Source organism: Dermacentor variabilis, chromosome 11, assembly GCF_050947875.1.
Source record: "Dermacentor variabilis isolate Ectoservices chromosome 11, ASM5094787v1, whole genome shotgun sequence".
Classification (NCBI taxonomy): Eukaryota; Metazoa; Arthropoda; class Arachnida; order Ixodida; family Ixodidae; genus Dermacentor; species Dermacentor variabilis.
This window is the reverse complement of record NC_134578.1, coordinates 60,787,233-60,909,128: the sequence shown is the minus strand read 5'-3', so window position 1 is coordinate 60,909,128 and position 121,896 is coordinate 60,787,233. Positions and strand designations below refer to the sequence as shown.

General features: G+C 43.5%; 2 protein-coding genes across 5 annotated transcripts; both read left to right on the top strand.

Annotated features, from left to right (window-relative positions):
• The first annotated feature begins 910 nt into the window (after positions 1–910).
• Positions 911–27,320, top strand: LOC142564796 (uncharacterized). The gene is made up of 6 exons (XM_075675957.1): positions 911–1,807; positions 3,290–3,597; positions 13,442–13,550; positions 15,783–16,012; positions 21,183–21,342; positions 26,557–27,320. The coding sequence occupies exons 1-6, from the start codon at positions 1,606–1,608 to the stop codon at positions 26,700–26,702; spliced, it is 1,155 nt and encodes a 384-aa protein (XP_075532072.1). The 5' UTR covers positions 911–1,605; the 3' UTR covers positions 26,703–27,320.
• A 4,422-nt stretch (positions 27,321–31,742) lies between these two features.
• Positions 31,743–74,565, top strand: LOC142564792 (uncharacterized). 4 transcript variants are annotated; one of them, XM_075675952.1, is made up of 8 exons: positions 31,746–32,287; positions 38,970–39,062; positions 46,504–46,844; positions 47,188–47,290; positions 56,994–57,073; positions 59,012–59,038; positions 66,572–66,779; positions 74,340–74,565. In XM_075675952.1, exons 1-8 carry the CDS (start codon positions 32,086–32,088, stop codon positions 74,420–74,422), a joined length of 1,137 nt encoding a protein of 378 aa, XP_075532067.1. In that variant the 5' UTR covers positions 31,746–32,085; the 3' UTR covers positions 74,423–74,565. The 4 variants fall into 4 exon arrangements, with proteins under 4 accessions (XP_075532068.1, XP_075532069.1, XP_075532067.1 ...); XM_075675955.1 differs by having other exon boundaries at positions 31,747–31,917; XM_075675953.1 differs by lacking the exon at positions 56,994–57,073 and having other exon boundaries at positions 31,743–32,287; positions 66,558–66,779.
• The last annotated feature ends 47,331 nt before the right edge of the window (positions 74,566–121,896 follow it).

The window sequence follows — 121,896 nt, the reverse complement described above, 5'->3', positions numbered from 1 at the left end:
CATATATATGTAATATAAATGTAAACAAAAAGCTGTACACTCAATTAATCTGCACTCCTGAAATAGCTAACCGTACAAACATGGATATTAGTCGTGCTGATTAAGTCGAGAAAATTCTTATGGGGTAAGGGCACATATATCAATTCCAGATTTGTTGTAAGCATTTAAAAGCCTTGGTAGGTTGTTTTTTTAGCATTTGTGGGCTGTAATTATTTCTAAAACGGTGCACTGTCCAGGGTCTTGTGTTTTTGTTATACGTGAGGGTACACGTCCTTCAAAACATGATAATTTAACAAGGGATAGATCGCATTTCCAGTTCATGTGATAAAACTTCTGCAAAAGTCGACGCCTATAAATTCTGTGCACTGTGATAATTTTAAGCTTGTCAAATAAATGCTCGGAGTGTGTATCGTACGGAACATTTACGAGGATGCGTACTATCCTTTCCTGCAATAAAAATAATTTGCTTAAATTCGTACCAGTTGTAGTGCCCCATACGAGGTGACAATAATTGATATGAGAGGCGAATAAGGCGTTATATAATAGTCCTTTAATTGGTGTAGGAAGAAGGTAACGATTGCGGTAACGGTTAAGGTATTCTTGCCGCAAATTAATTCAATATGCTGAAGAAATGACTTCACAAAAAGACAAAGCTTTTTGGCTACTTTTGGGCTACCCAAAGTTTCCCTTTTGCCTACCTTTGGGCAACTGCGGAGGCCAATTTGGCTACCTGTGGTTGAAGCGATCTGGCAACGCTGTCTGTTGTGCGGCAGTGGGAAACGGAGGAAGGAAACTGAGGAGAGGTCCTATCCCCTCCGCGCGCTAGGAGAGAAGTGTGGAGGAAGTGACGTGGTAGGTTCTCCATTTTCTTGCTGTTTTTTTATTTCTTTGCTGTAGCGGCCACGCCTTTCGGGCCACAATGGCGGCTTTGTTACTGTTCTGTGCGCTTACACGTGTTGCTCCGTAGGTTTCGTACCGTGGAAAAGGCGCCGTGCGGGCAGGTTTGCTTTGGTCTCCGTGTTTTGTTGCGCTGCGTTATCTGGATCGTGCTCTACCGGATGTTGCTGTGGCCAAATGGGACAGGAGGAACTAAAGTTCGTGAAATGAACGCGCATGCAACGCTGTACGCAATGTACCGCGCCACGGTAATAGCAACGGACGAAGGGATATCCGCGGGAAATTTTGCCCTATTTGGCAGAATCATGCTAAAGTGCTAACGATTGTTTATTATTGCTGCGGAGCGCGCGCGTCCGGGTAGCCCGGTTGCCCGCTGCGCGGCGTGGTCTCGCGAGAAATGTAAACAAGAGAGGAGGGCTGGCCCGATAGGCGGAGCACCGCCATGAGCAACGCCAACTTCCGGCTTCACTTTAGCTTCACAAAGAGTGACGTCAAGGCTTCTCCCGTTTCCTTCCTCCATGGTGCGAGAGGGGGTTCATTTGCTTTGTGGCGGTTCGTTCAACACAGCACTGCTTTTCACTCGCTGCCGTGCATGCGTACTGCGTGTTCCCGAAGCAGGATTTCTTCCTTGCCTTCGGTTCCAAAATCCTGTTGACGTAAGTAGCGCACTCTTGGGAACTGTGATCAGGGGCAACTCGCGTTTTCTAAATGGCTGCCAGTATGTTCACGCGTGTGGACACGCGCGGCATTTCGCGCAGACAGTGCACTTCTATCGGCTGCGATTGCCACCGCTTCACCCGACCCTTGTCGTTGAACATTTGCCAAGTGCAAGTCGCCTTTGAACCGTACGGCTGGTACGGCTGGTACCGCGGCTGCGGCCACTCACCGATCGTTCACAGCCGTGTTGCAGGTCAGTTTGCTTTCATTCTACTGTCGTTGCATGCATGGACATGTTGTCGCCAAGATGATATGGTAACCGTTGTTGCACGCACAGCTGTGCCGGCGTATGGAGAAGCCGGAATATCCCACTCAACGTACGGTGTTTTGCTTAACATTTTCACACATCAAAGCTATTCTTCAGTTATGTTCGGGCACCGAAGTTTAGGGGGGCTTATGCGTTTTGTTTTGCTTTTTTAATGCAAAGCATTGTTCGCGAACTTAGGGTACTTTCAGCATGTTAACTTATCAAGCCACCGCTTGTTTCTGCCCCCCTAGAGCAGCATTAGAAGTACGTAACTAAGCATTGCTCTAAGATTAGGGTTAACGCGGAGCCTAGTGTCACAAGATGGCGGCGCCGCATCCCGCCTTGTTTTCGCACTGGGCCAACTGGGCTTTCAAGACAGATAGCTCGCTGCTCGCGCTTAAAGACGACGCGAGCGTCGGCTGGCGCGGAAGTGCTTTGCCGCGGGCTTGCCGTGTATGTAAACACGCAGGAATGCCGGAAAACATTCATACAAGCAGAGTCGGAAAACTACGCTTTATGTTCCTTTACATCGGGATGTACCTTCACACTGGGTAGCGCCGAGCGATGGTTTCTAACAAACGTAGAAAAGAGTGTTCTCAGCGCGCGCGGCCGTCAATTGACTGCCACCACAGCCATGTCGGGTGCGACTCCAGCAGCGGTTCACTTAGCCTGCACCCGGCGGTGATGAGATGTCGCCTCACGTTTTGCGAAGAACTACATTTTTTGAATGTGAGCGCCTGTGATGGGGCTCCACAAAGTTCACACTGTGGCTTACTGTCTCCCAATGTAGAATGCAGAATTTAGTGGATGCTTCGTCAGCATCCACTAAATTTGGGATACAGTTGAATGCGGCCCATTCGTCACCCTGAATAATGGTCCCTGGGTGAACATTGGCTGCAATAATGGAGCCTAGCGTGGCTGCGTCTCGTCGGTCAACCACAAAGAGTCGCAGCTCCCCTGTGGTCGTTACCATTATTAGGCATCTTTATTTGTTACTAAAGTTGTCTCGAAAAGCCGGACCTGGTGTCACTGACATTATTGGGATGTCATGACACAGAGTAAAGTTCGTTAACATTGATTCTGTAGCAATATAAAGCTAGGTGTGATGGTGTCGCACATAAAACAAAATAAATGAGAATGCTGTGAATGTTCCTTCAGGCTGTGCTTGCATGTGGCAGTTTGTAGCAGTTACAGGAAGTGAGTGAGCCAGTGTATCGTAAGGTCATGACATATCCACGTCGAAAAAACTGAAATTGTTTTGTAGAAGCAAGTATAATAGTAAGCAGTTACTGGTGCTACGCTAGTTTTAGTAGGTTTAGAAGGGTAGGACCTTTATTTCACATTATAAAATGAAATGCAATCCTCTCGGTACTCATTTAATTATTCTCTATTAGTAGTTGTGTACTCACCTTCACATTATGCATGCAGAAACTAGCACGTGTAATGAGCAACCATGGCAGGTGGACGTCTCACGCTTATCTGGCTCTCAAGAAAACCTGGAGCAGGATTCCACGCCGGAAGCAGATCCACAGCTGCAGAGCTGCACCGAGCAGCAAGGGGTGGCCTGTGTTGCAGAATTGGACAACCCTGACTTGAAACTGAAGCCAGATTCCATCCTTGAAGAAAACTCTGAGCTAGAGCAAAGCTCACAGTCTGAACGGAGCCAAGAGCAGGGAACAAGTACACAGCAAGAGCCAAGATCAGCCACACCTGAGGAGAAGAGGCATGACAAAGAGGTAATTTTATTTTTCGAGCTTTTTACCACTTTAATTTTTATCTAGGTAATGGCTTTGTAAATTTTCATATTGAAACTTGCCCTCATGCTTGAACACATTTTGTAAATGTTGAATTGTGACATGCGGATTTGTGAATGTGAATCATGACGTGGCATGTTTTGCTGTACTGGTGTGTAATCTGCCATATGCCAAACTCATCATTTTTAGCAGCACTGAACAACTGGAAGTGCATTATCTATGCACATATTAGCAAAGTGGGAAAAATGGAGACCGGTAGAAGCAGAGTTAAGTCTTATGTAAAGCATAATCTTTTTTTTTTAATCTACCTAGAGCAATGCATTCATATGATGCATGTTAGCGCACCGGCAATGAAATGCTCTGTTTTTGGCTCCCTGCCATAAGAAGCTACTAACTATAGCTGAGCTTTGATTTGTGGTTGAAGTTTGTGACCTGGGAATGCATGGCGCACTAATAATTATGCACAATAAAGAAAATGAAAGTGTCCAAAAAATTGCTGGCTTCTAACCAATCTTGTACTGTATAAAAGGAATGATATGTGTCAATTGAGGGCATACCTGCATTTGTGCCATCTCCACTTCAAGCAAGATTGGCCTGTAATTCTTGCTTTTGCACTTTGACCAGAGTACGCCCCACATTTAGCTGCATAATTACACCTCACTCTTGAATAATAATGTGCGAGAGGTGTTTGACTCTGAAGTATCCCTGTCATTTTTCATTCTCTTAGTGCAGTAAGAGTACATTTACATCTTTTAAATGTCGTGATGAAACTAAGGAATATTCAGTTACGTAAACAAAAGCTTGTCAGCAGGCCGGTTGGTTTTACATGACTCAACATCGTATGCTGCAGTTTTGAGCTGCACAGATTGGTGGAACACATGACCAGAAGCTTGAATAGCAAGTGTTTATTTTAGCAAGACAAACAGAATGTAGAGACGGTGACATCATATTGACAGTGATGCTTTAGTGGGCCTGATGCCATTGGTTGTCCCTCCTGCCTTGATTGCTCTGATCTCCTCTTCTTTACTGAATTAAAAAAAGGAACTGTCTTGATGATGTGCACTTCACTGATTTGGTGTGTTGTATTGATTTCGATTTACACACACACACGTACAAAGGAGTGGTAAATGGAGGTGGATGAGGGGGGAAATCTGCGCAGACGCATCTTGAGGCAACCTCACCCCTTTGGCTGCACTATGGCTGCATGCAGTAGCACATGAAGCACCTCATATATATTTATACAGTGGCCATAAAGCATTGCAGTCATACAATATATGAAAAAGAAAGAAAATATTTGTACAAATAATGACATTACAAAGATACTGCGGCCATGAAATAATTAAATTATATGCACTTCATAACATACACGAATACATAAAAAAAGGAACCATAACATATATTATTAACATTCATATATGCACTCTAAAGAGGTGAAAGCAATAGAGTTTTAAATACTGACAACAATAAATACTGTAAATGATAGCCTCCTCTATCATATGAATTCAGTAATTTTTGGAGACTATTACACAGCATTTGACAACCGTAGTTACTTCTAAAGCACGTAACCTTCCATACTTCAGGTTGTACAAGTTGTATAATGGTATAAACTGGCGGATAGGTTTGCAGGTTCCACAAGTAAGGTATTGTTATGTTTGGAACTAAGGTAATATTTGCTTAAGAGTCTGCATTTATAGATGTTACGGGCTGTAGTAATGTTCTATTTCTCAAACAAGTTTTCAGTAGGCGCAGCGTACCTAGCGATGACACATATTATTTTCTTTTGAATACGAAATAATTTACTCAAGTTACACGGCGTCCTGGTGCCCCATACTAGATGCCCATAATGAATGTGAGACACAAATAAAGCATGATAAATTAATAATTTCACAGAGACAGGTAAAGTATATCAGTTTAGATTTAAAACACCTGTTATGCAGCTGTTTTTGGATTACCAAGCATACGTGGTCTTATTGCGTAGTACTTGTGAAGCGTATTCCTGATAGTTTTACACTACGTACAAGTTCTATGTTTGTAGATCTATAAGCTAACTTTAGATCTGAAGGTAGACTTATACCTTTGGCAGGAAAAGTTACAGCCTTTGTTTTCGCCACAGTATTTACTTTTATACAGTTTTCTGTGGACCAATGGGACAGACTACACAAGAAGTAACTAAATTTGTGCAAGAACCAGATGAGTTAAAACACTTGTCATCTGCGTAAATTATAAATTTCTAAATTTTATAAAGTTCGCAAACTGAACGATTTCAGTGGAAAATGCTGGCTCCAAATCATTTTTGTAGGTTTTCACCAACTTCTCAGCCTGCTGTGCCAGAGAGGCCTCGCTCCCGACTTCTCTGAGCAATTTTAAGAATCCGAACCTTTTGCCGAGTTCAGTCTAGGCAGCCTTTTGCACTCGCAAAGCAGAGCCTAGATTGTCAAGTACAACATTGTAGGTCTCTACGCTAAAATTTTTTTCTACCTTGTAGTGCACTATCACTTTTTCCGTCCAGGTGCTTACTCAAAACGGTGTGTTTGCCGTCATCCTGATAACACTGATTGGTACTTAGCGTGCGTGCTCTCTCTTCAAAGGTATCAGAGAAATCCCAAAGAATTAAGAAAGCCTTCTAGAGAGCTCAGCAGGTCTACAGCAGTTGAAATGTCTAGGCCTGGTTTCTGAAGTGCTACGCTTGTTTTGTCAAAGCGCTCCACGATTTCACTCCAGAAAATCGCCATGAATGCAGTCTCTAGTTTTTTCATTAATTTTCTTGGAGAGAGAGCGCACTTCATTCCTAGTGTCACCATTTTATTCCTCGTTCTTTGATATAGCTTCAAGGCAACACAAGACTGCATTGAAATTTTTCAGAATGGCCTTGCTTCTTTTTTCCTTCCCTGCATAGACTCTGCCATCAGACTCATCATCATTTGCTATCGGACTTATGCTCTCCCACCCAAATTACCCTCACGGTAAAGAAAAGTCGAATAGGAGGCACTGTTGGGTACTGCAGCACATCCTTTCCATGAGGACAGTGGCGGAACTATGTGAGAGGTGGAGGGTGGCGTGGTGGTGACGAGGGGCAAGGGAGATTTAGGTCCTCATCCCACATTACATGTTTTAGGTGTTCCCCCCTTGCCCCTTCTCTCCAGACAGCACTGGACGGACGGACTGTCAGGAAACCACGAAAACTCTTCCAAGCAAACGCACCTCGCTTCGTAAGAAAGAGGGCCCCGCCGGGTGGCGAGGGATTCCTGTTTTTGCAACTCGACACGCTCTCCCCAAATGATCAGGCTAAACGCATGCTGTTACATTATGCGGGGGCCCCGTCTGCTCGTTCTGCTTTTCTCACTTCTTACATGTCGCTCGAAGTTCCGTTGCCCATGTTTCCATATACTAAGCAGGTTAGAATAAATGGGCCCCCTTCTCCAACTGTCCGAGGTGAGGCCCTGGGCAACAGCCCCCTTAGCACCCCCCCCCCCCCCCCGCTCCTTAATCCTCCGCTGATTTTAGGGCTAGTTGGTTCGTTGCATCAATTGGAGTCATAGCACTGGATTGACATGGACAAGAAAGACAACAGGGTGTGCACTATCAACTGAATCTTATTTCAGGAAAGCATGGTGCTTATACCGATCAAACGAGTGGAAATCATCGCACGCGCAGCCTGACATTTTCCAGATCGGCAGTTTTCTTTCTGCTTAGAGTAATCGACGGAGCACTGATGCAGTTAGCACCTTCTTTTGCAATCAAGCTTGCTTCTACAATTTCCTCGTATCTACATATCTTTCTGAACATGACTGCACAATCCCTAAACAGTGGTTTACACCCGAAATCATCACAATACACGGAGACACATCCATTTATATAACAGTTCAATTGTTGCTCACATTCCCTTAGCCTGCCATTGCAGCATCTGCCTGTCTGCCCTTGTACACTTTGCCGCACGAGAAAGGGAAGCAATATACCACACTTCGTGCACAGTGCATAAACAGCGGCCAATGATTCTTTTTGCATCCTCCTCACGTCTTTCTCAACAGATTGGTGGCCCTGCATATGCTTGATAGCTTTTGTGGAGCAGAAAATACGATGTCCATTTCCATTTTTTCGGGCCAACTTCTTTAAACCGTGTGATATCCCATGCATGTACGGTACAACCACCTTCTTTCTCTTTTCGTGGCGATGCTAGCACTTACTACCCGGTTCCCCTAGTTTCTTTTAGTGCATTTTGCGCCACTGATAAAAGTATGTGGGTAGGGTAGCCTGCTTCCAGTCGCTGCTCTTTTTGTCTTGAAAAACTCCCAGGCATCCGGTGTGGGCATGGTTTGCGATTGCTTACATCACCAGCTTTGAATGTGATCAGGCATGCGGAAGCAGCATCTTTGTTTTCCCTAGGGTGGTATTCCCAACAACGATTGGCGGTCAGATTTAGTTTGATATCTAAAAACTGGATAACATTGTTAGGTAGCTCATGCGTAATAACCAGATTGTCAGACATCCATTGAATACCGCAACCACGTCATTCACTGTTTCAGTGTTATTTGAATTGAAATCGTACATCACGAGGTAGTCGTGCACATATCAACTGGAGTAGCGCACGTCCTGTCGTCTTTCTTGTCCATGTCAATCCAGCACTATGAAAAAAATGTTGTGTTTACGTTTCGTGTAATGTGTCCATAATGCAGCATCGGGTGATTGAGGTCAACGTTTATGTGTACAAAATAATCATTCTAGGTGTTTGCCAAATCCTCCTTTACCAACAACCTACCATTTAAACTAATATGTTCGGTTGAATCACTCCTCTCTTTTCTGTTCATGAGAACGTTTAGTCTATCCCATAGTTTGTTTGAGTCATTCATACAAGACGAAAACATCTGCAGAAAATAAGCATCACATGCTTTCCGTAATTCTTTGGTTAATTTGTGAGGAAACATTTTGAATGCTTTTAAGTCCAGAGGCTCTCGAGTTTTGATAAATTTTGCATATAGTTTGTCACGCTTCTTAATTTTCTTGCAAAGAGCATTCATTAACCATAGCTTTCTTAGGCTTTTTTTTTCTGCTATTGATTTTGTAAACAAAATGTTTTTTATACGTGGCAAAAAAGCCTGCTAAGAAATGTATTATAAGCTGATTCAACATTATTCTCTTGTAAAACATCATTCCAGTTAATTTGCTTCAACTATATCTGAAAAGCTGTTAGAGTATCCTCGGTTACTATCCGGAAGGTTCCGTTTGTGTTTCTGTGCAAGGTGCTAGCTATTGCAGTCTTGAAAAACATGCAAATATGCATATGGTCACTTATAGCACTACTCAAAACAGCACTTGTGATACACAGAGGATCGTAATTTGTTATAAACAAATCAAGAGCAGCTTCCGTATTTATATAACCATTTGAAATGAATACCCTTTCAAAATCAGATCGGTGTATTGTATTTGAGCCAATATTTACATTGAACTCTCCTCTAATAATTAAATTTGGGTGGTTTTCATTAGTAAACACTAACAGATCATCAAAGAATTCAAGAAAATGGGCAAGAACGCCATCGGGAGGGCAGTGGCACGCAACAAAGATGCCTTTCTCTGCATGAACACATAGCACTTCGTTATTGTCTGTTGCACGCGAAAAATTAGGAAGCCTATGACAAGGTATATGCTCTGACAGTAATAAGGACACACCTCCCCTGTGTCTTGTTAACCTATTAAGCTAAAATGTTTTCTTGTGAGGGAGCTGAAAAATGTGACTGTCATTCGTATACCAGGTTTTGGGCTTATCATAACAACGTTGCACAGCTTATCTATCCCCACAAAAAAAGATCTTTCGAATTCTTCTATTTTGCTAGAAACGGATTGAGCGTTAATATGTGCACAACGTAATTCCCTTTTGTTCAGCTTCTATGTGGACAAACCATTGTTGTTTAGAAAGCAACCCTAAGCAGTTCGTGGTGCTGTAGAAGTACTTCTAAGTTCAGGTGCCTGCTATGCCATTCAAGGGCATCAATGCCATCCTGAACCTTACTAAGGTCCTGAGGAGCCCGAGCCCCTTCCATCTCTTCCAGCTTGCGCTTTACATTGTTGTCTTTTTTGTGACAGTTGAGACGTCTCTTAATTTCATCAAATTGATTGGGCAGCATTTGGATAGATTGCTCCATGACACTTTACTTGGCAAGCCCAAAAGCAAATTAAGCTTCTTATCCAATTCTACCAACTTCACTATCATTTCGAGATCTTTTATCTGACCCTGTACAAGCACGACAGTTTTGCCCCCTTTTCCTTGGCATGTCTCACACTTCCACTTTTCTTGAAGGCTCCTCGTTTGACATCATTCACGCCCAAACACTGTCCAATATGCAAAAACAAATGCACAGTCGGAGCACGTCAAAACTCTGTCATGCTCACTAATTACTAAATGGCACGCACAACGTGAAATCGTAGGCAGCTCTTGCGTAACCATAATCTCCAGCGCATGTCAGAAATGGTATGGTTATAGTGGCTGAACGCATTAAGGATAAACACAGGTGATCAGTTTGGCAGTAGGAGCACAGTACAAAAACAGGAGGGTTAAAATTGCAGAGACAGGCCAGTCTGTAAAACAGAGGACTGTTCGAGCTTTCGTGCATAATGTGCTCCACTGCTGCAGCCAAATTTAATTTTTTCTCCATTCTCCAAGTGTCCGTAGTCTCCGTACTGTTGAAAATCTGTTTTCATTTCCAATACACAGAACAGCTGATAATTCCACTGTGTATCATGTGTTTGTGTTCGTGCCCATCATCAGTCTTAAGTATTTCATAACTTTAGTGCACACTCTAAAGTTACCAATTATACACTCACACAACTACCAAAGTGATATGCACAGTAAACTCTGAGGCCATGTGGTGTACTTTGACTTATCAGTAAGCCAGATATATTTTATTCTGAACCAAAGATAAGTTTGACCAGTACACGCGAAGTCTGTGAAAAAAGAAACTCTAGCTTTCCTTTTAGCCTCTGTTCTGTTTTCACTTCACAATTTTTGTCTTAGCCCTGGGGAGAGGGGAGGCTAGTATTAGGTTTCATACATCTTTCTGAATTCCTTGAAAACCCTTGAATTTGAAAAAAAGAGGTTCAAGAACCCTTAAGACACCATAAAAATAAGTGTCCTCCTTGAATTCCTTGAAAACTGCAGTTTGTGGCAACTTTTGCACATTCAGAGTAACAGTAGAGAGAGAAATGAAGAGGGAAAGGTAGTGGGTTAACAAAGACTGTGCCTAGTTCACTACCCTAGACTTGGAAAGGGAAAAAGGGGAAAGCATGTGAAAGAACAGAAAGATAAGGAAAATGGTGAAGAGGCAGTTTTAAAGTAACATACTTCGCATAGGGAGCGTCGCATGGGCACCGTCTATTGGAAAACAATCCTAGTATCCTAGTAGTATTTTATTCTGAGATTGTTGCTAAACCATTTGTGTCATGGCAAGTTCACAACCTCCAACCACACCGAGGCTTGTTTAAATCACCACTTCCGTTGTGGCGCTGGACCATGCCAGACCAAGCAACCAGTGGCGTCATTCGGCTTCCATTGTCACTCACCCTCTTCTCTTTATCTTGCCACTCCCTCCTATCTCTTAACACACATTTTATTGAGTAGCTATGAAATAATTTAAAAGGGAAACGCTCCTACTTTTGCCTGTAATTTCGCATTCATTTTTATCCCTTATGCACTACAAACAATTCAATTTGCTGTTTTTGTTTTGTGACATTATTAGCTTAATTTAGCACTTGCTGCTGTTTCAGGCATTGAATGCAGCACTGATTAGCGCTGCTTCGCATGCATTTCGAAAGGACTTCAATAATTGGGAGCCCGTGCTGCAACGACTGTCCCGTAATTTCTAGAATTTATTGCACTTATTGCATGATAGAACCAATAAATTACATTCGCTCAATGATCACGAAGTCATTGCTAATTAGGGTGAAACTTTTTCTTTATCCATTATGATACATTAAATGGCCCACCACATAAGCCTTTTGTATGGATTAGCCATCTTTCAGAGTTATAGCAACCAATGCAGCCTTCAAGCCACGGAAGCACAACATTGAGCATGTGTGTGAAATATTTAGCAATAGAGTGAGCAAATAGAAAGATACGAAACATTTGAGGGTCAATCTTGCTTTATTCTGAAAGTAGGAGGGGAGTGAGTGTCACCCACCATGGTTCCTTAGTGGCTATGGTGTTGGGCTGCTAAGCACGAGGTAGCAGGATCGAATCCTGGCCACGGTGGCCACATTTCGATGGGGGCAAAATGTGAAAACACCCGTGTACTTAGATATAGGTGCCCATTAAAGAACCCCAGGTGGTTGAAACTTCCGGAGTCCCCCACTACGGCATGCCTCATAATCAGAAAGTGGTTTTGGCACGTAAAACCCCATAATTTAATTTTTTCATTTAGGAGTGAGTGTTGGATTTCTAATCTCTGTCCTCCCCCCCCACCCGATGCTCTTGTTTATCACAAGCAGCCCAGTGAAGTGTTTTTAAACGAACACATAAAGGAAAGCGACTCTAAGCTAACCCTCTCTGTCACAACACTTTTAATATCATCATCAGAAGCAGCCTGGTTACGCCCACTGCAGGGCAAAAGCCTCTCCCATACTTCTCCAACTAACCCGGTCATGTACTAATTGTGGCCATCTCGTCCCTGCAAACTTCTTAATCTCATCTGCCCACGTAACTTTCTGCTGCCCCCTGCTACGCTTCCCTTCCTTTGGAATCCAGTCCGTAACCCTTAATGGCCATCGGTTATCTTCCCTCCTCATTACATGTCCTGCCCATGCCCATTTCTTTTTCTTGATTTCAACTAAGATGTCATTAATTCGTGTTTGTTCCCACACCCAATCTGCTCTTTTCTTAACCCTTAATGTTACGCCCATCATTCTTCTTTCCATAGCTTGTTGCGTCGTCCTCAATTTAAGTAGAACCCTTTTCATAAGCCTCCAGGTTTCTGCCCCGTATGTGAGTACTTTTAATATGATGCTACTTGCATCATTACGACTCGCACCACATATACCAGTGCTTGAAAGCTTCAAACAAGTACATTGTTCTGTCAGCATTTCTCTGCTTTAGCTTATTCTCTTCATTGGCCCACTCAGCTGCCTGGGCGCAGACATTTACTGCATTCAGCTAGGAGCCACAGACAATACAAAAGCTTGAGTGTCAGCCACAGCACAGTGAGTGCTCAGCGTGCTGCACCCAGAGTGGTCCGACCCCCCGCTTCCCCCTAGTGACATCACTACACACGACCAAGCCAGGCCACCATTTTGTCGTTTTGCTAGTCGGTTCATACCGCAGCCATCACGGCTCCGTTGTCATACCCTAGGCCTTAGAAATGCCTGGCAAAAAGTAAGTTTCAGCCATTTCGCATTAATGTGATGAGTATTTTTGGCTAAAGTCGGACACTACCAACCTTCATGCCATAAGGTGATTGACATCATTACAGTGGGAAAGTCAACTTGGAAAAGTGGCGTGGAGAGCTTGAAGTGTGCGACGAACTCAGTAGGTCCTAGGGCGTAAGAAATTTCGGCTAAGATGGAGGTTTCACTATTTTTCAGTGTCTGTGTGCGTATACGAATAAGTTTTGTTTATCGCTCCTTGATTTTTGACATTTAGCATCCTTGAAATGTCCTTAAATTTTGAGTCAAATGTTCTGTACAAACCCTTAGTATTATTTACACAACTTCACCCAGTAGTGCCAATTTACATCAATTGACACACTTCATTTAACCAGATAACGTTTGGTTCACTAGCATGGACAACAAATGGAGCCTGCGCATTGCAGTCTAGGCTAACTGTGGTACATATGGCGGTATGCAGGAAGCCCCAACTTGCTCACATATTGTGGAGCGAAGCTTAAAACACCTGAAGGAAGAAAAGGATCATCCTGAAAGGCAACGTGATTGCTTAAATGCTGAAGACATTTCTGGTAAGCTTTGTCTCGTCTCTCTGCTGTTTTTTTTTAAACTACTGCTTTCTGTTTGCATGTTGGTTTTCAATGAGTCCTCAGCTACTTTTTGCCAGCATGGTGAAAAGAAAAGGACTAACAGGGAGCGCGACATAGTGCAGCTAGCCTGGGCAAGGCAGCCTTCTCTGACGCTTCCCTTCCTTTTACTTTGGGGACTACGCTGCAGATTGACTCTTGGAAAATAGGCCCTACCTGGCAGCCAGACCATTCAGGACATTGTTTATTTCATGGCAGCTCTTAGTGATGTCCTCATCACGATCGGTGCTTGCCACCACCCTGACCTGCTCTTCTTTGTTCTGTCGGCACGATTGCTTGCTAGAAATTATTGCTTGCCTATCATTTCCCATGAGCCTTTCCTTTACAATCTTTCTGTCTAGGCTTCAAGACTGTCATATCATGCTCCTGCCTAGGCTTTTTTCTTCCTTCGTACTGTGGAGCATCTTTTTAAAGCTGCTATTTTTTTACTCTCGTATTTGCAACAAATCTGAGAGCCAACCATAAATTCAAGTCGTGTTCTTATTCAATCCTCTAGCCTAGATTGTTTGACTTCCCAAGTGAAACTTACTCCTTGCTTTCTTTCTACTAAGAATGCAGTCGAGATTCACAACAAGCTGAACAATGTGGGTGTTTGGGCGTGTTGGTGAGACATGACAAAAACTTCAAGGGCACAACCAGACGAGGACAGGGAAAGAAGACTGAAACACACGAGCGCTAACTTGTAACAATGTATGGAGATCTGCAAAGCGCAGAATATAAAGGCATTTTGTGGCGTACCATCACACAGGCGCAGCTAGCAAAACAATCGGTGATGACGCAAGTGTTGTAATTTATTTATTTATTTATTTATTTATTTACAAATACTGCTATCCCATGAATTGGGACATTGCAGGAGTGGTACAGAAGATTATACATAAACAATATTAGGAAAGTGCATGATTACAAATGTGAGTGTAATGCTTTACAGAGGAAACGGTACAGTGTCATGAAAAAGATACATGATTTGGCAATTCTCGCACAAAATTATCAACAGACATTTCACGTAACGTGCCATCTAAATCGTTCCACAATTCAACTGTGAAAGGAAAAAATGAAAATTTGTAGCTATCTAAAAGCGGCATAAACGGCACGATGTTAAGCAGGTTGGAACAGCGTGTGACACGTGCTGAAGAACTAGCGAAAGAGAAGGGGGCGTCAACATAAATACGCTTGTTGATAATCTTGTGAAGTAGGATCATGCGATCACATGTTCGTCTGTGTTCAAGTGTGTCAAGTGATAACGTGCGGGCGTGAACTGTGGGAGAGAAGTGACGGTCGTAACGCTTATATATAAATCTTATTGCTTTTTTCTGCACATTTTCAAGTTTAATAATATCTTTTACGGAGTGAGGCGACCAGACCGCCGATGCATATTCAAGTACAGGCCTTACTAAAGATTTGTACGCCGTCAGCTTACAGTTTTTGGTTGCATCTTTTAATGTACGTTTTAAGAACCCGAGTTTCCTGAGTGCCTTGGAGCAAGTTAAATCTATATGCCTAGACCAATTCAAGTTTGAACAGAATGTTACACCTAGGTACTTAAACTCGTTCATGTGCGTTAGTTGATGTGTGTTGTTAGTGTACGAAAAACGAAAAGGATTTTTCTTGTTAGTGAATGACATCGATACAGTTTTGCTAAAATTTTACCTCATCTGCCATGTGTTGCTCCAATCACAGAAAGAAGAAAACACATTGTTTAGAATAAGCTGGTCGTATGCATTATTTATATTTGAATACAGAACGCAGTCGTCTGCATATAAACGGATTTTAACTGACGTGTTATTAGTTATCTGGACGACGTCATTAATGTAAATGAGAAATAAAAGTGGTCCTAGAACTGATCCCTGTGGGACGCCAGATGCGAAGTTAAAGCAATCAATGCCTTGGACACACGGTTATCCCTGAAACTATCAATATCTCTGTCTTAATAATTTCACGTGTAAGTTGGCAGCTGCTTCTCATGACGATGGTGCTATCTTGATAGATTGGTGTGCGGCTCGATTTACACTGGAGTTTGCACTTTGGCCAAAACTGGAAACAGCACCAGCATCATCACTAGATTCACACTGACATCTGTGCTGCGTACGTCTTGTTTACAAAGTTTTTGATACTTACAGGCACCTAGCAGAGCTGAATTTGCATGCTTATTTGTTACAGATGCTCACCTGCTGATCAAACGACTCCTCTTGGATACCCACACAGTCCAGTGCTACAGCATTCAAGACCGGAAGCAGATAAGGCCACGATTTCCGGAGGCCTTCTCAAACGCGAACATGCATCGTCCGCAGCCATCGAGAGTCACTCTGCCGAAGTTGCCTGCAGAAACGCTAAAAGAGTGGGAAGCACTAGAGAAAGCTGTTCAAGATGACGGTGTGGCTACAGCCTTGGTATTTACCTTGTCCTTTTATCACAGTGGTTCAAATCTCTCCAGATAGCCATATGACAATGCTCATATCTTTTTCTAGGCTTTCCTACTTTATTTGGCAGTAGCTTGGTTGTATATTCAGAGTCAATAAGACACTTTCGTAAGTCTTCAACAGTGGTCAGACCAGGACACTTGACAGGTCTCCTTGCTGAATTATTGACTTAAGAGCCAACATTTCATTGTTCAACAACTGCTTATAACTTCTTCTCTACTTTCCTGTGAACCTCTGTCTTGTTTGGGTTTCCAGGAGTTCTTTGGTATATAACAGATTTCATACTTGTTTGTTGAGGTTCATGACATGGTGTAAGTTGGTACGTACAATATTGAAAAAGAAATTTAAGATTAGAGCAGACTGAATAGTGTGTAAAAGTCGCTGCTCCCTCAAGTGTCATGCATGTACTTTGAAACCCTGTGAGCATTCTTATCAAAGACGGAGCACACAGGTTGCCACTGAGGCTTGGTGAAATCTCTCAGTTGATGACAGAAAAAGCAAATTTAGTGGCGGTGAGTCCCAGAACATGACATTTATTGGCCCACTACTGCACACACTTGTAAAGGAAATGGAAGAACGACTGGTATGTTAAAATAAGTTAGGCTAGTTGATGCCATTTTGTCTGTCCTGAACTGGAATCTGCTTTGGTAATTTGGTGTTCTTCTCAATATTACCCAGCTGCTGTTCTTTGAATCCATCCGAAAATCTCAATACTGGGAGTACGTCACTAATTCTATGGAAAAAAAAGTACTCGGTCTGCCATTGTCTGTGCCCACCACACAGTATCGCATTTTTGTTGGCTACATGTTCACTGTGAAACTTGCTCGTCATCCTGAACATCCTCTTGCGTAATTTGCAGTAATCGAGTAGCATGTCCAAGGTTACAGGCCTGCCACGATCGCTTCTCTTGTTGTCGATGGAATTGTAGTTTGAAACTTTCTTGAAACATTGTTTCTTGCAGTCGCCACCAGAAATTACACAAGTATTCCTACTTCAAGTAACTTCTATTACCATCCTTATTCTTTTTTTTTTTCGTTATATATATATACATATATATACATACACACAACTGGAGCCACAGTCACTTCTGGTAGTCACTTCGTAGTCAACATATGCATTGTTCACTGTCCTGTGGTGGCTGCTTGAAGGTCATGATGCAGCAAAAAGCCACTTCTCCAAGAAACCTCGTTTTCGGGAAGATAAAATTGAATTGTAAATTTATCTCCATATTTATCCACAAAAGCTTTTTTACTTGCTCACATTTTGTATCTAATCAGTGCTGTTTTCATTTTCCAATTACTGTAAAGCTTCTTCCTTACAGTTTAATTTTTCATGGTGGCTGGTTTTACACATGTACATCTATGCTTCCACCTTGTGCAATCACTTTTGCATGTTTAGGCAGATATAAAATAAGTTAATGAGGCAAGTAAACTGTGGACACATTATGCTAAGGTTCGTGTTGCTGAGTGGACATTGTTTGATGCTGCTTAAACTTGTGATGTGTTTATCAATGTGATAGTTAAAGATTAATGCTTATGCATTGATGCAATAGTTCTGCGGAAACCTGCCAGGTGGAGAAAAGTAATTAATAAGGGGACAAGAGACGTCTACCCAAATGTAGCTAAGTGCTCCAGAGGAAACCCATATGGGTTCCTCGAAAGAAAAGCCTCGCAGTTGAATAAAAATTCGTCCTGTTCTGGGACTCAAACCCGGAACCACTGCCTTTCCGGGTTCGAGTTCCGGGCCAGGACATAATAGTTCCGCAGAACTATTACGTCACTCTTGCCCTTGCCTCAAGTTGATGACAAATTTGACTTTGCCCTGCCATCTGCTAGCCACCTGGTTAGCTCAGATGGTAGAGCGGCTGCCCTGGAAAGGGAGTGGTCCCGTGTTCGAGTCCCAGACCAGGGCGAATTTTTCTTCAACTGCGATGCTTTTCTTTCGAGGAGCCCGTATGGGTTTCCTTTGTAGCACTTAGCTATGTTCGGGTATACGTCTCTTTTCCCCTTATTAATGCTTATGTATTAGTCATCATGCCCAAATTTCTCCTCTGGCTGACAAATTCATGTGCGAGGTTCCATGTTCATGTAAATTTAGGATCAATGGCCACACAAGACATGTAATGATTGATGCCTTTCTGATCTAGTTTGTAGGGAAGTCTTGGATGTGCATTGGCTGTGTTAAATGGCTGAACATAATTTGTGCACGACGTTGTGTTCAGATTGGTGCAACTCAGAGTGAATGAAAGTAAAAAAGGAAGACGAGAAGAAACGGGGAGACAGTGGGGCACTAAGAGAAAAAGTCTCCTGTTTATTTATTTTTTCTTCATTCTTTCAGATTTGTGCTAATGTCAACCCAATGTCTTGGAATACCAGTTTGTCCAAAACCACTGCCCTGGCAATCATTTGTGAACCCTTGTTAGTGAACGTTACATGCCAAGTTGTTTCCCCAACTAACCCTTTTAATACCTGTGTCACACGGGCACATTTGGAAGGCCTTCCAGTCGACAGCCTTCAGAATGCCACAACTCTATCGACTCAAAGGAGTTATCGCGCTTCTACACAGCACTTTCGAAAGGCCGTTGAGTGGTTCAGGTGTTTCTCGTAAAATTGTGTGGCGCTGCGGATCTTTACTTTTGTTTTCATGTCACGAAAAGTTAAGCAACATTAAAACCACTTAAAAGCACTGTAATTTCTTTTATGTCCGTTTATACATTTAAAGAAATACTTATACATTGTCATACATATGTGTTTAGTTTTTAAGTCGTTGAGTAGCAAAACTGCGGCAATGTTTGAGTCGCTACATGTCGCTTCTGTCGAGAGTATGTGCAGTTTGCACATATCAAGTGGCAGAAATAATTTATTGAATAATTAATAACACTCATATATAGTATTTTTAGAGCATTTTGGTTTGATTTGTTCGTCCTAACCGATAGTACGAGCACACTGTGAACAAGAGGGCATGTTCACACTGTTTCCGTTTCCGTTGCTCAAAGGCCATCGAGATTTCAATAGAGTTGTAAGGTGCTCCATTGAGTCGATAGACTATTGACTCGGCGGCCTTCGAAGCCACACGTGCAGCAGCTCGAACTTGACCTTTGAGTCAACTGACTATCGGTTGGAAAGCCTTCCAAACGCCCGTGTGCCACGCGTATTAGTCAGTTTAGACATCATTGGTCTTGTCCGAACATTTGTAATCCGTGTTAATTGTTGGACCTTCAAAGCAAAGCGTGGAACAAATGCATGCCGATAGGTTCAGCCAGGTGTGTGGGGTGACCATTTCCAATTTTGATAATAGACAATATGCACCTGTAAGCAAATGTGTCTGTAAGCAGGCTTTCCCACACACCTACCTTGCCCAAACCAGCTATAATACAGTTGATCCTTGATATAACAGGCATGTATATAAAAAAAATGGCAGTTCCGCTTTGAACTTTAAATCCTCAGACGGTGTTCTAACTATATGTGTGTCTTACATGGGCACGGCATACATGAGTGTGGCAAAATTTCTAGCTCCGTTTAAAGTTTTAAAGTAGGGCCTGTGATGGATTTGCACAGGTGCTGCTGCCCTGCCCATTCAGGAGGCACACCAGTAAAATTACATTGCCTTCACGTTTGAGCGCTGACACTGTTTTGCACTTTTAATGTTTAATAGTCTGAGAAGATATTAAAGAAAAGCCATGTGGCTGTGAGGGTCACGTCTCGTGGCATTTGTTTGCGGACTACCATTCTCTGGAATAATTCAGCCAAGAACTTTAAAACCAAGCCTGAGCAGCTTTGGCGGTTGCATAGCACAGCATGTGCCTTACATATAGTAGTGTGCATAAACGTATAGCAGACATGTACCTAAATGTATGCAGAACCTCATGGCAATGCATATGGTGAAAGTGCTCCTGGACTGTGCACATAATTGCTTTCACGATATTATCGCATATAGAGAAGTAAACCTGACATGTTTCTTGCAGATACTATAAGCATGTATTATAAGAAGCCAACAAACACTGGCACCAAGGACAACATAGGGCAAATTACTTGTGTTTAATGAATGAAATAAACGATAAACTAATAGAAATGAAAGTGGATGAAAAAACAACTTGCCGCAGGTGGGGAACGATCCCACAACCTACACATCGTTGAATCATTCCCCACCTGCGGCAAGTTGTTTTTTCATCTACTTTCACTTCTATTAGTTTATTTTTTCTTTAGTTCATTTATTAAGCACAAGTAATTTCCCCCTATGTTGCCCTTGGTGTCAGTGTTTGTTGGCTTCTTATGATATGACTAGCAAAAATCGGGCCCCTCAGTTAAAAGGGCCCTGAACCACTTTTTGTCAAAGTGGAGAAAGACATTTGAAGTGAAGATATGCTATTTCAGACCCACTTTGCCGTGAAAAGTACTTCAGTGCGTTCAGCAAAAGCAGAGTTACCGGCAATCAAGCACGACCTCAGCGGTGCTCCCCTTCCTCCTCCAGTGCCTTGCACTGCGAAGAGTACGGCGGAGACGTCACCGTGGCACGCGGTTCAAGTTTCCGATTTGGTGCCTATGCTATGCTAAATGAAAGCCAAAGGTGGCTGTCCTCAGATAGCCACAGTGCACTTAGCCACTGGACTCGTAGCGGCACCTTGCGGCGGCCGCGGTGTAGCCAAGCGCAGTGACCAATAGCAGCTGCGTGTTGGAGTGTGCTTTATGACGAAATAAAGCACACAGAAAAGAGCGGGGCGCATGAGGTTTTTGAAATGAGAGCGTTTGAGAAAAAGGTGACTTCGTGCTCCGCTTGTGAGTTTCATGGACTGCGTACGACAGCAGAACTTGGCTGAGATGTTCACCACAGTGTATGCGACCTGCGGACTATGTTATTTCACCAAGCCCGATGGGTAGTTCAGGGCCCCTTTAACCCCCTTCCTTCTCGTTCATAAGCATGTATGAAATACATGCCTATAATAAATATCAGGTATATAAAAAGGCTATTTCTTGTTAGATGCAACTTAGTTATAATGAGGGTCAGCTGTATATTGTGTGGCAAACCTTGCCACTGTTATAGCAGATGAGCCTCGATTGATGTCTCAGCGGGGATTATATTTGCTGTAGCATGTCACATGCCTCTTAACAGTTAGTTGTGTACATTTTGGGCTTATTTGCAGCGTGAACAACTTCTTTGCCTGGCGGGCTCCACCTTGCGAAAGGTGGCAACCACCGTGATGAAGAAGATTATGGGTCACTCTGTTCAGCAACGCTATAGCATGTACGGAAAAAGGGGCAAGAAGGCTTTCATAAAGCTGCGGATATGCAGTGTGGTAACAGGTGACGGTTGCTTTTTCTGTTTTTCTTTTCCTGTTGCTCCTGCGTGATTTTCACTGCATTTACTCGTGTAAGACATGCACATTTATGTTTTTCAAGTTTACTGGGTGTAGCTCTAGCGTGTGTCAGGCGCATGACTACCCCTAAAACCACCAACAATGCGGCGAATGACGTGCAGAATAATGCAAACTATGCTTGCACAGTATACCTGCCATGGTTTCTTAGTAGCTTTGGCACTGCACTGCGAAGCACGATATCGCGAGACCAAATCCCGGCCGTGGCAGCAGCATCTCGAGGGGGGGCAAAGTGTGAAAACACCCATGTGTTGTGCTTTGGGCACACGTTAAAGAACCTCAGGTAGTTGAAATTAATCGAGAGTCCTTAACTGTGGCGACCCTCATAATTTGACTGTTTTTCGGGTGCGAAACCCCGCCCCCAGAATCTGATCTAATCTCGTTATGCAACATACTCAAGGTTCTTTAAGATTGAGCACCACGAATCAAGTGCCATTTCTGTTGTTCCCATCGTAACCACTGGAGCTCACTGCCTCATCAGCGAACTTCAAAAGAAGGTTGTCCTTAGTGACGGCCACGGTGCTGGATATTCAGAGAACTGCAAAGCATTTAGTGGCGCTATTGACTGATACGTAATGAAAATGCATTGAAAATCCAGTCCATGCTGCAACTTTTTTTTCAAAATTTTTTTGACCTCAAACGTAGGTGGTGCAGTTCTTACACTAGCAAATATGATATACATGCCTACCACTGCATTATAATCTCGAAAAATGGAGCTCGCATATCCCAGTGTGTCTGATATATCTGCTACTGCTTCACAGTGCTATGAGGCGGGGCTTTCAGTAACTGAAACGTTTCATATATTGGGGAAAAGAGATGGTCAATAAAAGTAAAAGTGCCTTGCTTAATTGTGCCTTCTGCTTATTGTCAAAATGTAACTCGAACAGAAATAACTTGAAATGCCACTTTGTGGCATTTAATACTATACCATGTATGCAGTGACATGTTCTCCTTGTTCAGCCAACACTCAAACGCATGGCGTAGCATAACTTTTGTACCGTCTGTCACGCAGGAGCCTGGGACCTTGGCAGAACGGTGGACTTACAACTCTTGCCGAGTCGTTCCTTGCGTACTTTGCATGCTATCGACGTTGTGTTGAGCAATGTAATCATTATTCGTTTAAAACATGTGCTGCAAATGAAATCTATTTATGGGGCTATAGTTGAATGCATAACATAAATAGAGAGTGGCACTTTACGTATTGATATGTTGCAGTTTATTTGTTTTATGCTGTTTTTATTATATATTGCTTTACGTATGATATGATCCATTTTGACAAGTGATTGAAGATACTCACGGGGATGCCAATTTGAGTGCTGTAGCAATGCAGTGCTGCGTTTGAAATTTTTTGTTTTGCTTTTCAACTTTTGTTTGTCATATCTTTGTATGGCCATTCAATAATGTTAATTATAATTTGAAAGATTTATTGCATAGTTGTTTCACAGTGAATACACTACAAAAAGTTTTAATTCTTACAGGTGGTCCCATGTGGAAAACCTGTCACAGGAACCTTTTGAGAGTACAGCATATGCAAAGATGTATAAAGCAAATAATGGCATAAAAAGCACAAGCAGCGATGATACAGAAAATGAATGACTCAATTAAGATACAACATAATAATAAATCATAATGCTAACGCAACACACTCTGGCAGTATGTCGTGCCTTAGTAAATAAAAACAGCAGGTTCAATAGGGAGGATGCAACAGGAATTCTTAAAACAAAAAAGGAAAGTATAGGCATTTTTCAAAGCAATCTTTAACATACATTAGCAAAAAAATTTTCTTAAGTGCTTTTTTTAAAATGACGATGTGGAGTGGGATAATTTGATGTAGATAGGCAACAAGTTCCAGGTAGATATAGCTTAAAAAATAATTAGTTTTAGCTTTAGGTAACGCTAAATTCAGGTTTTCATAAACTCGAGTAATATTTTAGTTTGTAAGTTATTCCAGAGTTATATGAAAGCAGTGTGTTTATTACTCAGACAAAATATGAGTAGAGTTAGCTTGAAAGACAATTTATAACAGGTGAGAGAATATTGAGGCTGGTTTATACGGGTAGTATTGTTGCTGAGGGGTCACTAATAGAGTTGGTGGGAAGTGCTCAATTCAGTGAATGACATAAACAGTCAAACCTTGATCTATCGAACAGCACGGTTGATGGGAAATAGTTTGATATAGCCAGAATATATAAAATCACGTTAAGAACGCATAAAAACTTCTACAAATCAATCAATGAACCAATTGTGGTGCAGTAAATACTCACTTGAAGCTTCACATAAAGTATTTATTTCTTTGGCTGGAATTACTGCAGTGTAACCTGCTTCTTAGTAGCAGACACGTGCTTAACCGTGGCGTCCTCAACATAGTCTAAACGATCCACAAGCGTTAGGCCGGTGCCTTCTGTTGCACTGTAGTAGCAGCGTAGAAGGGCGAAAGCAGCTGCAGACTCAGTTGAAGCTGGGAGCGGCACAACCTCAGCGCTTATGGGATCAACCTCGGCAGCGTCTTCATTTGGCCGCTACTTCCACTGCGAACTCCACGTCCGTCGATCGAAGCATTTTGAAACACTATCAGTAACAAAGTATTAGGTGGTGTCTCTCGTGGCATCTATAGCCCACACGACACATACGCTTGTGGATGCGCGCAAGCTCGCGTCCGCAACCACCATTTCTCTCAAAGCGCGTAGGCGCGAGTTTGCGCACGTCTGCAATCGTACGTGTGGTCGGGGCTTGTGAGTGAGCCCAGTGAATATGCGCTGTCATGCACCTTTGTGGCAGCAAACCGCCATTCCTCATGAGGCGCAGAGCACGGCACCGAGAAGGAGTCAGTGCGGCAAATGCAATGCATCATTGACGTTGTTGAGCTAGCCAAGCCGCCGTATGCAGCAGTTCGGAACGCCCATTGCGCCACCGCTCTCTTCGAGGGTGTTGTGGGAAAGGTCGCTGCCTGCTAACAGAGTGCACGCGGTCTGGGGTGGCGGAGTTCAATATACCCATTTTACGTTCGACCCCGTTCATAATAAAAAAATGACGAACGCATGCGATTCTCCAGGCGACATAGAAAGTGTTCGCTATATGCAATAATTCAATATATCCGTGTTCAATATAATGAGGTTTGACTGTATGAGTATGACAAATACTACCTATTGTCTACAATCTTGTGGCAACACTTATGCAATGAGTCCCATGAGTGTTGCCCCAAGACTGTAGACAATAGGTATTTGTCTACAGTTCGTTGTAAGTGGAGTTGACTGTGATCTAATATAAAAAAAGTATACGTAACAATGATGCCTTATTGACAAAAAGATGAAGATATTTGTTTGTGACATGTGTACCGCCTCGAGCAATATGAAACAAAAGCACTCTAGTTCCTTTCAGGAGGTCGTAGTGTGTAAACACATTCTCCTCATGCAAGTGTCCAATGAAATTAAATATTCAATAGGAAAGCTACTTACTGCATATTAACATGTTAGATTCAAATCCCCATATCACATAAGTAGTCCTTACTTGCAAACAAACCAGATGTTCCATCTTATATTGCTCAAAGGTGTGTTGCATTTGCTCAGAGTAACACTTTTGTTATGTGGCAAGTGAGAAGAATGGACAGTTTTAGTTTGTTCATAAACTTCTTAACGTTTGCAGATTACCAGGTTGACGGAGTCGTTAACGGCAGTAGCAAAGCTGGTAGTGACCTGTTGTGGGTGGTGTGTAACTACAATGTCTCAGCAAAAAATCTTTGCATCATGTCAGTGTTCTCATCGAAAAAGAAAATTGTAAACATACAGTGCATGTTAACGATTGTGTTGCTACCAATTCTTTGGACCAGAAGTGAAGTGCAGTGTCTAGGTCACTGGAGTATTAGCTTTGAGTGCTCTCTGCTTAGGTACTGTGTCACCAGGTGTTGCTACCAGTGTTGTTGCTGCTGCTGTACACCTCTCCGTGAACCCAGTATTCCGCAAACAGCATTACATTTCTGGACATCCTAACCGGGGACCTGAAAGATTCTTTTTTTTTTTTGTTAATTACAATCGTAAGCAGAAAACACAGTGAAGCCTTAAAATGCATAGGAAAAATAATTGTTTACTTGAAATGTAGAAATAATAAGAAAAAAGAAATCAGTCGACGAAAAAAACATGCTGGGGGTGAGAGCCAAGCCCACATCTTCCCCTCCACTTTCTTGGCTATATGTGTATGTAGACAAGGTTGCTCCTACTAGTACATGACGCTGCCGGTTAAAATCATGTTCTTCTGCTGGCATGGCGTAGCACGGGGCTGTCTATTGTTTCCCGGCGTTAATCTGGTACTCGTATACTGAGAAATTGGATGGGCACATTGGCTGCTACAGATGATGAACTAGTGTAGTACCGCACACGTAAAACAGAGGAGTACCCACTTCCGTGAGAGCAAGTTGGTGCGACATGCTGCAAGGTCACACACTGCAGCGCGAGAACAAAACAAAGAACACTTACGCACAGGATCAGCACTGGTCCTGCGTGTAAGGGTTCTTAGTTTTGTTTTTTTAGTACTGGATTTAAACTTGCAGTACACATAGTACAAAAGATACGGGTTCAGCACCTACCTGTGACAAGTTGTCTTTTGATCTACTTCTATTTTTCTTGTTGTTTCTACATTTTTTAATAAATTTAGTAAATGAATTTCCTTTATGCTTTCTCTGGCTTCGTTGTCTATTTTGTGCATGCAGTTGTAACAGACTTTATATAGTGGTAGTTCATTGTATAAGTTGAACCCCCTAATTATTGAGTTTCAAAGAAAAAAAAATGGCATACAACTCGCACCAGTGTATGAGACACGCCTATTTTAACTCGGTTGGCATAATAAAATGTGATTATGGTGACAGCGTCACTGCATCATCATCGGCAACTCTACAAAATAACTTTTACGCGACCTTGTAGGCACATAGCTGACATTGCTCCTGCAGCGTGGCATGCTCACTTAAAAAGAAACGTTCATATTGGGGGTGCCAGCATGCATGGCTTTATGCATATATAAGTTGCACCTTTGTAAAAAATGTCCAAAGTTTTTTGGGGAAATGCGACTAATAGTTGGGAAACTATGATATGCTTCTTTTGACGCCTGTCTGATACGCCTTCTTTTTTTTACTTGTTACTTTCGTTCTGTGCAGAGACCGTATGCATGAAGCAGAAGGTGGAGAAGGCAGCGGTGCTCGCATATATACGAAGGTGGCTTGCACGTTCAGCTCACAGATGTGGCGGCGAAGGAAGCATTGAGGAAGAGGCTTTGGGAATTTGCAACCATAGAGCCCTGTAAGGCGCTGCAGCTGCTTCAATGTTCCGTGCAGACAGATCCTCCCACGCAAATTTCTAAAGTTCTCTTGATGTGCAACACTTGACGTGAGGTAGGGAAAGCTGAGACACGGGATCACTCCTTTCCTTCCACTGTGATCTAGTCCCAGCTGAATGTGTTCCTAGGGTGTGGTGTTCCTAAAATGAGGCATTCCTGCAATGGGGTGCTCCTAGGATGTGATGTTCCAAGGCCTGTGTGGCTACGTGCAATCAAAGTGCATGGTTTTGTGATTGACGAGAAGAAAGGGGGTGAACCGAGGACCCGATTTTTATTAGTCATATCGTAAGAAGCCAACAAACACTGACACCAAGGACAACATAGGGGAAGAAGGTTGTGGGATCATTCCCCACATCCGGCAAGTTGTTCTTTCATCCTCTGTGATTTCCATTAATTTATCGTTTCTTTATTTCATTTTTCAAGCACAAGTAATTTCCCCTATGTTGTCCTTGGTGTCAGTGTTTGTAGGCTTCTTATGATAAGGTTTTGAGATTGTGTTTTATGACTTTACACTTTTATTTGTGATCATGACTTATGACTAACACGCTGTTATGTTTTATGATTAATAAACTGAATCTTCATTTACGCACTTGGGGTATTTTTCCAAGCTGGCGGTGGATGTTGACACAAAACTACAAGACACCATTGCCATATGAACATTTACAAATCGGACGTTTGGAAGGCAAATGGCACGCATAATTGTGTGTGGATGTTAAGCTTGTAGGCACTATGATATTTTTTTTTTTCTCGTTCACTGCTTTTGCAGCTTCCTGCTGCAGTTAGGTGGATGACAACTTCCTTTCCTTGAACCGTTCACCACCTGGCGGACTTCTGCGGAAATGATTTGCTATATGCTTCCAAATTTGATTGCCAACGTTTTTAAAGGGCCCCTGAAACGGTTCGGACAAATTTTGTAGACGCGTAGGGTACAGCTTAAGTAGAACATTCGCACCACAATTTAAGTGAACCGTTACGTATTAATAGAGCTACAAGCGATTAGAAGTTACCCTCCTCCCTAGCCATGCTTTTCCTCCTCAACTCGTTCGCCAAGCGAGCGGGGCTAAGCTCTGCCTTCACTGGTTCAGCGTCACGATGCGACGTCACATCGTCCACTTCCGGTTGTTTTGGAGCCCGCCCCCGCCCGCGCGAGACCGCTCCGCTAGCCGCTTGGCCGTCGACCCCAAGCGAGAGCTATCGAAGCAGCGTGCGTTGCGAGCATTCTGTCGTAGTGCTGAACGTGTCTTGTATTCCGGTAACCACAGGCAAGCTGGTCATTTCGGCAAATGACTGTAGGCATAAACTCAAGCTGATGAAGGAACTTTAGCGTAGACATACGTGAGCGGCCTGATCGGTCTGCACATTCCATACACTTGTTGGTGCAGAGCTTAACCAGCCAGACAAAGCGCTAATATTGCTCTAACCAAGTGTAAAACATTTTAAACATTTATAAAAACAATGTGTTCATGATTACACTCCTGCGAAAAATACACACCGGCAGCAAAGAAGAATACACTTCGTTGGCTGCACCGTGCAGACCATTCGCATTTGCCCTTCTGCTCATCTCATGGCTCATCCCGTTACGGCACAGTCAAGCGGCCAGACCCTGTCCCCTTGCGCTTGCGTTTTCCCTAATACCGGACTCGGGAAACGCTATTGCGTTAGTAATCTTCCGGTGTAAAGTGACGGCCACAAACGCGCAAATCCTGGTGCCGATCGGATAGCAGCAGTCCGATGCGCAGCAGCCAATTCACTCGTATGATGCCTTACAGAGGGACACGATGTCGCAGCTTGGCATATTGCCAGTCGCTACGTTTGCAGTCCACAAGGCAACAAAGTCGAATCATAGTGCTCGCGAAAAGACTGAGACCGACTCTGACCGCGGAGCTCTCTTCAAAATGGAGTACGTTGTAACACAAGCAGACGACACACGCTGTGTGCCGGAAGTGCTTAAGTGTACTGAAAAATTATTCTTGTGCATTCTCTTTGTTACTTTCTTTTCATAAAAACAAATTAACTAACATTCCAACTATTACGAAGATCATTTGTTTATCATAAAATTGGAAAAATTATCGATCACGTGCCCTTGTCAGCCAATCGGATAGCTCGCCCCACTGACGTCATATGGGTGATTTCAGTCATATGGGTAGGGGCGGCTTAAAATTCCGCCGAGCAGTGGGCTGCGATCGGCAGCGATGTGCATATTTAAAACCTTATAATAAATTACACGCTTTACGCGGAGCACTTAGATGTGTCAATTAATGATCAGAAGGACCTACTCTAACGACTCAATACGTTTGTAGAAAATTGTCAAAAGCGTTTCAGGGTCCCTTTAAGCCTTGCCCTAAAATTTCCTCTGCCATCTTTAGGTTCCCACATTCGGTATCTTTCTCAATAATGTCTCTTGAACTTTAAAGGGACACTGAATGAAGTAACGTGGAGTTTTATTAGCAAATTGTCCTTCTACAAACCGACAAAATGTTGCATCGTGGATAATTACAGTGTGCGCTCGTACCTAGTCAATTTTTTTTCGGTCAAGATAGACTAAACTGTATTCTAAAAGCCAAATGCTAAACTAAGTTAGATTCAATAACTTTAATGAGCGACAATGGCCCCAATAAGATAAAAAAAATGCTATGGCATCACATTTGTTATCAGTGCAAAATTAAAAACGAAGCAAGCACCTTTACTATCTCGTGTAATAAGCACTTTATTACCAAAAAACACATGAAAATAATATCCAAAACGCCAAGGCCCATTTTGGACCACCGGCGCTTGAGAAAGGACGTCTAATTTACGACTGCAGCCATGTATATCGTGTCAAAGAAGTAAACAGCACGAACATCACAACGAGGTGCTTAAATTACGGAGTTTTAGGTGCCAAAACCATGATCTGATTAGGAGGCATGCCGTGGTCGGGGATTCCGGAATAATTTGGACCACCTGGGGTTGTTTAACCTGGACCTAAATCTAACTACACGGGTGTTTTTGTATTTCGACCCCATCGAAATTCGGCCACCGTGGCTGGGATTTATTCCCGCAACCTCGTGCTTAGCAGCCCAACACCATAGCCACAAAGCAACCACCGCAGGTCGCGCGAAGTATTCGTCACATTATTGTCGCATCATTATTTTATGCCACTTAAGCGAGCGAATACGGTCGTGGATGTCTTTCAATTGTCATTTGTCACTTCATTACTTGGAGCGTGCCCAGCACCTCACAAATTGTAGATGTTTTGGCGAATTGGCAGGTAAGTGCTTTTTTTCTCCGTTGACAAAGTGCCTCGAGCATATTCTGGTATTGTCGTTCGGGCTCGAAAGTGAGAGCACTGAAGCATCATAGAGAGCAATCAGCTGAGACTAAACAACGTGATGACTGAAGAAATATGCGCTAGCGTGCGCGAGAGAAATGCTAATTTTCGAATACTTGGCGTGCGCCGCAGTGTACTGCAACCTTAGTTCTGTTGTTCTAAGCGCGAGAAAATATTGGCACGAATGAGCTCGGTTCCAGCATTCACGTCCTGATCTTGGCGCAGGAAGAAATACAGCACGTACAAAGCTCCAGCACGGAGTGCTTACGAAGCTAGATTTGACACGTGACAACCACTGCACGTTTGTTTTGGAGTAAGACGACCTAAACAATTATCTAAACTGATTTACAAGAGCAGGAATCAGTTCACGGGTTTTTATGCAGTTGACGCTTTATTCTGTGTTTTTACGCATGCCGCTGCTGGTTCTTATTTATTTTATTTTATTATTTTTGCATTTACGTCTTAGTTCATTAAACAGAAATTCGCAAGACCGACACGAACCGCGACGATCCACTTCAGCCACTGGGTTGCTTCCCTCGGTTTTGAAGGGAAGCGGTACAACTTGATACCAACGTCCCCTTAAAGGTTGTGATAATCCTTAACGCAGCAGTATCTGCGCTTGTTCTTTTTGTTCACACTTCTCACGAAGGAGCTGCCAAGAGGCCGCGGTGAATCAATTGGAAAATTGGAAAAGCAGGCTTTCAGGTAGGCCTAAGTGCACCACGGACAATGGTGAAATGACGGTGAGGGCCAACCCGCGGATGCTCACAGCTGCTGCTAAGGGGCACGACATGCACAGGCAAACTTCATTGGAAGGTGCCCATACTCCTGCAGGATTCACTTCCCAGACCAGGAGGAATTTTGCTTGAACCGTGAAGTTCTTTTCTGAGTAACCCGTATGCTTCCCTTGTAGCTTCGTGGTAATTACACAGGTGGAATACCCCCTCCCCCCTTTTTTATATTTTATTCAAATAATGTCATATACAAGGTTCTATACGCTCTGGACATTCTGCCAAACTTGAATTCTGCTATCTTTTTTCATCCAATTTTCTATGACTGGATGAGCTGAGAAAGCAGTGGAGTCGAGATCCGCGGTAAATTCCGCGACAGCCGGTGCGGCAAAATCGGCTCTTTTTTTTGGACACAAGCACGTGCATGTACGTGGCAAGGAACCGCGCCTCGGCGGATACTTGGCGGGCGAATAATGAGAAATGCGTTTGATAGTGGCCAACACGGCACTGCGCCCTTGAGGGAAGTGAAAGAGACGGAGAGATCTCAATACCTTCGCTCTCTCCTCTCTACCTGTACGGCTGCAAACACAAGCGCTTTACTGCTTGACTTGGCTAGCTGGACATGTCCTTCGGACATGCTGATATATGTCACACGTAGGGCGACCTGAGCCAACCTGAGCTCAGAAGTTATCATACTTCTTTATGTGGAAAGGAGTAACTGCATCTATGAGCAACAAAATGTTGCTAGTCTCGAAGGCTGTGGAACAAAATCACTCCAATTACGTTTTCAGCAACGTATCGCTGATTGAAACTGCGCTGAAAATATCAGCGAAGGCGTCGCCCTTCTAAATGACACTTAACCAAAGTTTTCACTTTTTGTTTTGTTTTTTAGATGGCGCCACTTACTGCTCTAATTCGAGAATAAAGTTACGTCATACGTCCACACGTAAACCTCTCGTTGCTTTTCTTCACTTTTATTTTGCCTCTCTTTTCTCTCGTTTGTTTTGTTTCCTACACGTTTTTCTCTTTTTTCCGTTCCCCTTCCTGTTGATTATTCTATGGTCCTACCGGCGACGGTGCGCGAGATCCTCGCATGTTGTAATCGTTCCTGTGGCGGCGCGTTCAATTTGGTGCTGGTATAGCGGTACTGTGACTTCGCTCGTATTCTTGCGCGTTTGTGTAACCGCTGCGTCTCCGCACGGTACATGCCGTAGATTGCGCCTCGCTGTGAACTGAGGCGTTCGCGACAAACTCTGCGCGATAAGAAACGTGTTGTGACGAGCGATCGGCGATAGCCGTCTTCTGTTCCGGCATGTTCACGAACGCTGACATTCGCGGTGTTGAGCGCGCACAGTGCTTGTCAAGCGGCTGTGATTGCGACGGTTTCACGCGACCCACGGCTCTCGACACGTGCGGTGTGCAAGCCGCGTCTGTAGTACAGTGCGGCTGGTGCTGCTACTGTGGTCACTTGCCTGTGTCTCACTGCCGTGTAGCAGGAGTGTCGTCCGCGGCAGGTAAGTAACCGCTGCATTGTTTTGTGCTTCTTTTTTTACAGCGATAGGTGTTACGGGCTTTCTTCCTGGTCATATCAATGTCCATCGCTGTTCGTCGCTGGAATCACAAAATCCTTTGCAAGAAAATCCCAAAGAAAATTTCTCCTTCTGACGCGAAAGATTGGAACTTGTGACTAACGAACTGGCAGTCCAGGATTCTAATTCTCAGACACTCTGCTGCTGCTACAGCAGTGAAGATACTGAAGAGCGCGACCGCACCAGCAGCTGCCGCGGTTTAACGCCTGTGTACGGGATTGAGCTGGTGTACATGCCTACGTGTTCTAGCGCACAGCCTTCCCACTTGCCGAAGCAGTTCTAAATTGGGTTTTATTTTTCTGCCTGTAATGATAATGATCAAGCCTGTCTGCTTCGTTTTCATTAATCACCTTCTAGTGGTTGGCTTCGTCTCATGTTTTCTGGATGGCGCTGACGTCTTCTAGTTTTCTTTAAAGAAATATAAATTTTGGAAGAGCTGAATGAAAGCTGTTGCAGCCAGAGCTCGGTGCCTAAGTCCGGATAGATAAGAAAAAGAAGAAGAGCTGAGGCTTTCTGCTTCACCGCCGCCAGGAGGCACAACCTTCACAAATGAATACTACTCCCACTTCCGTTACTTCTTGAATGGAAATTTCTCGCTCGCAACTGTGAAGGTTCACTCCAACAAACACTGCAGTCCCAGGATAAGTATGCATTAAATTCGCCAGTCAGCGTGTCACTGCTTCGCACTACAGATGAAACTGCCAATCTTTTTTGTAACAAACACATGAATTCGCCAACAGACAATGACGCCAGGAAAAGCTCAAGGGAAATTAAAAGGGCCCCGAACTAGCCCTTGGGTTTGGTGAAACAATGTAGTCCGCAGGTAGCATACTCTGCTGGCAACATCTCAGCCAAGTTTTGCTGTTGTAAGCAGTGCGTGGAGCTTGCAGGAGGATTGTGTAAGTTACCTTTCTCTCCATGGTTATATTCATGGTTATATTGCGCTCAGTTTTACAAACACGATACTAAGGAAGGACAGGACGTGGACGGACGAAGCGCAATCTTTCTACCTTTCTCTCAAACACTCTCTTTTCCAGAGAAGGCCCTGCTCTCACTCTCTTCTGGATACTTTGTTTCGTCATTGGACGCTTCATTTTGTCATTCCCTTAGGCAACTGCTATTGGCTGATAGCTGACATTAAGCTGCGGTCGGCTACATGGCACAGATATTGCAGCCTCTGTAGAGTGCCGCCACGAGTCCACTGGCTAAGCGCACTGCGGCTCACAGAGGACAACTGTGTTTGGCTTATGTTCAGTGTGTCCTAGGCATGAAAACTGGAAGTCCTGACATCTATGTTAACATCCAAAATGAAATTTGAACAGCACACCAAGGTGGAATTTAGAAGGCAGAGTGTTGTGGGCATGCGCCGCTGCGCCGTAGCCTTCGCATTGCACGGCATTGAAGAAGGAACTGGATCATAGCGGAGGCCGTGTTTGAGTGCCGATAACTCCGCTTCTGCTGAACGCATTCAAATACTTTTTGCGACAAAGTATTTCTGGAATACTTTGGGAAAATATATGAATTCGGGATCAAGCTACAGAACAGGTATTCGACTTGAACTCGGGAAGCGGACCTTAGTGTTGAAGCAATGAACGACAATCTTATGGGCATCATTAAGGAGTGTGCAATAGAAGTCAGTGGTAACTTCGTTATACAGGGTACCGGTAAGCTATTGCTGGAGATGAAACATCTGATTAAGAAACGCCACTGTATGAAAGCCTCTAACCCTACCGCTAGAATATAACGGGTAGGACTTTCCAAGTTAATCAACAAGCGTAAGATAGCTGACATAAGGAAGTATAATATTGATAGAATTGAGCATGTTCTCAGGAACGGAGGAAGCCTAAAAGCAGTGAAGAAACTAGGAATAGGCAAGAATCAGATGTATGCGTTAAGAGACAAAGCCGGCAATATCATTACTAATATGGACTACATAGTTCAAGTGGCTGAGGAGTTCTATAGAGATTTATCCAGTACCAGTGGCACACCCGACAATACTGGAAGAGGGAATAGTCTAGAGGAATTGGACATCCCACAAGTAATGCCGGAAGAAGTAAAAAAAGCCTTGGGAGCTATGCAAAGGGGGAAGGCAGCTGGGGAGGATCAGGTAACAGCAGATTTGTTGAAGGATGGTGGGCAGATTGTTCTAGAAAAACTGGCCACCCTGTATACTCAATGCCTCATGACCTCAAACGTACTGGAATCTTGAAAGAACGCCAGCATACGCGAATACATATTGGCACTGCACACTACGCAAACAAATCAGCAGTATGCAACACTATGCGGACAAATCAATGGATCTCTTAGGCATGTAGGGCCCTCTGGGCCGTACTTTTTGGCGACAAGATAGCCTAGCCCCCGCGGGATTATCTTACTGAGCTATGTCGAATGCTCGATTGTGGTAGTCAGAAGTTCAAATCCCCCCCCCCCCCCCCCCCCATTTTTTTTTTTTACATTCTCCACTGCACTACATCTGTAGACTTAAAATGACACCTGACACCGGTGAAAGATGCCGAGAGTGAGTGAGGCTATACTAAACCAGGTACAACCAAATTAGGCAGGCCCACTAAGCTGGAACAAAGACACTCCCTCACCAGAACAGGAATTGGCCTCCCTGGTGTAGTATTCGGCCACAACCTTCCTAATGATATCTACAATTAACCAATGGACCTCAGACTCCAGCAGATGCGGAGCAACTGACCAAGGCGGCGGTCAGACCTGTAACGCAGCAGAGCGTGCTAAGAATCTCTGGGTTCGGACAGGCCGTCAATGGAAACTGACCCTTGCAATGTTTAACACCGAAATCCTCTCGAGTGAGGCTAGCTTAGCAGGACTCTTTGAGGAACTATCAGACTTTGTTTGGGATATTATCGGCCTTAGTGAGATTAGAACTGGTGAGGCTTACACATTGCTAGATAATGGCCATAACCTCTGCTATAGAGGTCTCCCTGATAAGAAGCAATACGGGGTAGGATTCCTAATCCATAAGGACATAGCGGGCAACATTGACGAATTCTGCAGCATTAACGAGAGGGTAGCAGTAGTCGTAATCAAACTTAATAAGAGGTATAGATTAAAGGTAGTGCAAGCCTACACTCCAACATCCAGTCACGACAATGAGGAAGTAGATCAGTTTTATGAAGATGTTGAATTAGCGATGAGAAAAGTGCAAACTCGGTATACACTAGTGAGTTAGGGTGGATTTCAATACAAAATTGGAGAAAAAGCAGGCAGGTGAACAGGCAATCGGCAACTACGGCGTCGATTCTAGAAATACTAGAGGATAGATGCTGGTAGAATTCGCAGAAAGGAATAAGCTGAGAATAATGAACACCTTTTTCACGAAACGTAGCAATAGAAAGTGGACCTGGAAAAGCCCTAATGGTGAAACAAGAAACGAAATCGATTTCATACTTTCTGCCTATCCCAGCATAGTGCAGGATGTAGAAGTGATAGGTAGAGTAAAGTGCAGTGATCATAGGTCAGTAAGGGCTAGGAGTCACCTCAATTTGAACAGAGAAAGAGTAAAATTGGTCAAGAAAAAACAGGTCAACTTAGAGCTGGTAAGGGTAAAAACAGACAAATTTAGGCTGGTACTTGCAAACAAACATGCAGCCTTAAAACAGAGAGATGATGATGCTGACATAGAGGTAATGAATGAAACCGTAACGAGGCTGGCTTCAGAGGGAGCAATTAAAGTGGGAGGCAAGGCACCAAGGCAACCAGTAGGCAAGCTCTCTCAAGTAACAAAGGACCTAATAAAGAAACGACAAAGAATCAAAGTGTCTAACTCAAGAGATAAGATAGAATTCGCGCAACTGTCAAAACTGATGAACAAGGCAAAAATAAGTGATATTCGAAATTATAACATGAGGGAGACAAGAAGCCATAAAAAATGGGCGCAGCCTGAAATCAGTGAGAAGGAAACAAGGCATAGAACAAACCAAGATGTATGCACTGAAAGATAAGCAGGGCAATATCAGCAACCTCGAAGGTATAATAAAAGCAGCGGAAGACTTCTATACTGACCTATACAGTACCCAGAGGACTCGGGCATACTCTATTCGAAACAATAATGAACAGTGTACAGAAACTTCTCCTATAACTACAGATGAGGTCAGAACGGCCTTGAAAGGCATGAAACGGGAAAAAGTGGCAGAAGAGGATGGAATAACAGTCGATCCAATCAAAGATGGAGGAGACATAATGCTAGGGAAACTGGCGGCTCTCTATACGAAACGTCTATTGACTGCAAGGGTCCCAGAAAACTGGAAAAATGCAAACGTTATACTAATCTACAAAAAGGGAGACGTTAAGAAACTGAAAGATTATAGGGCCATTAGCTTACTCCAAGTATTGTATAAAATATTTACCTAGATAATCTTCAATAGAATAAGGGCAACATTGGACTTTAGTCAACCAAGGGAACAGGCTGGATTCAGGAAGGGATACTGTACAATGGACCACATCCATGTCAATAATCAAGTTATTGAGAAATCCGCAGAGTACAATGGAGCCTCTCTATATGACTTTCATAGATTGCGAAAAAGCAATTGATTCAGTAGAGATACCAGTAGTCATAGAGGCATTACGTAATCAAGGAGTACAGACCGCTTACGTAAATACCCTGGAAAATATCTATAGAGATTCCACAGCGCCCTCAATCCTACACAAGAAAAGTAGGAAGATACGTATGAAGAAAGGGTCAGACAAGGACACACAATGTCTCCAATGCTATTCACTGCGTGCTTGGAAGAAGTATTCAAGCTATTAAACAGGGAACGTTTAAGAGTAAGGAGGAGGAGAAAAATTTATTTAAGAAAAAGAAAGGACAAGCAGGTGTCTTTCTGCTTGTGCAGGAGGTGCCCTTAGTCCAGGGCTGCTGCGATTCTTGCGGTCTTCCGGGCCCGTCGCATCGGCTGCTGCTGGTTACGAGGGTCCGAACTAGTCAGCACGGCCTCCCACTGCTCGGATGTGGGGTTGGGTATTTGCGGGGTCACCTTCACGTTCGCGCACGCCCATGTGGTGTGATATAGGGAGGCGTAATCAATACAAAGGGGACATTTGTATGAATATAGTGTAAGAGTAAGGATTGATGGCGAATACCTAAGCAACCTTTGGTTTGCCGATGACATTGTTCTATTCAGCAACGGCGCAGACGAGTTACAACAAATGATTGAGGACCTTAACAGGAAGAGTGTAAGAGTGGGGTTGAAGATTAATATGCAGAAGACAATGATAAATAACTGGGAAAGGGAACAAGAGTTCAGGATCGCAAGTCAGCCTCTAGAGTGTGAAGGAGTACGTTTACCTAGGTCAACTTATCACTGGGAACAGTCACCATGAGAAGAAAATTCACAGAAGAATAAAAATGGATTGGATCCCATACGGCAGACATCGTGAGCTCCTGACTGGGAGCTTACCGTTATCGTTGAAAAGGAAAGTATACAATCAGTGCATTTTACCAGTAGTGACATATGGGGCAGAGACTTGGAGACTGACAAAGAAGCTTGGGAACAAGTTACGGACTGCGTAAAGAGCGATGGAACGAAGAATGCTAGGCACAACTTTAAGAGGCAGAAAGAGAGCGGTTTGGATCAGAGAGCAAACGGGTATAGACGATATTCTAATAGACGTCAAAAGAACAAAAAATGCGCTGGGCCAATCATGTAATGCGCAGATCATATAACCGTTGGACCATTAGGGTGAAGTATGGGTACCAAGAGAAGGGAAGCGCAGTAGAAGACAGCAGAAGACTAGGTGGTGTGACGAAATTAGCAAATTTGTGGGTGCTAATTGGAATCGGTTGGTGCAGAACAGGGGTAATTGGAGATCACAGGGAGAGGCCTTCATTCTGCAGTGGACATAACATAGGCTTCTGCTGCTTTGGCAAAGCATTCATTCAAAATTGGCAAAGCATTCCAGGCCATTTCCTGCCAGCCATTTATCGCTCTAAGCAGGAATTGGCCTTTCCAGACAATACATAACTGCGCCTCCCCCATGTGACCGCTGTTTCTATCTCCCAATTTTTTACATTCTCATCTTGTGTGTTCTCCTTTTGTGACCTTGTATATAATTGGCTCACATTTTTAATAAACCTTCAATTGAAAGACAGTGCTTGTGCCGTTCATAGCTTTTTCTTGTCTTTGTCTTTTTAATCTGTCAATTGGGAATCTGTTTCCACTCACAATACTCCATTCACATTCAGTAAACTGAACAGCAGCATGCAGTAGGGAGAGCTTGATGCCAGTATTAACAGCCCACCATGCAGGAGTGGGCAGGAGCATTCAATCAACAATAATGGTTTTACAAGATAGCTTGTAGAACGCAAGGTGATAGCTTTGCATTGCAAGCGTTCATGTGAGTTGTGTACGTTATGAAGTGCTTGGAAGCAAGGCAAAATTACTGCCTCCTCCTGTACAAAAAAAGCTCTGGTGATTGCAGTGCGACAGACCTGTTCGAGAGCTACATCTGTACACTTGACGTGTTTGTAACATTTTCTGAAAAAGTTCTCTAGCTGAAAATTTGTGGATGGCTGCTGTGCTGTAAAATAAGTTTCATGGTCATCAAGCACACCGTAAATTCTAACCATTGCTGTGCATTTCAGCTGAACCAAATGAAAACAGCATTCAGGTGGCAAGTAGTCCAATAATGGTGTGTGCTGTCCAGATATCATCTCCTGGCAATTTGTCATCCCCTGGTGAGTTTCCGTGTCTAGTAATCTAAACCTGGCGATGGCTTAACGCACAGTTTATGGGTTGTGTATTTATGTGGCAACATGGCATACATTCACCCACAGCAGTTGTACACATTGAATATGACTTGCATGGAACATGAGTGAAAGAGTACAAAATATAGATCTTTATTTTAGGTGTTGTAGGTTACCTGCTTATTTATGTGCTCTTAGGTTTAAGTACGGAAGCTGGGACTGAATTGCATCCCAGTGATCTCTCGCTGCCTTGGAGGGAAGCTAGACATTAGGGGTGCGATCTTGTGCGCGTTCCAAAATCGAACGGAGGCGGTCGGTTCTTTACGTCACGAAATAGGCGGTCCGTTCCGTTGCGTTCGTCTTATAGCAGACACGGAATGATTGACAGTAACAAGACGTCACAGCTCACGCCACAATTGATGTCATGGTGTTCGTCACGGTTCAAATTGACCAATCGTGTGCGGCTCAGTGGAACGGACCACCTCCGTTCTATTTTGGAACGCGTGCAAGATCGCACCCTAGATCATGCATGTGCTCAAGGCCGGTACCAATAGCCAGTTCACACCTCTCGATCTGTTTCTTTACCCATCAATCAAAGCAATGTACGCAGCTTCCGTGGCTGAATTCGCCGTGCTCCGTTTGATACTTTTTGTGCAATGCTGTGGAAGCTACAAAAGTTCAGTCATCGAAAGGCGTCACTTTGCACCTTTTGTGGTTGTACATGCCACCAATTATACATGCATGCATGTGCTCTCCTTGGTCGCAGTACAAGTGCCAAGTCGTCTCCTGACTGCACTGGCAGCCATTCAGAGCTGCTTCTGATGTTGCTGTAGTGATTTGCTGCCTTCCTCGCTGTTTTGTTTGCTCAGCTGTTATGTTTTTTTTTTTTCCATGGTCCCTTGAACTGTATCATTGGGGTTCTGCTGTGCTTATTGTGAAGTCTGTATGCCATAATATCGCCTTTGGCACAATACACAGGAATGGTTAACACTAAACCGTTTAGGAAGTTGTGTTCTTGCAGGCAAATCTTGTGCTTCGTCTTCTCTACCCATGGGCCGTCTGCCATATAAGTGTTACTTTATAGATCATCTTACAGATCAGTGTATAGAGACACACGAGTTGGCCCTGACAAAGATCAATCTCCTTGTTAACAAATTGGCTCCAGCTTTCAACATCCCTTGCTCAGCTGCTGTTGAACACTTTGTATGCTCAGTCAATCACATCTCAATGCACTGAGTGCGTCTTTTCTATGATGTCGCACTTTCATGTGGTAGATGGTCAATGGGAAAACCAGGCATGGCATAAACAATACATATTCATCCTTGAGAACATTACTTCCTAAAATGTTCGCCTTACTCCCATCTTTCGTGCCACTGTCAAAAATACAGCCTGCAAAACCTTACTAAAATGTATGACTACGCTAACAAAACAATGTGATCAACATAATTGTGAGTTTGTTGACAGCAGCCACATTGCTAAACAAGAAAGCGAATATATCAGCATTTAAGCCAGCTTTCTGTCACATTGATTAAAGGAGAGATCGTGTTCTTCAGTAAAAACCTGGCAAAGACAAGTCCCGTTGTCTAAACGTTAGCTCCAGCCTAAGACATTGCTTGTTTGACAACTGTCTATCACTTGTCTCCATATTCCTGTGAAACTCTGTCATGACTGGGCACGTGACTGTTTCTGACATGAGGAGGTAACTTTGACTGCCTCTTGAAGGGCTTTTGCTGATTACTGAGCTGTGTTCCAAAGGTGTTTATGCCTCATTATTGTGGTGCTTTTTACATGCATTAGCTTGACACATATTCGTATTGGTTTTGTTTTTGTTTTGTACTACATACTTTCTAGTAGAATGTATGTTTCCATGCGCATGTAAGAAAAGTCTCGTTGATAGACATTGCTCCTCTAGCTGTAGTTACGCATCTTGCAAGCCTGCAGCTTTGCCAGGCTCTGCGTGATGTTCTTGCGTGTGCCCATGAGAGCACATTTTCCAAGATGCCTCTGAACAAAGGAAGGCGCGTGAATTGGCTACAGCTGTTCTTGAATCTGGCATATAGCGGCACTGACCAGCACACGAGCAGCTCTTGCACGTGCCAGTGAGCAACCCACTTCTCAACTTTTGCGTTCGGCCAGTTATTGCTGCTTCGTGGGTGTGTGCTTTCCTATGTATGCACACATTCGCGCACTGCATACATGGGTGGTTGCGAACGTGCAACTGTGTAATTTTTTCCTTCCCCAAGTTTCGGTGTGCTGTCCTCAATGCGTGCTAAAGGCCCGACCACACGGTGCTCATCGTACGTGCCTCTCCACATGTCGCATCTTTGAGGCCATATGCGTCTGTCCTACGCATCTCACAAGGGAAGCTGCATGAGCACCATAGATATCTACCCATGCAAGAAATGAGCATACATGCCGGATGTGCCAAGCTGCATGCCGCTTTCTCGTGGTCGGCATATAAACTTCTCGCATGAGAGCTGAAACAACTTGGTTTCAGTTTTGAGAATTTCTACATACAAACTCCGTGTGATTCTCGATTTGAAGAAAAAAAAAAAACACGGTATGTCTAGTATCGATAAGTTAAATATATCAAATGTAGCATAATAAACTTCAGAATAAGCTTTCCTCAAACCCCAACGTCAATGGTTCCGCTGAGTGTGATACAGCAGATCTGTACTATGCTCATGAAAGCGCACACTTTGTGTGTGTATCTAGCATGCTATATGGCTGATCATCCTTCCTTTCGTCACTTGTCTATGAAGTCTGAGCTGCGTATCTTGTGTTCCGTGTGGTCAGGCCTTTAGTAAGGGTGAGACTTCTGCACCATTGCGCCATTTTGATGCAAACACAAATTTCTGCATCAAACTGTGCGAAACACAGAAATGACGGAAATTGCGCCATGCTGTGCCAGAACAGCTTCGGTGTGCGTGCTCTGGCACTGGTTGTGAAGTTAGCGGATTCGTACTCTGAAAAAGAGCACAGCCGTTCGCATTCCGCACACCACATGACGGAGCCTCCTGCTCAGTTTCTCATAAATTTCGTGCTTATAACCCCGAACTTTTCGGTGCTTCCAGAAAGTAGCCAGCGCGTGCACGGCCATGCCAGGCTGTCGTTGCTGCTGTTGAAATGATCAGGGCGGCTGTATTTGAAGTGTACTAGGATACTGTTGAGTGGGCCGAGTGGCGCAGCGCTCCCTAGCTGAGGTGCAAAACAGAAAAGTAGGCTGAGGGGAATCCAAGTGAACTAGTTCTAGGGAGGTGAGCACTGCAGCTAGTTCAGTGGGCGGACGTCTCTGTCCCTAGGGCCGGTATAACATAAAACTGTTCCAATCTGTTTTGTGCCCATATGAATGAGACCCGAGCTATTTCGACCTACCACAAAGGGCCAATGGTTGATTTGGAATAAAAACAGATTGGAATAGTTTTACATTGTACCAGCTCAGGGTTGGTTGTGGTTCTCTGGGCCTGCAGTGAGATGTGGTTACCCAGAAATTATGTTACCACGTCAATTGGACCGCATAATTTGGCAAAATTTTTCGCTACCGTCATGAGTGTCAGTGCAGGAATATATAGTTCGATCGTAGCGCCACCAGTTTTTTTGGCTTTACAGGAAAGCATGTGCCATGCCACCACTTGACCCTCTCTTCCACATTCTAGTACGCTCTAACTGCAAAGGGCACTTCTACAGGCCTGCATCCTCATTGGCTTGTGGCAAGGTGAAACTATTTCTATTATGTAGAAATGGTTTTCAATGAACCACAGTAGTTCATAACTATGGCTTCTCTGCATGATCTTTTGGTGAAGCGCGTTTGCATGCATTTCACCCACACTGTCGAGACATTAAAGAAAGATGTATTTATCAAAAATGTCTTGGGCTACTTTTTGAAATTTCGGACTCATTGCTGCAGAATGCATTTTTTTTTTTGGAGGGGATTGCTACCAGTAATTAAAAATCTACAGGCACTGTTACCAAAATTTGCATGCACTAGACAGTTTCAGTATCAGGGTAACCTGCTTCAGAGTTCAGCTTAAGACAGTTGCAGTACAGTGCTCTTATTGGCTTACTTTGTGTTCTGTTGTGGTTTTGAAGTGGGCTGCCATATTCCACATTCCATTATTCTGCCAAAATTCAGATTGGCCTGCTCCAAACTGCTTCAAAATAAAATGTTATCTGCTCTAACTTGCTCCAAAACCCATTTTACTTGCTCAATATTTCTCCAAAGTGACTTTGGCCAGTCAGACTTTAGGGTTGTTTAAACATACACTGAGATGTTAAAATTGACTTGCATGGTTTTCGTTGTCTGTTATACAAAGAAGGTCCTATTTCTTGCCCTCAGCACTTGTAAAGGTGCTTACTTTCCAGCTCTTTTGAATGTGTTTTGTGCGTATACAGGGTGCTGTCAACCTTTAATTTCCGAACTCTGTCGAGGGAGGCTAGCTTAGCAGTACTGTTTGAGGAACTATCAGGCATTCTTGGGGATATCATGGGCCTTAGTGAGACTATAAGAACTGGTGTGGCTTATACGTTGCTGAATAACAGCCATGTCCTCTGCTATAGAGATCTCCCTGATAAGAAGCAATACATAGTAGGACTCTTAATCCATAAGGACATAGCAGGCAACATTGATGAATTCTACAGCATTAATGAGAGGGCAGCAGTAGTCGTAATCAAACTTAATGAGAAGTATAGATTAAAGGTAGCACAAGCCTACGCTCCAACATCCAGTCACGACGATGAGGAAGTAGATCAGTTTTATGAAGATGTTGAATTAGCGATGAGAAAAGTGCAAACTCGGTATACACTAGTGAGTTAGGGTGGATTTCAATGCAAAATTGGGGAAAAAGCATTCAGGTGAACAGGCAATCGGCAACTACGGCGTCGATTCTAGAAATACTAGAGGATAGATGCTGGTAGAATTCGCAGAAAGGAATAAGCTGAGAATAATGAACACCTTTTTCAGGAAGCGTAGCAACAAAAAGTGGACCTGGAAAAGCCCTAATGATGAAACAAGGAATGAAATTGATTTCATACTTTCTGCCGATCCCAGCATATAGTGCAGGATGTAGAAGTGATAGGTAGGGTAAAGTGCAGTGATCATAGGTTAGTTAGAACTAGGATTCACCTCAATTTGAAGAGAGAAAGAGTAAAATTGGTCAAGAAAAAACAGGTCAACTTAGAGCTGGTAAGGGTAAAAATAGACAAATTTAGGCTGGTACTTGCAAACAAACATGCAGCCTTAAAACAGAGATGATGATGCTGACATAGAGGTAAGGAATGAAACCGTAATGAGGCTGGCTTCAGAGGCAGCAGTTGAAGTGGGAGGCAAGGCACCAAGGCAACCAGTAGGCAAGCTCTCCCAAGTAACAAAGGACCTAATAAAAGAATGACAAAGAATGAAATTGTCCAACTCAAGAGATAAGATAGAATTCGTGGAGCTGTCAAAACTGATCAACAAAGCAAAAATAAGTGATATTTGAAATTGTAACGTGAGGAAGAGAAAAAGCCGTAAATATGGATGCAGCCTGAAGTCAGTGAGAAGGAAACTTGGCATAGGACAAACCAAGATGTATGCACTCAAAGATAAGCAGGGTAATATCATCAGCAATCCCGAAAGTATAATAAAGGCAGTGGGAGAATTCTATACTGACCTATACGGTACCCAGAGAACTCGGGAGTACTCTATTCGAAAAAATAATAAACAGTATACAGAAACTCCTCCTATAACTACAGATGAGGTCAGAAGGGCCTTGCAAGGCATGAAACGGGAAAAGCGGCAGGAGAGGATGGAATAACAGTCGATTTAATCAAAGATGGAAGAGACATAATGCTAGGAAAACTGGCGGCTCTCTATACGAAATGTCTATTGACTGCAAGGGTCCCAGAAAACTGGAAATATGTAAACATTATACTATTCCACAAGAAGGGAGACGTTAAGGAACTGAAAAATTATAGGCCCATTAGCTTACTCCCAGTATTATATAAAATATTTACCAAAATAATCTTCAATAGAACAAGGGCAACATTGGACTTTAGTCAACCAAGGGAACAGGCTGGATTCAGGAAGGGATACTGTACAATGGACCACATCCATGTCAATAATCAGGTTATCGAGAAACCCGCAGAGTGCAATAAGCCTCTCTTTATGGCTTTCATAGATTGCGGAAAGGTATTTGATTCAGTAGAGATACCAGTAGTCATAGAGGCATTACGTAATTAAGGAGTACAGACCGCTTACGTAAGTACCGTGAAAAATATCTACAGGCATTCCCCAGCCCCCTTATTCCTACACAAGAAAAGTAGGAAGATACCTATGAAGAAAGGGGTCAGACAAGGACACACAATATCTCCAATGCTATTCACCGCATGAAGAAGTATTCAAGCTATTAAACTGGGAAGGCTTAGGAATAAATATCGACAGTGAATACCTCAGCAACCTTCGGTTTGCTGATGACATTTTTCTATTCAGCGACACAGCAGACGAGTTATAACGAATGATTGAGGACCTTAACAGGAAGAGTGTAAGAGTGGGGTTGAAGGTTAATATGCGGAAGACAATGATAAATAACCAGGCAACGGAACAAGAGTTCAGGATCGCAAGTCAGTCTCTAGAGTCTGTGAAGGAGTATGTTTACCTAGGTCAACTAATCACAGGAAACCCTCACCATGAGAAGAAAATTCACAGAAGAATAAAAATGGACTGGATCGCATACGGCAGACATTGTGAGCTCCTGACTGGGAGCTTACCGTTATCATTGAAAAGGAAAGTATACAATCAGTGCATTTTACTGGTGCTGACATATGGGGCAGAGGTTTGGAGACTCACAAAGAAGCTTGAGAACAAGTTATGGACCACGCAAAGAGTGATGGAACGAAGAATGCTAGGCAGAACAAGACAGAAAGAGAGCAGTTTAGATCAGAGAGCAACCGGGTATAGACGACATTCTAATTGTCATGAAGAGAAAAAAATGCCGCCCAGGTCATGTAATGCGTAGGGTAGATAACCGTTAGACCAATAGGGTGACAGAATGGGCACCAAGAGAAGGGAAGCAAGGTAGAGGATGAGAGAAGACTAGGTGGTGTTACGAAATGAGGAAATTTGCGGGTGCTAGTTGTAATCGGCTGGCGCAGGACCAGACTAATTGGAGATCGTGGGGAGAGGCCTTCGTCCTGCAGTGGAGATAGAATAGACTGATGATGACGACGATGGCAGGGTGCTTTGATTTGTAACCCTTGAGAGTTATCAATGGGTAATGAAGTAAATGTACAAATAAACTGATTAACATTGTATTGTGGCTCAACATTGAAGTTGTGCAATGACAACAAAATTATTCCCTCATAAGATATTCTGACGAGCCAGTAGCAGCTGTGGGCTTCGATTGTGTGCATGTCATGTGCAACAGTTCTGTTCCAAGGAATATGGTGTTCATTACAGGCAATAAGGACAGAATAGGCGAAGAGCAAGCAAATGGGGTCAAAGCTGTTCAATGTCACTTGAAATTGGAGCCAGGTTCTGTACCAGAAGAAAATTCAGAACCGGAGCCAAACCTAGAGCCAGAGCTGATGCCAGAGCCTGAGCTAGTGCTAGAGCCTGAGCTGACGCCTGAGCCTGAGCCGATGCCAGAGCATGAGCCGATGCCAGAGCGTGAGCCGATGCCAGAGCATGAGCCGATGCAAGAGCGTGAGCCGATGCAAGAGCCTGAGCTGATGCCAGAGCCGGAGCTGATGCCAGAGTCAAGTCCAAAAGTATCGAAAAAGAGGAGGCATGATTCAGAGGTAATTATAGGTTTGTTACATATGTAATGTCATGTTGCTTGCATGATAGACTTGTAGATTTTCTTCTTGAGTATTCAATCATGCCTCAGTGTACTGTTCACATATCTTGATAGTGAGAAACGGACCTCTCCAAAAGAATGTTTTTAATCAGCGGGGAAGTTCCCTGCAGGGTTGTCTGCATAGGCAGGCGTCTGGTGCATTGCGACACTGCAGACCTGAGCACACGGAGGTCGGAGCATAGGCAGAGAGTTTTCGTTTTTCTAGGGGGAAGAATTACAGCTCAGTGGGAGGGCAGTGTCAAATGGTGTGAACACATTTTGAGGCATGTAACGGTGTTCTGCAGGATGACCTGACATGTTCCTGCGGACTGAAGCAAAAGGTGAAGCAACTAGAACGAGAAAAAAATAAACTTGCAAGGCAACTGGAGGATGCACAGAACATTTCTGGTAGGTTATCTTTGTCTTTTGTAGACTATATTGTGATCTTAGTGCTTAGGAATGTTTCTAAAATTGATTTGTGTACGGTTAGGTGTCTGTCGGAAGTACACTTGCATGTGAACAGATCATTCTATTTCAACCATTGCTGTGCGGTCACCATAGACAGATGAAAATGTTGCGAGTGCTTGTAAGAAATTTGCATTCCCTGCCAACTTCAAGGTGAGGTTGACTGCTGTTAATTAGCTGAAAGATCGCAGTTTTCCTTGTCATTGCTGTGGGTCAGTATTACCCTTGCTTCACTGCTATTTCACTGCTCTGCTTTAGTGCAGCATGTAAAAGTGGCATTTCTGCCATTTCAGGAAGTGGCCACGAAAAAAAAACAATTGATCTCTAAATTGTCCACAAATGCAATGAACTGTACGCTGCAGTTTCCAGGCCCCTCTCCACCTACTCTATAATGCAGTTAAACCTCGATATAACAAACTTCAATATAATGAAATTCTCAATATAATGAAGTATTTAACTTTTCATAAGCTCTTGTCCATAGAACATGTATTTGGAACCTCAACATAACGAAGTGTGTTTGTATGCAATTTCAATGTAGCGAAATTTTGCTTCCACTGCAAAGGAAGGCTGAGACAGTAAACGGAATTTTCCGTGGATGCAGACGGTCAAATAATTGAATTACAAGGGGCTGCTTGCCGACGCACCTCTCAAATCGCGCGCGGCACAACAAGGGCGACGACCGAAGGAGAGCCGCATCATGTTATATCTGAAAGTCTGTTGTACTTGGGTCTGTTGTAACGGGACTGTATATGCCACGTCCTTCATTGTCGCCAGCTCGTCCCCATCAACACTAAAGCAAGGCAACAGGACCGCAAGGACCTCTATGATGCATCTGATCGCACAATCTTCTTCTGCCCTTCCGCCCGGACACAAGTTCACACTCCTGCCTTGTGCGACAAGTTTCAGTTTCGGTTCATAGGCCCATACCCAGTCTTGGAACAGAATATTCCCGTTAGTAATTATTACGTCTAACCTGTCGTTGTTCCAACTGACCTCCACTTTTGCACTGCCGAGATTGTCCACATCTCTGATATGAATCCTTTCACAAGGCATTCTCAGTCTCTTTAAGTTGCGGCCAGGCTGGCCGCTTGCATGCGAGGGAGAAATTAGTGTGGGCATTTCTTAGGCACTTCTTTTATTTATTTATTTCTCAATGCAGTAATCCTTGAAAGGCTTGTACAGGAGTGGACATGCAAACAGTACAGGCATAGCATTTTGTCATACAGAGGATACATCAAGCTCAGATGGAAAAGGTAATGGTTGCAGTCGACACGCCATGCAAGTAAAAAGTAAATACAAGGAAACAGACAAAATATACAATGGGTACACCATGTGAATGAAGTGCAAGAAGCAGTTATTACAGAAAAAAATTCACTATGTGTGCATTGTCTACACATTATCATGTGCACATGTCTGCATATGATCATCATCACATCGTGTTCCTCATCTTCATCGCTTGTGAGAACTCGTCTTGAGATTGATCTGTGCCTTGAGTGTGATCGGCCCACCACATCTTTGGGGTGTATTAAAGGTCGTGGTAACTGCTACGTCACAGTATTTCAGTGCTGCGAACCCATGATTTCAGGAGGCAAGGGCCACTACCAAGAGTGACACTCTCCCCACTTGCCCTGTCTAGCCTCTGCAAGCGAAATTCCTTCTCTGCGTTCTCCGGTACTAGAGCTTGAGGATCGTGTGAAGCATACGTTACTGGCCCTGCCCTAATTTTTTGTTCCCTTGCTTTTTTTTGCTGCACGGCACACTTCCACTGATGGTTTCGTGCGTGAACTTTTGTGTTTGTCTCGTTTCACGCAGCACACGATTTTGTGCGCTTTGCACGAGAACACCTAATTAGCGGTATACGTCAGTGCTACGCAAATACTGAGGCAGGCACAACCAGTTCATAAAGTATGATCGTGCGCTGGAACACGGTAGATAATGACATACTTTACATGCATACTTTCAGTGTCAGTTTGCGTTACTGCATGATGTAGGCACAAGCAGACAAAACGGAATTACATTTCTCTTGCTGTGGTGCAAAGTAAAACAAGAAGACGCAGACATTCGGTTTGTGTCTTTTGTTATTTCTCTAAACTTTAATTCATATATTGAAGCAACAGGTTATACAAATAACAGATGTTGCCTTGAATAGTTCTCAAAGCCACATGTCGCTACAAGTGACGTCACAGCAGTGCGATATACGTAGATGCACTTGTGCGATATACGTCGACTCTCCAGGTGGGAGCACGGTGCCCGTGAGAAGGGCAAACGGCATTTGGTTTGAAATTTCAGCTCTTTCTAGGGCATTTAGCAATGTAATACTTGACACAATCGTTAGCGTGAATTGTATGCGTGGCACTTGTCAGCTCATAATGGCAAGACTTGTTGAGCGTCCCTTTAATTGGTAAAGCACTGTATGTGAAGTGCCGAAGATTTATGGTTGGCTCTGTCCTGCAGCAAGTTATCTTTCAGTCTGCTTTCTTCCCCTCTTCCCGATTGTTTCTAGATACAAACTGAAAATATCAATTAATTTTCCCGGCACTTTCTCCAGCTTCATTGTTGATTTTCTTGGTATGGTTGTAAATTAATGAAAAATTGGCAGTTGCATTTGGAGGCAAAGCATTTGAAAGCGATGAGGTTTAGCGTTGCGCTAAAGGCGTCTCACAAAGCTGGCACTGCCAGCAGCATTGCCAATGGAGCGCCTCAGTGCTGTTTGAGGTGATGCGGAAGGCAAACCTTTGGCCATTGGAATTAGTCAAGGCTGAAAGAAAGGATTAGATACATTCAGCTTGACGTTTGCTATCTGCTCTGCTCAGACCAATGTGTGCACTGTGGTGTGGTATGGCACACTTGCTCAGTAGGAATGCTGATGTGCTTGTGTTCACAACGATCGCACTATCAGCAGCAGATGCCAGAATGCTACCCTGGCTCCGGCGGAGCCGATTGAGTGGAACACCCACTTGGCTTCGTGACTTTTGCAGCCAAACTCGCTGCACATCTCTGGAAGCCTTCTAGCCCTCCATGTTTGGGCTGTGTATGCACGTGGATACCATGACATTACAACAGTGACATTAGCAATGCCAACAGCAATGGCGCAAATGTGCCTCGAGCGAAGTTGCTGCTAGATCTGGGGAACTTTTCCTTGGTCTAGGGATTTTAGGCATAGCTTAAGAAAATAGGGAAATCTAGGGAAACTTCGCACTGTGTCATTGAAACAGTGAAAAGTTGGACATGACGGTGTGTTTAGATTTCAGTCACTGCAAATTGCATTGCTTTAGCATGTGAAGTATTCTATCAGCCGTATTGTAGTGCAACGAACGCCAAGTAAACAAAATGCAGGTGACCTGGGGTCTTTGACTCTTTGAGGGTCGAATTTGTGTGCAAGAACTGTGCCCTGTGGTAATCTTTTTTATTGCATTTTCCAGCATCAGGAAATCATGGAAAAACTAAGGAAAACAGCAAATATTTATTAGAAGCAATATTTTGTCTCAAGAGCATGTTACTCGTGCCAACAGTATACTAACAGGTACACTATGCAGTGAAAGAAAATGTCTAGCAAAATTTGTGGCTGTCTAATTGCTGTCCTGAAAATGCATTTCACCACCAGAATATACGCTTGAGCACAATTGCGATGAGTAAAGGCACTACCATATGGCCATACTAAAATTGGGACTGTGCACATCCTAGTAAGAACACCAACCTTGTCAGCAGATTTCATGGCGTCAAGTGGCACACTGTTCTGACAATGTTATGTTTACTAAAGGAGGTCCGGCGCTGAACTTCCTTACAATTCAAATAGAGTAGCAAGTTTCGACAACAAGGAAGTATAAATGTGCTGATGTCTTCTGTGAACTTGTTAAAGGCTCCTTGAAACACTTTTTCTTATACGCCTAGGTGCAGAGGGTATCTCTTAAGGAATGCTTTCTCACAAGAATTTGGTGTCGGTGTGCTGCGATAACACAGGTACGAGGGGTTAAACATTACCTTCCCCTCAAGCCATGGCGTTCGCCCTCAACTTTTACACTGTGCGGCCATCACTGTGTTCCCCCTCCAAGTGATGATGCAAGTTCTGTCTACTTCTGGTTGATTTGAACTGAGTGTGTTCCCACATCTCCTTCCTGTGCTGTTTTTATCGTTAAGCATAAGCTGCATTATCCCTCAAGAGAAAAGTGTATAACAGCTGTGTCTTACCAGTACTCACCTATGGGACAGAAACCCTGCAAAAAGGGTTCTGCTTAAATTGAGGACGATGCAACGAGCTATGGAAAAAGCATGATAGGTGTAACGTTAAGGGATAAGAAGAAAGAAGATTGGGTGAGGGAACAAGCGCGAGTTAATGACATCTTAGTTGAAATCAAGAAAAAGAAATGGGGAGGGGCATGGGTAGGACATGTACTGAGGAGGGAAGATAACCGATGGTCATTAAGGGTTACGGACTGGATTCCAAGGGAAGGGAAGCGTAGCAGGGGCGGCAGAAAGTTAGGTGGGCTGATGAGATTAAGAAGTTTGCAGGGACAACATGGCCACAATTAGTACATGACCAGGGTAGTTGGAAAAGTATGGTAGAGGCCTTTGCCCTGCAGTGGGCATAACCAGGCTGATGATGATGATGATGATGATAAGCTCCATGAAGTGAAATTTAAAGATGTGTCGCATGCGGTCAATGCAGATGCTCCCACACTATGCACATTGTTCGCTCGCTTTTTTTCTTTTTTCAGTTCTGTGTGAAGTGAAAAAAGGTGGATGCTGCTGTGGGCATTCGCCACATTGCTGCGAGTGTATATGCAATGTGCAGACTACAGTGTAGCTGTTCCTGTCATTATTTCAGTTTGATAATTGCCCCATAACATAAGAATATCTAATATTGTCATGTGGTGGTAACGTTGAACACTGTAGCAGTACTGTGAACAACAAAACTAACTTTTATTGGGCAAACCTGTGCCCACAAAACAGGCTGCACTTATAGCACAACGATAGCGGTGAACGCAGTCGGCGATCGTCGGAAATCTGATCAGCGGGTCAAGTGCGTCGGCTTTTATGCAGCAGTCGTCGAATGTTCCAGACTAATCGTTGGGACCCGCGTGCCTTCCACAAAGTTCGACACCATTCGCGTTACGCGATGAAATCAGATAACACAAGGCTCGGCGACAACAGACAGCGGATAGAAGCATCGATAACTTTCCAGAAACTTCAGATACATGCAGGCACATCCCGCGCTGTGCGATAACATTTGTTAGGCGGCGAAACGTGGTCGCCCGATAAACATAAGTACACGTGTCAATACCCCCCTCCTAAAAAGCATCGACCCGATGCTGCAAACAAACAAAAATAATAAAGAAAGCACTCATAGCAAAGAAAACAACAAAATAAGGAAGTTGTCAGCGTCCGTTAAAGGGTTTAAGGCACACCACGTGGACCACTTCAGATCGTGTGTGGCGCCACTGTGAATGCGAAATGCCGTCTGGCACGACCTCATAGTCCAGCGCGCCAATACGTTGGATGACCTTGTAGGGTCCGAAATAGTGTCGCAATAGTTTCTCACTCAGTCCTCGTCGGCGTATCGGTGTCCATACCCAAACACGGTCTCCGGGCTGGTACTCGACGAAGCATCGTCGAATGTTGTAGTGTTGGCTGTCGGTACGCTGCTGGTTCTTGATCTGTAGGCGGGCGAGCTGTCGAGCTTCTTCGCCGCGCTAGAGATAGGTAGTGGCGTCAAGATATTCCTTGTCAGTGACGTGCGAGAGCATGGCGTCGAGCGTCGTCGTCGGGTTCCTGCCGTAAACCAGCTTGAACGGTGTGATCTCTGCTGTTTCTTGCACTGCCGTCTTGTAAGCGAATGTTACGTACGGCAGGACCGCAACCCACACCTTGTGCTCGACGTCGACGTACATTGCTAGCCTGTCGGCGAGGGTCCTGTTCAGGGTGTGATCTGTGTTGTTTCTTGCACCGCCGTCTTGTAAGCGAATGTTATGTACAGCAGGACCACATCCCATGTCTTGTGCTCGACGTCGACGTACATTGCTAGCATGTCGGCGAGGGTCTTGTTCAGGTGCTCCGTGAGACCCTTCGTCTGCAGATGGTAGGCAGTTGTCCTCCTGTGGCTTGTCAGGCTGTATTGCAGAATGGCTCTGCTGTAAAGGCCGTTCCTCTGTCAGTGATGAGGACTTCTGGAGCACCATGTCGCAGCAGGATGTTCTCGACGAAAAATTTCGCCACTTCGGCTGCGCTGCCTTTCGGTAGAGCTTTAGTTTCAGCGAAGCGGGTGAGATAGTCCGTCGCCAGCACCTCCACCAGATGTCACGCGGTGGTGACGTTGAAGAACACAGTAGCAGTACTGTGAACGACAAAACTAACTTTTATTAGTTGAACCTGTGCCCACAAAACAGGCTACACTTATAGCACAACAATAGCAGCGAACACAGTCGACGATAGTCGGAAATCTGATCAGCGGGTCAAGCGCGTCTGCTTTTGTACAGCAGTCATCGAATGTTCCAGACTAATCGTTGGGACCCACGTGCCTTCCACAAAGGTCTACACCATTCGCGTCATGCGATGAAATTTGATAACACAAGGTTTGGTGACAGCAGACAGTGGATAGAAGCATTGATAACTTTCCAGAAACTTCAAATACATGCAGGTGCATCCCGCGCTGTGCGATAACATTTGTTAGGCGGCGAAACGTGGTCGCCCGATAAAGATAAGTACACGTGTCAATATGTATGTACGTTTAGGATTGTTTCTATAATGGGTTTGTAGGATTTCTCTGTAGCCGTTAGTGAAAAAAAGAATGCGCTGCCGCTAAGTTGTGAATGGAGTGAAACGAGCTATTTATAATGTTTTAGCTGCTGTAGAATCTGTAAAAAAAAGACAAAAATTATGAAGGAAAGAGAAAGTAAAGTATAACCATCGAGAATTTAACCCACACTTGTGCATGAAAGCAAAAATGGCACTGTCCATTCCAGGGAAAGTAGGTGGAAGCAGTAGCAGTGATTCACTTTGCATTTCAAGGAACATAATAGAGACTTTTAGCGTGCCCGCTATTCCAGCAAGTGGGGGCGGTTTCGGTGGATTGCCGGATGGTCCGGGACGTAAACATAACCAGCCGGAGGGGTGCAGCCACTTGGTGTTGTGGAGCTCAACCAAACGCAGAGCTAAAACTGCAGTAACCTACTTTATTCTGTTTCGCTGCTCGTGCAAATTTTCAGCAGCGGCATAATTGTGTTCGCAATTACGCCGCTGTCGAAAATTTACACCCCAGCAAAGAAGAATATAGTAATTGGCTCTGTGTTTAGGTGGTTGAGCTTTGCACCACCAGCTAGCACCACCAATCTGGCCCCTCCCGTTTACATCTGGCAAACTGCCCGTGCTTGCCAGAATACCAGACGCACTAAAATTCACTATTGCCAAAGAGATTCTTGCTGAGCTGATTGCCACCAGCTTGGCGTGAATTTCGTAGGCTTCCCTTGAAATCCCTTGAACATTGGCCATAATTAAGTTGGTGGCCTCACGAACACAGAGGCGCAGCCACATGCACTTGGTCTCTGGTCCGGAGTTCTGCACTTCTGGAATAAGAGCTTCAAGGGTGGAGTTGGATTGTGCAAATCCAACCGAACTGTTTCATTTTGTGAATTTTAGGAAACATGTATGCTTCATTCTCAATACGAAGACTTGTGTGAGCTTTGTCTATGTGTCGAAGTGATGTTATACACATGTTGTGTTCATTCGCTTGGGTTACGCATGTTGGTTGTTAGTCACAAAGCTTCTGAACAAGAGCGCACTGTTTTACGTATTTCAAGAAACATTGATGTGTTGGCATGAATGAAATGATTACAGTAGGGCTCATATTGTGCTGTTTGGCAGCCAGATGAGCGAATCAAGCAGTGCAGCAGAGGCACTGTAAAAACTTAACTTGCAAACTGTGGTGGATGCCTGCTTACTAAACCTCCGGCACCATCTTGACCAACACACTGCATACTTACATTTAGTTCCGTTATGACGTTATGCTGCGTGACAAACGAAGCACGAAAAAAAAAGTAAAAAAAATAATTTCTCTGCACACTTAGGTGCTTGCTGTTCTTGCAATGAGCTTTAAGGCGAAAGCCTTAGATGGCTCCTGGGTTGAAAAATTGACTCTCTGAGCCCTCGACCTTTGGTGGGAGTTCAACACATGACGTTAGGTGTTAATTAAGATGCAGTTAATTGAGATAGAGGCACCCTTTCCCTACCGAGTTTGTGGCCAAAAATAATGCAAAAATACCAATGTTTTTTATTTGTCTAAATAATGCTAAACATCTTGAAGCAACCAAAAGATATCCTTAAATGCGCTTTATTTGTAAGATACATCCAAAACATTTTTTTTAAGTGTGGAGAGGATTGGCTTCACTGCAATGTACAGTGCTAAGCATCTGACTTTGTGTAAACTCCTTGTTGCAAAAAATGTCTCTCTGAAAATTCAGAAACAACACTGTGACAAGCGGGGCTCATGCTTGTGGCAAGGGATGTCAGATTCCTAAATTGTAGACTTGGTGTGGTACATTTCAAAGCACGGAATAGCGCAGAGTGCTTCACTGCATTCCTCACACCACGTACGTGTAGCAGTTGGTTTCACAAAGAATGAAATCTGTTACTTCATTTATTAGAAACAATTCAACATATGGACACAGTTCCCTCCTCTGTCACAGGTACCTTTATGCCAGGCGCAGCCATGAAAACAAAACTTGTGCACTGCTGACACATTGAGATGCTATCGTCGTCCGAATCCGACGACTCAGAGAAGATATGGTGCTCAGTATTGTCGCTGCCACTCTAAGAGGAAAATTGAACTTCTTTACTGTCTCAGTCCGACAAATCTCAGACAGTGAACTTCTTCACTGTCTGAGTCTGCAAGCGAACATTTCTTTTCCCCTTTTTTCCGGATTAGAGCAGTTGCCGGCACACACGTGCGCAGAGGAGGCCGCCATTTTTAAATCCCAGTTGCCAGCATCGAAACGTTACTTTGACAAAATGCAAGCTTTAAATGAGCTTTTTTTTTTGCTGCGTCATCTGTTGAAGTCAAACAGAACTAAGCAAAAGTTATAAGGATAACTTGACTATGGCAGTGCACAAGTGCTTCTTCCAGCGCGGATGAGCCCAGCTTGTCTTCGGTGAGAGCTGTACAAACCGTATGGACAAGCTCAGCTTGTCTATGGTAGGGAAAGAGTTAATTAAACCGTGTGGACTAGCTCAGCTCATCTATGGTAGGGAAAGTGTTAGTTAAGGCACCCAAACCTACAACCTAAGGCAGAGTTAAATAAGTAGAGTTAATTAACGCACTTGAACCGACAACCTTTGGTGTGAGTTGAACCGACAGCCTTTGGTGTTAAGTCAAATTTAGTTAAGGTACCATTAATTATGGTAACGTTAATTAGGGCACTCGAAGCCACATCCTTTGGTGGGAGTCAAAAACCTTTAAATTTTTTTAGATTTTCCCCCTCGTGAGCCATATAATGCTTTCAAATTAAAGCAAGTAAACAGAACAAGTAATAGGAAGTAAGAGCGCATTCATATGAGAATGTCAGGTGATGTAATGAATGTCTTTGGAGTGTGCAGGCTTTCACCTTTATCTTCCTTATGCATATGCTAAAGTAATCGTCAGTCTTGTTTTTTACAGAATCCCTTCAGTTGGTCAGAGAGCTCAAGGCGCTGATATGGACTGTACAGGGTAGCAGCAGAGTTATTGAGACGACAAAGGTAGCATTTTGTTTACTCACATTGTTCTGCTATACACCAAGACATTGTGGGAGCACTAGAAATGGCAATGAAATGCATGCAAGCACTGGCTTGCAACTGTTAATGAATCAATAATGTTGCATGACGTTAGGAAAGTGGCTTGCAGCTGTTAATGAATCAATAATGTTGCATGACGTTAGGAAAGGGGGGGGGGGGCGAAAGGAACTGCAATAAACCACAGAAGCATGCAAGGGCCAAAGGTGATCACAAAGCTCAGATGAAATCTGCTAAAAAGCTTTGATGATTAGTCATCCTGGTACTGCTTCCATGTTTTGCCAAAACTGTAGTGTTACTAAAGCTGCATCAAAGCCTTGTGTCCACAACAGTGGCTACCAAGAAATTATTTCTGCTTCATATTCTTTCAACGTACAATTGGGAGTAAAGGTTTTTGGACTGCACCCACATAGAAAATGCTAAATTTCGTCAACCTCAGCATGCACAACATGGAACTGAGTCATGCAAGATGATAAACATTGTCAGAGATGCATGGAATGTGCGACGCCCTGTTTCTCATGCTGAAGCGGGGCTTCACCTATATATTTATTCATTGTTATTTATTTAAATTGCCCTTAGGGGCATGTGGCATTAAAGAGGGAAGTTGTCACAAAGTAGTAGAGTAAAACAAAAACAAGGGCAATGAGTTCTGTAATGTGATTCTCCTGATCATACAATCAAGATAAATACAATATATTTACAATGCATGATGAAATCTAAGGGAACATTGCTAAGATGGTAGGTGCTAGGATTAGAATTAGATTTGGAAACCCACATTAGTTTACATTTGTTATTATTTCATTCCATTAGCCACTTCCCGCACCAGCCAACTATATTATCCAGATCAGCTTGAAGTGTTATGGTATCATCAGCATTGATAATTTCCAAGAAGATAACACGGTCATCTGTGAGCAGATGTGTGTTAAAGAATACTGTAATGGTCAGATCATTAATATAGATAAGAAATAATAGTGGTCCTAGCACAGACCCTTGTGGTACACCTGTATGAGCTTCAGTGAGTGGAGAGTTACAACTGCTATCAGCAACGAATTGGAAACAGTTAGTAAGGAAATGCTTTATCCATTTCAGAATGTTATGGTTGATATTTAGTAAGCTTAGTTTAAAAAGTAGTAGTTTATGCAATATTTCATCAAATGCTATACTAAAATCCAAGAAGACAGTCAGCGCAGGATGAGTGATCCAGGATGCGATGCAGCTGATTAATTAAAGTTTCGAAGGAATATGATTTTCAAAAACCATGCTGTGCCTGGTTAGCAGCCAGATTCATGAAAACTACATGCTCTAACAATTTACAACTACTTGTGAGGGATATGTGAGGGAAAGAAGAATGATAGGTGTGACGTTAAGGGATAAGAAAAGAGCAGATTGGGTGAGGGAACAAACGCGAGTTAATGACATCTTAGTTGAAATCAAGAAAAAGAAATGGGCATGGGCAGGACATGTAATGAGGAGGGAAGATAACCGATGGTCATTAAGGGTTACGGACTGGATCCCAAGGGAAGGGAAGCGTAGCAGGGGGCGGCAGAAAGTTAGGTGGGCGGATGAGATTAAGAAGTTTGCAGGGACGGCATGGCCACAATTAGTACATGACCGGGGTTGTTGGAGAAGTATGGGAGAGGCCTTTGCCCTGCAGTGGGCGTAACCAGGCTGATGATGATGATGATGGTGAGGGATATGGGTCGATAATTAAGAGTTGAGTTTCTTGGGCTGGACTTATAGATTGGGATCATCTTCTCAATTTACATGAGTTCAGGAATTGTTGGAAAATTTCTGTCAGTATCGTGAAACTGAAGAGGCTAGTTCTTTTAAAGAATTCGTTGTTAATGCAGTTGTAACCAGGTGATGAATGATACGGTACACTATCTATTAATTTGTTAATTGCAGGTACCTCAACAATCACAGGATGCATTGGTAAGTAGGCTCGTTTTTATTCAATAAGCATGCACCTGAAGAAACAAGGAAATGTTCTATTAACAGGCCTCTGGCATCGCATTGAGAGCCTCCCCAGAGGGTATGGTCGCGTTGAAATCTCCAACGAGTACGTAAGGCTCAGGCGACTCGTAAATTAGACAAAGACTAAGCACAGCACATAACACGTAGTCTGCAATAGATTAAGCTATCTGCTCTGCCACGATTCCACCATGCTTAGAATAGAATGTAGTTAAAAACCCATATGGAAGTGATCATTTCCCCATCTGCCTCAAAACTTTCGAACAGAATAAATTCCTCCTGCACCCTCCTCAATGGAAAGTTGCATCTGCAGATTAGAAAAAATTTGAGGAAATCACCCAGATGCAGCAAAACACTTTAAAATATTTCAGTGTGAACAGTGCTATTGCTTATTTTACCGCTTTTATAATTGATGCTGCAAAAGAGTGTATTCCACAAACAAAGGGGACTACAAAAAGAAAAAGAGAGAGAAAGAGACGCGCTGTGGTTGCTCAGTGACGATGGTGTTGGGCTGCTGGGCACGAGGTTGCGGGATCGAATCTCGGCGGCGGCAGCTGCATTTCGATGGGGGTGAAATGCGAAAGCACCTGTGTACTAAGATTTAGGTGCACGTTAAAGAACCAGGTGGTCGAAATTTCCGGAGTCCTCCACTACGGCATGCCTCATAATCAGAAAGTGTTTTTGGCACGTAAAACCCCATAATTTTTTTTAGAAAAAGGCACGTGCCGTGGCGTAATTAAAATGCAAGAATGTGCATAAGGAGCAAACCAAAGCCTGGCATTTACTACATCAGTCTCCAACGGCAGAAAACCACCTGAACTTCAACCATGTGAAATTACAACGCAGGCGAACGCAACGTACTGCTAAAAGAGAAAGCTGAGGAAAATATGTCACAAGCATAAATTCCTACATGCAAGAAGTAAAAATCTGCAACAGGCTAAGAAAATTAATTAGTCGACACACCTACCTTATGCCTTTGGTCGATGATCAAGGCTACAGCCTTCAAGACCAGGCGAATACTCTCGGACAACATTTCGACCGTGTTTCTAGCTTTGCGAACTGCTCACAGTCATTGTAGAAACGTAAACAAGTAGCAGAAAGTAAGGCACTGAACTGTAAATGCTGTGGAACTGAACTCCACAACCATTCTTCTAGCAATGCCAAGTTCAGAGCTTCTTTGAACAGCTGTGTGAAATCTGCACCAGGAGCTAATAGTTATGTACATAATGTCCTGACATGCAGATTGTTGTGTTGTCTATTTTCAACATTATTTGGGCAGCAGGAGACATTCGATTGATGTGGAAAGAAGTGATTGTAGTCCCTGTCTTGAATCAAGGTAAAGATCCGTCCTCTGTGGCAGGCTACCGTCCCATAGCACTCACAAGGCGTTTATGTAAACTCTTTGAAAATAATGATAAATCGCAGGCTTTCACACTTCCTTGAATTAAACAAGTTCCTTGAATCAAACACATATCAGTGTGGTTTTAGTGAAGGCCGATTGACGACAGAAGACCTTGTTTGCACTGAAGCGTATATTCATGACACTTTCATACACAAACAGTTCCTTCTTTCAGTGTTCTTAGACATGGAGAAGTCTTACGATACCACATGGCAGTACGTAATACTATGTGACCTATTCGAAATGGGCATCCGTGGAAAAAATGCTTAATGTAATCGAAAGCTATTTATCAAATCGCATGTTTCGTCTTGGAATTGGTAATGTTCTCTCAAGTCTATTTATATAGAAACTGGAGTACCACAAGGAGGCGTGCTTAGCTGCACTTTTTTTATCATAAAAATGAATTCCTTGCGTTCATCAATACCATGTAGTATATCTTATTCGGTACATGTTGACGACGTTCAGATTGGAGTTAAGTTATGTAACCTCGCTGTCTGTGAGCAACAAGTACCGCTTTATCTAGAGCTGTCTAAGTGGACTGATGAAAATGACTTTAAGCTCAATGCCATCAAAAGCACCTGTGTTCTTTTCACACAAAAGAGAAGCCTCATAGCAAATCCTGATGTAGAACTTCAGGGGTAGCACATACCTGAGAACACAGAACACAAATTTTTAAGCGTAATTTTAGACACAAAATTAACCTTTATTTCACACCTGAAGTGGTTTAGAAACAAATGCCTAAAAACCATGAACATTCTTAAAATTCTGTCACACACGATGTGGGGTAGTGATAAGAGGTGTGTCATGAACCTTTGCAGGAATCTCATTCGAACACGCTTGGATTACGGGGTCATAGCTTATCATTAGGCTGCTCCTAGTGCATTGAAGATGCTGGATCCTGTCCATGACCGGTGCCTTCAGGACAAGTCCTGTAAAGATTCTCTATGTTGAAGCTAATGAGTGGGTGCTTCATCTTCAAAGGTCGTACTCAAGTTTTGTGTACTTTCTGAAGTTAAATGCAAACCGCAGACATCTCTCTTATGTAAGTATAAACAACATGACATATGCAACATAATTTAATAATCAACAGGCAGTTAGAAAACCCTTCTCACTGCGTGTACGAAAACTTAGTCAAGAAATGCATGTTCCACTTTTTGAAGATCCTCTAATGGCTCCTGTCAAGCTATGTCCTCTGTGACAATGGTAGCTCGTTGAATGTGACACTCCATTTGTTGAAGTAACAAAGAACGCTCCCCAGGTACACATTCAGGTTCACTTTCTTGAACTTCACTCGAAGTACTCTTGCCAAGAATTCTACACAGGTGCCTTAAAGTCGCATTCCGACGTTTCGTATGCAGCCGCCGGCCCATTCTTCTCAGAATCTAACGTCCTGCACCCAGAAACAAGCATATTCAATGCTGAAACATATGCTGTACTGACAGATGTTAAACATATCAAGAAAACAAAACTGCAAAAGGCTATTATATTCGCAGACTCTCTTAGTGTCGTAAAGTCTCTAATGTCACTCCACAAACACAACAATCCTGTACTCAATGAGCTATATTCGCTCCTGTGTACAGCGTATACATCTTATCAGCATGTCATAGTATGTTGGGCACCTGGGCACAGAGGCATTGAGGGCAACATGCTTGCAGGTGAAATTGCCACATCCACTGCAGCGAAAGCTGGTAGCTCTTCCTTAGGTATGCCAGGCACAGACCTAAAGCCATTTTTCGTCAAAAAACTTAGAAAGCATTGGCAACAGAAGTGTGACATCGAAACCTCCAATAAACTTCATTTAATCAAGCCACATTTAGGAAATTTGCCACCAATAACAAAAATATGGCGATTCGAGGTCTTTTTCTGCCGCCTTAGGATAGGTCCTACGTATGGCACACATTCTTACCTGTTTAGCGGTAGTGAACCTTCCATTTGCTGTAGATGGGACGAGACACTAACCGTCCTCCATGTCTTGGTGTTGTGTAGAGAAATGAAAGCTGAAAGGAAAAAACACTTCCCCCTAGCCTACCGACAGAATTTTTCTTATCATCCAGCAATGTTGCTTGGTGCTGACCCATTTTTTGACAGAAAATCAGTTTTTAACTTTCTGCAGGATGTTAGTTCATTGCAAATTACAGGTCCAAGAGTTTCATAGCACAGCATCTTGCGTGAGGTTGCTGCTGCTGTAGTAGCATTTTGTAGTCCAAGTGCCTACAGGCCGTTGCATTTAAGCGCCTCATCGAGGGAATAGGGCTGTTTGCATGTATATTTTTAGTATCTCATTCCATCAGAGTGTATTTTTTAGATTCATAGCATATCTGGCAAGTCAATGTGACTATTTTAATAGATATATATTTGACTACTCTTTTTAGGCCCCTATACAGCCACATTATATTGTTTTACCCAACCATGATGCCATTTATCATTAATTGCATCATTTAGTGCATTGCAACATTTGTTGAAAGCGTTTGTATAACCATGAAGGCGTTGGATGCTTAAAGAATTGAATAGATGATGTGATGAGCACACGGGTGGAAATAAAAGCGAGGAGCGAAGGTCAGGAAAGTTATAGTAGAATTTGTGGATAGGCAGAGTTGCGAAATTATACGTCTTGATGCTAAAAGGGGCAGACCAATAGCTAATTTCAAATTAGTAACGCTGATAGTGTTGTCATAATTTGATACGATAAAACGGGAGGCACGATTTTGAGTAGCTTCTAAAGTGTCAATCAAGTACTTTTAATGCGGATTCCAAATTGTAGACACATATAAAAGGAGAATGGAAAGCAAAAGTACAATTACTAAGAAAAAAATAACAAAGAAACAAAGTCCGAAGGAAGTCTAAAGTTCAGCTATACAAAGTCCCAAAGTTCATTAGCACTGGTAGAATGGCGACCTGCAGCGAGAAAGCCGTTCTCTTTGCATATTAGGAACCTTAGTGAGGAAATGGGTGTTTCAGTACAGGAACAGTGCCGTACAGCTACAGTGCAGCTGTTACCGTCGTGACAGTGGCAGCTCATAGAGTGTGACACATCATTTGTAGAGGTCACTAAACGCGAACCAGAGGCACACATTATAATGCATTTCCTAGAACTCAAATCCAAGTATTCGTGCACAGAGTTTCACATAAGCGCTTCCAAGTCACATGCTAGGGTGTCTCATCCAGCCGTTGGTCTATCCTTCTCAGAACTTGGTGCACTACTCCCAGAAGGAAGTATCTTTACGGCTGAGGCCTATGCACTGTTGTTGACTGTGAGGCATATAAGAAAACCAAAATATTTACAGACTCCCTAAGTGTCGTAAAAGCCTTTAAGTCACTCTGCAAACACAACAACCCTACTTACTGAGCTATATTCTGTTCTGTGTAGAGCATGCGTATCTAACCAGCATGTCATTATATGTTGGGAACCTGGCCATGACGGTGTCGAGGGTAATGTACTAGCAGACCAAATGGCCACTTCACTTGCATTGCAAGCTATTATTCCTACCGCTGCTGTCCCTGCCACAGATCTAAAGCCTTTCTTACAAAAGAAACTGCGGAGCCAACACTTGTGGGACACGGAAAAAAAGAATAAGTTTCACTTGATTAGTCCACAATTAGGTTTCTGGCCTTCCAAAATGAAAACATGACAAACTGATGTCCTATTCTGTTGACACAGGATAGGACACACCTATGGCACCCACAGTTTTTTTTTTACTGACTGGAGATGAGCCTCCAACCTGTCGTAGATATGGTGAGAAGCCGACCGTCCTCCACATCCTCCTGGAGTGTTGGGAAACCGAGGCTGAGAGAAAAAAAAAAAAAAACATTTTCCTCTGGCATGCCGCCAGCACACCCCTCTCCATCCTGCAATGTTTCTTGGTTGTGCACCAAGAAACATTGCAGGATGGAGAGGGAGAGGGATGGGGATGTGCACAACCATCCTTTGACACCAAATCAGTTCTAGAATACTTGAATGAGGTCGTCTTGCATATTTTGAGCCCCATAAATTTACAGTGCATCCTCTTTCCAGAGGATGCTGCTGTGATAGTGACTTTGTATAGCACATGCCTGCAGGCCCTTGCGCTTCAAGGGCTCTGTTAAGGCAGTAGTGCTTGCTGCATATGTTTACCTGTGACATATTTTGCTAGATTATCATTATTTTACAACGTATCTTTCATGTCCATAGTACAGTTCATTAACACTTGGCATGATTTTATTGCATATACATTTTTTTGCACTTCTCAGTGACTGTATTTTAGGCCCCTTTACAGCTACGTAACATCAACTCCTCGTAATTCATACCTCCACTCGAAGTCATTAACACCGAGCGGGCACTCTTTGGCCATATTTGGCCCTTGTGCCACAAAACACCACATTCATCACCGTCAGGGGTAATGAAGGCGGTCTTCTCATGATCCATGTCGTCTGTAGCAATTTGCCAGTAGCCTGAGTGAAAGTCCAGAGATGATGGGGGCACCATGGAGGCAGTTGAGGGCGTCGTCAATACGGAGAAGAGGGTACACGTCCTTTGTATTTTTGTTGAGGTGCTGATAATCAATGCGGAAACGCCAGGAGCCGTCATCTTTACTAAGACATCGGGGGAGGCCCAAAACTAGATGATGGTTCAATGATGTCTTTTGCAAGCATTTTGGTCACTTTGTGAATTACTTCACGCTCTTGTGCGGACATATGGTAAGGCCGACAGTGAATGAGCAGAGTCACCAATGTTTATGTGGTGGGTGACAATCTTAGTCGGGCCCAGGGGGTGATCATGGATGTCGAAAAGGTCGCTGTATGATGCCAAAATGCGGCAGAGTGCGTCGGTTTGGTTAGGTGAAAGGTCTGATCCAATCATTTTTCGAAAATGGTGTCGTCAAAACCTGGGCACTGGGAAACTTTAGCTTCATCAGGAGCAACTATGGTGACAACCTTCACGTCATTGACTGCTATAGCAGTGAGTTGGGCAAGCGACATATTGTGGGTCAATACCGGAGGGGTCAGACCATAATTTAGTAGTGTGAGGAACACAGTTCTCTGCTAGTGTGGCAGTGGTATGTGGCACAGTAACATTACACGTCAGTCGTAAGTCAGCAGTCGGAGTGATGATATAGTCGCCGACAGGAATGGGAGGAGTCGAGTACAAACACACGTAGGTGACGGCTCGAGGCAGCGGGTGAAGAGCATCACACGAAGCTGCATCCGTGTTGGGCAGCCGCGTGAATCTGGGATATACGGCGGCTCTTGGCTTGTTCAAATCACCGGCTGTTTTTGATGATGGCCTCAATGGTATCAACATTGGTATAAACGAGCAGGTTAAAAGTTTCGTCGGCGATACCTTTCAGCATATGAGAAACCTTCTCGGACTCGGGCATGTGCTCGTCAACCCGGTGGCAAAGAGTGATAATGTCCTGAATGTAAGCAACGTATGACCCAGTATATGTCTGTGCACTAGTCACCAGTTCATTCTGCACAGTAAGCTGCTGACTAGTGCTGTCACATAAAAGGTTGCGGATCTTCTCTTTGAAAGAGGCCAAGCTTGTAATGTCAGCATCGCGGGCCTCAAACCACACTGGGCCATCCAGGTAAAAAAGCAAGTGGGCGAGGTCCCACCTGTAGCTGGCACTGATCTGTTTGTAAAGGTTGAGCCATGTGTTGACGTTAACTCCATCCTGGCCGGAAAACACACAAAAATCATGAGCAGGAGGGGGAACCATGTAGGTGAAAGCCACAGGAGGAGAGGTGGTGAAGACAATGTTCTGGCACCGAGTGACATGGTTTGAACTGTGATGAGGGGGTCATTGCGGAGCTCCATGATAGGTACAGGGAACAACCACCACAAAGATGTGACGTAAAACGACATGAGGCGGGACATTATATTTGCACTGAGGTACACAGCAGCAACCAGGATAGTGAATTGCTTGCACACCAGACAGACCCGTCTTCTTTATCATTCTCCCTCATCAATTGTGCAAACCAGCTGACTCAGACATACCCACTTGGCCGCAGCAGGTTATGCATTATTCTGCGCCATCAAATGCTTGTCATTTGGCATGATAGCACCAGATGCATGTCTCTCTTCCACCGGAATTTCAATTTTAGTTTCTCTATTCGAGGTGGACATTGGTGGCGGTGTCTTGGTCGACAAGTTGCAGCTGGACCAACTGCTCCTGAAGGGCTGCACAGCGGGTAGGTTTGCTCGCTGCCTGCTCCGTATGGCGTTCACCCATGAGGAATTGCGAGGGAAGACCCTGTGTGGGAAGTCCGGCCAAGACAAGGAGGCCAAGGAAACACTGGATCCTGTGCGGCTCAATGCAGTCATTGGTATGTGGCAAGCTTGCTGCTGAGGCACCTTGACGCATTAGTAAACTTAAAGGGTCCACAACTGCCCAGGACATGTCATGAGATTTTGATAGAAATGACCACGACTTATAGAATCAGCCATGCTGTTCGTGGTACATATAAAAAATGTAACTTGAAATTTGCACCGAAGTTCGAGAAAAGCAGTATGTCGGACATCCCTTGGTGAGCAAAATGAGAACAAGGTAAAAGCGGGAGCCAGTGCTTAGACAAGTGGACTTTTCTTTAAGGCAGCCTTGAAAAAGACAAGTCTACTTCATGAATGTCATGGAATGTCATGCATGTATTATTACATCATTCATGCAGGTCATGTCATGCCATTTATGTAATTCCTTGCATGTTATGTCATGCATTTCACTCCAAATACATGTCATGCACGTCATGCCACGAGATACACGTGTTGTGCGCGGATATAAATCCTTAAAGCCACTGTTTAAGCTTGAGATGGCTTTACCACATGACATTGGATCACAAGATCATGAACCTTTGCACAATTCTGGCTCCCTTCACTCAGCTCTGGCTCCCTCCAGGAGTGATATAGAGTAACTCTTAACCCACCGGTTGCTCTCTGACACCCTATGCATGCCTCTGGTCTGCGTGCATTTGTGCTTCGGACTACATTAAATCGATGGTTCAGTGATAATTCATCTGGCTGGGAGAAGGCATAAGAAAAGGTAAAACAGAGATATGCTGACCTAAAATGAAAAGGTTTAAAAAACTTCCAAGCATTTTGGCTTCTACGGAACAAAAGGTGAACGAGGCATCTGTACAGAAACTAAAATGTCTTGAAGTTTTTTAAACCTTTTCATTTTTGGTCATCATTTCTCTGTTTTACCTTTTCACGTGGACTACATTCCTTTGTCGAAGCCGCATAAAGAATGAAATGCTTCCGAAATGAAGAGTGCATGCGTGGCTGCAGCAAAAAATTAGGCCAATGCATCCCTTGTAAGAGTGTTGCTTTATTTTTGAAAGCTTGGTTTGGCTTGGGGGGGAAGGGGGGTAAGAAAACAGGGCTTGACTTGTACAGTCAATCACAAAAGTTTACGGATCACGGGATCTCAGAAAACGTTCAATTTCCAGGCAGCCTGTAACAGTAGTCAGTAAAACAGGACATCACTATGTTGTTCGCATATACTGGTAAAGACTGCAAAGGCGAATGCTAGGCCCCATTGTGAGGCTGTGCAGGTATTCAGCTTTTTCTCAAATATCATGTTCCGCAAAAAATTTTATGGTGGACTGTACATGACCAAAGTACCTCACTAGGAAACAGAAAGAGCATGCGGCTATTATTGTAGAAATAATTCAACAGTTCAGGAAGCGTGAACCGTGTGAACATTGCCTAGATAAACAAAAGATGAATTTCTTACGGATAGGGTCGCACTTGTCTTCCCATGCCCTATCATGCAGGCATATAGTTGCTATGATGCTTGCCTATCTGCTCCCAGCGTAGGACTCCATAAAGGCAATCATAACTACAGATTTGAAAATTCTGTTAAAATACATTTCTGAAGTTCCTCCATTAGGTTGGACACACTGACAGGTAAGCTTTTCCTTGAATTAAAGAAATTTGTTACCATGCTTCTTAAATGGACACTAAAGGCAAATACTAAGTTGACACGGACTGCTAACCATTGTAGAAACCTCGCAGCGCTTGTTCCATGGCAAAAGAAGAAGGTTTGGTTTATGGTAAAATTGTGTCTGAAGGGTCCGCATACCTTTAGCGCAATTCTATTTCCCCACCCTGAGCTGGAAGTGGTGACATTACACATGCCATCACCAACCTCTGCAGCCATTGGTGAGTAAACGGTGCCCAACAGACAGTGCTATGGTCTTCTGAGCCAAGACAGTGTGTTGGATTCACCCACGACCGGCTTTATTACTTGGCGACCTGTTCACCGGCACCGCCTCCGTAGCCCCCGATTTTTTACTGCTTGTTTAGTTCATTCTTAGTTCGCCCGACCGCCGCTGCTCTCCGTGGCGCTACAACTTACCCCCACGCCGAGTGCGGGCTGGCGTAGCGGTAGCAGTGGCGGCTTCTTCGTTGTGTTTTTGTGCACATCTGAACACCGTGTTTCCGGCTGTTCTGATTGCTGCCCGCATACGTGCCAAGAACGCAATTACTGCTGAGAGCCTGAACATTTCGTAGGCCGTAAAAATCATCGCCCGCGATGGTGTATTGCTGCATTCCGCTCTGCAAATCGGGCGGGCGCACAGCGAAGGGTATCACATTCCACGAGTTTCCTGTAACACAACTGCGAAGGTGCTGCATCAAGTGTGGCTGCTGTGCTTGTTAGGGGGCCAACGCCGCTTAAGAAGTTTGCAGACCTAGTGCTGCCGTCACTCACAAAAAATCCGCTGTTTGTGTGCTCGAAGGACACCACAGAGCCTCACAGAAGGGCACTGCTAAAGCTGATTGTCCACAAGTTTATGAGGCCATTTTTGTCTAATTTTGCCTCTGATCTCACAGAAGAGCACGCCAAACGGAAATTAATTAATGCCAAACCGAAATCTCGAAAGGTCCTAAAAGTGTAAGGATCTGGCTGACCTGAAATAAAGTTCTGGCCACGACCGGCTATTGTGTCCGGCAAACAAGCTTTTCTAGTCTGGTTTTATTCATTTTTCATGTAGAGTGCGTCTTGAAATGATTAACAATCGGGTGAATGCCCATGAAAATGAGTAAGTGTGCATGGCGCGCTTTTTGTCGTAAATTGGCGGAAAGTAGCGCGGCTTCGCCCTGGGATGCTGCTAGGTACAGAGCAGAAGCAATCATGTTGAGATTGTGCAGCTGTACGCGCAAAAAAGCCGCTCGAGTAGCACCAGAGCCGCGCCCACCACTACAACCGCTCTTTTAGCTTGTTTAGCTGCAAAACTGCTGCGCTGAGAAAGAAAAATATTACCGCTATCAGCCGTTAGTCGGGTACAGCTTTTTGTGGCCATGCAGGGGAATTGCTACGAGCGCGAGACGCCTGCTTCTGCGCTGTTCTCGCACGCTCATGAGCCAGAGACTTAAGCGTGTTAGCTGACAGCTCGCGCTCTTAACTACCACTGTATACAGAAAGCTGTCCACGATTATTGCATCTTATAAATATTAACACGTCTTTGCGGTGCGTGCTTAAAAAACGATGCGGTTTAACTCGGCTTACCGGCAACACGGTAACGCAAGCGTACTGAAGCTAACAGAAGCGCACGGCGGGCTATGCCGAAATGAGGGTAAGTTGTAGCGCCACCTGTTGCGGCGCGCCGTCCCTCCTGAACAGTCACGTGGTATTTACGCGGACACGCGCCGCCATAGGAGCCGGCGTAGTGAGCAGGTCGCGAGTAATAAAGCCGGTCGTGGATTCACCACTGCAGCTGCTCTTTGTCAAGTGGCATAGACCCTTTGGGAATATGATAACATCACGTGGACGTGGCATTCTCTGCTACTTGCAGTTTGTGTTTTGCGAGCTAGCCAAACCAGCGCAACACTGCGCAATAACAAAACTGGTGAAACACGGAAGTGCGGGTAGTGCAGAGTGGGGAGAAAACAAAACCTTTCGACTTCCCATGTTGTTGTCAAGGGTAGTGTCACTGAGTTCTTTTTTTAAAATATCAAATAGAACAGGACGAGTAGCACCTTCTTTCATCTTATAATGCAATACGATGATCTTTTTTATTACAAATGTTTGAGTACTGGTGACAGAATTATAATGAGGAGTGCCTTCGTCATTGGGCTAGTACTTATCCCGGGGGAGTCTAATCGCGTCCGGTATCCACCTCAATTTCTTGATTACTGAAGCTCTGTTCGCGATGGCGCCTTAGACATTTTGGAGCATTAATCTATCATTTCAGCTTGACTTAATACAGTCGCCAACCGATTTTCTGGATTTCGCGGGGACCCAGAAATTGTACGAAAAATCGAACAGTAAAAAAAAAACTCATTCACCCAAAAAAATACAATTTATTAGGCTTAGAGCGGCTTAAAAAATCGCTATTGAATCCCTGCATCATACTAGGAGGCGATCAGATTTGCTTGTATTTATGCAAGAGTGATGTCGTCTCTGTATACAGTCTGACAAGAGCATCGCTGCGTTGGCGATCTCTGGTGCCAGAGAACAGCATTAAGATTGAATAAATGAGTCATGTTTGTTCGCACCACTTGGCTCTCGCGAAGGCATGCAAGGTGGTGCCAATCACACAAATATGAAGCCGCGTAAACACACACAAAAATGAAATGCCTCTGAGACACACCTGCTCTGTAGACATATTATATGCAAAACAGGAACCGAAACTTAAAGAAAAGAGATTATGTATGCTGCACTAAGTGATTATGACAATAGTGATGACTGAAAAAAGAAAAAAATTTCACAGTTCTGCCAGAAAGGCAAAGCACCGATTGCAATAGCAAATTAGCAGGCAGCTGTACGAAGTAAGGGTAGTAGCTGTATTGTCCATGTAAACTTGTAAACATTCGCTTACTAACTAAATAATGATAGAATGCATAAGCATGACTGAATGATGACGTAGAAAGAAACAGACACACGGACACAGAGCTGTCTGTGTGTCTGCTTCTTTCTACGTCCTTGTTCAGTTGTGCTTACACATTCTACCATGGATTCAAACCAGCTAGCCCGTCAACCTGTTGTAATTAAACCAGCACGGTGTCACGTGTGTGCAGGTAAACGTTAACACACCTTGCTTGATGACAGCAGAAACTGTCTGTGAAAATGCTCAAGTTAGAAATCGTGGCAGCACCCCTAAGCCAATGGACCTCCGTGCATCTGTCACTTCAATGCGTACGAAACGTTGAAAGCACAGTGCATACGGAGCTACCGGCACAACGCGCACTCTGCAAGCATCACGGATCGCTTTGAAAATGAGGCCCGCGCGGACGTGCACTTTAGCCATGTAGCAGACCGCTTTCAAGACACATGAGCACTGTCAATGCGTCCCTACGGCATCCGCCAAAAGTGTCTACTATGGCGTCCGCGATTTGCGTAGCCAATGCCGTAATAGACGCCACAGTTGTGTCCACTCTGTACGGAGCAACGAGTGAGCAGGACATTGAAGCACCTTAGCAACCGCCGGAGAAGAACACCCCTCCTCCATCGCCTCACCCCCCTTCCTCGCGCGCCACAGGAGAGGGCACACATCTGGGCCACGTTCCTCGCGGCCCAGATGCGAGGCATGCGAGATTGAACCACATTTGCTGGCTCACCCCTACATGCTTTCACTCATACAGAACCTCACGACGACGTCGACATTGAGCCAAGGAAGAGCGGGCATTGCCTCAGAGACAGAAGTTTTGTACGTGCTCTCTATTGAAAGCGTGTGCCTCCCGATTTTAGAGTCTATAGAGCGCGGGCCACGGCAAGCCAAGCCTGGCCAAGTGAGCTGAAAATTAAACATGGCAGCCCCCCATGATTGGGTAGCGTTTCTTGGAATGAGCGATTCAGTCCAGACAATCAAGCTTTCGTTCCTAAATTCGTCCAAAAAGATCGTTTGCAAAATGCATTAGCTATATGGGAACCCTGATTGTACATTTATGAAGTCCGAAATATCCATGAAGTCCATATTTTGGAGTCTGAAAAATTTGTCGACAACTGTATTTGCCTTTAGTGTCCTCTAAAGGCACTTGACCTCAGCTCGTCATGACCGATCATCACGATCATTACCTCACAACATGCACAGTCTGCCACAACGTGCTGGTAGACATTCTGTTGTCATAACTTTGTTCGGTTAGGTTTGTGAAGCACTCGTTGGTAGATCGACGTAGCAGCATTACAGATGAGCTGGTTCCTGAACATTGCAATGTTCTGGTCACATGTGATTGCCTTCTGTGTGCCGACACAAACCTCTTGGAAAATTATATCGAGACTGGTTTGTAGAAAGCTAAATATAGGAAATTAATTAGGGTGCTCTGTGGCTTGCAGTACTTTTCTTGGAATTTTGAGGTTTAGGATATTTATTTATTACAGAAATGAATGGTCGAGAATATTGTGCCAGTATACACTTAGGTGTGAGTAAATTTACATTCTGTAGAGGTAGATTCTCAAAATCAGTTCTTTTTTAAATATAAGTTAGATATTCACTGTGGTCTTACTCAAAGGCCAAGCAGGTTGGCAAGTGTATAAAAAAACACAGCACATGAAATTTGCCCAGTAAACAGGAATGCTTCTTAATCCAAGTAATTACAGGTATTACACGTAACATATCAGAAGCAACCGCTTAGCATATCAGAAATGACCCTATTCATGCCTGTCTTTTCTGTGGTGCTGGTAGTGTTGTCACACTGCTGTGAATTAGGCCAAAAAAGGCAGGGTGTGTACATCTCCTTGAATTTCTTTAAAACCCGTGAAATTGGAAAAAGACATTCAAGGGCCCTCAAAACTGCTTGAAACTAAATGTGCTCCTTGAACTCTTGAAAACTTGGGTTAAAGGTAACTTTTTACTATTCAGAGTAACAAGCTTCACATACGGGCTAAGCCACCGACACTGTCTATCGGTCAGCAATCCCACATATTTTATTTTAAGCATGCCACTAAATAATTGCAATGTTCTGTGTCTGTAGCCGCCAACGACATGCCTGTTTAAGTCGCCAATGCCATCGTGGAGCTAGACAAAGCCAGACCAAGCAACCAAGCTTTGCCACTATTCTGTTATTTTGCTATTTGGTTCACACTGCAGCCATCATGGCTCCATTTTCGAGCCCTATAGGCTCTAGAAATGCCTGGTGGAAAGTAAGTTTCAGCCATTTGGCTTTCACGAGTATCTTTGGCTGATTCTGGACACTATATTAACCGTCATGCCAGAAGGTGATTGACATCACCACAAGAAGAAAGCCAACTTTGAAAAGCCACCTCAAGAGCTTGGACTTGGCAGTTGCTTAGCTGGGCTATAAATTTCAGCTAAGAAGGAGATTTCACAAAGTTCCGGTGTATGTTTATGACTAAGATTTGCTACCCCTTCCTTAAATTTTGGCCTTTGAGGCATACTCCGAGTGTGGTGACAAAGTCAGCAGTCGTGTTGGCTTGATGGGCAACACTCGCCATTGGCAATCTTCGTTAGCAGCAGTAGCTGCAACATAGCTAACACAAGTAGGTACTAACTGAGGGTGATAAAAGCATAGAATACTCAGGTTTGTGGACTAAAATATGTACATCATGTAAATCATGCTGAAATAATGAAAATAGCTACCATATAGCAAGAGCAAATGAGAGAGAAATAAAAAACAGGAACGACCAACAATACTATGTATAGGCATGCAGAGTGTGTAAACGTGGTGTGTAAACATGCTCAATAACACCGTGAAATAGGCATTTTTGAATAAAAGTGGGCAAATAGCGCTTGTTTATGAAGAGAAGATTAAAAGAGACATAAGGAGTTAAAAAAAAGAAGTGAGCATTGTAATGAATTTCAGCAACTTGAAATAAGACTCCGTAAAGAATCTGTTTGAAGTGAAAGTATGTGCGACGAAAATAATGTCACCTTTTCGATCATAGGTACAGTCAGAGCATTTTTAAACCTTGTTATTGCTTTTTCTTTCAGGCTACACATGTCAGCGCTTCAAAACATTCCCTGCCAAGTTGAAGAACAGCCTTTCAAGCATGCTGAGTCGAGAAATAAAGTAAGCAGGTAGAATGACCTGCTGTGACCTGTAATCATATCACAACATCAAAAACACATAACATTGCTGAACTCTCCGAGCCTCATTGAAGTGGTCATTACAACTAAAACACGTCTTTTATCAAGAATAAATGTTGCAGAAGTGGTTTCTGACTTGTTAACTCTTTCTGTACTGCACCCATTGGGCATAGTTAACCTGCTAACGATGGTTTGAAATGCTGCTTTCGAGGCCTTCTGCACCACTCACGGACATGCTGTGTTATTGGACGTGAAGGAGGAGACCTATAGTTTTGTTTTCCAAGCAGTTTGATTTTTCCTTCCAGGTGGTGGTTTTTCATCGTGCTCCAAAGTTTGCGCGATCATCAAAGTAGAAAGCAAAAATGGCTGCCCACTGTCGATGGTTTGAAACAACGATTTTTCTTAGTAGATGCAAGTGTGTCTTTATAAACTTGATTCAGTTTTATCCAACAATCTTGATTCTAGCGATTTATATCTATTTTATGACATACATACATCTCGTTAATAATACTTTTATGCATGAAAAGCACATTCATTCTGCTTTTTTGTTTCTGTATTACATGAAATATTCAGTCTAGTAGCTCCTTCAGAAAAAAAATCTGGCGTAACCTACAAAAACACTTATTTTCCATGCCGCTTACGAGCACTCTGTGCCATAGGAACTGAAGGAGGAGAACTATATTTTTGCTCTTTATGCATTTGAATTTTTTCCCTGCCAAATGTTAATTTCTGAACACACCGAAATTTCCTGGTGTCAAGTAGAAAGAAAAAATGACTGCCTCGGGAACGGCGCGTGCACTTAAAGAGATCGCATATCTTGCGATTCCGCTGCATCTGTGGCTGATTTTGTCGACAGATTGAGCAGCAGCGAGTCTTAGGATACTGCTTTTTCGTCAGACTTTGACTCTGAGAGCGACCACAATGTAAGCCCTCCCAGAACATTGGTGGCCGCAGCCCGGCGCGCCAAACTGTAGTGCTTGCACTTAAATTGCACTTGAAAATTTTGTAGTGAAATACCTGCTCAATAAAAAAAAAATGAGATTTTTTCGGAGTTAGTGCCTGCAATACATTTTGTATATCTCCTAATTTTTGTTAAGTCTTTTCCATGTTTATTGGTCTATGAAACTCCCTAGCTGTTTCAGTTATTTCATCACATGTGCTACAATTTTTAGTTGCAATATGTTTTCCTTAAGTGTGGCCACACTCAATAACAGAAGTTTCAGAACCTATATTTCTCATTCACTTGATTCATACAAGCAGAAATCTTCTCATTTTACGTCCGCTATTGAATGCAATGGCCAGATATGTTCTCAGTCTACACCAGTGGGAGTTAGTTAATAACAGTAAATGATCAATAAATCGTGATTTTGGAAAGTGCCTTCATGTTATGCAGCTGTAAGTTAGGGGATACTATGGAAAGCATGTTACGCGGCTTATTTGAGAATTATTTTATGCCAGTAAGCGCACAAATATTTGTGCTTATTTCTGGCGTTCTTCTTCCTTAATAACTTTCTTGGTTCAGCACATATATATGAAGCAATGATGCTGGCTTGTTCTTTATTTGTATTAGCAAATTACATTAATCATATAATAGCACACTTTATATAATTGAGCACACTAAAGGTCGCTTGGCGAGCAAAACGTGTACTTGTCTTTTTGAATATTCCAGCTTGTGTTTTAGTGTGTGCAGTTCGGACACGATTCTTGAGAAGTACCACATCTGTTGCAAGTATGTGATGTATAATTACTTAGCAGAGCAAGCAGATACAAGCTGTTGCAGACTGGTACTTACCACACAATGCAAATCTAATCATGCCTCAGGATTTTTCGTTATTTTATTCACTTGGTTTGCTACGCAGCATAATGTCATTATGCCTCAGGATTGCAGAGGTGGATGCCGAGTATATATAAGGGGGGGGGGGGTCCCTTGGCGTGAACGCTGGTAAAGGAAGTATTATTTGTAGGGGTAGTGAACATTCGAAGTTTTGAATATGAATCGAATATAACACGCTAAATATTCATATTCTAAAATAATTCACTATGCGGCATTTTTGGTTACGCAAAACTAGCCAAATATGTTCCAGTAATACAGTGTGAATGTTGGTACTGTTGTCCGGCTCCTAACAGAGTGTCACAAATTATCAGAAGTAAAGCAACATATGTTTTCGAAGCAATGCAGAAACAAGATGAGTAATGTAAGCTTTGGTTTTGATTTCAGGGGTGGGGGGTGGGGAAGAATACATGACAACCCCTGGTTTTTGCTTATCTGTCATTCAATATTATTGGCACTCTAGTCATGTAAATTTTTATAACCAGAGATTTTTTTCATTCAACATGACCTTTTAGATGTATTTACAGTAAACAAGTCCTTCAGCAGGTTTTGTTTTTCGTTTTCTCCACTTCTCTTTTTTTGGCAACCATTTATTTAGGACTTTTTTACAGCTAGTCATACAGCAGCTATTTATTCTTAGGAATCTTGTTTGCCACCAGGCTCTAAAGATTTTGAGAGGCTGTTTGTGCAGTTCTTGAATGAGAAGTAGTAAACTTGTGTTAAAGAATAATCCTAACCTTCCTTGATAGTTAGCTGTCTCTCTTTTACCAGTCATGGCGCTTAGAATCATGATGCTTAATTCCAAGATAAGTATACCTGCTCTAACTTTGTATACGACTATTCGATACTTACTATTCCTACTAGAAAAGTGTGATATTTGCCAACCTCTAATTATTTGCATGGAAGTAGTGAAGAGTTTGATGGCAGCCCATGTGGTCTGGTCGTAAAAGGCATGGTAAGTAGTTTAAAATTGGATGCCAAACACAAAGATGAAAACTAAGAGATGGTTCAACTGGAACTTTGCTCACAATCGTTCTGAACAAGGCTCTCGTGGGGGAGTCAAGACATGATATTTTTTAATTTTTTTTGTTTGCATCTAAATTTGCATCAAAAGAGGTGGCAATATATTTGGAGTACTATTTGTTGCCTTTTGTTTCCATTGCTCAGCTTTCTTTAAATGTAACTTCTTGCACCACACAAGTACAACTCGTACATTTTCATTCTTTCTTGGACGCCACTACTGGTGGAGGGCATTCTTCTGTTCTGACATAACTATATTGAGATTTCCAGTAAATAAGTAATCCTCGATCATAAACATTACATAAATTATTTTGGTCTATGCAATCATTCATTAACCATGTAGGCTTCATCAGCTTCGGACACGACTCGGTCTTGGCAAACTTGTGAGCTGACAAGTTTGAGTATGCAGTCACCACCCTCCATATTTCGTTCGATGAAGGCTTGCCCTTTTGTGCTACTCTGGATCCACCCCCGTTTCATGCAATTACCACTGCGGGCTTCAAGGCACACACCCTCAGGAAAGCGTTTCATGCACAAACCTGGTTATTTCACACTTTAGCTGACAAAGACGGACATTGAAAGCAAGGATGGCATAGCAGGCATGCTAGTTACAGAAGTACTCTATATAATAGCAGTGGGAGGAGGGTGTATCTGTAAGTATTCACCTAGTGGACATGTCCATTTCGTCTTCTGCTGAAGTGCTCACTAGCTGGGGGTGCCTGTTTCCTTCTCATGCGTACCCCAGTCCAGCCAATCAGAACTTTAGTAGCAAATGAAATGGACATGTCCAATAGGTGGACACTTCAGGATACACTCCATGCTCTGTCCTATCTTTTCACCCTTCTCCATGTATTTTTCTCAGTAAACTACTTGTTCAGCATGTTGGTCACCTTAATCAATCTTCCAATAACTCAGCACTTGGATAGGTATATACTACAAATAAGGCACTGTAAACCCAAGCAGTTAGGTTAGCGGTTGCCACTGTTATGCACCACACAGGCTCAACCAATGGCTTCACCATAGCTTTCCAGGTTAATTTTACTGAACATTAAGTGTGGAGAAGGCAGAATACAAAAACAGACGCATTTTTCTAATATGCCTCACCCCGTCTGCTTTCTTGTGTTATTACAATCAGTATATTCAACCCTAATGAAATTACAAAAAAGGAAATTGTGACAATTTCATTTCACTGTCTCATTTTTAAAGGTATAGCAGGAATTTTTAAATTGCATTATGAGTTGTTACTCATGTTTCCATCGTAATGTTTCAGATGCTCCAAATAGGGCTACAACTGTTTACTCATCCACTGCTATCAAGGCCTTTGGCAACTTTAGAAGTTCTCTGAACTCAGTAAATGCAACACATTGCTTAACTTCTCAATACATTTTATTAATGCAATACAATCAATACAATCCACAGCTGCCTTTAACATCTATAGTTTCTCATTAAAGCCAGCATTTCTCTTAGACAGGATGCAAGCAGTACACCAGACAATTACAAACAGATTCTTACAGAAACCCCAGACTCGTGCACACCATATATCCATACATGTACACTACAAACAGATGCATATCGTATGGCGAGGTTGCCGCACTTAATCACATGTTATGGGAATGTCAGCACTTAGCGAACAAGTCGGGCAGTGTCGACCCCTCCGTCTCTTCCACCGCCAGCCTCTGCTCGCGCTGGAAGACCGCACTGCTCAGCTCGAACCTGACAGAACAACTCTAGGCCGTCCAGCGAGCCGAGGAAGCCGCTTTGAGACAAGGTCTCGGAACCGCGTCCGCGGCGGGTGCTCAGACACACTAAAAAGACGCCGGACTCAAATCTTATTGATTTGTAAATAAAGTTTACGCTCTCTCTCTTCTGACCACCTTTATAGAGCTTGTGGTAATGTATGCCTAACGTGAAAGACGGATGCTTTGTAGTGCTAGTATGCTTCGTCTTAGCATATTGTTTTATGCGAAAATTGCTGACATACATTTCTGACAAATCAAGCATTGGTGTTTGCTATTTTGATTTCCTTTTCAGTTTCATTGCATGCATACATTTTACCATTGGACTAGTAGAAAGGGTTCAAGGCTGTTCTTCCCCATATCAATTCCCCATATAAGTGATTTTGCTGAACAGAATACAGAAATACAAGCATAATGGAGAAAGCAAGGAATGTGTGCAGGAACACTTTATTTTCTGAACGCATTTTTTATGAAGTGCTGCTATACTGCTAAAATCTGCGCTTTCAATAAAAGTACACCGCTCTGCTTCATCACTCCATGCTGAGTGGAAGTATCCTGTACGAGGAAGTCATACCAAGATGCGGGATGTTCATTCTGGGAAAATAAAGAGTTTGAAACATTAACGTGTAAAAACTAAAGCACACTCAAGAAAGTAAAAGCACAAGAACGAATTCAATGAATCAGAATTTAGTTTATCATAATTTAGTACATCTTATATAGCACAGGGAACAAACATTATTTCTCCAGCTTTTTCTTTGTGTGAGAAAAGATGAAAGTGCATCTGTTCTGCCTAATTTTGTGCATCTGTCACCTTTTCACACACAAATATGTGTCTCAATTCGCCCAACTGTCTTTGCATATCCATTTCTCTGCTCTCATACCATGATACCTACAGTTCAACACTGTAGCAATGCTTAGCTTGAATGAACAAACACCAGCTACATGCACTCTGCTGTTGAACATGGCAATGTAAGTTAAGTTCATGCACAGCACATTCATGTGCTATATACATTTGATCTTGATTGTAGGTGAGATAAATAAAATGAAGGCATGTAAATAATGTTGCCTGATGAATTATGCAGAAGTGCTCTCCCATTTGGACAGAAGCCGAGCGCAACTGCAGTGAACAAGAAGACAACTTGGACAACATTAAAAAAAAATCTAGGATCTAAGTGTGCTATAGATTTTTCTGAAATTATGCTTGAAAATCTAGATGTAATGGTGACGCACGTTTAAACAGGTCTCTGCTCGGACTGGTAATTCCATGTGTCACCTTGTTTTATAAAATATGCCCTACCACTGGTCTCCCAAGCTAAGGGTGCTGTCCAGTTGCAAGTGCAAATCAGTCAATTATGTCTAGGGCACACTTCAGCAAAAGGTGGCCAAAAAACTGTGCCACTGAGAATGTACCTGAGGCTTCAACAAAGTAGTTGAAAGCCTGCATGGACTGAAGCACGAGAAGTGTGTTTTGGGTCTAGGTGTGCGCAGCTTTCAGTTGCTCATGGATGCTATTTAATATATTTTTCATATTTCGGCTAGTTCTTGATTTCAGGCAAGAAATGTTAATGCATTCTGCATCCTTTCCACCATGAAATACTCAAACCCAGGGTACCACAGGTCTGTTTTCCGACATCTGCGTTCTTCTGGGAAAACTACCACTCTTAAAAAAACTAAACATTCACAGCAACTAATCCCCAACCTCTCTTGAGAAAAGCCATCACACTAGTCTTTGAACACTAATTACACAGCGATTCCTTGCGATGTAATAATATGTGCGTCATCACCTTACAAACTACCGAAAAATTTAATAATGGCAGTATGACAGGTACACAACAAAGCGAAAAGATAAAACAGATCACACATGCTGCCATCAATGTTCACGTCTCCATTTCAATGTGGCTGTTTTTAGTGTGAATATGCTCTCATACTGAGTTTCATAATATCAAGAAAGCGAATGGCGAGGGTCTTTACATTCTAAAGTGACAAATTTGCTTTAGTATGTTTCACCGCAATACACAGTGTGGTCACGTAGGCTTTCGGCTAACAGCGGTGGGCGTGTCTTGCAGTGAGGCATCTTCTGTAATGCGGTAAAGCATATTAATAGTGGCAAGAGCTAATCTGGGATGCATGGCTTTAGCCAACAAGAGTTGTCAAAACATCATCCTGTGATGAAAATCTGCTTTGTTGAAACTAGAACATTAGGTTCGTCGCTGGCTTAAACCCTACATTCCCGTTTGGCGTGAACCCTTCCCTATATTGGCATGTTTCACCGCGATACACAAATATGTTGCGGTGATAACTGGCCGAAAAGGCAAATGCAAATGTTTAGACGGGATAGCTTACCTTCAGCACACCAACTGATTTCGTTGGCAGTTTTCACATGTGGTAGTCTCTCCCACTCCTAACGGGCAAGAATTACCGGTAAGAACTTTGCCAAACGACGTAACGACAAGCATTTGGTACTGGCTAATAGATAGGCAAGAGTCTAAAACGCGTTGTGAAATTCGATTTCGTATGGTTAACTTCGCCGCCCTGCAAATATGTTATGCATTTAGTCATACAGAATGTTTTGCGGTCCAGCATAGCAAGAGTGCCTAGCATTTGATGCAAAGCAGCTCCTCAAGAGGCACGCTGATCTCACGGCTAGTTACGCAGCTGCACGCATGCGAGTGAGTATATATACCCCGCTTTCGGTGGTGTCCCAGTGACATACAAAATGTCATTCATTGACTGTGTTGTAAGTGGGTGACGGCACTACTGATGCAAAAGCTTTGTTTCGCTTTCGAAAACTTCGCTCGGCTAAAAAGGACACCTCGACTTGCAAATGGCCAAAGCAGTCGCACAGGCAACTACGAAATTATGTAGCTATTATTGAAGAAATCAACAGTTCTGAAAAATGAGCGTGCAGACATTGGCTTACGAGTTCGACAATATTACAACGGTTCAAAGCGTCACAGCCACGTGCAAAATAGCTCTGAAGGCCTGCCAGTACACTTATTAGGCGCCTCAACTCGCATAATGTAAAAGTAGATGGCGGGTGCACGCTTGCATAATTAAGTAAGGTACACATATATTCATTAAAACTTATTTCTGGGCGAGTTGGTGCATACTTGACATAAAAATTGTAACAGCGCAAACACATGCAACCACAAAGTAACAAGGACGAGACACAAGCGCTTGTGTCTCGTCCTTGTTACTTTGTGGTTGCATGTGTTTCCTCTGTTACAATTTTTATGTCAACTGCACAAATATGTCACGTGACAATGGCCCCTTTCACTTTTGACATGCTTCACTGCAATACTGTTGAGTGTGCTTCACCGCGTAACACCAGTCTACTGAGGCTAAGCTGTCTTCAGGACGCCGATTTATTCTACTTATCTTACGAGGCAGGTCCGCATGTCGCGCTTGCCAACGTTTGACCACACTTGCTGCTTTAATTTTTTTGTTATTTTTACTTTTCGTATCATAGTGACCCTGCATCAAGCAGTAGCAGGGCTGGTGCCGCGTCTTAATCGTTTTAACAGCGTCAAGAAAGCGTATAGGTAAGCGCGTGTATGCAGCAGGCATGGCGGCACTGACTCTTGGGAAACTTCAAGAGACGAACTGAAGCAGGGTGTGAGCCCTGACCAGTTGGTATTCCATTCTGAAGTGACTAGCGCTAGAGTGAACATGGGACACTAAAAAGGCGACAAGGACAAGCGCTAACTTCCACCTGGTGTTTATTACAAAAAGGTAGGTATATGTTCTCTCGCGCACTTGATCATAATCAGTTACAATCGTGGAGTCACCATGGTCGTCACAAATAAACAAGAACGCACCAATGCCGCGCCTAGGTCTGAGGCGGCCTCCTACAAGCAGACCCCAAGTATGCAAATTCTTTACCAGTCAATAACGGCCAAAGGGCGAGAGTTTCTGTCGTTTTCTCTGCGCCCCACAAGTTATCTCAGCTATGCGCCAAAACAAGCCCTGTCATCAGACAATCAAAATCACGCAACATTGCGCACAGAAAGGGTTTCGTCGATCGGTCAAGAGGAGTAGTGTATAGCATACCTCTTTCCTGTGGGCAGCGTTACGCGGGACAAACGGGAAGGTGCCTGAACGTGAGACTACAGGAACATAATCAGAAAGTACAAAAAGGGAGAGGGGGTTTCCTTGAAATACATTGCTTGCAATGCAAATATCATCCAGTCTTTGAAAAAACAGAAATAATAGCAAGCGACGCGCAAGAAAACACGTACTAGACTCATCATTGAGACAGCGGCTATCGTAGAAGGCAACTGCGATAGCAAACCATCCCTAGCATTGACTGTTAGAGAATTTGCATACTTGGGGTCTGTTTGTGGGAGGCCGCTTTAGGTCTTGGCGCGGCTTTGGTGCGTTCTTGTTTATTTGCGATGACCATGGTGACTTGCACGATTGTAACTGATTATGAACAAGTGCGCGAGAGTATATATATATATATATATATATATATATATATATATATATATATATATATATATATATATATATATATATATATATATATATACCTTTTTGTAATGAACACCAGTTGGAAGTTAGCGCTTGTCCTTGCGCTAATCACTCTTGCGCTAGTCACTTCATCATTCAAGAGACGCTCTTCCGCGCAGTGATGCCATTTGTCTTATTAAAAAGTATGCAGGTGATGACTAAATGAGGTGCAGCAAAGCTGTAAAAATGCAGTAGCAAAGCTGCTCTAAGACCATCTCTCTCGAGCGGGATGGTCTTGAAAAAAAAAAAATCGCGTAGTAACACGATCTGACGGAACAGCTCGTCATGCCAGTGTTTTCTTATGTCCTCGTTCTTTCGTGCATCCTTCCATGAACCAGATTACTGAATGGTTCCGTGCACACACTGACGATCCTGATGGAGGCAATATCACTCACATGAACAGACCAGCTGCCATTTGATGCGGCCAGGAGGCGAAATATGCGCGTAAGGTACGTAACGGTAACGCATCAAACAGCTGACAGCACAAGCTTTTATTAGAGTAGTTCGTTTCTTTTAGCTCTCTCGAGTCAGCGATGTGCCCTTGCGCAGGCACCACTCGAGACTTAATACCGGTGTCACACGTACACTTCTGATCGCGATCAGGGCAGATACGGATCGAACTTCTCGGTCGTGATTGGCTCCATTGAGCAAAATGCGCGAGGGAGCCAATCGCAGTCGAGAATTTCGCAGTCGAGAAAAAATATAAATCTTATGCTTCTTTAAAATTTAACCAAGGGTATTTATTTGAAACGATGAATGAAGCATTTTTGTATCTTCCCTCCCCTAGACCGTCTTCTCGCCCATGGTTTGTAATGGTTTCGATAAATGCATTGTTCTTTTTTTAAGTACTCGTTAAACATCGACTGATTCATTTTAAGCTCAGAAAACGAGCAGTAAACGTGCCGTGTACATGTAAACCAGCGCTAAAGTCATGCAGATCTGCTCTTTCTAGTAATGTCCCTTGCAACCAAGCTAAAAAGTATACGACCGCAGCGTTGTAGAAGGCACGGCGTTACTTTTCTCTCGTGATCCGGCATGTGCTGTAACATTCCAATCACGAGAGCTCTACCAACTAGTCATCAAAATACAAAAGTCTTTATTTACACCGAGAATTACGCGTTTTAGAAGCACGATTTTTTGAGCGGGACCATTTTAGTCGCGGAGGCAATCGGCTGTCGCGCTTCGGTCATCTGGTCGGGGCCTCCCCTTTTTTCTAAATTTGTACCCGACTATAGTTACCTCGATGGCGATGTACGCTGGTGGGGCACACCGCATGGCGTAGAGACAGCTCTGATTGTGGTCACGCGAGTGGTACCTTTTTAGAGTTCAGGGCTAGACATACGAGAATAACACGTTGCACATAAGTATCGCCAACGTTCGGACGACTCGCCTATCAGAGCAGTGGCAGCGCGTCTAGGCCCATCGCCGTTCGACATTACGGTTATAGACCGTTTCATTGAGCCCACCGCCATTTTGCGATCACAGCGCAGTCTGTCGTCCGGCGCCACGCTGGTATGTGGGATCGCGCTGGAGAGTGCACGGCGAACGTGCTATGCATAACATCGACGGCTACGCGGTGCTGAAGAATTATAGAGTCCTTCCGCCTGCAACGCGCTGGAGCACGTTCTAACTAAAAAAAAACTAGCACTGGCTTAGCCCGGCTATGCCAGGATATACGTAGCGAAAGCTATGGTTCGCCTTGGTTAATCTTGATTGCAAGTCCAGGTTAGTCTGGTTGTCTAGCTATTTTGCGGCGTTTAGCCGGTCGTTCGGCGCGCTGGTCGTGTTTCCTGGGCGATTCGTTTCCTCTTCATATCGTTCCGATGTCGATTCCAGGCCTCCTCCTGCTTATCAGAATTTTCGCCGTCCATACTGCCGCGTCAACTGTGGTTGCGGCGCACGCGAGCTCTCCTTTTCAATCCTCTGACATGTTATCAGGCTTGCGACGCAGCTGGCAAAGCGAGCAGAGGCGAGCGCAGCGACGAGGAACACGGTGTGACGTCATACCAAACGGCGGCAGAAGAAAGGGGCGGCGCTGCGCAGTGGTGGAACACCTGTGGCTCGGTGCTACTAGTGGCGCATGCGCAGTAGTGACTAGGGAGCGAGCGAGAGAAAAATATCCGCGGCGAGGCGTGCGTTGTGACGTCATGTGCCTCCTCGGAGCACCGCCATGGCGAAATCGCAAGTTCGCGGCCAGTAAAGCTTTCGCTTTAAGAAAAAAACTGTTACGTACAGGCGTAAGCCCCTATGTCGCGAAGCTCGATCTGCTGTGCAAGTGCAGACTGCGTACTTAAATGGCACTTCACGCTACACCGACCTAAAGACCCTGCATCTACGCGCCACCGCCGCTTATGGAGGGGCTTTACACCGACCAGGCCTTGCTTCTGGTCGCGTGTTTCGACAACGCCATATAAACCCTGTTTTGTTTGTTAAATACCGCTACATGCCACTCCTAATGCTCTGGAGTACTTATTCTACGACCTGCGATACAGACAATAAATTTCGGAAATGGTGGCAAAAAAAGAAGTAAACGTTGCAGCTCTAATACAATATAGCTCAAAAAGACATTCGAACGTTGGTGATCTGCAGTTCCCCCCGCGATGTCCAAAAGCTTGCAGATGTAATGCTCTTCGGTGTGGCTTCCGGCCGCTTTTCTGTGACCAAAATGTGCACGGGTGGGAGGCGTGCTGTGTGTGTTAACGGGCGCCGCCACACGATGGCGCCACCGACACGGCAGCGTCGAGAATTGCATGTTTGCAGCTCTGATGCATTTTGCGCGCGCGAGTGACTCACGCCTGCAAGGGGATGGAGCAAGCAGAGGTCTTCCTTTACTGCCTTAAAGTGCACAGACTTTTGTTTCGCATTGCTCAGTAAAGGACGGCTTGTAAAGTGAGCGCTGAGAAAGTCGCTCTCAGCGCTCACTTTACAAGCCGGCTGCATCAATGAACTTTACACTCAACTTTACAAATCAACGTTACAATAAACTTTACAATCAACTTTTCAACTTTACAATCAACTTTACAAATGCGGCTGCATCAGAGATGCAGCCGCATTTGGGCACGCGAAACGTCTAGGGCGTGCTACGGAGGGTACGGGCACTAGGGCGGGGGGGGGGATTTTCATTGAAGATGCTTCTGTTACATGCGGCTTTAGTACGGGGAATGACCGATTTTGAAGACGTTTCACGTCAAAGACATAGAGATGCGACAAGTCGATGCAAAGGCAGAGTTCTTTCAAAACTTGGAGGTCATTGAATATATAAGCAGTTTGCTACATATGCGAATATGGCGGGTATAGATAGTTTTGAGGGTTGGTTTCCTAATTATGGTATGTGCTGCAAACGCCGCACGTTGACTTCTTAGCTTTTGAGGTTCGTGTTTTCGACTGTTTACTTTGTTGCGAACTGCATGCGACATGTATTTGGAAGTTTTGAAACCCGAATTTGGCTAATAAAATGTGCCGCATCCGAAATACATTGGCGCGACCAGCTCAAGAGTCAGATATGCGGGCAGTACTTTGAAGCTGTTTAAGAATCTTTGCATGTAGATATGGTTTTTGTTCATTGCTTCCGGGTTTCCGGCTCACTAGTGAAACTTCTTTTCTTCCGTGTCTCGGAAATTATTCCCGGGAACTGGAGTTACGTTCGAACAGATATCACAACTTTGTTAGGACTTTCGAAGCCATCTTCTAAACATCGTGGCGATCATGAAGCCCCGAACTCATTCTGAGATCATTCTTGTGAGTAACTCATTCCAGTCACAGTTTATTCATATGAACAGTTCTACGTAGAATGCTCCCAAAGGGGACTCCACCAATCACAAGGACGTAAGACAATTTACAGGCATGATTTCGGAGACCCAACGTAAGGTATGGTGAGCTCTGCGACTTAGTGTCTTATCAAGTTTAGTACTGTACAGCTGTACAGCTAGTACTGTACAGAAACAGAGAGGGCCTAGAGCGTGCTTCCAAACACTCCGTTTATTTCTCAGGGTTGCTGGGCTCCATTGACAGGCACACGTGAGAACAGTAAAAAATAACGCACACGTAAGCCGGCCGTCTTGCTTATTTCATATCACGCGAACATACTAGCATTATACTGCTACACGGCACCAGATTTTACTCTTTCATAATCTCACGGTAGTGAACATAACAAGAAACAGCATTTAAAGGTGAAGTCTAGAAGCGTACGGTGAGGGGCTAGTTGGTATGACATTATGAGAACAAAGAAAAACTGCGCAAAAAAGAACAAGACAGAGAAAGAACCACACGACACAGGCGCAGACTAACAACTGGTTTAATGCTCCAACACCACTTTCCTACCAACCACAGAACGCATGCGACATGCGTTGTTGGTAGGAAAGTGGCGTTGGAGCATTAAACCAGCTGTTAGTCTGCGCCTGTGTCGTGTGTTTCTTTCTCTGTCTTGTTCTTTTTTGCGCAGTTTTTCTTTGTTCTCATAATTTCAAGGTGATTTAGAACTAAATTAGTATAATATACGTATTCGTCTGTTCCACAGCTGCCATGCTCTCGAGTGTCGTCTCTGCAGGGCCGCGTAGATTTACGAATAATATTGTTTAGATGACCGGGAAGTCTCATACACTATAGTCCGAGGAAATAAAAGCAAAACAAATTAAACGCTGCACTCAGTGTTTTACAGAAATCTGTAAGTTTCGATTGCGCATTATTCTGAACTAATATTTTAACGACTACTTAGAGCGCCCCTAAGTTTCCGAGTTAAATAATTACTTCCATACATTAGGGTATGCGCAAGAATATGCTATAGTTTTCTATTTGTGTTTCATTGCTTTCGATGTGTTACACTCGTCCTCCTGTTATTGTCGTTTCTGTTTTGCAGAGTAAACTTACCTATGCTATCGCCGTGATCACACTGTTAACATGTTGTCCTAGTGTCCACAGGTTATAAGGTTTTAAAGTGGGCTGATATCTTTCTTACCTTTTCGTATTGTTTTCCGCTGATATTTCCTTTTTTTTGTTGTTCGAAAGGTACGCATATAGACAGGATGTTTCAGCGAACACTTTCAATTATTTTTTTTAATTTGCCTATGATAGCTACCACAATTCTAACCCATGAGCTCGCCTGCTCGAAGAGGCAGGTATTACTTGCACAAAAAAATTGAAATGTATAGTCGATAAATTAACAGAAATCACTAATTAAATTTTAACTAATTACCTTATGGTGTATATTGGTATTTACAAGTTCTAGCCGGGGAAACTGCCAGGCATATCCACTTTAAAGGAATTGTGTGGGCGACACCATTTACGAGGTATGCGTCGTCACACTTGCGGTAAAAATTCACTGCCGTTCAACTTATCAATAAGAAAACGTCGTTTTATGCATTGAAGCACAAAAGTATCTGGAACGTCTATGCACTTCTTCGCAAAGTTCTGGAATTCGTGTATTGAAACTGGCGTCATCCTGAGAATTTGTTGCAAGTGGATCCGGCTTGCGAACTCCTCCGCTAGAATTTGGTTTTAGTTAAAACGTAATTAGTTAGAAAATATGATTAGTGAATTTTTGTTAATTAGTCGATTATGCATTTCAATTTTCTTGTACAACTAATGTCCGCCTCTTCGAGTAGGCCAGCTCAATAACTAGAATTGTGCTATTTGCCACAGGCAATTCTTAAAAATATTTGAAAGGGGTCGCCAAAACAGCCGGTATATTTGTGCGTTTGTGAGTTTGTACAGTACGCTTCTTCCATGTTCCTCCAATGAGATATCAGGCTTTAGTATCGCTTATTTTCTTGATGCTTTTGTATGTGGGTGCTTTTTTCTGTGATTACTTCTTACGAAATGTATTGCTGACAGAGTATGAGTTATTTTTTTACAGATTTACGTGGGTGTGACAATTTTTATTTGTAGCACCTGCGGTGTACTGAGTGGGGACTGCAAGTGACATGTGTCTGCCGATGTGACATATCCTGCATTCGTTCGGCAGAGTGAGGACATGTGAGCGTTCTCTCTGTCTTTTTTTCTTTCGTTACTATACGGGGACGCATTAACATTGTTTTTATAGAAGTCGGTGCGACTTGGTGCATACATCTACCAGTCAGCATACCTCAGTGAAGTTGACGAGTAGTATCTTGCATATTTTACCGTGCCTTTGTGCTTTCTTGACGAAATAATGAAAAAAAGTCACCAAAATCCTAACGAATAGTGTGAGACAGCTCTACCGTAAAGCTTCCAGGTCACTTGGCACGTGACATAGCGGGGACATCTAACAAGCGATGCGCGACGCAGACACGTAGCCTTCCATGGCGTCTGGCGTACATTGCGGGGTAGCACTCGGCCGTTGGCTCGTTTGAGCTGTCTGTTCAGATTCACAGCATAATTCTCGTGCGAACGCGTTCTACCCAAGTTTGGAATTCTGAAGGGATGAGCTTTTTTCAGCATGAGCCTGATATTGCGCGTGCAGCCACATTTTTCCCGCGCCAAAAGTATGGCGGCGAGCGTAAAAGCTGGCTCTAAGCTTGCAGTTCTTTGTTTTTCCACAACGTGCAAGAATGTGGCACGTCTTTCTCTGTCACAATTTTTGAGCAAGGAACCTACTTCGCGTCGAAACGTTCGAAGCTTTGTGCATGCGAGGAAACAGGAAGATATGGTCTTTCATGCAATATTTTTCATCCCTAATTTTTTCCTTTTCCACAAGAAAGGAAATTGGCGTTTGTAATGCTTCCTCGATAATCAGTTCTTGAGGAATTATTTGCTTGTCCAGATAGCATCCTTGTTGCCATATCATTTATTTTTATTTGACATGCGGCCTGATTTGATTCTGCATAAAGTGCATTCAGGTACAAGATCGCGTGGCATGTCAATGTAAGTATAGTACGGCAGTAGGAACTGTTTGACGTATTAGCTTACCTCAAGGTTACCATCGTTCCATGCATCTCTGTTGGGGTGAAGCTTTTAACAAGAACAAAAAAGTTTGTCATTTGATGTATGCCACTGCCTAAAGCATTGTTTCCGGCTCAAATGTGTAGTGCGGCTTCTAAAGATCTCACTAGAGTGGATGAAATTAATTTTCGTCGACGATTACTGATTACTTGACCAGCACCGCTTCTTATTTGATTTTTGTATCTAAGAAACTTTAGCACTGTGCCACTAAAATTCGGAAGAAGACTATCCTAATATACGACATTATTGCTTAGTTAGTCAAATTTTATAAATTCTGTGGTATCCGCCGTGGTGGCATAGTGGCTTTGGCGTTGAACTGCTTTGTCCGAGGGCGCGGGGTTGAATCCCGGCGGACGCGGCAGCAATTATTTAAGGGCAAAATGCAAAAATGTCCGTATACCGTAGATTGGGTGCACGTTAAAGAGCCCGACATGGTGAAAATTAAGCCGGAAAATTAAGCCCCGCTACTATGTGATTCGTAATCATACCGTGGTTTTGGCACGAAAACCCCAGAATGAAAAAAAAAAAGGAATGCAGTGACCACATATTGAAGAACCACTCCTTCCTTACTTAAAGTCTCACACTTAATTTTACAAATAAGCTCTTGCTGAGAGTATTTTCTCAGGAATGAGCTAAACAAATTTCTGTTATCCTCCGGATTACATAGGTCTGGCTGCAATTCATGGCTGGCACACTGAGCGAATGTGGTGTACTACGATTCCGTACTGTTACATTGGCTTACGACGGTGCTGCGTTGGAAATAAAAAAAAAGAAAAGAAACAGTGTTACGGAAGGAACTAGAGGGCATAAGGGGCTGCTTGTAAGCAGTTGCGGTCATTAATTCCATGTTTACTTCATATCTCGTGGTAGCTGATAATGTCGCTCAGCGGACTAGATATTCAGTTTTTATTTGTTCTGGCCTATGCAAGATCACCGAGTAATTCGACTTGACGCGCGCGGTAAAAACAGCAGAAGTGTAGCAATACAACGTCAGAACCGGCGTGTTAAAGGCTGCGTGATATAATTTACGACGTCTTTTAGCCGTGCAGGCTGTGGTATGTTGACGGGACAAGGATATGTCTCGTTGTGAAGATGTTCGGATATTACTCTGCAGGCATACAATGTGAAGATCAAAGAAGGTAGAATGGGTGCTTACATTATCATGTCACACGGACTGTGTTACATTTATTGTATTGGAGCCCCACATTGGTTTGTATATCTTACAACTTGGTCAATACGGGTATGTACCATGCGTTCTTTGAAGGTATTGTTTTGTTCGTCAAGCATAGGAATGATGACAGTGATAGTGGAAGCAAACGCTATCCGGCAAGGGTCACGTGTGCCCTGCAACATGTGTAATAAATAATAAAGAATACTATGCGTAGAAAATACCGCGCATGGCGTAAACAGTTCTGTGCTTTGAAATAGTGAATTGTATCTGGCTTTGAGGATTGTTGTGGTTTTTCTTCATGGTGCCGCTGGAGTTTGTCCTCATGATCTCCTGTTGAACAGTTATGTGCCTACCCACTAAGCGACTTCGTCAGGTGAGAACTGGAGATCACAGCATGTGTCCCTGACTTCCGTTGTCGTCAACGTTTTCTTCTCATGAATTTCGATACTGGCATGTCTCAAGCAGATGAACTTGCTTCGCCTGGGCTGTACGCCTTAGAAGATCTGATGGTAATACAATAGATGGGCCGATGGGTTATCCATCAATTGATAAGTTTTGAAATCAAACCTGATATATTGGCACAGTCTCAAGTTGTGTGCGTAGACCTTTGCTAAAATTTATCTCTGGGCTATCGGTCACACTAATGGATCGCTGGGACAGGTCGGTCCGACATTTCTTGTAAACTGAGCGCAGCGCAAAAGGACGACGTGCTGCTGACTAAAACCTAGTGTGTAGCTGAGGTCGGGCAGTATGTATCCTCGACATTTGTCGACCACGAAGCGCTGACATTGGAGCTAGGAAAGGACGACAGCTGCAAGGCAGACACTAACTTATTGGAAGAGCACCGCCGAAGCGCGGATCGAGGGCAGTGGAATACAGTGATAACTATGAAATGACGTCTCTGTTGCCTTATGTGACCCAACCTGTTTTCAAGCTGTGTCGTTGCCCTTTGTAAGCGCTCGGCTCCTATGGCGCTTATGACGGACCTTCATTTTATTTATGTCTATGCGTTCTTTTTCTAAAATTTGTTGCCGTCTCCTTCGAGCTGAAATGTACTTGTCCGACATATATTGCATCCAGGCTTTCAACAGCTGGTCTGAAGAACTTCAATAAGTGTCCGATATGTGTCCCATTCGGCAAAACGAGCGAATAAATTTCTGAATGCGCGTTTATGATGTACCAGAAATAGTGCGATCACGACAGCCATGTTTGATACGGCGTCCAAACTTAGCGACATATATATATATTTTTTTCGCTCACCGACATGGCGTCCTCTTCGCGTGAATCGTTTGGTGTTTCACACCCTACCTCAATTCCGAGAGGAGTACATGGGTTCGAAAAGTGACCTCTACTGCTATATCAATAATAAACAGTTGACCCTACACGGGTTTTCCGTCAAGGAACTTCTCGTCATCTGTTAAGCGCTTTGCACGTTATACGACCTCGGTATAAAGATGCAGGCAGTGGCGTTGTCGGAAGAAGGAAGCAAGAAATGGTAGAATATGTGAAGAATACGGAGAACGCTGCGTCAAGATGGGCTTGCTGGCAGTCCATGGCGCATTTTTACGCTGTGGACTCGGAGATCGCAACAAGGCACATTTAGAGGTGCTTCCGTCGGATCTAGAAGGCCACGCTTACACTGTAGAAGATGGAAGAGACGTGAACGAGAGCAGTCGTGTTCGCGCGCTGATTTGTCCTCTCCATCGTATGAGATTCGTCGAAGCGCGATGCCTTGCGGTAAATGATTTACTGCAGTGATCACAATGTGTCATGAGGTTCAGTTTTCGAAAGGGATGCTATTCCGCTTTTATTAGTCCCAGTAGCGTCAAATATGCTGACGCATCGAGATGACAACAGATAGATTTTGTTGGTATACTTTCGAAACGGAGCTCCGAATGTTCGGTATATGCCTCTCCTCGGAAGTATTTCCTTGCGATGAGGTGGACAGATCAGTGAAGGTGTCGCATATAGTGTACAGCTTCCTAATGGATCCGTTGAATGCCTAAACTAAATATGAAGAAACAGTTAGAGATTACCTCTCTTACTTATTCACTGCGTAATATGGTAATCTAATGCAGTGAGCTAGCCCCATCGTGCTTAAAGAGTACGCAAATTGGAGAACTTAAGAGGATATGAGAAGAATTTTATGAGTTTACTTGGTATGTTACGGTGATGGGGTTTTCGCTGCGCTTTTGTCTTACTAGATATAGTCTTGCTCAGTCAATACAACAGCGTGGTACGCACGGTGAAGCGAATTCATTGCTCGAACGTTGTACCTGGAAAATAAATGGCACAATGACACTTCATACTCCATTTCTCAACGAACGTGCTCAGGCTGATGCGTGTATCTCTATCTGTCGCGCTGCGTTAGTGCATGTGACGTGTTGCGCTGACAGGCACGAAGTGGCTGGTTCGTGTCCCGGCCGCGGCGGCAGCATTTCGGTGGGAGCGAAATGCAAAAAGAAAAGAAAAAAAAGAAAAAGAAATTGTGCACTGGTCACTGGGTGGCACGTTAAAGAACCGCAGGTGACCAAAACGAATCCGAAGTCCCCCCCTGCAGCCCATAAACGGATCGCGGTTTTGGCACGTAAAACCCAAGAATTTATTTTAATTCGATTTCGCGTGTATCCAGAGTTTGCACTAGACCTTTCTGCCGGTCTCGTGATGGCATTGAGCATATATTACATGTCGTAGTATCATATATCTAATATTATTGCTTTCGAGTCCATACTACACTCATGGTGGGCAATAAATAGTTAACGAAACGTAGTGTGTGTCCTCTGTATAATCGCAAACACACACACACACACACACACACACACACACACACACACACACACACACACACACACACACACACACACACACACACACACACACACACACACACACACACACACACGCACGCACGCACGCACGCACGCACGCACGCACGCACGCACGCACGCACGCACACACACACACACACACACACACACGCACACGCACGAACGCACGCACGCTACATGCATAAAAGAACGTAAAAGGACGCAAATGCGCTTACAGAAATCTCGGCAGTCTAACAAGTCATGGCGGTGTTTTGCGCAGCGCATTCATGGCCTTAGAAAAAGCGCGGTGAAGAAGAGCGCCACGAACCACGCGTATTAGCAGCTCGCTCAAGCTTTCACCCTCGCAGGCCCGATAATGTGCCCTATTTTGAAACGGCGCCACGAGATGACTCTGCGATCGTGGGTCTCTCACACGGGAGGCGGCAATGCTCTTTGTGTGGGAAGTGTTCGCTGTTCTGGCGTAGTTTTCTGCACGCTCTTGATTTGCGCAACGAATAAAACGAAACGGCGGTGTTCCTTACTCAGGTCTTCGGCCGTCGTCGGCGCACGGTTTCCTGCGAAGTGACAGAAAGACCCTACTAAAAAGATATACCTTTGGCGCGCTATTCAAACATATCTCCGTAAGTAACAATGCGTTAACAGCCTGCCACTGACAAGGCAGAAAGAAGTATTCGCGCCCGGCCTGTGCGCGACAACCGAGTGGACTGTCCGTTAATTGCCATGATGACGTAACAGCTTCCTTTCTTTCTGCCCCAGAATTTAACATTTCACTGGTATGTTGCGCCAATTTTTCACTTGATGACGCTGCGATCACCGGTCTCTGTAAGTGCACTCTTATAAAGGTCGTGTGCAGGGACATGTGGTCGTGCTCGCGATGGCATTTGTTGCGACGTGTTCGCACCTAAAGAATGGACAGATTTACACCGTGCCTCGGACAGTGGGGCCAGTTTTTGCGTCACCGCCAGTGATGCGCCGCGGTCGAAAACCAAGAGCATTTCTTTCTAAAAAAAAAAAAATTAGAACGCTGCTGCCTGTACCGAAACTCGTTGACTTTGTTGCGGAAAATTGTGCCAAAATGGGGAAATATTAATAATAAAGAATTAGCGTTTTATAACTTCAAATTTGAAGCCATACCAGACGTCGATCGCGAGCCGAAACGAGCCTATAGTCGATCGCGAAGCCAGTTCTGGCTGTGTTGCGGCCTTGCGCAGCTTCACCCCCCCCCCCCTTTTTTTTTAAATCGTTGTTTGCGTGAGAAGTGCGGCGGGCGTAATTTACTCGTGCTTTCAGTGTTTTGTACGAAGAAACGGGAAGTTAATGTTGCGGCCGCGCTGCGCAAGTTGCTGGATACCGGGAACATCTCGAGGTAAGTTAAGCCGTTGCTCTTTTGAAGCTTGGGTTTCACTTTGTACATGTTGCAGTGCACCATTTGTTTCCTTCATTACCTACGCCGTCGCTGCATTTCAAATTAAATGTACCAACCTCTAACAAACAATTCTGATACGCTAATGGCTCTGGGAGTGTTCATTTAATGAAGAAAATTAGGTATGTGTTTGCTGTAGAAGGAAGAGTAAAAAGTCCTCCCATGACGGCGATTGTAAGGCAAGATCTCATCGCACTACATCAATCGATACGCAAAAAATATTAATAAACAGTGATGTCAGAACCCGCGCAGATGCTCGGTCAGTGATATATTGCAGCCCAGGAATACATTTGTGGCTGCTGCGACATGCTGATTTTATTTCCGGCACTTGTTGCCTGTCATTAACGACATACTTATATACGCTCCAAATCTTGCATGAAATAAAACAACGCTTATTCCTCTAAATTGTATATTCAGTCTCTTCTGAATAAATCTACAAATAAACGTTCATATCAAATGAAAGCATCACAGCACGTTGTTGCTGTGACAGCACATAAGCTGTCTGGCACTTTGGGCGTTTGCATTGAGACTGTCTACTTGAAACGTTTCTTTATGCCACCTTTCTCCTATGAAAAAAAAATTACCGACGATTACGTTACTTCCTAATGCGAAATTTGAGCGCAGCAAATAAGCTGTTTCACCTTTTGGATAGATTGAGGCAAAGAAATCGAGCAACACATGTATGCGCTATCACATAATTTTTTTTTTATTTTTCACACGTATTCCTTTAACAAAGACTCCACTAACAGTTCTTGACAGTCATGAAGGAAGCTTTGCGGTCGGAGAAATAGACTGATATATGTTCGACTTGGTACACCAATGCTTGATTCTCAAAGACGAGATCTATACAAGTGCCTCGCGAGGTTGTCACAGCCGTGGGGGAAGCAGAGGCTAAGCGCCGCCGCCGAGAAGACCCTGCCGTTCGCGCCGCCGAAGCGGAGGCTCATCGCCGCCGTCGAGAGCAACCAGCAGTAAGCGAGGCTGAAGCAGAAGCTCATCGCCGCCGCCGAGAAGACCCTGCAGTTCGCGCCGCCGAAGCGGAGGCTCATCGCCGCCGTCGAGAGCAACCAGCAGTAAGCGGAAGCGGAGGGGGGCGGCGTGTACACCCAGCGGCAAACGATGGGGGCAGAAGCGCGCGCAGCAAGCGGACAACACGATAAAGGGAGGAGGGAAGAGATAGCAGCGACTGACTGATGCCGCTGACGGCGATAGTGAGTCAACCCCAGCTATCCGCCACACAAGAACAGGGGGGGGGGACCCTTTCCTCCTCTTTCTGCATGGCGGCGACGGTGTTCTATGCAGTCACGTTATCTTGACTCTCTAGCGGCGTCAGCGGCATCCAGCGGTATCAGTCGGTCGCTGCTAGCGCTGGGGGGATGAAAGGGGGGCGGAGCTGGTTACGAGGCCGACGACGACGCCGACGCCGACGACGACGCCGACGACGACGCGAAACCCAGGAACGGACGCCAAAGAGCTGCGCTCTAAAATATAAGATTGAAGGGCTCCACGTTACTTCCCACGCATTTGAAGCTTGCTAAGCGCGGCGAACGAAGTTACGGCAATACAAATGACAGCAAAAATTATTGCTTACCAATCAAAACTTTAGCGTACCTTGAATAGGTTTACGGTAGCACGATTAAAAGAGAGGGTAAAAGAAGACACACAGCACTTACTTTCAACAACGTTTATTATAGCAAACCAGGCCGTACTTATACCTTCAGGCATCATGAGTCACAGCTACGTGAACAGTAATACATTCAAAGCGAAAAATAAGTGCTATTTAAGGCGTGCGTAAACATTTAAATTCTTTATCAGAGAGAGCCAATGGCGACTTACCAATACAGGATTCCCCCAGGGCAGCAATCTGCTTAGCCAGCTGAGCAGGTGCCACCTGACCGCTAGCAACTTCCTGTAGATTACTTCTGATAAAATGGCCGATGGTGACTTCCTAGTTCTTCCATCAGCCTGTTGCATGCGCAAATGAATTGCACTAGCATTAAACCTTGTTCGCTTTACCAACGGAACGGCCATTTTGGCTTTACTCAACGCAAACAATGAGCCAATTTTGCTTTCTAAAGGTGCTGTTATTACCGTCATGGACACTCCCCTTACAAATTTTTTTATAGAAGGTCTATAGACATTTGTCTATGAAGTCTATAGACTGTCTATAGACATTTCTTTACACTAGTCTATAGACTTATGGCCATACACTTTTTATAGACTAGTCTATAAAAGTCTGAGTCTATAGACTTCCTATAGACTCTCTATAGACAGTCTATAGACTTATGGCGATAAACTTTTTATAGAATAGTTTATAAAAAGTCTGAGTCCATAGACTCTCTATATACTGTCTATAGACTGTCTATAGAATAATGAAAATTCATGTTTGTAGACAATTGTCTGCAGAATGTCTATAGACAAGTGTATAGGCTCATAGTTCTACATTTGTAGACAAGTTTATAGAATGTCTATAGAGAAATGTCTATAGACTATCTATAGACTATTTCTATAAACCAGTCTATAGACAGTCTATAGACTTATGGCCATGCACTGTAGACTAGTGTATAAAAAGTGAGATATAGACTGTTTATAGAGTGTCTATAGATTAATGAAAATTCACATTTGTAGACAAATGTTCCCAGAATGTTTATAGACAAAAGTGTATAAGGTTATACTGTTCTATGTTTGTAGACTCAAGTTTATAGCATGTCTATAGACAAATGTCTACAGACTACCTATAGACATCTTATAGACTTCAGTCTACAAACGTAGAACTATATATACAGTTCTACATTTGTAGACTGAATTCTATAAAATGTCTATAGACAAATGTCTATATATAGTCTATAGACATTCCATAGGCTTCAGTCTACAAAAATAGAACTATGGGTTTTTGTAGACTGAAGTCTATAAAATGTCTATAAGCAAATGTCTATAGACTACCTATAGACATTTGTCTATAGAAATTCTATAGGCTTCAGTCTACAATAAGAGAACTATATATTCCTAAACACTTTTTTCTATGACATTCTGCAGATATTTGTCAATGAATATGAATTTTTCATTATTCTATAGACAGTCTATAGACACACACATTTTATAGACAAGTCTACAAAGAGTGTATAAGGCCACAAGTCCATAGCTATCTGCTATCTACAAGTTAGTTTTCATACTTGTTTACATGTGGTAGCAAAAAATTTTAAATGTATTTATGCATGTGCACCTGTTGCTTTTCATCAGCACTTATGCATTAACATTAGCAGATTAATAATGCTCCTGAACCAGCTGTGCTCTCATATATGTTGCATAAACAGACAAAATTGAAGTACTGAATCATGCAGTGCAAAAAGAAAACAAATGCACCGGCAATGAATTAACTGTTTTTATTGCACGATATAACAGATGAATTTCTTAAAATACACGTCTTATGCTATTATTGAAGGGTATGAAATATTTACACTACTTCCCCTTGGCAAGCATGGTCGCCAGGCTGGCTTTGACCTTTGTGTCATTAGACCCAAAGGTGATGCAGGTGTATGCTGCAAATAATTAGATGCAGCAATATGAGGCAAAAATAACAAGTGTGTATTCTCGGTATGTTCATTAAGCAGCTTAATATATTTGCTCAAACCATCTAAGTCAATACTTAATGTGGTTTAGCTATGACTAATGGCTGCTTGTTAATACAAATCAGTACCATTATACAATGTATAATGTATACAATGTATATGTATATGTATAAGTATACATATACATATAAGTATGTATATGTATATGTATACAATGTATGTTACACAACGTATAATGTATATTGTGGTATGGTGAACAATTAGACAGTCACAACTGCTGCTCGTGCCAGCAGCAGTGTGCTCCCTTTTATGATAAGTTCATATATGATGCATTAATGTGCTTATCCCAAATTATATCTATATTTATTGCAGAAATGTTACCCAGTTGGACTGTCTGTACATTTTTTTGGCTAGTGGTTAAATATGCCCGTGCAGAGCGATATGCTCAGAAGGCGTGACTGGAGTGTTCACAGTATCACGCGAAATATTGTAAGTGATTTTGCTTAATACACAGTTAAATGTCTTTCTGACACTCTTAAATGAATAGGTCAATGGCCATAACTTCAAAAGAAGGCAGATGGACTGATTCTATTGATATGGTCACTCAGTTTCTTAAAGGTAATGAGGCCTCTTGGGCTTGCTACGGTTTCCACGTTAGGTATACCACATGAGCGACTGAAATACCAAGCGAGCACTTTGTATCATGGGGCGGCAGATATGCACCTCCTAGAAAACAAAACTGATACTAGAGTTTGAATTAATGCTATCAGAGTAAATTATTTAAGGTGCTCTCAAAGATGAAAACTTTTTTTAGGGTTTCGATGTTCAGGACTTTTAGTTAACGCAAAAAAAAAACAGATTGAGTAAGAAATGCCATGTCAGTATGCTTGGCTTTCATTCTTTTTTTCAATAAATGGGACCAAGTTCCCTCAAATTTTATGAGGTGGAACGTTTGTAAAATATATTTAACAGAGAGATTCTCTGGAAACTTTTTGAGATACAACAAGACAGCATATCTATTTGGTCTTTTTAAAATTCCCCGATCTTTTGCTGTTTTCATGAAAATTTTCTGGCATTCTATTACATCCGCATCTTAAGTGCGTCAAAAATATTGTGGTTTAATGCTTGCCAAGTACTGCCAGTCCATGATATTTAGATAAAGCGAAGACACGTCAGTCACATGACATGCAGTATTAGATTCAACTGAATTGAATCCCCTGTTTAATAAAGCTGACGAGGGCTTCGGCAAGTTCGTAATTGACAGCCACACGAGTACAGCACGGAAGACGAGGACACAGAGACACACATGTAAAGCAAATGCAACAGTGTGAGGGACAACTACTCAATTAGTTATTCTTAAGGTTCAATAGTAGTTTTCTATATAATTTGCTCTCATCACTTATGCCTCTAGTTAACTTTGTTTACCTCTGACTAAAGACTACATGGCAATATGAATCAATACCATTATGACGTTTCGTTGCGTTACAGTATTAGCATAGCAATTGCTGCTATGCTACTCAAGTCACTCTTTCAAGTCATGTTTTCTTCTTTTTTTTTCTTTTGTGTTACTCGCGCACTGACCGCCTGACCGGCTCTTCTAATGCCACAAGAACATGCCCCTAACGATACCCCTGAATGCTTCCTAACCACTCGCCTCCCTAACGCGCTCCCAGGCCCCCGTCTTTCTTAATTTTTTTCTTCCTTGTTCTTTCTCTCTCCTTTTTTTTCTGTCTTGGTGTCGCCCTGGCTTCCCACCCCCCCTTTTTTTTCCTTTTTTCTCTCTACCTTTCTTTCTTTGCACCCCACGCTCCCACTCTTTCACTCTTGTCCCTCCGTATTCGAAACGAAGCTCACAGACGTCGGACGACAGCGCTCGTTTCCCCTAGTCTCTCCTTTTAAAACCAGCCGCCAGCGACAACACCCGCACGTGACGTCACTGTACTAACCCTTTAAAGCTAACACGCCGAGGATGACGAGGCCGCCTTTGGCGAAGGTAGGTCCTCCTATCGAAACGTTGGCCAGCCTTTCTGAGGCACCTTATCCCTGTTTACAAACTTTATACCACAGTATAATAGGCAGTTAAACGACCGTAATGGTCGCCAGTTCCAGCAACGATAAGTTTCGTTTCAAGACAGGTTCATATGACACACAGTGTACTTATAAAAATAAAAGAAATGCGAGAATCCCAAACGATTCCTATAATAATAATTGCTGAAACAAAGATACCCGGCTGGACTGTGCACAGTTTTGAGGTGTTAATGCAATATGCTCGTGCCGAACGAACATGCTCAGCATAGTAACTGCAGTTTTGAACAATCACGTTAAGAATTGCAATTTATTTCCGCTTAGAAGAGTCTGCAATGTCCCTTTTCTCACACTTCGAGATGAATACATTTGCCACACTTTCAGTAGAATGCACGTGAATGGGGGCGAATCGATAAGGTTAGTTATCAACTAAAACATGTTACGATCTCTTAGGTGTCTTGATAAGGTTTGAACAAATGTAATGTCCACTAGATTATTTGAATCATCTGCGCGTTATCTACTAAGGAAAGACCACCAAATGGATAATTGGGCAATTTTTTTTTCAGAGCGCGTATAATATACAGTCTGTCCAAAACGTCGGCAATAAATGCAACAGTAATGAAAACCGGAACACTTATTACGCACGACAAGGGCTTCATACCATGCACGATTGGCACAATGCGAATTTGCGCCAGCAGCTGCCTAGTGATTAACAGCACGTAAACTGCACAACGCCGAAGAATCGAAAGGTGCTTAACGCTTTTCAAATAGCCCGAAAGATAACTTCTGCTGCTAAACAGTTTATAAAAGAGACCAAAAAAAAAATCTTCCAACTACCGTCAAACCCAATGCTTTCAGTTTGAAACGTGTAAAGGTGCTTCCCGGAGCGACTAATTTATTGTTTTTTTAATTTTTTCGCCTAAGTTGCGAAGCTGCGAGTGACTGAGCTTATCGCAGGTTTCATGCTCGAAAAACGTTTGTGGTTGCACATATTTAGATTGGGTGAATCTAGATATTTCTCCAAGTCTCGTGCTTTGCTTGCGGTAACTTCCCAAAATTATTTAGATTGGTTGCCAGGAACCTTAAAAATATTGCTACTTTTAAACTATACAAAAACGGCAGCGCACACACTGCTGATACATGCCCCGCAAGCATGGCCTTTCATCCGAGTACGCTAGCCGTTATTCAACTATACGTCTCTCTTCAAAAATTGTTCATGCTAACACTATAGTGTTGCTGCACTCGTGAAATTCTCGTGGCGCGCATTACGTATGTATCTCGAAATATATTTCGAGATACATCTGTAAAGCGCGTCTCGAGAATTTCGCTGCACATGCTACGCAGCAATCATCGCGGCCGGATCGAGCGCCACGAAATGAGATCTACCACACTGGCTAATCAACACACAGAATCCGCTTAGTGGCAGCTCAGTATCAAGTTAAAACATGGTGTACTTCCTTTTTTACACGCATCAACTATGACGCTAAAATCAACAAGCGTGAGCGATCACCTGCCGTAAAATATTCTGTATAGTAGAAGTGAGAACAAGAGCGCGTTATCAAATCATGAAAATGGGAAACCGTTACTATGCCCGAGTCACTTGCGCTACATGCAGCCGGTTCGCGCTATGAAATGCGCCTACCTAATCGTGAGCTATTGACGCAAAACATCTTTGCTAGAGCTTACCGTTCAGTGTAGTTGACGTATGATGCTACAAAGAAGGCACGCATACACAGACACCAACGTTCAGGCAGACACCGCACACCGCTACAAGCGTTTACGTGCCTGGCGCACTCGTTGAGAATTCAAATTGACGCGGACAGATGGCGCTCATTGCGCAGGCGCAGGAGCACCGCGCGCCGGCGCGCACGCGCTCCGAGAAGTCTGTGCGCCTTTTTTTTCTCTTTCTTTCTCTGTGTGCCATGCGTGCCGGAACGGGTTGCTATTCTTTTCCATTTTTAATCTTTTTTTTTCATGGACGAAGGAAATGCGCTGGCAGGTTTTATTACAAATGCTCTGGGCTATCGTATGAGACTGGAACGCACACATAGATGAATGCGCTGTTTGTAACAGCGCCCTTCAGACGCTCGCATTATCGCCAGCGACGATGAATAATACAGCGCATTTGTAGCATATCTTGCAGCGTACCGCCAACTGTGATGCCCGCATGTATGTTGTGCAAATTTTCCGTTCCGATAATAGGTCAAAGCAATCAGTACAGCAATTAGGTACTCAAATGCGTGGCCGCGCAGGCATACCGCCTGCGAAATAATGGGTGGGCTCAGAGAATTTGGCACACATTTTAAGTGAATGAGACACTTTGATGAGCTTATAGTGCAGTCAACGAAAAACCGCCCGATGTTACTGATGCAGCCGAGATATGAAGACAATATGAAAAGTATCTGAGAATCGGACGACACACCACATGCGCGACATCGGTTCATCGCACACTCACAAAGTCCGCGTTCTCAACTACAAACATAACGAGTCTCCGTGCTGTTAGCTTGCTGCCTGTTTGGAATCCACTTGTAGCTAAAGTTGGCGTTCATAACATCTATTATCACAATTGGATCGTCGTTTTTCTTTCTTTATTCTTACTGCCACAAAAGTCATGCTACGACAACTGTGAAGACTGTATTGGGATTGCCGAGATCGACTACGTAGATCATATCACGTGGTCAACAAATGCTGAGGTATACACTATGTGTATACTAAAGTCTACAAATAGGCTATACAGCAATCTCAGCAGTGTACAACTTCAGTGGCTTATATCGAACGCAGTTCCGTATTATCCCCCATTACCTGTGCTTGGTTGCAGCGTACAGCCCAGCTTAACGATTTTTGTCTATTGCCAATCTATAGACGGCATAAAAACCTGTAGCAATAAGAATGTTACAGTATCGGCTGTTTTCTACTTCATCTCACGCCTTACCACAATCGGTATACAGGCTGTTCGCACAAGTTAACATGACCTTTGGTGACGTCCCACCCTATGGCCTTCATTGGCGGCGATATAGGAAAGCGAAAACAACCTGCACGGTGTGAACTGGGATGGGGAGCACGCCGTCTACTCGCGGTCGTGCCTATCATGGAAAAAATAAAAAGAAATAGTCTCAATCAAAGTAAAAGAAAATACTTAGGAGGAAGCTTTAGCTCGAGCCCAACTCCGACGCGGCCTATTCAAACACATGTAAAACGTAAAAACGATTTTATGAGATAACCGCTGGACCGATTTGAATGAAATTTGTTGCATTTGAGACAGAAATTTAAATTGTAGTGATTACTGGAAGCGGAATTTCCATTTAGGGCCTGAATTTTCTTAAAACGATTTTCAAAATTCGAAGGTTTGAAAATACTAGAAGTACGAAATTTACGAATTAACAGCTCTGTATCAAGATTAAATTAAATTATATTATGGGGTTTTACGTGCCAAAACCACTTTTTGATTATGAGGCACGCCGTAGTGGAGGACTCCGGAAATTTCGACCACCTGGGGTTCTTTAACGTGCACCTAAATGTAAGTACACGGGTGTTTTCGCATTTCGCCCCTATCGAAATGCGGCCGCCGTAGCCGGGATTCGATCCCGCGACCTCGTGCTCAGCAGCCTAACACCATAGCCACTGAGCAACCACGGCGGGTTATCAAGATCAGATATCGCGGTTCTGTAAACGGTGTCCGTTAGATCGTTTAAAGCGCACAGATTTTATATATCAATTTATACCTTACGTTAATTTGTTACGTTGTTTACAAGGGTTCTGCAAAATCAGTATTTATGTGTTACAAAACTTTTTTTTAGATTCCTCTGTAACATATCAATTTTGTCCACTTTAGATGTACTATGAGATGCAATTCACAGAATTGTGGTATCACTTTTGTTGCTGACTTAGAGAATTGTGCACTTGAGAGTTTCGTTTTCTGAATATTGTCTACTTTCCCAATTTTTAATAAAGAAATCGACTGCTAAAATCAAAAATTCAAAATCAGCAGTCACTAGATTGTACGTATTTCTTTTAAATGCAATAAGCCTAGTCAAATTTGGTGCAGTGGTTGTCGAGAAAAACGAATTCTCCTTTTACATGTATTTAGATAGGAGCACTCAAGCTAAATCTTCCCCTTAAGCCAAAGAGGCACGCAGGCGGGTGGCATACCGGCCAGAACAGCTTTGTCGCTGCCAGGGGGCAGCGACAAAGCTGGTACTCAAGTGGGTACCAAGTGGGTACTCAAGCTGGTACGACAAGTGGGTACTCCGGAAACTTCGACCACCTGGGGTTCCTTAACGTGCGCCTAAATCTATGTACACGGGTGTTTTCGCATTTCGCCTCTATTGAAATGCGGCCGCCATGGCCGGGATTCGATCCCGCGACCTCGTGCTCAGCAGCCCAACACCATAGCCACTTAGCAACCACGGCGGGTGTAGCAATGGTTGCCGACAAGTCTGTAGCTTGTAGACGCGTCACCCTTCAGACGACCCTTGAGGCAGTGTCAGTTCGGGCCATTCTTTTTACTAAATTGATCACTGTAGGTTTCATTTATGTACCCCCAACAATGATCTCGAAAAAACTTACCTTTGTAAATTCATTGACCAGCTTCCTGAGCCTTACATTATCGTGGGAGATTTTAACACCCACAACTCCATGTGGGGAGACTCCCGTTGTGACACGAGAGGATTACTATTTGAAAATTTTGTTTTGACATTTGGTGCATGCCTCTTTAATAAGAAGGAGCCTACCTATTACAATTTCCAACATAACACATACTCATTGATAAATCTAGTGATTGGCTCGGCCTTCCTTTCGCCTGACCTGGAATGGAATGTCATAAGTAATCATTTTGTAAGTGACCACTTCCCTGTAACTTTAAACTTGATAACACAGCGTGACCCTCCCCACATTACTCGTCGGAAATAAGGATATGCGGACTGGGAGAATTTTAAAGAAGCAAATTATTTATGTGAAAATTTTATTAATGATACTCAAAACAGCAGAATGCATCCCACAGACAAATGGTAACTCATGCAAAAGACGGGTCCGTTGGTGGAATGATGACTGTAGACTGGCCCGTAAGACACAAAATAAAACATGGGACATTCTCCGTCGTTTGTTGAAACAGGGTAAAGATCCCGCCTCAGTAGCAAGCTATCGTCCGATAGCACTAACAATTTGCCTTTGCAAGTTGTTGTAAAAATGATAAATAGTCGCCTTCTACGTTACACTGAATCAAGCAAAATGCCTGATACGTACCAATGCGGATTTAGAAAAGGCCGGTCGACGACGGATCACCGCGTGCGTGTTGAGGCCAATATTTGTGATGCTTTTGTCGAGAAACGGTTCTTAGCCCCTTTTCTTGGCATGGAAATGGCTTACGACACCACGTGGCGCTATGTAATTTTCCGAGATCGGTCACGAATTGGTATCAGGGGGAACATGCTGAATGTTATCGAGAGTTACCTCTATGAACTTTCTTTCCACGTAAAAATAGGCAACACACTGTCTCGTTCATTTGCGCAGGAAACTAGGGTACCCCAGGGAGGAGTCCTCAGTTGTAACCTTCTTATTTTGAAGATGAACACGCTCCGCTGTTCACTACGTCGAGCCATTTTCTATTCTGTTTACGCAGATGACGTACAGATAGGTTTTCAAGCCGCTAGTCTTGCAGTCTGTGAGAGCCAAATCCAGGTTAGGCTAAAGAAAGTATCCAAATGGGCAAACGAAAATGGGTTTAAGATCAATCCACGCGAAAGTTCGTGTGTCATGCTTTCCAGAAAGAGAAGGCTGCACCCTGACCCCGCTATCGAACTGCAAAGACAGCACATTCCTGTGAACAAACAACATAAATTCCTAGGTGTCATATTCGATTGAAAATTAGGTTTCATCCCCTACATCAGATACCTGAAGGCCGAATGCCTTAAAACAATGAACGTATTGAAAAAGCTATCCCGCACCAACTGGGCTAGCCACAAAAGATGCTTATCGAATCTCGACAAGGGTCTTGTACGATCGCGTCTAGACTATGGGGCTGCGGTGTATCAGTCTGCTACACCGAGTGCCCTAAAGATGCTTGACCCTGTTGATCATTTAGGCATATGCCTAGCCACAGGAGATTTCAGAACTGGCCCGGTACAAAGTCTTTATGTGGATTGCAATGTGTAGTCAATCTATCTGCAAATGTTGTTGACCAGTTTCACGTATTTTCTGAAATCACACTCTAACCGTTAACATCCTTGTAACAAAACCGTAAACAATATGACTTGTGCCTCACTTTTCCGCAGTCGTCCAAAGAGGAGAGAACCTTTCTCACTGCGTGTCAAGAACCTCAGCGAAGCAATAGCTGGGCCACTTCTTGAAAACGCTCCAATGGATCCAGCCAAGCCATTGCTATGGCAGCTGATAGACTGTGACAAGTCTTTTGTAGAAGTTACGAAGAAGGCCCGGAAATAAACATGAAGTCGCACTTCCTAGAACTTCGCTCAGAATACTCGTGCCCAGAATTCTACAATGATACTTCAAAGTCGCATGCTGGCGACTCTTATGCTGCAGTCCATCCATCCTTCTCAGAATCGGGCTGTTTGCACTCCGAAACAAGTATTTTTACGGCGGAGACCTACACACTCTTGTCGGTTGCATAACACATCGAGCAAATAAAACTACACAAAGAAATAACATTTACACGTTCATTAAGCTTTGTCAAATGCTTAATTTCTCTACAAAAAGTAAGAATGCTTTCTTTACTAAACTTTTTTTCAATCCTCTGCGCTTTGTACGTACCTCAACATATAGTGTGCTTGGCGCCTGGCCACAGAGGCATCGAGGGTAATATGCCTACTGTATAGCCAGATCAGTAAATACAAAAGAAAGTAAGTCCTCCATAGCTGTCCCTGTCAAAGATTTAAAACCCTTCCTTCGCAACAAACTTAGGGGCCATTTGCAACGTACGTGGGACACTGAAACACAAAATAAACTTCACGCTAATAAGCCAAATGTCAGAAACTTGCTAACACTAACGAAAACAATACAAAATGAGGTTTTTTTTCGCCGACATAGCATAGGGCACACCTATGGTACGTTTAATTTTCTACTCACTGAAAATGAACTTCCAAGTTGCGGTACATGTGGTGAGGGGCTGACCCTCCTCCACGTTTTCCTGGAGTGTCGGGAAGCCGAAGCTTAGAGAAAGAAACATTCTCCTCTAGCATATTGCTGTTATGTCCCTTTCCATCCGGTTATGTTTCTTGGCGCAGAACAGTTCGTTTTAGAGCGCAGCTCTTTGGCGTCCGTTCCTGGGTTTCGCGTCGTCGTCGGCGTCGGCCTCGTAACCAGCTCCGCCCCCCTTTCATCCCCCCAGCGCTAGCAGCGACCGACTGATACCGCTGGATGCCGCTGTCGCCGCTAGAGAGTCAAGATAACGTGACTGCATAGAACACCGTCGTCGCCATGCAGAAAGAGGAGGAAAGGGTCCCCCCCCCTGTTCTTGTGTGGCGGATAGGGTGCTCTTCAGTTGCATCAGTCAGTCGCTGCTATCTCTTCCCTCCTCCCTTTATCGTGTTGTCCGCTTGCTGCGCGCGCTTCTGCCCCCATCGTTTGCCGCTGGGTGTACACGCCGCCCCCCTCCCCCCTCTTCCTGCGAGTCTCCGGTTGTCAAAGCGCCGGCTCGAACTTAATTCCTTTCTTCGCTCCTCCTCCAATGCAACCCCTGTGCGGTGGCAATCAGAGAGCCAGATCGGTGGCGGCGGATCTGTATATGTGCACCGCCCGAGCCGAAATTGCCGCTGCCGTTCGCCCTGTGCGGTGGCAATCAGAGAGCCAGATCGGTGGCGGCTTGACATAAAGACAAACAGCAATTTCCTAACACTTATGCGGGAGAACACCCCGTTCCTCTCGCTCGTAACGCGTCCCACGGGTGTGACAACCTCGCGAGGCACTTGTATAGATCTCGTCTTTGAGAATCAAGCATTGGTGTACCAAGTCGAACATATATCAGTCTATTTCTCCGACCACAAAGCTTCCTTCATGACTGTCAAGAACTGTTAGTGGAGTCTTTGTTAAAGGAATACGTGTGAAAAATAAAAAAAAATTCTGTGATAGCGCATACATGTGTTGCTCGATTTCTTTGCCTCAATCTATCGAAAAGGTGAAACAGCTTATTTGCTGCGCTCAAATTTCGCATTAGGAAGTAACGTAATCGTCGGTAATTTTTTTTACTACAAACGCAGTTCTAAGTTTTTTTAATGATGTTATATTACACGTTATTAACCCAAACAATTCATAGCACACCTTCTCTTTAGATGATGCTACTGCGACAGCCTCTTGTAGAGCACATATCATCAGGCCCTTGAGTTTCAAGGGCTTTGCTAAGGCAGTATTGCTTCTCACAAGTATTCACCCCTGACATTCCATTTTATCATACCATGCATCAGTAATGTCACTTTTACCTTCATAACACACTTGTTTTGTCATTGCCATACTTTAATTAGATTTACACTTACGCACTTCGACTGTTTACAAGGCCCTTCCCTATACAGCCACATTTATTTATTTACCCTCAGGGCCGAGGCATTAAGGAGGGGAGTGGGTATACAATGAACTAAAGTATACAATAATATACCAAAGCATAGTAAGTCATGGTAACTCCTAATTATGCAATGTCCGCTAAAGCAGATTTGAATCGGGCGTTATCATAAATGGAAACAATGTCAGAAGGAATGTGATTCCAATCTTGTGAAGTGCGAGGTAAAAAATAGTAAAGAAAGGTTTTAGTATGACGTGGCTCGATACCAACGTTAAAGCGATGGTCAACATGGTCTGATATATAAAGTGGCTGAACGAATTCGTCACGGAGAATTGGGGTGATAGTAAAGCCTATGAAAAAAGTTCCAACGAAATTTTTTCGACGGGATGCTAATGACGAAAGAGCGATAACCTATTTCATCGAAGTTATACTGGCACTGCGGTTATAACAGGAACACATTGGGCGAGTAGAAAGATTGTGTACAATTTCTAGTGAAGTCACGAAATTCTTAGTGCTTGGATCCCGGACTGGAGCGGCGAATTCTAATTTAGATTCAATTAGTGCTTTATACAAGAAGAGCCTTCCAAATGAAATGATTTCCTCAATGAAATGGCCCTCAGTCCCCAGTGACTGAGGAGCACCTGACGAAGGCGGCGGTCAGACCTGCAACGCAGCAGAGGGTGCTAAGAATATCTGGGTCCGGACAGGTCGCCAATGGCAACTGACCCTTGCAACGTTTAACACCCGTACCCTCTCGAGTGAGGAAAGCTTAGCAGGACTCTTCAAAGAACTATCAGACATTGCTTGGGATATTATCGGCCTTACTGAGATTAGAAGACCTGGTGAGGCTTACACATTGCTGAATAACGCCCACGTCCTCTGCCATAGCGGTCTCCCTGATAAGAAGCAATACGGGGTAGGATTCCTAATCCATAAAGACATAGCGGGCAACTGTGACGAATTCTACAGCATCAACGAAAGGGTATCAGTAATCATAATCAAACTAAATAATAGGTATAAATTAAAGATAGTACGAATGTACGCTCCAACATCCAGTCATGACAATGAGGAAGTAGATCAGTATTATGAAGATGTTGAATTAGCGATGAGAAAAGTGCAAACGCGGTATACAGTAGTAATGGGGGACTTTAATGCTAAAGTGGGGAAAAAGCAGGCGCGTGAACAGGCAATTGGCAACAACGGTGTCGATTATAGAAACCCTAGAGGTGAGATGCGGGTAGAATTCGCCGAAAGGAATAAGCTGAGAATAACGAACACTTTTTTTAAGAAACGTAGCAACAGAAAATAGACCTTGAAAAGCCCTAATGGTGAAACAAGAAATGGAATTGATTTCATACTTTCTGCGATCCCAGCATAGTGCAATATGTTCAAGTAATATGTAGGGTAAAATGTAGTGATCATAGGTTAGCGAGGGCCAGGATGCACCTCAATTTAAATAGAGAAAGAGTAAAATTCGTAAAAAAAAACAGGTAAACTTAGAGGCAGTAAGGGTAAAAGCAGGCAAATTTATGCTGTTACTTGCAAACAAATATGCAGCCTTAGAACAGAGAGGTGATGATGATGATGATGACATAGAGGTAATGAATGAAATCTTAACGAGGCTGGCTTCAGAGGCAGCAATTGAAGTGGGAGGCAAGGCACCAAGGCAACCAGTAGGCAAGCTCTCTCAAGTAACAAACAACCTAATAAAGAAACGACAAAGAATCAAAGTGTCCAACTCAAGAGATAATGTAGAATTCGCGAAATTGTCAAAATTGATCAGCAAGGCGAAAATAAGTGATATTCGAAACTGTAACGTGAGGAAGAGAAAAAGCCGTAAATATGGATGCAGCCTGAAGTCAGTGAGAAGGAAACTTGGCATAGGACAAACCAAGATGTATGCACTAAAAGACAAGCAGGGTAATGTCATCAGCAATCTCGAAGATATAGTAAAAGCAGCGGAAGAATTCTATACTGACCTTTACATTACCCAGACGACTCAGGAGCGCTCTGTTCAAAACAATAATGAACAGTATACAGAAACTCCTCCAATAACTAGAGCTGAGGTCAGAAAGCCCTTGAAAGGCATGAAACGGGGAAAAGCGGCAGGAGAGGATGGAATAACAGTCGATTTAATCAAAGGTGGAGGAGATACAATGCTAGGAAAACCGGCGGCTCTCTATACGAAGTGTCTATCGACTGCAAAGGTCCCAGAAAGCTAGAAGAATGCAAATAACATACTAATCCACAAAAAGGGCGACGTTAAAAAACTAAAAAATTATAGGCCCTTTAGCTTAGTCCCAGTATTATATAAAATATTTACCAGAATAATTTCCAATAGAGTAAGGACTATACTGGAATTTAGTCAACCAAGGAAGCAGGCTGGCTTCAGGAAAGGTTGCTCTACAATGAATCACATCCATGTCATCATCCAGGTTATCAAAAAATCCGCAAAGTACAATAAACCTCTCTATATGGCTTTCATAGATTACGAAAAAGCATTTCATTCAGTAGAGATACCAGCAGTCATAGAGGCATTCCATAATTAAGGAATACAGACCACTTACGTAAATACACTAAAAAATGTCTACAGAGATTCCTCAGCCACCTTAATTCTACACAAGTAGGAAGATACCTATAAAGAAAGGGGTCAGACAAGGAGGCACAATCTCTCCAATGCTATCCACTGCGTATATAGAAGAAATATTCATGCTATTAAACTGGGAAGGCTTAGGAGTAAAGATCAACGACGAATACCTCGACAACCTTCGGTTTGCCGATGACATTGTTCTATTCAGCAATAATGCAGACGAATTAAAACAAATGATTGAGGACCTTAACATGGAGAGTGTAAGAGTGGGACTAAAGGTTAATATGTAGAAGACAAAGATAATGATAAATAACCTGGCAAGGGAACAAGAGTTCAAGATCGCAAGTCAGCCTCTAGGGTCTGTGGAGCAGTACGTTTACCTAGGTCCACTAATCATAGGGAACCCGAACCATGAGAAGGAAATTCACAGAAGAATAAAAATGGGTTGGATCGCATACGGCAGACATCGTGAGCTCCTGAATGTGAGCTTACCGTTATCTTTGAAAAGAAAAGTATACAATCAGTGCATTTTACCAGTGCTGACATACGGCGCAGAGACTTGGAGGCTGACAAGGAAGCTTGAGAACAAGTTACGGACCGCGCAAAGAGCGATGGAACGAAGAATTCTAGGCATAACTTTAAGAGACAGAAAGAGAGCAGTTTGGATGAGAGAGCAAACGGGCATATACGATATTCTAATAGACATTAAGAGAGAAAAATGGCGCTGGGCAGGTTATGTAATGCGCATACTAGATAACCGTTGGACCATTAGGGTAACAGAATGGGCACCAAGGGAAGGGAAGCGCAGTAGAGGACGGCAGAAGACTAGATGGAGGGACGAAATTAGGAAATTTGCGGGTGCTATTTGCAGTCGGTTGGCGCAGGACAGGGGTAATTGGATATCGCAGGGAGAGGCCTTCGTCCTGCAATGGACATCAATAGGCTGCTGCTGCTGCTGATGTTGATAAGAGCTTCAAATATGAAGGAGCTGTTGAAAAGTTACGGCGTGAGTAACCTATTACACAATTAGCGTTGTTAATTATCTTGTCCTAATGCAAAGACCAACTGAGATTAGATGTGTTATGAACACCTAAATATTCATATGAGGAAACCGCCGCTAAAGGAGAGTTGTTCAGGTGTTTTGTCTCTTGTCCCAACATGTCTGCCTCGTGCCTAATCGGTACATTGTCACCTCAGTAACACTAGCTTGACGCTATGGGGTCTTACTTGGCGCTTGCGCCATAAAACAACAAATTCATCCTCATCGTCAGGGTCTGGAAAAAGCGTGAAAAGAAAAGGGTAGCGCGGCGACGGTGGTTACGACATGTCGCCAGAGTAGCGCGCGTCGTCTGGGAGGTCTGTCTGCGGCGGCTGCAGTGAATCGTGCTCACGCGTCACCCACGCGCTGCCTCTCGCGATCTCCAGATAAGCGAGGCAGTCGCACCACACTATGCTCTGTTTGCAACGTGCCGCATGAGATAGATTGTCCCGGCCAGCCAATATATCGCGAAACGAGAACACGCATAGAGTTGCGCTCAAATTTGGCATTATGGAGTATCGTAACCGTCTGTGAACTTTTTTCGTGTAAATATATCTGCAGCTGTTAGGCTCGCTGGCTGAGCGGGCGCCATGTCCCATATGTTTCAGGTTATTGTATAACTGTAGATGTATGATCATTTCCAATGCTTATTTTCCACTCGTTGCAGGTGGTCAAGCTTAAGTCAGATGCGAATAACACCTTTCGTCTGGCCATCCGCTATTCTTGTGATCGAACTGCTACAATGAGGAAGTTAAGACTCGATCCATTAATCCAGTGGACAATGCCGTCATAGAAGGTGTCATTTACGATAATGTCATTGGCATACTCAACGTAGACCTTCTAGTACTCGTGAAACCAGCAAGTGATACTAGAGTAATTGTTCACGACAGTCGACCTGGTAACATACGCTGCGCGCGAATATTATTCAAAGACGCACTGTCCTAGGTAAAATATGGCCACTTCCGCCACCACGTTTCCCAGTTTATTACAAAACCCTGCAATGTTGTACCTATTAGAAGATCAGCCATGTTAAGGGCGTTTGCACGAAGTCTGCAAGGTGTCCACAGTGCGCTAAGTCCAAACCAGAAGACAGCTGTCGTGCAACATTTTGTAGCGCCTCAACTGGCAAGAATCCCCAAGCGCCTCTTCCAAAGAGTGCCCTCAGATTAGGAAAGTTTTCTGTTCAAAGCAAATGGCCAGGGATAGTTCAGCTAACCTAGAGGCCATTGAAACTGTCCTACAAAGACAACGTCGCCATCGATGGTCATTACGATTGACTGCGACAGTATAAAATATTATTTTGTTTTTCGACATCGCCACTTGCAGATTCAAGCGCAGCAGGCACCGATGATAGATGGAAGGAAGGTGTGTAAATTTCTGTGCACAGGATTGCTCTCAACATCAGCGCTCGCAATCTATAGAAGAGCCGCAATGTGAGCTGCCATCGTACAGCAAGCTGCTCTTTCATAAAAGCTGCGAAATACATATCTCGAGATTATATGAGTACTGGCACTCCATAATGGATGCCATCGGCATATTGTTGAACAGCATACATTAAATGTCAGCCTGAAGGGCGCTAAAGCACTGTACATATCAGGTGTGGCATTAGAAACCGTCAAGTAGGACCATGGTTCAACAGCAACTATTGTTCCGGGAGGTTCTAGTGCTTATTCGCTGTGACCTCACTCGGATTCTTGGACCTATGCAGCCTCATGGTGATAATCAAGAGATACGCCTAACAGCATGCAAGAAGAGAACATTACTATTGCGGGCACCCAGTTATTTCCATGAAACTTAATTGATAGTGACAGAATACGAAGCATCCTGTCTTCTCCTGGTCCATGGGTTGGTATCTAGGACATTGACATATATCACACTCTAGAAGATCGGAGATGAAGACAAAAGGCCAAAGTTTAGTGCCACTGGCTTGTTACAAAAATAAATACGAATAGGTTTTGAAAGGACAGCGGCCGACGTCTTAACTGGGTTCAATGTACGACAGCTGCTGTGACTTGGCTTTTGTATCCCAAAATTTACCCAGACGTGCTGGATCGCTCACTGTAGGGACCATATCCACACTTATCTCTATAGGTCAAAATAGTTCAGTGTGAAGTTCATGGGGTACTATTAAGCGAGCTGAATGCCAAAAAATTCTAGCCGGTCTTGGAAGACTTGTCAAGAAAAATTTAGTAGCTTAGGTGAAACAATACAGACCACGTCCTTCATTCTCCGTCAGGTTACTAACTCAGCGCGAGTCTTTAAACCTCTGGCTTTACGCCTACTGCGAAACTTTTGATACCACCTCCCTGGCGCCTCATTGAATTCCAAAACCGGCATAAATATATACATAGAGCCAATAATGAAGCGCAATTACCATCGCCGGCTCTAAAATAGCTTACCCTGCTTCTTTTATATGAAAAAAAAAACTGCGAGTACAGACACATACTGATAGCTCAGTTTGTCATCATCAATCGCACACTTTCGATTACGTATTCATTGCCTTGTTCTGCTTCATTCACTGTGTTTCTTTTATTTCTGAGAAGCATAGAAATAGCGGTATTTAATGCGACAGTGTTAAGGGCCCCATGTCGCAGAAAATCCGGAGTCGGCGTCTCGCGTGAGACGTTGCTTTGACAAAAAAAAAAAAAAAAAAGAGAACCGAATTCCGAACTACACATACCACTTTTCTACCACCAATGTTGCTCGCACCTTGTCTTTTATTCTTTACAAAGTTATTCTTTAGAATAATAAAATGGCAGCCACGAACAAATGTAATAATAAAAAAACACCGACAGCACATGTCTTTTATGTTAGCTCTCCTCACACTGAAACACCTTAATGTGTGAAACAATAACAGGAGATTGACCCACGCAAGAGGCTGCGTTTCTACCAGAAAGCTTGCCTTCGTGCATAGCGTTCACCGCCAGCGTTTTCCGGTAAACGTTACCCACACATCAGCTGCAGTTGCTGGGAAGCATCAAAATCAGTCAGGGGTCTTTGAATGCTGTTGCGTTCCACTCTTAAAAGTGAAGCTTAAGCGTCTTCCAATGCTTATGGTGAGTTTTTTTTTGGCTTTTTACAGCGAAAGGACACTTCCCAAACGGGAGGACATGAGACACCACGTCACTTTTTACGTGGCTACCAAGTCAGTGTGGCATATTCGGTAATAAACTTGCTAACGAACTCTTCGACTAGCCCTCAGAGAAAATAATTAGTTATAAATCTTGGTCTCATGGGTAGACGTTGCAAGAAAACTTCGTGTATATGCGCTCCCGTGCATGCTATGTGATTTTAATGGGCATAACGTCAGGCATATGCTATAAAGTTCTCTGAATTTTTAGCTTAGGCACTCGGTTAAACACAAGGACTGCCCCGAAGAGACGCGATTCCAAGCAGACCAGAGAGAAGAAATAATCCAGAGACAGTAGAAAGAGAATTTCATTCTAATTCTTGTTGTCTTTGTGCTGATAGAAATTGATGAAAATGCATTTTAATTTGTCAATAAGAATATGAAAAGATCATGCGATGAATTTAAGTTGATATGTCTTATCTCATACAAATATGTAATATGTAGATATATGTTTAAGGGAGCAAGTATAGCAGAAGCTGGAATGAAGGTTAACCTGATAATGACGATGGTTATATTGCAGTTCCAAACACTTGAGATCCTATACAAACTACGCCTGATGAGTAAAGAGCGAATTATCGGCAAATGTCTAATTGTTTCGGCGCGTTAAAGTCCCATTCTTGGCGTATGCGCTTGAATGATGGGTTACGAAGTGGTTTAGAATTCACCTTCTTGTGCTTATAAATATCTCTATCCGTTGGGCCTATATGTGGCTGTTGGTGCATGAGGGGCCTCAACATGCTTCTTGAGGATGCTATTTTGTTTGAAAAGCACATTCATTTACTTCTTTCCGAGAGATCCGACAGCAATGGGAGATGCTGTTGATAATGGTAACGCAGCTATAGCGATTAGGCTCAGGAAATAAGTGCTCACCTTATCAGCGTTGGTTGAGCTTTTAAGAGCCTCTTACTCTCTTCCTGATCATGGTTAACAGCGCCATAGAAGAACATCACGAGAAGTATCCTTCGGCATTGGATGCGGAACTTCGTGTTGCACTGCAGATGGGGATTAAATTATAGAGTTTTACGTGCCAAAACCATGCTTTGACTATGAGGCGGGCCGTAGTGAGGCACTATGGAATAATTTCGACCACCTGGAGTTCTTGAAGTTGCACCTGAGTCTGAGTACACGGCTGAGGATTGAAGAGAACACGGCGTAGAGTTTTGAAAATAGGTAGAGCAGACTTCAGCTCGCAGGGACTGCTGACTGCACAGTACGCTGCACGTGTGTTAGGAAGTGCGCAAAGTCCGCTGGAAGTATTGTGAACTGTAGACACGCGGACCCGTTTTTCAGCGCCTCCCATTCTTTTTGGTTGCAAAGACATACCAGTCCATGGCGGCCCATCTAAACGGTCCAATAGATGAACAGTAAACTCTGTCCCTTCCCCCCTTTTTATTCAAATAAATGTATGTAGGGTATCCACACTCCTGTGCTCCAACGTGTGATAAAACAAGAAACACTCTGCGAAGAATAAAGTGACAGCGATAGAATTACTTTTACAACTTTTTACCTAAGTCACTCTAAACTAGATAATAACAAACCATTTTAGAGCGCAGATCTTAAGTGGCCGTTCCTGCTGCAAGCTTCGGCGTAGGCTCCCCTCGTAACCGAGCGAACGAGCACAGCCAAGGATGAAAGAGTGAACAAAGAGCGGGGGATTAAAGACGGCGATAGGGAACAGTGCGCGAGGAGGAAAGTGGATGAGGAGGGTGCAGCGGAACCATGACGCGGAAACCGGAGGAGGAGCCTACGGCTAAAGCGCGAGAAGTAGTGTCGCGCAAGAAGGGTTCTGGGGCGACGATGGCCGCGAAATTGCGCCAGAGTAGCGTGCGTCGTCTGTTCACCGGTGACGCCCCCGATACCATTTATGGAAACAAAGCGCTGCATGAATGGAGATCTGTATGTGGCTGCTGCTGTGAATCACGCCCACACGTCGCCGACGCGCGGCCTCTCGCGATTAGCCACAAGAGACAGGTGGTCAGTGCCAGCCCATATATCGCGAAATGAAAACAATTATAGAGTGGCCCCTAAATCTTGCATTAGGGAGTATCGTAATCGTTAGTGAATTATTTAACATGTTACAAGATAACTCATATCCTTTCGTTTCTTCATTCATACGCGTCAATATTTCCACCCCTAGTGACAGGGACAACGTAAAGTCTGCATTAAATTTCTCTCCATGCACTCTCCAGCAATCCTTTGGTGACATGTTCACATGCAGAGTGACTGCGGGTCTTCATGTCTGGTATTGGTCTCTAACCATTGTCCGGTGCACTTGGTTCTTTGCAGTACCAAAAGAAAGAAGTTTGTTGGTGTTAGGACTAAATAGGACCATCTCGTCTAATCCCACTTATCCGGAAACTTTCCTACAGAAATTTACGGACATTTAGGGACCAGTGTGGTGGGGCCTCATGCTGCTGGGACAGGGCGTCAAGTTGCATGTGTTCCAATTGTGGCACATGAAACTCTTGTAACATGTCGAGGTGAACATCACTGGTGATGGTGGACTCGTTGAAAAAGATACATACATGAAGGTTTTGATGATTGAGTTTGCCGGATACAATAAAGGTTGACTCATCGCAAAAAACAAGTCTTTTCCAAAAAGTCATTGTCTGTGTCAATCTTGACTAGCATATATACTGCAAACTGATCGCACTATCCGTAGGACTTTGTGCAGGAAGCAGCTTCACCTTGACGGCATAAGGACGTAACCTTTTATGAAATTCTTTGGGCAGTATTGATCGTGTCATTTCCAACTCTCTGGCCACCGTTCACAATGATGTTGTTGGACTCCTTGCAAACGCCTGCCGTGCATTGACTACGTGGGCGTCTGAAACAGATTGATCACCCGCCGCCTCTTTATGGAGAACACTACCTGTTTCCATTAGAGACTTATGCCAAGCCCGAATAGCTGGTCAGGGCGGTGCTGACCTTCCACACTGTGTCCGAAAGTTTTGTTGCAGTCGGGTATCGGACATAAGTTTCTGATCCCAGCTGCAAATTGAGCTTTCTCCTTTGGTGTCCACATTTTTCGTCAAATCCGCGCAGCTTGGAAAATAAAAATTAAGTTTACCAGTTATCTTGTGGCATGTTGAAAACTGTTTCTGAAAGTTGAAAAGAATATTTATGGACGCCCTATGCTAAAAGCGCTTATTAAGGAAGAATTAACATGTGCCGTTCACGAGTTGCAACACAACTACCACGGTATAACACAAAATTAAGTCTATCCCTTGAGTGTGGTAGTAGCTGTCTGAAAAGTTCGTGTAAAGGTGCAGTTTGTCTTAGCCAAGAAACAAACACTTTTTTCGCTCGTAAAAATTTCGGAGGTTTCTTAAACACGTGAGAATCTCATAGTGACTGAAGCCGTTGAATATAGCGAAGTACAAACACACTCTCCTATTCTATGTCGATGCTGAGCGTTCATTTCCACTCTACAGGCTTATTCTCAATGACAAGAGGCACTGTTTGAACCCCAAGACCTAGAGACGGTAGCCATGTGCTACTGTAATAACTTTTACAACAATTTGTAAACGCACACTATTCATCACTAATTTACTTAGCAGAACATTTATTGCCTTCAGTTCATTAGGTACGTATTTCAGCTTCTTTCTTGTCTGCTTAGCATATTTTTTTCACTGTTGGTCCACTTGATGTGCCATTGTAAGATGGAAAGCTTAAATAATGTACTATACCTGCCCATTGTGTGAGAACAAATCTATTCAGCGTGTTTGCTGCAGGATTTAAAATGACAAAAAGGATCTATCGTGTGCATAGCAAAACGATGTAAAGCTATGTATGGCTTGCGAAATATGGTCAATAAAACATGAGGGAACACTTCATCAGTTTTCCTGCCATAAAAAGGGGTTACGCGCGTAGTACACATAAAATACGTTGTGGCTTGTGACAATTTATAGCTCCTATTTCAGCCTCTGCCGTTACCTGAAATGACGCTTGAGTCATAGTTTTAGCCGAATAAAATCACATTTTAGTTTCCAAAAATCTGTACTGACGTCCATGTGTTGCAGAGACTTGGAAGAATGCCAGCATAATATACACAGGAAACAAGACGTTAACGAACTGAATATTATAGACATTTCAGGAATATGGCGTAGACGCATCCATATTGAATTATGCGGCGGCCCCCGAATAGACGGCTTTTGGTTGAGAAAGGCCGGGCAATCGCGACCTATCGACCCCAAATGTAGCAGCGTTTCGAGACTCGCCGGTGAAGAGATACAGACTGTGTCGACGACATGTACGTTGCCAACCGTTTGTGATTTCAAAGTTGACTGTAAGTTACGCTGGTTGATACGCTATGAAGTCGTAAGTTTATGCATCCGAGTTTCCTGCCAGACAGCTTGCGTGAAAAGGCTACACCTGCTGCTAATGCCGCCTATGTCTGTTCTTCAGCAGACGTAAATGTCTGAAACTTTTTGTGTTATGCACTCTATGTTGATTATTCAAATTGCTTAGGCCTCTCATATTTTGTATTCGGCTGACAAGTGCATTAGCACACCTTCTGTGCGCTCGAATGAAATCACCTTTCTGGAACAATAGGACCAGTGTCCGCGGTTTTCGACGCTGTGATTCGCTTTTTAATCATTGTTTTGCGGTGACGCCGTTAGCCTCTCGGTCGTCGGCATTTCTCGTCTCCATCTGTGAACAAAAATTATCATCAGTAATGGCTCGTACCCCCGTATGCAATGTATCATAGCCCCGTAAGGCAAAAGCAAGCACAGAACAAATTGAAGCGAACAGTGCATACATTGATTAAAATCACTGATACAACACACAGAACAGCATACATTTCAATAAAGGTGAGGCTCAAAACAAGCACCAGCACCATCAATAAAGCACTGCATATTCCCCTCAGCAGTTCTTGTGGTGGTTTTGCAATACATCTTAGCTGGACATACACTTTCGCAGGGCCGGGATAGCGTTAAGGGCCCCGTGTCGCAGAAAATCCTGTGTCGGCGTCCAGCGTCGGACGTCGTTTCGGCAAGAAGGGTTTGGAACCACCTAAACACCCAGGCCCTCCGTGTGGCGCAAGGAAGTTTCTGAATCTTATTTTTCAAGCTAAAATAAGTAGAGAAATTGTGAAGTATGACTTGCACACAACCTACAGGCATGGTAACTTTCGGATTGCAATTTGAATGTACGAGCAAACTT

Bases quoted from the DNA above. Each gene is read 5' to 3' on its own strand.
- LOC142564796 (XM_075675957.1), top strand. From the start codon at position 1,606: ATGGCTGCCAGTATGTTCACGCGTGTGGACACGCGCGGCATTTCGCGC. The intron at 3,598-13,441 runs GTAATTTTATTT...GGCGGTATGCAG, and splicing joins AGAAGAGGCATGACAAAGAG to GAAGCCCCAACTTGCTCACA. The intron at 16,013-21,182 runs GTATTTACCTTG...GCTTATTTGCAG, and splicing joins ACGGTGTGGCTACAGCCTTG to CGTGAACAACTTCTTTGCCT.
- LOC142564792 (XM_075675952.1), top strand. From the start codon at position 32,086: ATGTTCACGAACGCTGACATTCGCGGTGTTGAGCGCGCACAGTGCTTG. The intron at 46,845-47,187 runs GTAATTATAGGT...GGTGTTCTGCAG, and splicing joins AGAGGAGGCATGATTCAGAG to GATGACCTGACATGTTCCTG. The intron at 57,074-59,011 runs GTAGCATTTTGT...TGTTAATTGCAG, and splicing joins GAGTTATTGAGACGACAAAG to GTACCTCAACAATCACAGGA.